Source organism: Bos indicus, chromosome 16 (genome assembly GCF_029378745.1).
Source record: "Bos indicus isolate NIAB-ARS_2022 breed Sahiwal x Tharparkar chromosome 16, NIAB-ARS_B.indTharparkar_mat_pri_1.0, whole genome shotgun sequence".
NCBI classification, from domain to species: domain Eukaryota; kingdom Metazoa; phylum Chordata; class Mammalia; order Artiodactyla; family Bovidae; genus Bos; species Bos indicus.
Genome location: NC_091775.1, coordinates 75,627,622 through 75,771,800, shown reverse-complemented (window position 1 = coordinate 75,771,800; position 144,179 = coordinate 75,627,622). Strand labels below are relative to the sequence as shown.

The window sequence follows — 144,179 nt, the reverse complement described above, 5'->3', positions numbered from 1 at the left end:
GACACGGCCCCTACTTTCAAAGGGCATACCCATTGAAGAGAGAATCCATATAGCACTGCGGCATCAACAAGGGTTTACTGAGGGGTAGGCTTGCACCCTTAGTGACGTTCTAGAGGAGATGCTATGAGCACTGTAGCTAGGAGAGTTCTACACCTCCGGGTCTTGGGATGCCCACCCATGATATACCCCATTAGTAGGGGGGCTAGAAGGAGAGAGCTGTAGCCTGCGATGTTAATTTTGTTCATCAAGTTGATTGGACCATGGGCTGTGCAGACATTTGGTATTTATTGTGCATGTCTGTGAGGGTGTTTATGGATGAAATTTCATTTGAGTTGGTATACTTAATAACGCAGTTTGCCTTCCCTAAGGTTGGGTGGGCTTCCTCCTCTCAGCTGAACTCCTGCATAGAATAAGAAGACTGAATAGGAGGGAATTTCTCCTGACGAGGAGCTGGGACATTGGTCTTTTTAGCTTTCAGACTCAAACTGAAACACTGGCTCTTCCTGGGTCTTGAGCCAGCTGGGTTTTGAATTGGAGTTTATACCGTGAGTTCTCCTGGTTCTCAGGACTTCAGACCTAGACTGGAATTACACTGTCATCCTACACCCGCTATTCTAGGTATTCAGCTCGCCAATGGGAGATACTGGGGTGTCTCAGTCTCCATAGTTATGGAAGCCAGTTCCTTAAAGTCGCTCTTATATATATGTATATATGTGTGTATATATATGCATGTGTGCATACATGCACACACACACATCCTATTGATCCTATTTTTTTTCCCCCAAAGGCTCTAATATGTAAGCTCTGCTGATGTTCAAGAAGGACCTTAGGCTCTCCTTTTCAAATTCCATGGTGTGGTGCATTCTTAGCTCTGCCAGTTCAGTGTGTATCTCTTTTCATCCTCTCTCTGGCCTGGCAGTTAGAAGAGGGGAAGAGGTGGGGTCCAGAGGACAGGAAGCTCTCCATCCCTGATTCCTCCACTCAGGCCCCCTCGTTGGAGGCTCCTTCCTCCAGGCTCCTTCCAGGGAAACTCTTTGGCCTCAATTCCCAGGGCACAGTGGACGGTCCGGAAAGTGAGGCTTTACTTCGTGGTGGTAGTGGAGGTGCATGTCCCTCCAAGAGCAGCACTAGTGAAGGGGAAGAATGACTACCCTTCATTATTTTTCTCTTCTTCTCTGTCTTATCAAAAGTGTTTTTTTAACCATTAATTTTAAGTTTTTCCTTAAAGATATTCACTTTGTGCCCACCACAGTGAATGAAGCCAAAGGGAAAGAAAACTCTGCAGGCACCAGAGTATCATCGGTTACTCACACAGCTCTGGCTCTTTCTGCTGAGTCAAACTGGATTTGTTTGTTCTCAGCACCATCAATGCGTGTACACAGCTGCACACAGGGAGGTGTGGAATCACACCGAAGGATATTTTTATCCGAGACCAAAAAGATGTGCTGTCTATCCAGGGCAACATGGAGATAAAAATCCTTTGTACTTATAATGCTTTCATCTTAGCCCAAAGTGCTGTCTTATATCCACTTTATCTCCTTGATCTACCTCCAAGCCCACGAAGTCAGAAGCAGTAAGGAAGATCCCCGCATCTCGTCTATGAAGACATTTAGGACTAGGTAGATTATATGGTTTGTTGCCGGTTACATCTCAGAGTGTGAATTAGAAAGCTGCTTCTTTCCTCTCTCCCGTCTTCTTCTACCAGCCCTCCCTCCCTCCTTCCTTTCTTTCCTCCCTTCATTCCATTCTCCCATCTTCCTCCCTTTCTTCTTTCATCAGATGTTGGTGAACCAAGAGGTTCTCTTCTGGGTGCTGATGACGTGGAACACACAGCTCTCGCCTCTGAGGCATTCTCAGCGTGACAGGAAACAGAGACGTGTCAACACATCAGTAGAATGCTATGCTGGGAGGCCGACGGACCCCAGTAAGGCACTGGGGCACATCAAGGTGGGGGAGGCTAGGCCCTCCTGGAAGATTTATAGCGAAGGTTCTCTGGAAGTAATATTTGAGTTAGGCATAAAAGGAAGTATAGGAATTTTATAGATGAAAGAAATGTGGGCAGAGGGAACAGCTTGGGCAAAAATAGAGCCTTGTGTAAGGTCATCCTGTGGTCAGAGAATTGCAAAACTGTCAGTATTGTTGAAGTGTGGGGAGCTCTCCTCTGAACAACCCTTGCTGACTTCCAGCAAGAAATACAACCCCTCTAATCATAACTCGGCCCATTCCTGAGACCACAAGAACGGAGTCTCGGCGATGTGTCGGAAACACTGCCTGACCAGGATTAATCCCGCCTGTCCACTGCCAGCCTCTGATGGCTGTTCCTCTTTCTTCAACAATGAAGAGAGCCGTGTCAGTCTAATGACTGTCATATTACCTCCCATTAACTTCATTATTGGACACTAACTGTTTCCAGTAATAATTCTTTCACTGGTAATGACTCGATGTCTGATTCCTGGGTAATTACTGTCACGAATGTGATCAGACGGGTGCGCGGGGTAGCTTTTCTCCACCTGGGATCGGGGCACGAATCAACTGAAAGCTCAGCGCTTGTAGTATTTTCCTGGAACTGACAGAGGAAAGTGATCTTACGAGTGACAGGGAAGGAGATTTCCCCTGGGAAGTCTGGAAACCCGAAACAGAATTCTCTCCTCCCTTGGGCTTTTGGATAGCCATGGTGGGTCTGGGCATATATATTTGTGTGCGTGTGCTCATATGCTCGTGTGCAAAGCTGTGGTTCAAGAAACATCAGGTCCTTTTCTCACTGTAGGGACAGTAATTGATATCTTGCTAGAAGCTTCTGGCAGATTAAATTTTATAAGCCATGACACACAGAGGCCTTGACTCTAAGTTACTCAAAACCCAGTCTAATTATCCACATTTATTTGTACGCAGAGATAGGCTGCCTATTTGTAAGTCCAAGAAAGGGGTTTCTCACATCGCACATGGTTGAGGGTAATGCTAGAAAAAGAAACGAAGTTGGTAGTAGAATTAATGAGGTAGGCTGATGTGAAATTCAAAGTGCAGAAAGAAGGAGCCAGAATGAAACTGGAGAACCAGAGAAGATGGGCAGAGGTCAGTGAGGAAAACTCTCCATGGGCCTGAGACCTCAGATCTGCCTCCTTGGCTTTCCCCCAACATGGTTGGGTAAGACCACTTCTGATAGAAGCAAACCCCTATATCCTAAAGATTGAGAAGGTCAGGCCTGTCCAGACAGTGTTGTGCAGCTTGCCTCTTCCATGCAGAATTACGGCTCGCCTAGAACAGAGACTATGCTTGAAATGTTCTGAACAAAGAGTTACCAAGTGTTTCTTCTGCAGAGGGATTTTTGACCTCAGGTTCACAGAATTGTGTCCAACAGCATCCTCAGTGCACAGCACAGTATTAAAATCAGTCCACAAAGAAGCCTCTATCATTTGATTTTTGATTGTTGCTGCTCTGTCCCCCCTCTTTATGTCTCTATCCTTCATTCTACAGGCTCCAGCTCTTGTGGGTTTCATATATATTCTCAGTGAATTAGTTTTCTATTGCTGCCTTAACAAGTTACGCAAGCATAGGGTTTTAAATAAGACAAGCTTATTTTATTTATTCTTAAATTAAAAACAATTTGTGTTGGCATATAGTTGGTTTGTAATGCTGTGTCAGTTTCAGGCGTAGAGCACAGTGTTTCAGTTATACATATACTTCTCCGCCTTCTTTTTCAGATTCTTTTTCCATATAGAGTTCCCTATGCTATACAGCAGGTGCTCGTTGATTTTCTATTTTATATATATAGGGCATATATGCTGATACCAAACTCTTAATTTATTCCCCTCCCCCTTCACCTTTCCCTTTTGGTCGCTTTAAGTAAACACAAACTTCTTATCTCAGTTTCTGTAGGTCAAAATCCAGCAGTCTCAGCTGGGTTCTCTGTTCAGGGTTTCATGTGGTTGAAATCAAGGTATTGCTTGGTCTTGGTTCTTATCTGGGGGCTCCAAGGTGAGGGGGGATCTGTTTCTTAGCTCATTCGGGTGTTGAGTGCATAGAGTTCTTTGCTGGCTGTTGATGGGGTCATTCTCTGCATCTAGAAACCATCTGTACTCCTTGGCTCATAGTCTCCTTGGTCTTCAGAGCTAGCAGTGGTGTGTTGAATCCTCCTTGTACTTAGAATTTTTCCATTGGAATCTCTCCAACTTCCTCTTCCGTTTTCCCTTCTGCTCTTTGGGGTCATTGACCCACCCTAACCATGTAGGATAATCTCCTTATTTTAAGGTTAAATGCTTACTAACTACTTCTACCTGTAAAGTCCCTTTTGCCATGTAAATTAACATATTCGAAGATCTGGAAATTAGGGGGTAAAATTTTCCTGGAGGTAATAATTTTGCCTGGCATTGTGACCCAATTTCATTTGCTTATTTACAAGCAACAGCCTTAAAAGTGTGTTGTTTGATTATACTAAAAAGATTACATAAACAGTTTTGTGCTATAAATCTTACTTTTGTTTGCTTAAAATCATATTTTGAAATCTATCCTGCTCATTACTTCTGACCAAGATGTACCATTCTGTTATGCACTTATATTAAGTATATTACATGTATCCATTTCCTTAGCTATGAATACCCACAAACAGAGCTGCAATGAATGTCTAATATGTCTGTATCTCATGGTGGACCTGTGTGAAGGTCTCTGTGGGGTACACATCTAGGAGTGGAATTGCTAGGTGATAGGGTGAAGCATCCTTAACTCTACTATGCATTTCTAGATTACGTTCTAGAATGTCTGCACCAACTTCATTTCCATTCAGATCAGATCAGATCAGATCAGTCCCTCAGTCGTGTCCGACTCTTTGCGACCCCATGAATCGCAGCACAACAGGCCTCCCTGGCCATCACCAACTCCCGGAGTTCACTCAGACTCATGTCCATCGAGTCAGTGATGCCATCCAGCCATCTCATCCTCTGTCGTCCCCTTCTCCTCTTGCCCCCAATCCCTCCCAGCATCAGAGTCTTTTCCAATGAGTCAACTCTTTGCATGAGGTGGCCAAAGTACTGGAGTTTCAGCTTTAGCATCATTCCTTCCAAAGAAATCCCAGGGCTGCTCTCCTTATTAGCAGTATGTAAATATCCCGTTTCCCCACATCCTTGCCAGTGTTTGGTATTCAGTCCTGGCTCCAACACTTCCTTGCTATGTCAGCTATGGTTGTTAGTGTTAATTGCTCAGTCATGTATGACTCTTTGCAACCCCATGGGCTGTAGCCCTCCAGGCTCCTCTCTCCATGGGATTTTCCAGGGAAGAATACTAGAGTGAGTTGCCATTCCTTTCTCCAGGGAATTTTCTTGACCCAGAGATGATACGTTGACCTCCTGTATTGCAGGCAGATTCTTTCCCATCTGAGCCACCAGGGAAGCCCTAGCTATGGTTAAGAAATGTAAAATCTGTTTTCCTCAGTTTTCTCAACTGTAAAATGTACTGAAACTAGCATCTGATTCATAAGGTATTGTGAGGATTACGAGTTTTGATCAGAATGGGGCCTAACACATAGTAGGTGCTTTAATAATTATTGTTATTTTCAAATATTTATAATATAATAGACATAAAGTAGCTTTTTTGTTTCATTTTGCATTGTTTCATCAATAAGGAGGTCAAGTATGACTTCCTATATTTACCAGCTGTTCAGATTTTTCTTTCCTTTTTTTGTGATTTGTCTTTTGTGTCGTTGATGAATAATATTTTATATGGTTTTATGTTCTATGTCCATTTCTACAGCATTAAATCCAGGTGCCCTAATATGTCTAACATTTAAGCATGGCTACATGCTGCAACTGCTCATGGAAAAGCCTTGCTGAGAAATAACAGTTCTTGTTACATATTGGTGGGTCCCACAAACACACTTGTTATGCACTGGTGGGTCCCGCAAACACACTTGCCATGAAGTCATACCCCATCTAGGTCTAGTTTTGTTCATCCCTGCCAGTGGTTAGCTCTGCTGCTTAGAGATATCACTCATCATTATGGTTGTGGACTTGGTTCTAGTCTGGTATGTTCTAGTCTGCCTCCTCAGGGAAGGCATAAGTCTATGGCTTCACTGTCTATTACTCTCTAAAAGGAAGTTCCCGAGAGGTGAGGGTCTGTCTCCCAATCATTCCATCTCAGCCACCAGAAAAACAATGGAAGGCATGACTGAGCCACAGGAGTCTTTTTTGTATAGAGCAAGGACCATTATAGACGGGCTAGTCCATCTGCAAATTGGCAAACAGAACTTTTTTTATATGTAGAAAAAGCAATGATTCATAACTTAAAAACAAAAGGGATTTGATTTAGTAAAGCATCTTAGGCATTTGGAAATCAGTGAATTCAAACACCACTAAAATAATGAAACAGCCTCACATTTTAACTCAGTTGGAATTTTACTCTTCATTTCTTAGTTTTTAACCTTGTTAATTATAAAGGTGGTTGAAATATCATTTTGAAAAGTTGCAAATGATCTGTTATCTCAGCATGATTTTCAAAATACCCAAAGGGCTGTATACTGTGTTGTTGTTCAACCTTCTTTTTCTGTAAAGATCTTAGAGTTACTGTTTATTGCTTTAGAAATCTTTAATTAAAAATGATCACATGGCCTAAGAGGGAACCTCCCTTGAGGCAGGCCCTGCAGGTGAGACTGGCTGGTGTTGGGGCAGGTAGTCAGAAGTGGTCTTCTGGGATGGCAAGTCAGGTTTCATGGCCTGAAAGGCCAGAATAAAAACAATCTCTTGTGCTTGAGAGTGAAGACAGCCCTGCCAGACAAATTGGTCTTTAAAGCCAGAGTTTTAGCTGGTTCTGGGTAACTGATAAACAGACTTCCTCCTTATTGAGTTTGGACAGCACAACACCCTGCTTAGACTTTGGATGGCCTTCATGAAATGACCTAGGACTTGAAGTTCAAAAAATAAACAAACAGAATTTTGGGGATTATTATTTTCTAAACCCATGATGTATGAAAAGGGTTTTCTTCCCAGACTACAGTAACCAGGGGGAAATGTTGGCATCTGTTGATATATGGACACAGCTATAAATACAGTAGTAGGTAGGAACCCAGCGCCATGGAGTGGTGGATTTTCGCCCATGTCTCCCCAGAATGCCACAGTGAATTGTGAGAAGTTTACAGGCAGCCCTTGAACAACTCAGGTTGGACTGTGCAAGTCCACTTATACATGGACTTTTCCCACAGTATATACTCTGGTTCTACACACTCTGAGGTTGGTTCAGTCCTTGGAATGGAGAACTGGGGTACGAAAGCTCACTGAACTTATCCTCGGATTAACCCTGGAATTGTTCAACTCTAGTCTGTTTTAGCCCAAACAAAGAGGAAAAGCATCTGTCCAGGGCCTGCCCCAGGATCCCCCTGAAGGCTTCCGCCTGTGAGTAGCTCACTGGGCCGACGAGTTGTCTCAGCTCTTTCACACATATCTGGAATCTATAGGCGTGGACCTTATAATCTATGTAATGGATTTTTTAGTTCATTGGGGCAACAGCTAGAAACCAGTAGCCCTGCTCAGGAGTTCTCGATCACTTCTGTTCTGATGAGGTATTTGTCTCACTACTTTGTCTTGGGGAATTTCATTATGTCATCATTTTACTAACATTTCCCAGAGATGTTCCTCTAACCGAATGTGCCAGAACATGCTAACAGAAAACGTCTGCCTTTATTTTCCATAATCCAATACTAGATACAAGAAATCCTAGAGTGAAATTACTGCTGTGCCATAGAAATGTCCAGTTAAAAGGGCTGTGGGTGGGAGGACACAGCTCAGCAAAGGGAGTGCCAATGCATTATAAATGATAATAACAGCAGTTAACACTAAGAGTTACGGAAGTTGGTGAACACTGGGCTAAATCCTTTAAATGCACTTCCTCACTTAATCCTCTCAATGACCCACTGTTGCTGTTGTTTAGTCACTAAGTTGTGTCTGACTCTTTGCAACTCCAAGGTCTGTAGCAGGCCAGGCTCCTCTGTCCATGGGATTTCTCAGGCAAGAATACTGGAGTGGGTTGCCATTTCTTTCTCTAAGTTATCTTCCTGACTCAGATCGAACACATGTCTCCTGCACTGGCAGTAGGATTCTTTGCCACTGAGCCTGACCCTATGGAGGTAGATATTATAATCATGATTTCTACCTTACAATGAAGAAATACAAATATGGAGGGGATCACTAAATGTGCCCAGGTTAGTGACTAAGCGTGTTGGGGTTGAACCCAGCTTTGTGATTCCGGGGCCCAAGCTCTTAACCATCCAGAGATTGACTACTGCTTTAGCTGAGAGAATTTTGGTTTTGATCACTTACTATGTATAAAATGCTGTGAAGAATACAAGGAGGATAGCACGTGTTTATAGCAAAGGCTAAGAGAGTTTGATTCAGACCAAACTCTATATTTTTGTATACTGGTTCAGACCAAACCAGTATTTCTGGTTCAGACCAGAAATACTCAGACTTTCTTTGGCAGAAGAAAAATCTTTGCAGGCAGAAGTTGTCAGGGGAGTCCTCATGGAGCAAGTGGATCTGGAAAAATGAGAAAAAGGATTCAGGCCTGCCTGTTTGAGAAGAGGATGCGTTCTAGATAGTGAGGAAAACTAAATAACTCCTCCCTTCCCAGATTTAATTGAAAACATAGGACAAAAGTGAGAGAGTCATGTCACAGAATATCTTCTGACCTGTGGCTACAATAATGTTCTGAAGTCCTATGACTACTCTTGCTTTTGCAAGACAAACAAAAATTTATTATTATTATCAGTTATTCAAGGAGACAAGGAAAGATCTATATCTGAAAGACTTGCCCCAAAGACCTCATTCCAAAGCCTGCTATAATGAAGCTTGTCAGATATGAAGGTTCTTGTTACTTTTCAACACTTGGGAGAATTCCAAAATGGCAGCCGCTTTGACAAACCCATGAAGTGTTCATGGGACTTTCTCTGGAAGGGATACCAACTTAGAAGCGAGGCTAGAGGAGAACTTGGGTCACTGATAGAAGCATAGCTTCCCCTCCTCAATGAACACGTGTTATCACGGAAAAAGAGCTTTCCCTTTGATGGTGCGTCCTCTGTTCCATGGCTGGTCTTCTCCATCTGGAAATATTGGGTGATACGATGTTCACTCCAGCAGAACACATTATTATTATTCAGGAGCAAGTGACTTGAAATTGAAATGCTCACACAGTTGTGAACTCCAACAGAGTTAAAAATAAATCCCTTTATCTGTTCTACATTCCTAGGTACTCTTTTCCATTGGAGCCCCCCTTTAAAAGATGTGTGGACTGCACGTTGAATAAGATCGAATGTGACTTTGCAAAAATAGAATGCCTGGTCTCTCCTCTTTCCCTTTCCACTCGACAATGCAAGATAAATTCACTCCACGGGAACCTTTTGTGGGCTGTACTGCTCAGGCAATTTGCAGTTTGCTGGGGGAAAGGCAGCTCACGCTACATTTATCACCCCCTGCCGCCGGCTACAATTCAACCCACTTCGAACCACTGAGCAGAGGTGCTGATGGGGGCTTTGGCATTAGAATTTCACATCATAATAGAAGTTCAGGGAAGCAAAAGACAAATGTATCAGGGCCATTCCAGGTCTTCACTAAGGAAGAGGTCAAGAGTATGACATGGAGTGATAGGGACCAAAGATGAGCATTTGCAGTAATGAAAAATATGGTTGCTTTTCTCGATTCTTTCATATATTTCCTTTTGGTAATCTTAGCTTGAATAGTGAGTTTCCTATTGTTATCCGAATCATCAACTCATGTTGTGAGGGGTACTCTACAGTAACTGCACAAAGCATCATGGCCAGAACTAATACATAATGAAAGGCATGACTAGCTTTCATTTCATTCTGTTTTACTCAGGGGCCTGTTCTCAAAAAACAAAAGAGCAAACAAGAACACCACCATAAAATTAACGTAGTGGGTAATTGGGTGGAGTTAATGTATTGGTCAAGACAGGCTAGATAATGCTATGAACAACCCCCAAATCTCCCAAAGCCAAAGTGTTACTTCTCATGAAAATCAGTGGAGGAGTCTGCTTCACAAGTTTATTCAGGGACCCAAGCTAGTGGAACATGATATTGTTGCTATACTATCTCTAATTCTGGAAGCAGAAGAGTATGCTGAAGAGTCTTATCTGGCATTGAAATTCTGACTTAGGAGTGAAACACATCTCTTCCACTCACAGTCCATTGGCCAGAACCAGTCACATGACCTGCCTAACTGTAATGGGCCAAGGAAATATAACCCTCTTGTGCAGCTAGAAGGATAGGGTGGTTATTTATGGGTGAGAGCTGGGAGTCTCTACTACCATTGTATTATGTCTCTTCTATTGGTCGACTTCTCCTCTGGAGAAGGAAATGGCAAGGAACTGGCTTAGCTAATCTCCAGCTGTCTGCCTGGGGAATCCCACGGACAGAGGAGCCTGGAGGGCTACAGTCCATGGGGTCGCACAGAGTCAGACATGACTGAGCTACTAAGCATGCATTGGTTGGCTTAGTGAAGTAGGTCTGAATAGAATGGTAGTGGTTTTTGGTATTTAAATAAGCCAGGTACACTTGCCATTTCTTTTTGTTTCGTGTACAGTGATGTTCACAAATGTCATAGCAGTGGTAAGAAGATTTTGGCAGTAGAAAGACTCCAACAACTCCCTAATTGAAGGGATAAGAAAACGAGAGAGGCTGGAAAAGTTATCCACAATTTCCTCATTGTTGGCAGAGACAGGGTGCTTTCCAGATTAGTCCTCTTTCCTCTATGCAACTTGCCTGTCCGATAGATACCTTCCCTGGAGTCAAGAGAGAGTATGAGCTCAGAAGGTAATGTGCAAGTCTGACCAACAATGAAAGTGAGTCTGTATGAGGATTAATATCACAGTGGACAGCATGTGATTTATTTTTAGTGTCAACACTCAAGGTATTCATTACTCTGTTTAGAATGGATGTGTTTTTATATTATTCATTCATTTCTCTACCAGTTAGTATTATTAATATTTTTGACTTGTTAATCATAGTACTAATGACAAATGTTTTCCTCTGAATTCACCCGAAGGTTCATATTTGATCCTAGGGCTATGTGTTGATACATGGTGGTACTTCCTAATGATTTTATGCCATGGCACACGTAGAAAATGTTAATAGTATAGTGGAGTAAAAACACTGAGGCTGCTCAACCCCTGAGATAATTGCATGTGAATTCCAGCTGCTCCAAGACCCAGCCTGGCCACCGGATGAGCTGAGGACTGACCTCGGAACACTAGTACCCCAGGGATAAAGCACAGGCTGGGAAGCCCTGGCATTCACAGAAGAGCAGTGAGCTAGGTGTTGCTTTCTCTTTCAGACTGGTTGGGTTTGGGGTCAGAACTATGTCCCGATTTATCGTGCTGACTTTGATACTTGTGTTGGTTAGAAGTGGTTGTTAAGAGGAAAAAAAGGCACCTCACCTTGACCCTTCCTGATCAGGGAAGGTTTCTTGGAAGAATTAGATTTTTCAGCAATGTTTAGGGAGTGAGTATGAATACCCATAGAAATCATAGATAAGCTGGTAACCCTGGAGTGCTCTATGGAGCCATTCTGGCAGGATAATGAAGTCATTTTAAATAAGGGGTATTTTCAGCATAAAATGTTTAACAGATCAAATGTGCCTGGGCTTCTGCAGGTTTCAGAGGAAACAGAATGGAAAGCCACACTGATGAAACACTGCTAAAAGGCAAATGTTCCCTTTTTCCATGAGGTAAGCAGCTCTCGGGGCTTCGTTTAGGTGAGAACCCTTTGGTGGTTGGCTTAGGTAATGAGCATCTGCTGGGAAGACCTTGTGAGCATTATTTGTGCCAGTGTCTGTGCAAAAAATATCTCTTCCCTTTATGGTGTGGATTTGAAAGAAAAATGGCATCCCGTTGGAGGAAAAGGATTTGATCACTGTAGGGCCCTATCTTTTTGGTCCTTTATAATTCTTTTCTATGTCACTGCTTGACATCTATCATTAGAATGCTGCCAGACAATTTCCTCCCTCTCTTTTTACTACATGGAGGTCCCTTTGTTAAAAACAAGGATGCTAATATTGCTTCAACTGTTGAGTGCGTGAGTGTGTGTGTGTGTGTGTGTGTGTGTTGAGTATAAACATACTTGTCTATGGGGCATGGATGGAAGGCTGGAATTTCATTCTAACACATTCACTGACTCTCTGCCCAGCAACCCAAATGCTGTGGAACAGACAGAAGTAGGTCAGGATGGGAATTGTCCTATCTCAGCATATTACAAGGTGGGTGTGACAAGTGAGTGAGCTGTCAGTTCAGAGACAGAAGTAGGGAAAACCAGAGATGGGTAGGGTAACCATATAATTCATCATCCACACCATGACACTTATGAGAATGAAAGGGGGTGCTATTAATAATTACGCTGGGACAACATGTGTAAATTGGGACTGCCTCAGGCAATCTGAGATGAATACTAAGCCTGGGGATGGGCTAAGTGTCAAAATGCCAGGAGAGGAACAGCCACAAAATAGAGCCTAGTCTTTCCATTGGAATGGAGTCAGAAGTGTGGACAATTCCCCACATACTGGAATAACGTAATGAAAAATGCAAAAACTGAACGGGCAGGTGAGAGCACCACGGCACTTCATGGTTAACAAGAATAAGAATTATTCCTGGTGAGTGTAAGTCATGTGGACCCGGCATAATCCAAGCAAGTGGGTGGTTTGCTCCTTTTGAAGGCCAGCAGCTGCCTGTCTTCCCTTATGGAAATTGTTTCTGTCCATCTAAAAGGTGGAGTGCTTGCACTCGACATCTGTCAGGAATGGGCATTTCACTTTGGTAGAAGCCTAAGTCAGATCATGTGTAAGGTTGAAGGGCAAGAGGGCAAGGGGTTTCTGGGAGAGGACTGTCAGCAGCTGATGGGGCATTCCACTGGGGAGAACCCCCTATATTTGCCTCTGCTTTGTATTCTACACATAAGACTCTCATTGGATGCAAAAAACTGAAGCTTAAATAAGACTGTCTCTACCTGGTAACTTTTTATTAAAAAAAATTATACATTTGGTGTGGAGAAGGAAATGGCAACCCACTCCGGTATTCTTGCCTGGGAAAGCCCATGGACAGAGGAACGTGGCAGGCTACAGCCCATGGGGTTGTAAAGAGTCGGACATAACTTAGCGACTAAACAACATACATTGGGTGAGAAAGGGTATGTTCAGAATCCTAGGAGCAGTGAGCCTGTAGAGGAAAATACCGGACACTCAGCCGACCGCAGACCCCTTCTTCCCTTGCTTCCTTCTATCACTTACTTTTTCATTAATTGCCTACTAACAGTTAGGCCCCATACTTGGAACACGAGCTACAGATAAATGAAACATAGTCCCTACCTTGGAGGAGCACTTGTTTTAGTAAGAATGAGTGTAATTCTAAGAAATTAAACCTAAATAGTAAAGTACTAAAACAGGAAGGGATAATGTGTTAAGAAGGGCTCATGCTTAAGAAGTGTGATGGAGTATGACAGTTATATAAGATGCAGAAAGAATTTCCAGGCAGAAGCCGTGGAATGAAGAAAGAAAGTCAGATATTACAAGGAATGCGGAGTGTTTGGGGAAGGGATAAACACTTACCTGCCCTAAACGGCTCAGAGTAGGGAGGGAAAGAGCGAGTGGCAAAAATTTAAACCTGAGTTGGGTTGAGCTCCTGGGCCCAGATGTTGAAGTACAGTGGCAGCAGTGGAAGAGGCATTCTAGCACCGAGAGGAGGACGAAGAGACACGGGACGTTGACAATCCAACAGAAAAAGAGAAGAAACATAGACGAAACACAGAGACATAGTCTCTGATAGAGAGGAGCAAAATTCTCAAAAGAACCCTTACACGATCTAATACACATGCAGCTTGACTTCCCTTAACTGCCTTTCTGGGTCTGGGAGCTGCGGCTGAGACTCATAGTTATGGGACCACCGGGACCCAGCACAGATGTTAGGGTCATGACACACAAAGCCTTCCCCTAAAGGGACAAGCCCAGTCTGCTTCTTGCCTCCAAGAGGCGTCTATGGGGAGACAAACAAGAGTGGGTTTTTGTTTGTTTGGTTTTGGTTGTGAAGCTCTTCTCTTCAAAGCAAAGAAGGGGATGCAATACAAGGGGAGGGGAAACTGGGTTCTGTGGTTGGAGGCTCTGCCAGGAGCCCAAGACCCACCCCTTGGCAGATTCTGTGGCCAGCTCTTGAGGAGGCAGTGAAGGAAAATGCTTTACTGCAGTGCCATGCTACCTGCTGGCACAGGTTAGCCTGAACTAAGGTTGCTTTTATGTCAGAAAAACATAAGTCTAGAGATCCTGGGCTCTATGTTTAATAAGGGACATTCATATATACTGTGGTTCTGCTTGCTAATTGTCCCACCAGCCTGGCTCCCAGGCAATCCAGATAAAGAGGGGAACTTGGCTCCAAAGCCTAGCTCACTTCCATCAGCATGGCAAAGAAATGCACAAAGCCAGATCATTGAACAAACACACAGATGCAGGCTGTATTTCTTATTTATTCATTTTGCAATTCTGCTTCTTCTGGGAAAGTGGAGGTTTCTTGCCCAATAGCACATGACTGTGCTGAAAGGCACAAGGAGTATCAACCAGCCGCTTCATGCACTATTCTGGCCAGGAGGGGCTGAGAGTACAAGCAAGAAGGTGGGGGGTGTGGAACCAGAACATTTACCATAGAAACCTATCGCTGAAGAATGGGGATCCTGTGGTCACAGTTGTATGACTCTTCCACCCAGAATTCTTGCACCCATCTTTAATTATGAGGTAGGGACAAATGTCCCAGTCATTTAGTCAATAAATATTTATCAATAATGATCATGTGCCATGAACTGCACCAAGTGCTTGGATACAGTAGCAAGGAAGATGGTCAAGGTCCATCTAAGGATTTACAGTCTAACGTGGGATATAAGCCATGAATGAATGAACAAACCATAATTACACATAGAGCCATAATGCCTAACACTTCTATATAGAGCTTACTATCCCACTTCTAAGTCTACACGTGTATACATACATGAACACATCTTCATTTCTACTTCTCTACAGCTGGTCTCCTGTCTCTCTTCCTCTCTTCATCTTAGCCCAAGTCTGCCCAGATTCTAAGACCCTGACCTAAAGCAAGGAATACTTATGCTATCTAACCCCATCTTAAAGAACTTAGCATTGAGCCAATTTCCCTGTTGTTTTGGCTGAAGATCTGGTGACCGGCACTAAATCTGGCACTTGATTTTCCTCTTCTATGTGCCCCCTAATCCATGGCACACTTGTTTTGAGAATAGACTCTTGCCTTTATCATGTGCCCAATTACAATTCTTTGAAGCATATTTGAAAACAATAATCTGATCTTTATTCAAGCTTTTCTCCAGCCTTGCTTTTAATCTTACTGTTTTGTTTTGTTTTTTTTTTTTTTTAATCATAGATGGGAAGCCTGTTTGAAAGGCTGTCCTGTGACCTAAAGACTGCTTTCTGCTGCAGATGGCCAGATGGGGCTACTAGCTGTCACTTACCTAGAGCTCCTTTTCCAATATCCATCTACTTGCTGGGATCTGAGGCTACTTATTCACATCATCTCCTCCCGCACGGTTCATTTGCTTGAATGGACCGCAATGAATAAGACTGCTTGACTGGCTAGAAATGGATCTCACTGAAGATGGTTTGGGGCTGGTCATGGGCAAGTCCACAGATACCATGGTATCACAATGTTAGAAAGACAAGTAGTATGATGACTGAGCATAGACCCTGGTGTCACACAGATCTAGGTGTGAATCATGCATACCTCACTTAGGAGCTATGCAAACTTGATTGAGTAACTTCTCTGCCCTTCAAATTATCTTTCCATACAATAAACGAAATTCCACAACAGATTTAGTACTTACCGAGTAGTTGTGAGATTTAAAAGATAACACAATTAAGGACTCCTGCTTCTGGACAGGGAGAAGGCAATGGCACCCCAGTCCAGTACTCTTGCCTGGAAAATCCCATGAGTGGAGGAGCCTGGTAGGCTGCGATCCATGGGGTCTCGAAGAGTTGGACACGACTGAGCGACTTCACTTTCACTTTTCACTTTCATGCATTGGAGAAGGAAATGGCAACCCACTCCAGTGTTCTTGACTGGAGAATCCCAGGGACGGGGGAGCCTGGTAGGCTGCCATCTATGGGGTTGCACAGAGTCGGACACGACTGAAGCAACTTAGCAGCAGCAGCAGCAGTTTCTGGACAAGATAGAGTGACACAGATTGATTTTAGATTCTGTCTGAAGCAACCAGAGGGAAAACAGACAAAATGAAGCAGTGGTTTTAAGACCTTGAACACTCATCTGGTCTTGCCTAACAAATCTTAAAAACAGAACACAAACAATCAAATTATTTTTTAAAATTAACTGTGTATGATAACAAAGCCCAAGGATATGTCTAGGAATAAGAAAATACAGCAACCAACAAAGAAAAGTTCACATTGCTTAGAATCCAATAAAAAGATTACTAGCATGCAAAGAAACAGGGAAGAATGACCTTTGGTGAGGAAAATAATCGAACGTGATCAAGTACTGATACAAATGGTTCACTTGGTGAGGCTGTTGGTTGCTTGCGTGTGTGCTCAGTCACTTGGCTGTGTCTGACTGTATGTGACCCCATGGACTGTAGCCCACCAGGCTCCTCTGTCCATGGGAGTTTCAAAGCAAGAATACTGGGCTGGTTTTCCATTTCCTTCTTCAGGGGAACTTTCTGACCCAGGGATCAAACTCATGTCTCTTGCTTTACCACTGAGCCACCTGGAAAGCCCCTAAAAAGTTAAGTAGAAACAAATACGTCACTGGGACGACCCAGAGGGATGGTATGGGGAGGGAGGAGGGAGGAGGGTTCAGGATGGGGAACACATGAGAAATAAAGGAATAAAAAAAAAAAAAAAGAAACAAATACGTTATACAAAGGACCCAAAATAAACTTCTAGATATAGAAAACACAATGTCTGATACGAAAAATACATCAGATGGGGTTAATGACAGATTAGTCATTGGGGAAGAAAAGATTTTTAAATATGAAGATATAGAAATAGAAACTAAAATAAAGCATACAAGAAAAAAAAAGAATTGAAAAAAATGGAAGGAGCTATGGGGCAGCCTCAGGAAGACGGATATATATATATATATGTGACTGAAGTACCTGAAGAAAGAGGGGGAGGTCCAAAAACATATTTGTAGACACAGTGAACATTTTCCCCCCTAAACTTGCTAAAAAATATAAAGTCACAGATCTGAGGCATAAAATCAGCAAGGACATAGACTTGAACTGGCCTGATTTACGTTTGCAGAACAAGTCCATCAGATAACAGCAGAATATTTACTTTCGAGTGTACATAGATCAGTATCAAGTCTTCCTTAGAGAGCGAAGCCTGACCCAAATGCTGGTCCGGTGGCTGGAGCCTGCTTTCCATGACGCAGATGGTTAAGACTGTGTTCTGGGCCATGAAACAAGTCTCAACCAATTTAAAAGGATTCAAGTCCTACAATAAATGGAATTAAAGCAGAAATCAGTAACAGAAAGATATCTAGAAAATCTCTAGAGATTTAGAAGCTATATAAAAAATCTCATGTTATATTGGAGTATGGTTGATTACCATTGTGTTAGTGTCAGGTGTACAGCAGAGTGATTCAGTTACACATGTATATGTTTCTATTCTTTTCCAAATTTTTTTCCCATTTAGTTTATTACAAAGTATTGAGCAGAGTTCCCTGTGTTATCCAGAAGGTCCTTGTTGATGGTTTATATTTAAACATAGCAGTGTATACATGTCAACACCCAACTTCCAATCTACACATAATCCTTGTTGATGATTTATATTTAAACATAGCAGTGTATACATGTCAACACCAAACTTCCAATCTACACATAATCCACTACATAATGTACTTCTAAATAATTAATTAGTCAAAGGAGAAATCAGAAGTATTTTGAACTGAATGAAGTGAAAACCCAGTATATTAGAATTTGTGGGATGCGCTATAGCTGTATTTAGAAGAAAATTATTGCACCAAGCATCTGTATTAGGAAAAAATAGTCTTAAGTCACATGATCTCACCTTCCATATTAAAAAAATTAGGGAAGGAAGTACAATTAAAACTAAAGTAAAAAGAAAGAAAATAAAGATCAAAGCAGAAATCCCCCAAATATAAAACAGTATGGCTAGAGGTTTCTCAGTTTTCTTCATTTCCTAGAACCAGTCACATGGTCAGGAATCAAAGAAAGGCCACAAATTACCAATGTCAGAAATGAAAGGTGACATCACTGCAGTCTACAGCATTAAAATGATAATAAAGGAATATTGTGAACAATTCTATTCCTATAAATTTTACATCTAAGATGAAATTGACAAATTCCTTGAAAAAAACAAACTACTGATGCTCATTCAAGAAGAAACAGATAACCCGAATAGCTATGTATCAAATAAAGATATTGAATTTGTAGTTAAACATCTTCCTGCAAAGAAAACTGCAGGCTTAGATGGCTTCACTAGTGAATTCTTCAAAACACTTAAGGAAAAATAATACCAATTCTACATAAACTGCCCCAGAAAATTGAAGAGGAGAAAATGCTTCTTAACACATTCTTTGAGACGGCCTTGACACCAAAGCTAGACAAAGAATGACAGGTTAAAAGAACCAAAAGCCAAAAAAGCTGCAGACAATACATTTCTGATTAGAATTGCAATAATTCAAAATAAACTTTTATCAAATCCAGTCCAGCAATGTATTTAAAAAAGAAGAATATATCTTGAGCTACTGGATTTATCCTAGGAAGTATATCATCATATTATTGAACTAATAAAGAAAAGCTATGTGATCATTTCAATAAATGCAGAAAATAAAGTGACAAAATATAACATTTATTCCTGAATAATCATTCAGCAAGGTAGGAATTGAAGGGAACTTTTTCAGCCTAATAAAGTCCGTCTACAAAAAACCTATAGCCAACATCATACATAATAGTGAAAGACTAAATGCCTTACTGCCAAGCCAAAAACAAGACAAATATGTCTGTTTTATTCACTTTTATCCAACATTGAAGATTTGACTAGAATATCCAGGTTAAAAAAAGTACAAATCATGCAGATAGTATAAGAGGAAATAACCTATCTTTATTGCAGTTGACATGCTTATCTATTTAGGATAGCTTTTTTTTTTTCAATCTCTGCCAGATATTCTGGGCTCAATAGTTCTTTATTGTGGGAGGGTTTTCCTATGTGTTGTACAATGTTTAGCAGCAATCCTGGCATCTAACCATTAGTTGCCAGGATCATTGTCTGTATCCCTTTATCCAAAGGTGTGACAACCAAAAATGTCTCTGGACATTAGCACATTACCCCCATGGGCTCAACTACTCCTAGCTGAGAATCACTGATAAAGAGAATCTGATGAAATCTATAAAATCTACTAGAACTAGTGTGTTTAGCAAGATTGTAGAATATGAGACCAATACATAAAAATTAGCAATAGCATTATATACTAACAATGCATACATGGAATTAACATTAAGTTGCAGTACTATTTATAATTGCATCAAAAATATGAAATTGATAGTGACACATCGGAAAAAAGGGACGAAAGCTTCTACAACGATCCTAAGAAATATTGTTGTGAGAAGTTAAAGGCCTAAATAGATAGAGGTACATAATTTATTACGGTTGAAAGACTTAGTATCGTTAAGATATCAATTTGCTTCAGTTGATTTATAGATTTAGTACTGTGCTATGTGTCTACTCATTCAGTCGTGTCCGACTCTTTGCAACCCCATGAACTGTAGCCTGCCAGGTTCTTCTGTCCATGGGGATTCTCCAGGCAAGAATACTGTAGTGGGTTGCCATATCCTCCTCCAGGGGATCTTCCAAACCCAGGGATCAAACCCAGGTCTCCTGCATTGTAGGTGGATTCTTTGCTGTCTGATGCACCAGGGAAGCCAATCCCAATCAAACTCTCAGCAGATTTTTATTTTTGTAGAGGTTGATAAGCTGATTCTAAAATTCACTGGAAATGCAGAGCCTCTGGAAGAGCCAAACAACTTTAAAAAAGAACAAAGTTGGAGGAGTAACATCACATGATTTCAAGGTTAAGAAAGCTGTAGAAAGAAAGATGGAATTGGTATAAACATAGATGTTACGAAAATACAAGTCTGTAAAGACCCACATATATCTATACAGCTGATTTGATAATGGTAAGGGGGTAATTCTGTGTAGAAGGGATAGTCTTTTCAACAGATGGTGCTGAACAGTTGAATATATTTAAAAAAGGAGAAGTTTAATCCATACTTTGCACAATATAAAAAAAGTTAAATGCATCATAGGTCTAAATATAAAACCTAAACTATATGATTTCTAAAAGAAAACATAGTATGAAATATCTGTGATCTTGGATTAGGCAAAGTTTTCAGAGATAATATCTCAAAAAGAAAATCTATAAAAGAACATGTTGACTTGTGAACATGTTCCATGAACATGACCAATCTGACTTCATGAAAATTAAAACTGCTTTTCAAAAGATATTGTTAAGAGAATGAAAAGACAAATCAAATTAGGAGAAAATATTTGCAAGATATATGACTGATAAAGGATTACATATATATATATATATATATGCATATGTCTACAATATGCATAGAACTCTTAAATCTCAACAATACATCTGTGTCTTATTGGAAGAAGGTGAGGGTGGGATGATTTGAGAGAATAGCATTGAAACTTGTATATTACCATATGTGAAATAGATGACCAGTGCAAGTTCGATGCATGAAGCAGGGCACCCAAAGCCGGTGCTGTGGGACAACCCAGAGGGATGGGGTAGGGAGGGAGGTGGGAGGGGGATTCAGGATAGAGGGGACACATGTACAGCTGTGGCTGATTTATGTTGATGTATGGCAAAAACCATCACAAAATTATAAAGTAATTATCCCCCAATTAAAATAAATAAATTGATAAAATATCTCAATAATAAGACATCAACAAAATTAAAACTCTTGTTCTCCAACACACACCATTATAAAAGTGAAGACAACCTATGAAATGGAAGGAAAATTTATTTATATATATATACATCCGATCAAGACTTGGACTTAAAACATATAAAAACACTAACAACTCAATAGTTGAAAAACAAATAACTCAATTAAAAATAAGTAAATGATTTTATAGACCTCATTCCAAAAAAGATACACAAATGGGCAAGAAGTGCACGGAAAGATGCTCAACATCGTTGCCATCAGAAACAGGCAAAGCGAAGCCACAATGGGTTGTCACTCAATATCTACTGAGACGGCTACAATAGAAGACAGATAATTATGTGTCTGCAGATGTGGGAACATCAGAATCTTTACACACTGCTGGTTGAAATGTAAACTGGCACACTTCTTTGGAAAATGCTCAGTTTCTAAAATTGAAGCATTAAACACAGGACTGCTATATAGCCCAGCAATGTCTTCCGAGGTGCATACACAAGAAAAGCAAAAAATAACTGCGTTGGTAAAATTCAGTCTTCCTTCCGTATCTCCTTTTACACAGAACACTTCACTGCTGACACTTTTGGTTACCAAATTATGTGTGTATTTTTACCCCAAGTTAAGAAATTCTTCGTGACACCAGCTGGGTGTTCTGTAATCCGGCTCAGTTCTGACTTCATTTATCTGGAAATTGATTGAACTCCCCAGGTTAGGAGCTCAGCACCAAACAATTGCCCTCCATTTCAGGTCCTAATTGCAAATCCCCAAATTACTTGGTTACAAATTGGAAGTTCCCATGACCTCCTCTCTCTCAAAATCTGAGTAGTTCACTAGAGTGGCTCACAGAACCCAGGGAATACTTGTTTCCCAGTTTATTAAAGGATATGTTAAAGAATATAGATGAATAGCCAGATGAAGAGATACATCGAGTGAGGTCTGGGAGGGTCCCAGATGTAGGAGCTTCAGTCCTCAGAGAGTTGGAGTGTGTCACCTGCGTGGTTTGTGGATGTGTCTGCCACCTGGAAGCTCATCAAACCCCCTGGTACTGGGGTTTTATACAGGCATGATCAATTACTGGTTTCATTTCTAGCCCCTCTACACTTTGGAGAAGCTGGGGGCAAGGAGGCTGAAAATCCCAAGCTAACCATGGCTTGGTTTTCTGGAGACCAGCCCCCATCCAGGAGCCCACCCAGAGTTGCCTCACGAGAACAAAAGATATTCCTAATACCCTTTCCACTTAGGAAATTACAAAGGTTTTGGGAGCTCTGTGTCAGGGACCAGGGCAGAGACCAATATATATGTACAGATATATTTAATTTGTAATTTTTCTATTATCTCAATAATTCACACAAAAACTTGTACACTGATATTCATAGCAGCATTATATACGTAATAGCTAAAAAAATGAAAAACCAAATGTCTATCAAATGATAAATGGAGAAATAAAATGTTATATACCCATATGGTAATATCCAACAGAATATTCTTTAGCAGTAAAAAGAAATAAAATACTGATACATGCTACAGAGTGAATTGAACCATTATGCTACATGAAAGAAGCCAGTCAGAAAAGGCACTTATTATGATTTAATTTATAGGACGTGTTCAGAATAGGAAAATCTATAGAGACAGAAAGTAGATTAGTGGTTTGGAAGTGGGAGAAAGGAAATGGGGGTTAGCAGGGTGACTGCTAGTAGGTACGAAGTTTCTTTTTGAGGTGATGAAAATTATTATAGTTTGATTTTAAAATCTGTGAATATATTAAAAAAACACTTGTACACTTTAAGTGGGTGATTTGTTTGGTATGTAAGTTGTATTTCAACAAATTTGTAGTTTAAAAAAGAGTAAAAGTTGAAAGAGTGGGATTGACCATCAAAAAAGGAGTCAAGACTTTGTAGATTTTACCTTGATTGTGATGGCAGTTACTGGAATGTATAAGTTTTTCAAACCTCACTGAGATGTGTGTCAATTAATCCTCAATCAAATTGATTTGCACAAGCTCAGTAATAAGGACTAGCAAGCCAGTTTTAAAAAACAGGCAAAATATTTGAACCAACACTCACAAAAGAAGATATATGAATGGCAAATAAGCATATGAAAAAATATTCAACATGATCAGTCATTAGGAAAATGCAAGTTAAAATAACAATATTATCCCACTACCTATTAGAATAGTTCAAATTAAAATGATTGACTAAGTGTGGGCAAGAATGTATCAGAACTCGAACTCTCAAACACTGCTGGTGCTAAAGTAACATGGTGCGAAGATTTTGTAAAATGCTTAACAGTTACCTAAACATTCCACATACCGCTGCCACACCATCTAGCTGTTTCCCCACTAAGAATTTACCCAACAGAAATGAAAACACGTGTCCGGACAAAGACTTGTACATAAATATTCATGGCAGTTTTATTTGTAACTGTGCAAAACTGGAAATAATCCAAATGCCCATCAACAGGTGAATGGATAAAGCAATTGTGGCATATCACACTTACCAGTATAATAGAATGAACTATTGAATACTTATTGAATGATTCCCTTAAAAAAAAATTAGAAAACGCTAACAATTTTATAGCAAAAGAAATCAGGTCAGTCGTTGCCTGGGAGGAGGGTGGGAAGGGGCAGGATGGAGGGTACAAAGAAATCTTGGGGCATGACGGGTATGGTAGGCTTGTGGTCTTGATTTTGCTGATTATTTTTATTGATATATACATATATATGTCAAACCTTATTAAATTGTGTATTTTTAAATATGTGCAGTCCATCACATGTCAGTTATAAACCTGTAAAAACAAAGATACTCCATTTAAAGTTCTTGGCTTAGAGTAAGGAGTCTGTTTCCTCTAATTGCACCTTGACTCTGTGCTCTGAAATTATAGGCAGGAGAAACTTCTACCTTGGCCTTGACAGGCCCCTGGAATCCAGCTCTATTCTCACTCAGGTTGCCCAGGCTCCTCCCCAGAGTCGTGTTTTAGAGGACGCAGGCCAGCCGTGTATCTCTATGCTCTCCACAGAGGGCTGGCTGCTCCAGTCCACACAGTGTTCCTTTGCTCACACTAGGACCTCTCGATGTGTTGGCTTTAATAATTATTTCTTGATTATTCATTTTGTTGTCAATTTTTTATGAGCACCAACACAAGCAGAATCATTTAACTCAAATTAATTCTCCGGATTTTTTTTTTTTCAAAAGTGAGTATATGTAAGATACATGGCAAAGGTGTGTGTAAAAGAGCCTATGTCTTAAAAGACCTCATTGATTAGAAAAGTTTGAGGGCGAATGCGGGAGCACTAATGACTTACTGAGACGTGGAGTGGGATTGGCATATGTGGGACCTGCAGATAAAGTGACATAGGGTTTACTGACATCCTATTCTTCCTCTTTGAAGTTTCGTGAGCTCATCCTGAGACCCCAGAGTCCCTCTTTCTTCCACTATCAGAAAGGCTGGCGATCCAGTCAGTGGAAGAAGGCCAAGTGTTTCCTTGCTTACTGCCTTGCTAGTCATCTGTGCCTAGAGCAATGGAAACTTGGGAGCTCTCAGATGACTCAGGAAGGTATTTTCTATCTTTACCTTTATTGCTACCTACCACTTCCAGAGATGTGCTGGCTGAGCTTGGGGGTCTGATTTATGGAGGGGTTCTAAAGACAACTTTCAGCTGCGTGTCCGTATGCAGCTCTGTATGGGCCACTCGACAGGCATTCAGATTGACGAGGGGAAGCATATGCATCTCAGAAGGAAGCAGATGCTCCACAATCAACAGTAATTTAGAAGGAAAAGCAAAGGTAAAAAAGGACAGACCCCATATCCGACCTCAGAAAGTTTTGTACCACTGCTGTCTCCTGCCTGAGGCTCCTGAGTGCTCTGTGTGTCTTGAGCCATTGCACCAAAGGCTACAGGCAACTCTGAAAGAAGTAGCCTCCAGAAGACTGAGTTATGGGGGTATAGACACTACCAGCCTCAGCTGTTGCTGTGGAAGGGATGTTATTGTTAGGGGATGATGCCGAAGAGACCTTCCGAGAAGTGACCAGACTCATACCTGAGAATCGAATGCAGCCTGGCGAAGGGTGAAGATGAAGGCCTTTGGAATTTGAAAACGATGAAGACCACTCAGAGTGAGAATCAGTTCTACCACTTCTTGATCTTGGAAATGTTACTTGCTTACTCACAGCATCATTCTATCAGTTGGAAAATAAGGATATTAATAATAATAATGCCTGTCTTCTCAGGATCCTTTTAAGGACTAAGTGGAATGATACATGAAGTGATGAACTGGGGAGTTCTCACTTATGCCAAAAGATACATTTTAGGTGGTTTTAAATACAGGAGGCATGGCATTTGGTTGAAAAAGGACTCTTTAGCTGCCAAAGATGTTTTTTGGACCCAAGACTGATGGTCAAGTCAGCTGTTAAATGATCAAAGCAATGGCCCTGCCTACAATGAATGGGGCCATCTTTTCAGATTTAAACCTCGGCCCAGTGGCAGCACATCAGTGAAGGCTATTTCTCCTTCCTACTTCATCTTAGTGAAAATAAAATGTTTGCTGGCTTGGGAAAAAGGACTTGACCTCAGACAAAATAAAAAAAATCCACAACTTCCAGGTACACGAAATGACTTGTGTTCACCAGCTTTGTATGAACACTGAGATCTCTGGGTACCATGATTTGTTTAATCGGGAGTTGGTGAGGGGCATTAAGTAAATGTCACGGGAACATCATGCTGTTCTTGTCGGGCGGTAGAACACTTTTATTTCAGGGCCAGAGAAAATGTCCCTTTAGAGGATTCTGATGCTCCTATTAGCATGTCATGCCCGTCTGCACACATGCAGACGAGGGTTATTTTTAAATTATTCTCTTCCCACTCAGAGAATCATGACAAGATTCAATCCCCTAAAATCTCTACCTGGGTGAAAAAGAGGAAATCTCTCTGGTATCTCATAATCTGGTTGTATCCGGTATCTGACCTCTGCTCCAACTTCCCCTGAAATTTCTGACAAGCCACCCTTGTCCCTTTGCCCATGGTTGCCGTTCACTGCCTGGTGACCTGCCAGCCTCACCGCCCATCTCTTGTCCTCTTCTTTGTCTATTGAATGCAGTGGGGTCATTTTCACCACCGCTGATAGTGCTCTTACTGGGCACTGCTTGGTAAGTTCCCCTTTTTGGACATACTTTTCTCATTGAAGGGCTTCCCTTGTGGCTCAGCTGGTAAAGAATCCACCTGCAGTGCAGGAGACCTGGGTTTGACCCTTGGGTTGGGAAGATCCCCTGGAAAAGGGAACAGCTACCCACTCCAGTATTCTGGCCTGGAGAATTCCATGGACTGCATAGTCCATGGGGTCGCAAAGAGTTGGACACGACAGTGATGTTCACTTTCACTCACTTCTCACTGAAAATCCAGAGGCATAGAACCCAGGGTAGCAGGGAAGGAGGGTCGCAGGCCTCTCTGTGTGATAATGCTCATATTCATATTCACGTTCAGTCTGTGTTAATTAATGCATAAACCGTGAAGTGTCTAGGTTAGTGCCTGGCCTGTACTAGGCATTGCACACTTGCTTACTATCCCCATTATTATTACACAAGAACAGAACCGTGGCACGTGGATCACAATTCATGAAAGTCATTTCACGGACCACGCAGTTCCATGTTCTAGTGTTTCCCAGGTACTTTAGGTTTCTTCTTAAGAGACAGAGAAACACTTCCATTGGACTATTGGGATGGTATAGATGGGGCTGTGAGAGAAATGTCAGCTCTTTCATGCTTTCTAGACGCAGTGCTTCTGAAAGCATCTTCAGAAACACTTCTAGCTTAATGCCCGGCACACAGGAAGTACCTAATATATATACCTAACATATATTAGATACTTTCTAATTTTTCCTCTGTATAAAAGAACTGTACTTAGAAATCTGGACCCAGGCCCCAAAAAGCAGCCCAGGGGAGCCCCATTGACAGCCACACCGGTGCTTCTTATCTTTAGGCTCCTGCTCCGAGAGGAAGTGAGCTTGCACACGTGCTCAGTCACTTGAGTGGTGTCTCTTTGCGACCCTATAGACTGTAGCCACCAGGCTCCTCTGTCCATGGGATTTCCCAGGCAAGAATGCTGGAGTGGGTTGCCATTTCCTTCTCCAGGGACCAAACCCACATCTCCTGCACTGCAGGCAGATTCTTTACTGCTGAGCTACCTAGGAAGACGAAGTGAGCTTCAGTTGACTTCAGTTCAGTTGCTCAGTCATGTCCGACTCTTTGCGACCCCATGAATCGCAGCACGCCAGGCCTCCTTGTCCATCAACAACTCCCGGAGTTTACTCAAACTCATGTCCATTGAGTCGGTGATGCCATCCAGCCATCTCATCCTCTGTCGTCCCCTTCTCCTCCTGCCCCCAATCCCTCCCAGCATCAGAGTCTTTTCCAACGAGTCAACTCTTCACATGAGGTGGCCAAAGTATTGGAGTTTCAGCTTTAGCATCATTCCTTCCAAATAACACCCAGGACTGATCTCCTTTAGAATGGACTGGTTGGATCTCCTTGCAGTCCAAGGGACTCTCCAAGAGTCTTCTCCAACACCACAGTTCAAAAGCATCAATTCTTCAGCACTCAGCTTTCTTCACAGTCTAACTCGCGCATCCATACATGACCACTGGAAAAACCCAAAATACGGACCTTTGTTGGCAAAGTAATGTCTCTGCTTTTGAATATGCTATCTAGGTTGGTCATAACTTTCCTTCCAAGGAGTAAGCGTCTTTTAATTTCATGGCTGCAATCACCATCTGCAGTGATTTTGGAGTCCAAAAAAATAAAGTCTGACACTGCTTCCACTGTTTCAACATCTACTTCCCATGAAGTGATCGGACCAGATGCCATGATCTTAGTTTTTTGAATGTTGAGTTTTAAGCCAACTTTTTCACTCTCCTCTTTCACCTTCATCAAGAGGCTTTTTAGTTCCTCTTCACTTTCTGCCATAAGGGTGGTTTCATCTGCATATCTGAGGTTATTGATATTTCTCCCGGCAATCTTGATTCCAGTTTGTGCTTCATCCAGCCCAGCATTTCTCACGATGTACTCTGCATATAAGTTAAATAAGGAGGGTGACAATATATAGCCTTGATGTACTCCTTTTCCTATTTGGAACCAGTCTGTTGTTCCATGTCCAGTTCTAACTGTTGCTTCCTGACCTGCATATAGGTTTCTCAAGAGGCAGGTGAGGTGGTCTGGTATTCCCATCTCTTTCAGAATTTTCCACAGTTTATTGTGATTCACACAGTCAAAGGCTTTGGCATAGTCAATAAGCAGAAATAGATGTTTTTCTGGAACTTTTTTGCTTTTTCGATGATCCAGCAGATGTTGGCAATTTGATCTCTGGTTCCTCTGCCTTTCCTAAAACCAGCTTGAACATCTGGAAGTTCACAGTTCACGTATTGTTGAAGCCTTGCTTGGAGAATTTTGAGCATTACTTTACTAGCATGTGAGATGAGTGCAATTGTGCGGTAGTTTGAGCATTCTTTGGCATTGCCTTTCTTTGGGATTGGAACGAATACTGACCTTTTCCAGTCCTGTGGCCACTGCTGAGTTTTCCAAATTTGCTGGCATATTGAGTGCAGCACTTTCAGAGCATCATCTTTCAGGATTTGAAATAGCTCAACTGGAATTCTATCACCTCCACTAGCTTTGTTCATAGTGATGCTTTCCAAGGCCCACTTGACTTCACATTCCAGGATGTCTGGCTCTAGGTGAGTAATCACACCATTGTGATTATCTTGGTCATGAAGATCTTTTTTGTACAGTTCTTCTGTGTATTCTTGCCACCTCTTCTTAATATCTTCTGCTTCTGTTAGGTCCATAGCATTTCTGTCCTTTACTGAGCCCATCTTTGCATGAAATGTTCCCTTGGTATCTCTGATTTTCTTGAAGAGATTTCTAGTCTTTCCCATTCTGTTGTTTTCCTCTATTTCTTTGCACTGATAGCTGAGGAAGGCTTTCTTATCTCTCCTTGCTATTTGGAGAGATAAGAACTCTTTGGAACTCTGCATTCAGATGCTTATATCTTTCCTGTTCTCCTTTGCTTTTCGCTTCTCTTCTTTTCACAGCTATTTGTAATGCCTCCCCAGACAGCCATTTTGCTTTTTTGCATTTCTTTTCCATGGGGATGGTCTAGATCCCTGTCTCCTGTACAGTGTCATGAACCTCAGTCCATAGTTCTTCAGGCACTCTGTCTATCAGATCTAGTCCCTTAAATCTATTTCTCACTTCCACTGTATAATCATAAGGGATTTGATTTAGGTCATACCTGAATGATCTAGTGGTTTTCCCTACTTTCTTCAATTTAAGTCTGAATTTGGCAATAAGGAGTTCATGATCTGAGTCACAGTCAGCTCCCGGTCTTGTTTTGCTGACTGTATAGAACTTCTCCATCTTTGGCTGCAAAGAATATAATCAATCTGATTTCAGTGTTGACCCTCTGCTGATGTCCATGTGTAGAGTCTTCTGTTGTGTTGTTGGAAGAGGGTGTTTGTTATGACCAGTGCGTTCTCTTGGCAAAACTCGATTAGTCTTTGCCCTGCTTCATTGCGTATTCCAACGCCAAATTTGCCTGTTACTCCAGGTGTTTCTTGACTTCCTACTTTTGCATTCCAGTCCCCTATAATGAAAAGGACATCTTTTTTGGATGTTAGTTCTAAAAAGTCTTGTAGGTCTTCATAGAACAGTTCAACTTCAGCTTCTTCAGCGTTACTGTTTGGGGCATAGGCTTGGACTACTGTGATATTGAATGGTTTGCCTTGGAAACAGAGATCATTCTTTCGTTTTTGAGATTGCATCCAAGTACTGCATTTCAGACTCTTTTGTTGACCATGATGGCTACTCCATTTCTTCTGAGGGATTCCTGCCCGCAGTAGTAGATACAATGGTCATCTGAGTTAAATTCACCCATTCCAGTCCATTTTAGTTTGCTGATTCCTAGAATGTCAATGTTCACTCTTGCCAGCTCGTGTTTGACCACTTCCAATTTGTCTTGATTCATGGACCTGACATTCCAGGTTCCTATGCAATATGCTCTTTACAGCATCGGACCTTGCTTCTATCACCAGTCACATCCACAGCTGGGTATTGTTTTTGCTTTGGCTCCATCCCTTCATTCTTTCTGGAGTTATTCCTCCACTGATCTCTAGTAGCATATTGGGCACCTACCGACCTGGGGAGTTTCTCTTTCAGTATCCTATCATTTTGCCTTTTCATACTGTTCATGAGGTTCTCAAGGCAAGAATACTGAAGTGGTTTGCCATTCCCTTCCCCAGTGGACCACATTCTGTCAGAAGTGAGCTTGCTGCTGCTAAGTCACTTCAGTTGTGTCTGACTCTTAGTGACCCCATGGACTGCAGCCTACCAGGCTCCTCCATCCGTGGGATTTTCCAGGCAACAGTACTGGAGTGGGAAGTGAGCTTAGTTGCCCCCAATTCAGCAAAGGACTATGCCTTTCTGCTCTAACTCCTTATCCTGTCCCAATCTAGGTGGTAATTCTTTCTCTCCCTCAGCTGGCTTTCTCTCTGCTTAACAAGCACTTCTTGTTAACACCATTTTGTTTTACAGATAATGATCATGAGAACAACAATGTTTCTCTCTTGTACAGTGCTGTCTCCTTTTCAGATCACGTCCTCTGCCTTGCTCTTCTTTTTCCCCTCAATCAACCGGATAAGTAAGCAGGAGAGTGCCACGTGTCCTTCCCATTTTTCAGACCAGGATGTGACATTCACACAGACTTTGCTGTTCTAAGGTCACACAGCTGGGAACTGGCAGAACCAGAACTAGAATTCAAGGCCTTACCTTCAGACCCTTGGTGTTCTTGCTGTTGCAGATGATTTCCTGTGGATGAGCGACAGGTCTGGAAGCACAGAGCTGGAAATGAGCAAGCCCCAAGATGATGAATGCTTCCCAGCTTGCAAAGAATCCACCTGCTAATGTAGGAGACAAAGGTTTGATCACTAGCTCAGGAAGATTCCCTGGAGTAGGAAAGGGCAACCCAGTATTCTTTTTTCTTTTTTAATCTATATGTCTAGGGCATGAACCAGGCATGGGCACAGGGCAAAAGTCAAGCTGGGATAAACAAGGAGTTGTTTCATCCCCCACTGACATGAGACAGGCGCCATCAACCAGCTGCCACTCTACCCAGGTCAGGGACAACAACCCAATATTCTTGCCTGGAAAATTCCATGGACAGGGGAGCCTGGCAGGCTATAGTCCATGAGGTCACAAAAGCACTGGACTGAGCCAAACACCATATACATAAGGTGGTGAACAGCAGCAGGGGCTACTGTGGCCAAGAGAAAGCCAGCACTGTCAGGCTTAAAACAGATCCAAACAATGACAGTTTCAGTAGCCAAGAAGTGTAGCAAACATTTCTGGTAGCAACTTAATTTGTTCAATGAATACAGGAATGAATAATATTAAAAAAGAAGTATTCTCTAAAGATGCGCATGCATCCTCATGATCAATTCAGTCACCTCAGCTAGGGGAAACGTAACCTCTTAGATTCTCAAAGAGCACTTTTGACCCTCCAAGGACATTGGACAGTGCCTGCATACGTTTTTAATCGTCATGACTGGGGACACAGTGCTACTGGCCTCCAGGTAGTAAAGACAGTCAATGCCTTAAACATCCTACCGGGCACAGGCTAACCCCGACCCCACTCCCGCCCCCCGCCCCCCGCAAGAAAAAAATCATCTAGCCAAAATGTCAATAGTGCCAAGGTTGAGAAGCTCTGCCCTAGAGGAATAAACATTTCCATATTTGCCCTACTTTCAGGATAGAGACAATCTTGGCATTAACCTTTTTTATGGGTCTGTAAGTATGACTACTGGGTAATGGGAGTCCTTTAGGGAAGGAGAAGGGCTTCAAGAATTGTATTTGATTTTAAAACCAAACTGGCTCAGCCCATTATTTTTTCCTCTCTACAAATTTAATACACTCTCCTTTGTGGATAATAAAGGAGTGGAAAAATAAGAGTCAAGTGATATCCTACAGGGATGTGCTTCCATGAGTTGGCAAAGCAAGATCTGAAATATTGATAATTAATCTATACAGACCTTGAGAATGGAAAGCTCTGTTGAGAGCTGGAAAGGTCAAGAAAGAATTGACTGAAACAAAACAAAACAATGTGAAAGGATAAGAGCTCCACGAAGGTCAGGGCTGGAGGAAGGCTTAGGGATGATATCGCTGCTCCTTTTCTACACAGGGAAACTGGAGTCTCGCGCAGCATGCCCTGATAATGGCACAGTGAGACCCAAACTCAAGCTTCAGAGCTGTTGAGGTGAAGCAATGCCCCTAAGGATTCTGCAGTGTCATCGCAATCAGCACAGGGACAGTTCTGATGGAGTATTTCTCTGTTTACTAGGGCATCGTCAGCTCTGACAGGGAGAGAGCTGAGAAGTGCTATCCTGTGAAACTGGGCTCTTTAATACAAGGTTGACAAAATGATACTAATACTCCTAATGAAAATTTGCACATCACTTTTACTTTTCTGGTTTATTTACATATGCTCTTTCTCACCTTCTCAATTTTCTCTACATGCAGTCTTCTTGTCTTTCTTTTTCCAATCATCCTTTGGATAGTGACCCATCCCCATTTCTGAAATTTTTCCTGACACACCCCCTCTTCATATGCATGTGTACACATGTGTGAATGCACACACACACAACATATAAAATAAATCCCTCCCTACTACATATTAATTCTATGCTTTACGCATCTTTCTGCAGTACAATAACCTGTGTCTTGTTGGATTTTGTGAAAACCAATAAACAACACCCCCTCTATTCCCCAGTTGAATTCAGAATCAATTGAGAAATAAGACACAGTTGTCAAACAGATGGATATAAAAATATAAACTTTATTGGTAAATTTTACTGGAGAACAGGGCTTAGATCTGCAGCCAAGTGTGCCTCCCTAATAATTTCCTCCAGAGTGAAACGCACGCATCCAGTCCCAGGAGGAGCAGAAGTAGTGTGCTGTGGTGGGTGAGCAAGATGATGGAAAGAAAGAGGCCCCACACTTTCTCTTCCTGTATTTCAATAATTTTTTCCTTTCTTGGGGACCAAATATTTCAGAGTTGACATCAAAATATAGAGTCTGTCTCCTCTCTTAGATTGTGGGCAACTTGGGGGCAGGAATACCATATGGTCTATCTTTGTTTATTCAACTCCAAGTTTAGCGTCTGGTACATAGCATGCCTGCTAAATGAATGATGTTAGACATACTTCATGTCTTTTTCTTCTGCCTCATTTCATTCCTTTCAAACAGAAATTGATGCTGCCGGTCCTCCCCCAGCCAGCCAGGCTCCATCCCACCCCACACGTTACAGCAGCCAATTTTATAAAGCCCCTGCGGAGTCGTGTCACTTCCTCTTTTACCGAGGAGGGAAATGAAGCTCAGAGCTCTTTAGTAATCTGAGTATGAATCAAGCCAGCCAGCAAGCAAGTGGTAAAGCCAGCTTCAGTATGTGGACCTCCTCAGCCCTCATGTGCCATGAGCTTCTCTTTGCTGGCTCAGACCTCACCTCTTTCTGCATCCTCTCCCAAATTCTTAGCCAATCCTGACTAAGGCGGAAATTTGAATCGACTTGGTTTTTAATCTGGGCTTCCCTGGTGGCTCAGTGGTAAAGAACGCATCTGCCAATGCAGGAGACACGGGTTTGATCCCTGGGTCGGGAAGATCCCCTGAGGAGGAAATAGCAGCTCACCCCAGTAATCTGGCCTAGGAACTCCCATGGACAGAGGAGCCTGATGGGCTACAGTCCATAGGGTTGCAAAGGAGTCGGACATGATTTAGCGACTAAAGAGCGACAATTTTTAATATAGTGAGATTGTAGACTTCAGCTTAGTTGGGTTCAGTGGCCCAGTTACCACTAGAATCACACCAGCTAAAATAAAAAGGGGTATCTCTTGGCAGAGAGATCGCTAAGCTCTGTGCAGTCCCCCAGCCAGAGCCCATCTTTCCATCAGCCAACACCCCTCTTTCAAAGTTTCCACCCACCCAAGGCTCACCTTCAGGACATAGAGTCTATCCCGAATTCATTCCTTCTCGACAAACATCTCAAGGACATACTCCTAAGTACTGACCACATGTCTGGCTTCACACATAATCTTGACTCCTGTGTTCTACCTACCCGGTCAGGATCTCATTGCCCACTCCTGGCAAACCCACACACTCACCAGGACCATAGACTCTATCTCCAGCTTTCCCGGGTGCCACCTCAGAGCTCGCCTCTGCTCTGCACTGTCCTCAAGCTGATACCTGCCCGTCCTTGTGGGCAGGGCTCAGGTGAGATCCCGGCCCACTCTATTCTCTTTCTTCCATCGTCTCCTCACACCAAAGGCAAAGCATCAGGTCTTGGAACTAGGACGTATCATTTGTGAAGCAGGTTGGGGATGAGTAGATTTTATTAATTGTCCTCATTTTTAAAATGAAGACAGTGAGATCTAAGGAGGCTTAGAAGCCCACCCCAGGTCACACCGGCATGATGATCTGAAGGGACTCAGGGCTTCAAAAATGTTGATCTTTGCATTCCTGAATGCATAATTCTGTCTCTTCACAATACAGCCAGACTCACTCTCTTGGCCTCTATGAGCCCCTTCCTGCCTCTTCAATCAGGAGGATGTAAAATGAGAGGAAAGAGAGAATCAAGGCAAGGCAAAAATCGTTTACAATTCAACATTGCTCTAATCTGACGTGACAAGGCCAAGTCCATCTCTTCCTGGTGCCAATTACTTAAAGGGCATTGATGCCATGGCACCATTAAAGTAACAGCCAAGACGAATTGTAGGACCTCGTGGATCAATGTGCTCAGTGTTGTTCAACTCGTTCAATGAAATAAAGCGGTAGATGATTAACCTTACCAATGTCAATGAGTTGTTGCCATCAAATTCAGCTAAATAATGTCCACGGCCCTCATTATAGAGTGCACTCTGAGGTAACTAATGTATTAATACCTTATTGGCAGATTATAAAGGGAGAGAATCTCCAGGGCAGGGCAACGAGTCTGAACAGAAGCTAAGATTATTTGATATTCTTAGAGGGGAACAGTGACAGATACAGATGCAGAGATGTGGACTGGGTCAGTAATTGAGAGGGAGATAGAAGGAAAAAAAAAAAAAAAGCAATGCCCAGAGCTAGTGAACGGTTGCCTCCTTGATCGGTGGGGTCTGGAGTACACAGACATTGACGGTGGACTTGAGAAGAAAACCGCAACTTGCCCATTTTATTTTCTTTTGGGATAGCTGTCTAGTTTGGGGGGGTTAACTCATCCTTTTAACCTTAACCCAGCTGAGGATTTTAAAGAAATGGGAGCGTGCCTCCAAATAAAGCAGTGAGTGGGTGCAGCGAGCAGTAGAAAGATAGCTTAGGAAACATTTGATTCCTCATCTTGCCACCCTTCCCCACTGTCCTGGGGTGGTGAGAACCCCTTGAGGAACCTTGGCTCCTCGGCTAAGGCTGGCTTCTAGGCGTGGAGGCAAAGGGCAGTGGGTTGCAATTCAAGAGACTGGAGTTCTGCTTCTAGTTCCGCTGCCCTGGGTAAGGATTCTGCATGCCCAATTCCGATCTCTGGGTCTCAGGTTCCTTATTTGTGGAACAAGGGGCTTGGAGGACTGCAAACAGACTTTTTCAGGGTCTTGGACACCTGTAGGATGATTTAGGGGATCCCGAGCAAAAACACAAGTGGGCGGGGTAGCAGGAATCTGCGTCTTTTACCCACTTCTATCTATCCACAGCAGCTTGGCTTGCATACATTGTATATCAGGCTTCTGCATAGTATTTCATGGGAAAAAGAGACCCCATTGCCAAACAAGACAAAACAAACACGGAAACAAGCAAATCTGAAACAAAAACCCTGGACCGTGTAATCCCCAATATTTAATAATTTTTAACACTAAACTGTACTCTCTTAAAAGTGATAAATGAAGTCCATTATCTAGTCTTTGTAGCTACCAAATGCCATTCATACTGATTTTTTTTCTCCCCCCTAACAAATGCTCTGATTATCCTGGCACCGTGTGGAAATAACTTCGTTGTGTTTTTACCATTAGTACATGCATTAATGCCTCATGGGCTGGTGATAAGCTTCCAGAGGAGGGTGAGAGCATTTGAAAGGACGCCAAGCCCAGCGGGTGGAAAGGGGAGGGGTCCTCTAAGGGAAGAGGGGAATGGTAGATAGGAGGCAGAGATGCTGATGCAGAGAGCAGACATTGGGTCGCCCTTGTAGTGGCAACACTTATTTTATAGCCAAATAGGACTGTGCTTGTCCAGTGATTTCTGAGAACTATCTGCTCAGCTACTCCAAGTTCCACATTACTGGCTGGAGCTGGGGAAAATTTTTGCCTCCCTAATGTGCACTAAGTGTCTCATCTATCATAAGCTTCTGCTGGGGTGACTGGTTTTTGCTCTTACTCATTCCCCACACTATCTGCAAATGTTTCCCAGAACCCAAAGAAACTCTTTTCTGTTTATAAAAGCTTACATTTTCATTTCCTGAGCCTTGATCTGCCACAGGTCCTCCAGTTGGGCCAAAACTTTCTGTAGCTACTCTGGAGTCCTTTCCTTGGTTACCTGTCCCCATTCGGGGATTTCCAAGTCAGTCCCTACAAGAGATGTTTGTATCAAAATCACACAAATGACTGTCATGGACTAGTCAGAACTCTATAGTTTTTTTCATGTGTGTTCTTAGAAAGTGACGACTGTCTCTCGAGTTAGGAATGCTTATTTAATGTTTTTCATAAACATTACCATATGTAAAATAGATAGCCAGTGGGAATTTGCTATATGACGCAGGGAGCTCAAATCTGGTGCTTTGTGACAACCTAGAGGGGTAGGATCGGGTGAGAGGTGAGAAGGAGGTTCAAGGTGGAGGGGACATATGTATACCTATGGCTGATTCATGTTGATGTTTGGCAGAAACTAACACAATATTGTAATCTTAATCCTCCAATTAAAAATAAATTATTTTAGAAAATTTTTAAAAAGAATGCTTTTTCTCATCTAACTGTGTACTCATTGGTGGCAGAAGTCATTGTCATTTATTTGTTTTATTTTAGTTATTATCACTTTTATTGGGCTGGCCAAAAAGTTCATTTGGTTTTTTCTGCAATGGTGGTAAAACCTGAATGAACTTTTTGGCCAGCCCATTATCATCTCAATCGGTGTCTCCTGATAATGATGGATGATATATATTCCTTGGGTTACTTGGAAAAAATTCCTATTCTGAAGCCCCTCTCCTAGACTTTAAGTCAGTAGATATAGAAGGGTTGTCCAGGAATCTGTAATTAAAAAAAAAAAAAAAGATCATGATCCTCATGATCACAGAAGACTAGGAAACACTGAGCTATAGAATCAAGTGCCCAGCCCAGTGCCTGGCACCAACAGTTCTCAGCAAATGCTTGCAAAGAATAAAGACACTCCAGGATGCAGGCTAATGACCCAAGCCTAGCCCAGTGAGGAAGAGAGGGGCGCATGAGAAAAACCCATGCAATGCTCTGTGTTTCCTGAGAGTCCAGCCGGAAGGGACTGTGTATATGTCATAGACTCTCAACACCCCAGCCTCCACCTACGTTGCCAGACATGGAGCCCGTATCTGCAATACTAGTCAGTGTATTCAACAAGCAGACATTTAGACTGCACACCTCTCCTCAAAATTGTCCCCTTCAGAGTAGCAGATCCCAAGGAGACATCCAGACTGCTGTCCATTTTGGGGTGCTTCCCAGAGCCCCTGCTGCCTCCCGCCCTCTATCTGCTTTGCTACACCAGCGGAGTCCCTTTCTGTCATCCCTTGACTCATCGTGGGCTTCTCCCTGATGAACATCTCTGCTCCACGAAGGAGCAAGACTGTCTTGCTTGTCCACCAGGAACACCTCTTGGCAGAGACTTCCCTTCACTTTCTTATGCGTCTACCTGTCCCAGATTGTCGACCAGTCATCTGGCCTGAGTTCTTCTGCAGATGTGTCCCCTTGACCTTGTCATGGCTTCCCAAATTTGGAAGATTTTGCATAGTTTGGTGATAACTCTTTGAGCACTCTGCACAAGGCTGGTGGCTGAGGGTGCAACAGGGAATAACATGCAACCTCTTTATCTTAGAATCACAGGAGCTGTAAAAGGCCAGAAGTCCAACCCTGGCTACCCTCTGAAAAAAGCTATCTTAAGATTAAGCACAGATGACTATGCAGGCTCACAGAAAGGGCCTTGACCCCGAATGCTTCAGCAGGGAAGGTCTCCTGGAGGAGGTACTCCTTGATCCGCGTCTGAAGGAGTCAGTTGTCCAAGGACGAAAGCCAAGCCTGATGGGCATGTTAGGAGGAAGAAGCAGCATGCACAGAAGCAAATGTTTTGGTACTTAGATTCCCTACATTACTTGAATATCCTGGCTTAGACTCAGTTCCATTTAGGGAAAAGAGTTCTAGGATCGGGAGTCAGAAAGTTGTATTTTAATTATTTTTCTTTTTTTGTTGTTAGTCATTAAAAGAGTCACTGCTTTTCTTACAGTCTCAAGATTGTCTTCTCTGTAAGGGGTTTGGAGAGATTTATGATCCCTTCTAGTTTATTCTACTCTGAATCTTCCTGTAGTACATGTGTTGTTATTTAGCATAATACACTGTTCTACTCGCCAGGTAATATTTGCATGTGTGTGCATTTGTGGGTGCACACAGGCATTCATGTATATTTGGGCTCATAAGACCCATCTAAGTATAGCTGCCTTTATTGTGGAATTAAATTGTATGTTAGGGAGAAGGCACACTTTTTTTTTCTAGACTATCATACATTATACTACACACACACACAAACACATACACACATACACAATCTCTGTGGAGTAGACCGCCCAAGAGGGGTGGGGGGTGGAGAATGGGCAAAGGGGAGCAGAATATGGGGCTGTCACAGCCTGCGGCTTAAAAAGGGCTTGAGCTGCAATTAAAAGAGGCAGAGGCCAAAGGTTATTCCCTGGCATTTTGCTTGGGGTGGATAATTTTAGAGGGTGATGTGTCTTAGCTTGTTGAGATATTCTGAGAGACTTGCAACAGCTTAAGTTTGGCCAGCCTAAAATAAAAATCAGAAAGGCCAACACATTCAAAGATACCAGAGAGAAGCAGCACATTGGTTGACGTTAAATGGAGAAAAAACTCAGCGTGATTGACGCTGCTCCTGGATCCTTATTTCTTGATTAATAGTAGAGATTGGATAATTTTAAAATTATTGATTATTTCCAGAGTGCATACACGATATCAGCTAGTCTTAGGCAGCCCTGTCACTGGGAAGGTTAAATACTCTCTGTACTTGATAATTACCTAATCACCATTACTCTTTTACATTCATTCTGCCCCAGAATTCATTATGACTGGGCTGGGTTATTAAAGCTTCCATGGAAAGAAATATAGCACCCTGTTGTTTGCACAGGATTTAGCAGCGAATAAAATACCCTACTCTACCAGGCTACTCCAGAAGAGTCCGGAATAGATTCTCCTGCCAGTGTGTTAAATTTGCTCGCAGGTTCACCTTTGTGTGTCCACCAGCATGAACTGCATAAGGGAATGCAAATGAGCCCCTACCTGGGGAAATCTGAGGCCAGAAGGAAGACAACCTGCAGGAGAGGAAGGTGACGGCAATTAAAGAAGGGATCGCCTCACTCCAGAATGTCCGAGGCCCTTTGGAGAAACTGCTGTTTCCCCCAAACCCTCTACATGGCCGCTTGCTAGCAGGTCTCCCCAGCGATCACCTCCATTGGTTTTGTCCTTTTGGCAAAACTGTTTGTTGAATCAATGTCAGCACTGCGAGTGAGGCCAGAAACCCCTCTCACAACCTTGGCCGAAGCAGGAATTCATGGGAGCTGCAAAGGGTTACGAATAAAATGCAGTCACAAAGGTAAGCTTGGCTTTTACAAAAGCTGCCCTTGGCTGAGATTACGATGAATGATAACCCCTAGTGCGGGTAAGGCAGTGGGGAGTGAGGGGAGCTCATACACAGCTAGCTGCTAAGTCACTTCAGTCGTGTCCGACTGTGCAACCCCATAGACGGCAGCCCACCAGGCTCGCCCATCCCTGGGATTCTCCAGGCAAGAACACTGGAGTGGGTTGCCATTTCCTTCTCCTACAGCTAAGGGCTGTGTAAATTGATATGAGCTTTCTGGAGGGCGGTTTGGCAAACTGTATTAACAACCTTAATAAGGTGCATATCTTTGACAGTTTCCTACCTTTGGGAATGCATAAAGATATATCTCTAAAATATTAAAATATTAATAAGAAGCCTACATGTTGAACCACAGGGAATTGATTAGGTTAAGCATACTTTTAAAAAATAATATACTTTAAAAAAGTCAAGCTATGAACTATTTATTGATAGTGGAAATACCCCTTATCTATCTTTAAATTTTTAAAAAAAGGAGGCTATGAAAAAGTAAGATACAATACTTTTTCATTTAAAAAGGCACGTATAAATATGCAGTACAAAAGTATGGAAAGATACAAGGATGACTGTTAACAGGAACTAGGTGGTGCATACTGGGTGTTTTTGTTTCTCTGAATTTTTTTTAAAACTAATCTTATGGAGGTATAGTTGCTTTACAATGTTGTGTTAGCTTCTGCTGTACAACAAAGTGAATCCGTTGCATATATACGTATATATACTCTTTTCTAGATTCCCTTCCAATTTAGGTCACACAGGGCATGGACTCGAGTTCTCTGTGCTATACAGAGGTTCTCATGAGTTATCTAGTTGAGATATACCAGCGTATATATGTCAGTCCCAGTCTCCCAAAACATCCCACCCGTCTTTCTCCCCGTGGTGACCGTAAGTCTGTTTTCTACATCTGTGACTCTATTTCTATCGCATCATCTTTCTAGGTTCCACATATAAGTGATATTATAGTATATCTGTCTTCCTCATTCTGACTTACTTCACTCTGTGAAATTGGCTCTAGGTTCATCCACCTTATTAGAACTAATTCAAATGTGTTTCTTTTCATGGCTGAGTAATATTCCATTGTGTATACATAAAGCAATCATTCTCCAATGAAAACTCAGTTCAAAAAAGAAGTATTATACTCATCTTGGACCATGGACAGACAAGCTTTAGAGAAAATGCCAATAATCTGGAAAAACAGAAAGATAAGCTAACCTGAAAACTTAAGTCTTTGAGCAACTTTATTAGCTAATTCTAGAAATATCTGCCTATGGACTTCTTAATATGTGGGATAATAAACACCTATTTTTAGTGGAGTTTTTGATTACTTAAAGCCCAAAGCAAAACATCTTGGGCTTCCCTGGTGACTCAGATGTTAAAGAGTCAGCTCTTTAACATCTCCCTGCAATGTATGAGACCTGGCTTCAATCCCTGGGTCAGGAAGCTCCCCTGGAGAAGGGAATGGCAATCCACTCCAGTATTCTTGCCTGGAGAATTCCGTGGACAGAGAACTCTGGCATGTCCATGGGGTCACAGAGTCAGACATGGCTGAGCAACTAACACTGTCACCTGAAAAGCAGATTAGTCATCCTTTGCCTCTCTAATTGCTTCTGGCTCACACAAAGAAGGTAGTTAGCTATGACCAACATATTTTAAAATGTTGTACGATAGACTTTTAAAAAGCTACCAGGGGTCAAAACACACTCTAGAGCTGCAGTATTTAAATGGTGTGGTACTGGTGCATAATAGGAAACAGAAAATACAGATACAGACTCATATATATATATATACACACATACACATATATATATTTAATATATATATTAAATTATATATATTATATAAATTAAATATATATATATATTTAATATACATATGGGAATTTGGTGCAAAGGGGATCTGATAGTGTAATGATTAAAAGTATACCCTGTGGAATTATTGTGCTTGGCTTTAAATCCTGGCCCCAGACAATTATTAGCTATGAAAATACAGGAAAGTTACTTAGTTTTAGTCATTTTCTAAGTTTTAGTCACCTCAGCTATAAAACATGAATAGCAATGTCTAGGACATAGTGTTGTTATGAGTGTTAAATGGCATAATATATGTAAGGATCTTAGTATATCATAGAAAAATTCTAAATTTTTATGGTGCTTGGTGCATGATAAAAGATATCTTGGCACCACTTAGGCACCATTTCAGAATCTTCTTCATCCACATTTTATTCTAGGCCAATGCCATCCTGTAAGTAGCCACTAGCCACATGTGGCTCTGTATAATTAAATTTAAATTGATTAAAGTTAACCAAAAACTAACAGTTCAGTTCCTCAGTTGCACGAGCCATATTTTAACAGCCCAGAGCCATATAAGGATTAGTGACTACCACACTGGACCGTGAAGATACAGACCGTTTCTCTGATTGTGGAAAGCACTATCAGACGGCCCTGTTCAAGGGCTTTCTGTAAAAACTGGCTCGTGGAATTTAAGTTGACCAACTTCATGCAGGTGAGATCAGACAGCACTTGTCTTTGGTCCTTACCACTTATCTCTTACTTTTTGCTGGGGAGCATCATGCAGAATGTAGGTGAGAATGTGTTTTGCACTCATACAGGCCCAACCTGGAATTACAGGAGATATTCATGGGGCCTGTCTTGACCAATGACAAATTGAGTCAAGGGATACATTCTTCTCCTTTACATTTGAAGTGTATTTAGTAAAAATCCCAGAATATTCAGTAAAGTTAGTTTTATTTTTTTCCAAATAAAATTTTGTTTATTTTTAATTCATTTTCTTCTTGCTTCATAAATATGTAATTGACCTACAGCACTGTATAAGTTTGGAGAAGGAAATGGCACCTCACTCCAGTACTCTTGCCTGGAGAATCCCATGGATGGAGGAGCCTGGCAGGCTACAGTCCACGGGGTTGCAAAGAGTCAGACGTGACTCAGTGACTTCACTTTCACTTTTTTCAGTGTATAAGTTTAAGGCGTATCACCCACCCAATCTTTAATGCTTTGTTACAACAACCCTAGAAAACAAATGTATCCATAATCTATCACTGAGCAGAAAATGGGGTCGCAGAGTCATAAGCATAACATACATTCACTTTATCCATAAAACTTTGTTGTATTTATTCTCAAGTGCTTACATGTACCTACAAAGCTTCTGAAAGAATATTCGCAAGGCTGTTCAGCAAGACTACCCCTGAGAAGGGAACGTGTTGGGTTAGGCCATTATGGGGATGTCTTGCTTTTTCCCCCCTACTTTCTATTTTCCTACAAATCGACTATTTCACTTTTTACCCCATTACTTTTGTAAAGATATATCCCCTCCCTAAATTCAACTCCCTTGTGCAACCGAGGGCCTTTTTCTTCTGGAGGTGGAGAAAAGAAATATGAGCTAGAGCAGAGAAGAGGGAACCTGGCACAGGGCAAGACAAACGGGGGCTTCGAGGCCTGCCCACCGGGGCCTTGGAACTAATTCCTCGCCAATGAAACATGCCGCACCTCTACAAATGACCCAATTTTGTTCCTTTTTAATATCCCACCGTATACAAGTTGCATATCTTCTTTATCCTTTCCTCTGCTGATGAACATTTAGGTTGCTTCCACGTCCTGGCTATCGTGAATAGTACTGGAGGGACCTAGAGAGTGTCATACGGAGTGAAAGTTAAGTCAGAAAGAGAAAAGCAAATATCATATATTAACACACATACTTGTCATCTAGAAAAATGGTGTAGGTGATCCTATTTGCAAAGCAGAAGTCGTTTCACAGATGGAGAGAACAACTGTATAGACACCAAGAGGGGAAGTGGGGGGATGACTTGGGAGATTGAGATGGACACATCTGATCCCACGTATAAAATACACAGATTTGGTTCTATGTATAAAGTACACTGGTGATTCTATGCATAAAGTAGACAACGGGCGAGAGCCGACTGCATAGCATAGGGAACTCTACTTAGTGCTCTGTGGCGACCTGAGTGGGAAGAAGTCCAAGAGGGAAGGGGGATAGGTATATATGGGGCCGATTCACTTTGCTGTACAGTAGATACAACATTGTAAAACAACTATACTCTAATAAAGTTGATTTTAAAAAAAGTGCCATTGACAGAATTCTTAATGTCTTGGAGCTGCCAACAGCGGGAATCGAATCTCCACGTGAGGGGAGGGGCATGGGCCCCCTTTCCACTGGGCAAGGGAGCCCCCTTCCTTAGACTCTTCGCCTGGCAGCTTCCATCCACCCTGCCACTCTGCACCAAGCTGGGAGGATGCAGCGTCGGTGTCAGTCTGAGACCTGCTTTGAAGTGTGTCCCAGGCTTATTTCTGAATTATCGGGTCATCACAGCAGGGCCAGTGGTGGAGATGGTTGGCACAGATGACCTGAAATCGTGCCTCAAACCACCTCCTTCTCTCCCCCAGCTCTGAAGAGGCCACTCAGGGGTCAGGATGGTCTGGAGCTGGTGGAGGGTGGAGAGGAGAAGGGCAGGGAGAGACATGGGGGTTTCTGACGACAGAGGGGAGGGGGCACAGTTAGCGACGCCAGAGAAGCGAATCTGCGCCATGGAGGAAAGCCTCTCTCAGGCCTCTGAGCAGCTCTGTCTTGGCCCCTCTCTCCTCTTCCTGTCCCTTGCTTCCTCACCTCTTGCTTCACAGCACTTAGCACCTTCTCATTTCCTTTTCTCCTCCTTTCAAACCAGGACAGGGTTTGATCTCCCCAAGAGAGTGAGATAATCGCCGATCATCATTAGACAAGTAGCCTTTTCCCTTTTGCAGCAGCAAAACCTGGAATTAAACTTCAGATGCTGAAAGGACAAAGCCCTCAAGTGGTGAAGGCGGATTTTCAGAGCTTTAAAAGCCTCCCCAGGAGTCTCTGACATAATATATCTAGCCCTCGTTTGATGAGAATGAGGAAAAAAATAGATGATACATATAGAAATATCCATATACTGCAGTCCTTTCCACAACCTGCTGGGGTAAGCTATTCCCCATTTTATGGAGGAGCGGCTGTGTCAAAAACATGAAGTAACTTGTCAACATGTGACAGAAGCAGGGTTTTAACCTGGGATGTCTGGCTGTGGGTTTCGGTGCTTATCAACCTACTATACTCTTTCTTATAAGTGTGTCTGGAGCGCTGATCTCCGGAAATCATCTGTGAACCTTGTGGACAAGGGACTTCAGGACAGCCAAGGGATAGAATGTGAATCAGAGAGACACTTGGGATAGACAGAATGTAAGCAGTTCCCTGGCAGGAGCACCCCATGGCAAAGGTCTCAGTAGACTGTAGAATGTGCCATCGTAGTGTGGCAGAGACTCAACGTGCTCGAGGGGAAGTGGAGTCCCAACAGCAGGTGGAATTGAATTAGGTCCCCAGGGACTAGGAGCAACCTTTCTCTCTTTTAACCTATTCCATGCTAAATGTGACATTTAGGAAGCCATCGCTTGACCCTGCAGAAATCTGCACACAAGCCTGCCTTCTGTGTTCCCTCTCCACTCTCCCAGCTCGTTCTCAAGTTCACACTTCATAGGCTGGACAGGACAATGCCTGTGACCTTCATCCCTGTTTCTAGGACCTTATTGCCCTTGAGGATTCAGCCCACAGTCTCTGGTTATCATAGCATTCCAGGATTTTAAATGCCTCTTTAAAAAGTTGGTGGATGGAAAAACCACATCCACTGTGGAGTTTTGCAAGTTAAATATTTTTACAGTTTCCAATCCAATGGCAAGGAGATCAAACAGCACAGTTGCGAAAGAAAGCTGAACAAGGCCATTTGATTCTAGAAGCTGCTGGCCGGTATTAAAATATTCCATTGTCCTCTGTCCTTTCCCCATCTTGCTCTCTTCTGGAATAAGAGCCTTTGACTCTCCAGGCAGCCTGAAAGAGGTTTACGGATGAGACTGATATTTAAGACTCTGGCAAAGTATGACCTTCAGGTTCCCAATAAGCGTCAAGGACAAACGGCAATGCTTGGGACTTGAGGCTTTAATTCCCACCAATTGTTTCCCTCTAGTCTGTTATGCATGAGAAACGCAGCCGGCTCAGCCCTGGTAATCCGGGGGCACCTTTGAATCACAGACCCATAGAGTGTCAGAGCTGGCTTTGGAGATCACTGAGTCCAACCTCCTCATTTTCTAGACGAAGAACCTTGCTTCAGGTGTGTGCCTCTCAGGTTGGACTCTGCTCTGGCTCGCCTTTCCCAGAGACACAGAGCTGTCAGGGGGGTTATGTGGTTCTCAAGCCGGTTAATGTTGCTAATGAGCAGGCAACGTGGGAGTAGGACAGAGCCAGCAGGCAAGGGCAGAAACCACGGGCCAGGGTTTCAGTGAGGCTGAACGTGGACCGATTCCTTGCTACTGTGAAACTGAAGGGAAGGATGACGTATGAGCCAGAGCCTGAGAAGGCTCTTTATAGAGGCGGGAAGGAGGGTCTTCTTGTTTGTCCCATTTGCCTCTTTCCCTCTTTCTTGTTTGGCAGAGGAATTCGGAAGTTCTCCACATTCCTTCCAACCCAATGAGGAGGCTACTGTCCCTCTAGCCCTCTGACGTCCCCCGAGCATGATCCTGACAGCAAATCATTTAGTGCTTTGCATGTGCAGAGCACTCTGAGGGCTTTGCATGTGTTCATTCACTGAAAGCTCATAAAACTCCCAGGAGGCGGGTGTGAAGATAAGCCTCATTTTACAGACGAGGAAACTGAAGCGAAGAGAGATGAAGTAACTCATCCTGGGCCACACAGTGATACCATTAAAGTCTTGAGGAAGGAGAAATGCTTTGGCAAGAGGGGCTTCCAATCTAGGGTAAACTTCTTGAGGCAGTGGTGAGTTAAGCTTGACCAGGGGTCTCACTGAAGCAGAATACTCCTGTGAACATCCATACTCCAGGTAAGAAATGTATTCTAGAAGAAATGCAGACTTTAGAGCCTGGATAAGTTGCTTGGGATTCTAACTCTTGCTAGCTATATGACCTTGGGCAAGATACGTGATGTCTTCAAGCTTCCATGTTCATATCTGTCAAACAGATGTAGCAATGGTTTTGATGCTTATAAGGGTGATAAGAATATGTACCTAGCAGAGTTGTTATTAAGATAAAAGTTATCACATAGTGTTTGCTGTTGGTGGGCATTAAAAAAAATGGTAACCCCTGTTAAGCAGCCACCTCCTTTCCTCTTGTTTCCAGGTAGATGTGTTTCCATTTCTATGATCCTCCTGAGTTCTCTCTTCTTCATTTACTCAGTAACTGAAGCACAAAAAACTTTCCTAAGGTCACCCAACTAGTACGTGGGGAGCTATGATTTAAACCCAGACAGTCTGGCTTCAGAGCCCACATGCTTTGATGCTTCACCATCCCAACTCCTCAGAAGACCAAGTACACATGATATCAAGTGTCTTCTCTCTCCCTGGCAGGAAGAAGGTTGAAACCACCAGCATTCTGGAAAAGGCAGCATGGGGAAGCAGACTCAGAGCTGATGACTCAAACCACTCATTCTCCAGTCTTATTTTATATCCCCACTTCTTGTTAACCCGAGGAGTGGGGATCTTGGGAGGTGGTGTCCACTCACCCCCAGTTCGCCCAAAAATCTTTGGTAACATCCGTTTTTCTTATGTGACTGTCAAGGTCCTTCTTTCACTCTCAGAAGCACCTGAGTTTGGAGATACATTCGATGGTTGTTCTATGCAAAAGGCATACAAAATGCTTAGGCAAGTGAGAGGAGCAGGTCATAGACAAGACTATTGGCATCTTCTCTAAGACAGAGGAAAAAAAAATTGGCCATACTCTTTTTTTGAGGGCTGAGTTAGTTGGCACTCCGAGAAACGAAGACCACAAGACTTCTTGGAATGTAGGCTTCTTGAGTTTTGCTTTGGCAGGACTATCTTTGTTCTGGCTCTTGAGTGAGTCCCACTCATGCCTTCCCAGGGCTATCAGAACCCTAAATGACAGCTTAACAACAGGCAATCAAATTGCCTCATGCCTCTTTCAACATGGTCAGGAGCAGCCCTCGGGCAACCTGTTGCCAGGGACAAGGACAGGAAACGTAAAGCGAAGAATGACCTGCACAGCCTAAACCCTGGAGTTAAATTCACCGGCATAATTGCCAGATGTAATTTCCCTGCACCTCTTTCTGCTAAGTGCTCTCAAAGAGCAAAGCACTTAGTAAATTATAAGGAGGAACCAGCACAAAAGTACTTACAAATAAGAATTATGGAAAATCAGAAGCCAAATGCTCACAACAGCATTTTTTTTTATTTAATCAGAAACAGAGTCAGAACCATGCAGGAGGGGTGAAGTCTCTCAGGCAAGCGATAACATAAGCTGTTCATATACTTTAAGATCTAATCTATCATTTAAAAAATTATTTTATTACAGGGCAGTTTCGTAGAAGAAAAAAGAAAAGAAAAGAAAAAATAGAGTCTGTGTTCCATTATTCTACTGGGTATCCCAAGAGAAGCCCAATAAAGGGTAATGATAGAATGACTGGGAATAAACTTTATGGCATTAACTCACCAGGTGAGAGAACAAGCAAGAAGCAAAGATGGGTGGACAAGGGAATTCAGCTACCAACTGGTCCACGCTGATTGGGTTTGGGAGCTGTTTCTACTGGTTTTCATTTCAGGAAAGGGAGTTTGTCACACAGAAGATGGCATCTGACCTCAGCTGCAACGATGGCAGAAAGAAACAAAGCCCAGGCTTTCTGGAATCTTAGGCAATCCCACAGGAAGACTTTGAGTTTCTTAAAAACAGAGCCTGGAGGAGCCAGCCATCTATCAAAGTGATTGTGCTTTTGCCGGCTCCACATCAGTCACCTCCTGGGGGCAGATCATGAAGCACAATTGGGCACACAGTTTTTTTCATGTCTCCCCATCACAGCTGGAAATTGTAGCTCTGGGTTCATGGGAGGCTATGTTTGGGAAAAACAGCCAATCGGGCATCTTTGAAAACCAGAGATCACATATATAAACATGTCTAGTACAGTGTGTAGAATACAATAGGCACACACAAAAAGGTGAGCCCCTGTTTTCCTCGCCCTTCCCAGCCATGTTTCTAGAACAGCAAGATAATGGAAGAGGCCTAGAGATAAGACTGAGGGGCTCTTGGGGACTCAGCCCATCTCTGCCTCTATCCAAGTTCACATTGAACTCACCCCACTTGGGAAGCTCACCTCTTCTCAGAATGAAATGTCTTCAAACTCCTTCTCTGCTTTCAGTGTCACCCACGAGTGCCTCTTAGGCCCCTGCTACTAAGGTCATGGCTACCAGCAAGCTGTAGGCTGATTTAAGATGGAACTGACCTGAGAGCCTTCTCTTTGACTCTTAGATGACAAGAGCTTCCTTCTTTAAAAAAAAAAAAACAAAAAAAAACCTTTCTGCCCTGGTTAACATTTTTTGCTGTAAATCCAACAGGCAGCCCTGAGGAAGAAATGAGTTACGGAGAATAAACGAATGCTCTCAGTACCTAACAGGAATTCCTCCATCGCCAATGGGAACTTCCTAAATGCAAGGCTTTAAAGCCAAGATCTCTCTTTTTCTTGCCAGAGATTCCTTTCCTGCATTTATTCCCAAAATCTCAAGCAGCACTGAAAGCTCCCAGCATCCTGAGTCACAGGAAGGCTCACAACAGGCAGTGCACAGGTTGTGCATCTGTAGAGTGTGGACCCAATAACCCTGGGATGGGCCGTCCTGCTATCTCCAGAGGGCGCCATGTGGCTGGCCCCAGCTACCAGTGAGCCGGCTCTTCCCTGCTCCCATCCTCAGGGAGAAGTGCGTTAAAAAGCACTGTGGCAGGGTCCATTCAGAGAGAACGCTATTGGCCTACCAGCTCTTTTCTCTACATCATCAAAATCGGTCAGTTTGATAACGCTTTATATCCTTTCCACATTGTCAGGTAAGATACATTGCAAATGTATATGGCTTAACAAATATATGGTAAATAAGCATTTTTTCCTGTCTTTTCTGTTGATAAAAGATTCTATGGAAAGTTGGAGGAAAGAAAGCCGCTTTGTAAAAATGATAGATATGGTATAAAACCCTATGGTTTAAACATCTAACTTGCTGAGTTTTAATGGGGTTGTCATCACCGGACTGTTAGCTTAACTTATGAAAATCAAGAAAATGCCTTTTTGTTGCTTCATAAATCCTGATGAACAATAGTCCGACAACAGAAAACAAGCTCTGATTTTGGAATGATTGCTCTCTGTGTATCGCCAGTAATGAAGTATGCAGGAAATTGAAGACTTATTGCTCACAGATATTAGCACAGACCCAGATGGCTCAATTTTTTTTTTACCATAATAGATAATTCTTGAATTATGTGCCTAACAAAGACAAATTCTAGAACCATCGGAAGGCATTTATTATATTAACAAGTGTGTTTTCGATTCCTTCAAAACAGAATGTAATTTAATCTCAGCTTCAGAGACAGATTGGAAATGTTAAATGTCTGCTTTTCAAAAGTGATTTCTGTAGGGAGAAAAGTATTCACCATCAGCTTGAGCTGTGGAACTGGGGGAAAGGATGTTTATCTTAACAGCACAGAAAGGGAGAAGTTGTGGATTTTTTTCCCATTTTCTTTTTCATTTTTTAAATGGAGAGCAGATTGTATATATCCTAGTCCTTCCCCAGGGCAACTTCTGCCTTGCTGCACATAACATATTCCACTGTGAGAAAGAATAATTATCTGATAGTGATATGGACCCTTCTTAGTGTTCTGTGTGTATAAATGAAAACCTGGGACCTATATATTACTCTAGGGACTCAGGTGGATCTGGCTGGGGTCAGGTTTGCAATTTTTCAGGGAGGTCCCTGTTAATAATCATCCTGGGAAGGATGGCTGGAGCTGTGGAGGCTCTGGAAATCATGCCATATGAAAAACAGCAGAAGGACCGAGGTTGTTGGAGAAGAGAGACACTCGCAGGTGGAGTGTTGGCGGGAAAGGAGATGATTGTGGGGGGTGGTCCATCCTTCATGGAGGGGCACATAGCTCCACACTAGGACCAATGTCTACATTTCCTAAGAGAAAACACTCTCACTTTAACTAATGTCCCAACTCACCTTTCAGAGAACTGAGCATCCAGCGTGCTCTACCAAAGCTTTAAGGACTTGAGTCTGGGTATGAAATGGGGAGGATGGCGTCAATGGAGGTGTGAAAGGCAGTGCCTGGGGGAGAATCAGGGAGTGAATGTCAGATAGTCCTAAGGAAGCCTCCACCAGAATGACAGAGATCTGATGCCAGATAGGAAATGGTGGGGCTCAACTGACAACTTCAGGAAGAAACCAAGAACTGCCAAGGGGGACAACCGCCATCAGCGCTGAACATGCCCGGAGTGCCCGTCATAGCTGAACACACCCGCAGTGCCCGTCGTAGCACATCTGCACCCTCCCCTGTGGGCAGGAAGCGCATGGCCAGTGTGCGGAGGAGCTGGTTTGGATGAGGAGGAACTTGCTAGCAGAACCGCCAAGGTGGAGCGTCAGTGGGCTTGTGAAGAAGTGGCGTCTGGACACCCGCTCCCGGTCTTGCAGGAGCCAGCTGTGTCTGTTTCAGGAATGCTGCAGAGGGATGCCAGGCTTCAGTGGAGGCCCTTTCCAGGTGGCATCCGAGGTCCTGCCAGTTCTGAGTCAGTGCCAAAATACATCTTCTTGGCCACCATGATTCATTCATTCAGCATCTCTTTAGGCAGTCCCTACTCTGAGTAAGGCAAAGTGCTTGGCCTTGGGGACATGGGGGGTCAACACACGGGGGATGAACCCTGCTCCCAGGGACCCGCTCCCAGGGGGGCAGACAGGGAGTGAGCAGGAGTTACAGGGGTGCCGGTGATGAGGATGAAGGGCAGGTGCGGGGCAGGTGCCCTAGGCAGATGGTCTGATAAGTGAGGGCAGACAGCATGGAGGGAGTGATTGTGAGACTGACCTATAGTGCCTGTGGGAGTTACGTAGGAACAGGGAGGAGGAAAAGAAAAAGAGAAGACCCCATGCAAAGAGAACCACACATTTTATAATACGGAGGGAAGAAAGGGAAGTCCCACCATGGGATCACTCTTTACCTGGGAAGTTAGAACAAAGCAAACCATCACCCTGCTGGCTCTGTCTGCTCCGCTTAATTAGTTACGTTAAATTAAAAGTTAAAGTGGGGGAGAACAGAGAAGGAACATACGCATTTTGAGGTGAATTGGTGTGACCTGGAAGGGATTAAAGAAATAGGGATTATTCCTTGAAGGCTGAGTTTGACTGACTAAAGCAGGAAAAGGAGTTTGGGCTGTAGCTGGAGGTGTCCCAGGGTGGTGACTTCTTCAGAAGTGGCAAAGCGCTAGAAGCAGAAGCGCAGGGATGAGTCCCCGTCGCTGCCCTCAGCCAGAAAGAAGACGCAAGACAAAGTCCCCCCCAGAGCACAACTCTCCCCAGAGTGTCTTTCAGGCATCACAAGCCCTGTTTGGCCATCCTGCCCTCCGGCTCGTATGTGGGGAGATCCTACAGTACAAGTTAATGGGGGATTTGAAGACAGAAAACTCCATGCAGTTTGCTTTCTTCCAATGCTTCATAGCTTGCAAAGTGTATCACCCACTTGAAGAGGATTGATTTTTGCTCTGTAGAGAGGACTTGAGATCCAGACATGGGAAATGACTTACCCAAGGTCATGGCTCGGTTCTGTGGTGGAACACTCTATTTCTGCGCTGCCAACTGGTTTTTACGCCAAGCATTCCCATTGCAGGGGCATGAGAAACAATGGTGTCTTTCCAACAAAAAAGAGCCCTTGACAGGGAAATCAGTCAGATAAATGAAGGGATGGTTCTGAGAGGGCTCCTCTCCTGTGCAGCAATCTGTCCTTGAAAAGGGTGACAAGGGCTTTTCTGAGTGAAGGGAAATCCCCACAACAATACCTCAAAACGGTTGATAAGCACTTGCTCTTCTATTCTGGGTCTTTCCCCCCCTTTTCTTCATTGCACTGTTGTGGCGTTGAAACTGGCTGAATCAGCACGGAATCGTTTAGCAGGAAATGATGAAAACTGTCATTTTTCTCTGTCTGCACGGTAACACACAGCGGGGAGAGCTGACGAGGACGGAAGGGCCGTCTGACAGTGCCTCCAGCCTCAGATTGGAGTGTGGGTGGGAAAAGCCCACGGTCTAATCAGCGGCCCTTCCCGGGGTGGGCCTGGGACTGTGAACGTGAGGCTGTCCCTGCAGCAGGGATGCCCGGATCCACAGGAGGGCCCTGCTGAGGGGAGGAGGCAGAAAGACAACCTGGGGGGTCTCCCTCCAGGAAACAGACCCCCTGAGGATGGGGTCACCAGGTGCTCATTGCAGCTATGGGAAAGGGTGCCAGGCAAGGGGCTTTGGGACAGGGAGGGGTTCCCTTGGTTTCCAGTAACAGGGAGCCTTGCTGAAATACTATGCCCTAACCTCATTCAGGGGTCGATGTGAGTGCTTTTACCATGCTCTCAGGATTTTTCATCACAGCTCTGTAATGTTACCATACGACTTTGCCCTGGGAGCCTCAGTTTCCTCTTTTGCAAAACAGAGATGTTAGGACCTAGGGCTGTAGCATTACTGGGCTGAATAATGACATAATGACTGTGATAGCACTTTGATCAGTGCACATTATTATATTATTCATAAGCCAGAGTCTCTGGGGCACGTTACAGCCCTTATTCTAACACGCCTAAGTAGGCAAACAAGCAACACTCTCTCCCCGCCTCATCCCTAGCTTAATGGGTTTAATGCAACTGTGGACATAAACACTGACCTGTATGTTCCAATTTGAGAGGGGTTGTGGGGGGGGGGTAGGGGAGTTACTGGAAATGAGACAGTCCCCCAAACCCAGAGTTGCTTCTGCATTCTTGGAGGCTAGGAGACTCTGTAGCAATGACCGTGCTTCACTCGATATCCAAAAGAAATGTGAGCAATGTTGTTAACCATTTGCATATTTCTAAAGTCCAGATTTTTGGCAACATGCATATGACAATTTAGAAATGATGTTCCAGAAGTGAGGGAGGAGAAAGTAACGGAAAGCATGCTTGCTATTTTTGTTTCAAGTTGAGCAGGCAGATGTGCAGCCCAAGCAGCCCCTAAGAAGGGGTGGTGCCATGTTAGCGCACAGGGCAGGGCTGGCAGAAACACTGAGTGCACGGCAGGCCGATGCGATGGGAAGATCTGGCTGGATCGAAGCGACACTGACTCAGGATTCTCATGCCGCTGAAGCCCTGCCCAACAATTTTTTTTTTTCTGTATCAATCAGCATTTAACAATGATTTATCCCATTTATACTATTTAAAAAATCTTTCTGGACGGTCACTTTGGCCACTGTGTAGGGAATGAACTTTAAGGACATGCTCTCAGAATAGAAGCAAGGGCTAAGTGGGCGGCTACATGGTGACTAAAGTCAGGGTAGTGGCCGTGGAAATAGAATGGATATACCGATTTGTCACTTAACAAATTAATTAGCATAACTAATAAACTAATTAGCATTAATTAGCAAAGATATCTATTTTATCAATAGATAAAATATGGTTGATGAGAGAGAAAGAGGAAAAAAAAAAGGAATCAAAGATGGAACCCAGGTTTTTGGCTTGGGCAAACGGGTAGATTTGAGGTAACTTGATTTAGATGGGGAAAACCAAGGAGGAACTGATCTGGGTAGAAAAAGCAGAATCAAGAGCTCTACTTTTTGGATATGCCTAGAAGCCATTCAATGGGAGATGCCAAGCATGCAGTTGAGTATACAAGTTTGGAGCTCAGCTGAGAGATGTCAAGGCTAGGAATACAGTAAGTAATCTTTTAGATACCTTAATCTTGGAAACTGGAATGGATCACTTAGGGAATGAGTGCTTATAGAAGAAAGGGACCCAACCCAACATTGAGAAGAGGGAAAGAGAAACAGAGACCAGAAGAGGAGTTGAGAAGACATGTCCAGTGAAGTGGGAAGGAAACCAAGATAGTCTGTTGTCCTGGAAAGGGAGGCTGCTCTATATAATTGCTAAGGTCCCTTTCATATATATGCAGAGTACATCATGTGAAATGCCAGGCTGAATGAAGCACAAGCTGGAATGGAATCAAGATTGCTGGGAGAAATATCAATAACCTCAGATATGCAGATGACACCACCCTTATGGCAGAAAGCGAAGAGGAACTAAAGAGCCTCTTGATGAAAATGAAAGAGGAGAGTGACAAAATTGACTTAAAACTCAACTTTCAAAAACTCCATGGCAAACAGATGGGGAAAACATGGAAACAGTGAGAGACTTTATTTTCTTGGGCTCCAAAATTACTGTAGATGGTGACTGCAGTCATGAAATTAAAAGATTTTCAGTGAAAAGACACTTGCTCCTTGGAAGAAAAGCTATGGCTAACCTTGACAGCATATTTAAAAGCAGACATTACTTTGCCAACAAAGGTCCGTCTAGTCAAGGCTATGGTTTTTCCAGTAGTCATATATGGATGTGAGAGTTGGGCTGTAAAGAAAGCTGAGCACTGAAGTATTGATGCTTTTGAACTGTGGTGTTGGAGAGTACTCTTGAGAGTCCCTTGGACTGCAAGGAGATCCAACCAGTCAATCCTAAAGGAAATCAGTCCTGAATATTCACTGGAAGGACTGATGCTGAAGCTGAAGCTCCAGTGCTTTGGCTACTTGATGGGAAGAACTGACTCATTTGAAAAGACCCTGATGCTGGGAAATATTGAAGGCAGGAGAAGGGGACAACAGAGAATGAGATGGCTGGATGGCATCACTGACTCAACAGACATGAGTTTGAGCAAGCTCCAGGAATTGGTGATGGACAGGGAAGCCTGGCGTGCTACAGTCCATGAGGTTGCAAAGAGTCAGACATGACTGAGTGATTGAACTGAACTGAAGGGTCCCTTTCAGTGCAAACACTCTATTATTCTTGCTGCTGTTTGCACTGTATCTTCTCTTGTTGACTGTACAGGTTGATAAGTCCAGGAACTTGGATTTCTGCTTGCTTCTGGAAAGGGACCTCAGGCTGTATAGCATAACAAATTATCTGCGTATCATGACTGACACTACTACCAATATACTCTGTTATTTCTTGCTATTATTTCCTCTGACTTTTGGAAAGTTGACTGCAGCTTTTAATCTAGATGCTCAGGCTCCATCACTAATCCACTACTTCCTCTGTCTACTTACCCCCACTCTTCTGCCAGGAAGGCTTCACCGTCATCTCTACCCAATGAGCCTTTATCCACTTCATCTGGTTTATCTGCTGATAGTCCTCAAGGTTCAGTTGTTTCTCCACTGTGTTATTTTCAATTTATCTGATTCCACACCTGACATTATATCTTGCTGTGATATACAGTTGTCTGGCTATTGTTTATCTAGTCAAAGCGTATTTTTCTGCATCAACTTTTCTCCCTCTCTTGGAAGTTGAGGATTGTGTCTATAACATCGCACAATCTGATGTCTGCAAATCATCCACAAAACTACAGAGATAAGACCTAATTCATTACCATTCATGTTACCCTCACTTGGGGGGAATTTGGGTCAAATTGCTTTGCCCTTGGATGGCACTTCCTTTTAATTTTAAGCACTCTTTCTCCTGCTCTCTCTGTCTTATTCCCACCACATCAATTTCTTCTCTGATTGGAAGACCATTTCTTCTATGGTGGGCATAGTGTAAATATTTTATTTTGGTGATTTGTTCAGTGAGATCTATGCAGAGTGAAGACAAAATGCCGACTAAAGTCCCTGTGTGTGAAGAACATCGTGTTCAGCTTTTTATTCCCAAGGCAAATTATTTGCTTAAGTAAGGGTTTCTTCCTTGATTACAGCTCTTATTATTGAGATCATGTCTGAATTTCCCAGGTGTGTTTTGAATTTCACAATCTTGCACTGTACTCTCCAGAACTAGTCTCAGAAAATATATTTGCATGTGCTTTCAGAGACGGAGTCCTTACCTAGAGGACTAGGTAAGGACTGGGAATTCCCAGTTACTCCATCTTCAGTTTTTATTCCCAGTTACTGGGAATAAAGAGCTATCAAGAAACACAGTATCTGGGCATGTTAATTATTTTTCCTGACTGAGGCTATTTGCTGGCTGTTAACTGTGATGGCAACATCTATTAGGTGTCATACTGTTAGTTTTAGGAGATTGCCACTCTTGATTTGCAAAATCTTAGAGGATAATGAAGTGAACAGGTGAACATGGAATAAGCTATATTTGACTCATTCATCTAAGAAATACACATTGCGTACCTATGGTATGCCAAGCAAAATGCTAGGCATGGGGATCCAGAAATGAACAAGGAAAGTAGTCAGTCTGTAAGGGACTCCTTATAGAGTCCGGAAGAGAGACATTTAGGCAAGCAATTATAACATGTTGATAAGGCCTCGGACAAAATGCTACGGGAGCCTTGAAGATGGAGTTACAAATTGCCAAGGAGTGCTGGGGACAACGTGACAAAGAATGCGTTTTGTGAGTGACAGAGAGCATGTCAGAGAAAGTGGGCCACTGCACTCTAGAGACAGGCAGCTCTCAAGTGTGGAGAGATGACAAGCATTGCAATGGAACCAGGCAGAATGTGGGTGAGGGTCAGAGGGAGTAAAGGGGCATCTTGGAAAAGTACAAGGGCCTGACAGCTGATGGTGTCAGACCTCCTCCTGCATGAGGGTGAGGTATCTGATCCAGGTGCCTCCTGGTGAAACAGGGGAAAGGGGAAATCATGGACCTTGTAAAGGGGCAGCAGCAAAATTTAATGCATCCAAATAATTCAGCCACTCCTTACATAGGATTCTGATTTTCACTTGGAAAATTCTACAGCTGGTTCTTGAGCTCAGATTTCTCTTCTGGCTTTGCCTTTCCCATTTGGCTGCCACAGATATGGGGACTTACCAATGCGTTTGGTTATTAACTTTGCTTCACAGCATCCCTTTTTCTGCTTAGGTGACCCTGGCTTGTATTTATCTCTATTATCTATTTATCTATCCATCCATTATCTATCTATCCATTCATCTATCTGTTGATCTGTTCATATCCTCTCATAAAACCCTTCTGATTCAAGGCTATGTTTTAATTTTCCCATCTTAGCAGTGACTATGTATGGTAGAACTCAGTACTACCCTGGGAACAGAGAATCAGAATGGGCAAAGAACTCTCTTAATAGGGCTTACTGATATTTACTCATGAAAGGAAATGGGTGGGGTTTATTTAACTTTGTCAAGAGTCATACTATTCTGGCATGAGGATAGATGGGAAGATATAGAGTAGAGTGATAATAGTAATGACATCTGAAAAGAAAGTTTTCCTTACAATACCAAAGAAGGGCAAAGCCAAAGAATGTTCAAACTACTGCACAATTGTACTCCACATACTAGCAAAGTAATGATCAAAATCCTTCAAGCTAGGCTTCAACAGTACGTGAACTGAGTACTTCAAGATGTATAATCTGGATTTAGAAAAGACAGAGGAACCAGAGATGAAACTATTAACACCTGATGGATCATAGAAAAAGCAAGAGAATTCCAGAAAAGTATCTACTTCTGCTTCATTGACTACAAAGCCTTAGGCTGTATGGATCACAACAAACTGTGGAAAATTCTTAATGAGATGGGAATAACCAGATCACCTGACCTGCCTCCTGAGAGATATGCATGCAGGTCAAGAAACAACAGTTAGAACCGAACACAGAACAACTGACTGGTTCCAAATTGGGAAAGGAGTACATCAAGGCTGTATATCGTCACCCTGCTTATTTATCTTATATGCAGAGTACATTATGTGAATGCTGCGCTGGATGAAGCACAAGCTGGAATCAAGATTACCAGGAGAAATATCAATAACATCAGATATGCAGATGATACCACCTTAATGGCAGAAAGCAAAAAGGACCTAAAGGGAAAAAAAGGAACTTGATGAAGATGAAACAGGAGAGTGAAAAAGTTGGCTTAAAACTCCACATTCAAAAATCCAAGATAATGGCATCCAGTCCCATCACTTCATGGCAAATATATGGAGAAACAATGGAAACAGTGACATACTTTATATTCTTGGACTACAAAAATCACTGTGGATGGTGAATGCAGCCATGAAATTAAAAGACATTTGTTCCTTGGAAGAAAAGCTAAGACAAACCTAGACAGTGTATTAAAAAGAAAAAACATCACTTTGCCAACAATGGTTCGTATCGTCAAAATTACAGTTTTTCAAGTAATCATGTACGGATGAGCAAGTTGGACCATAAAGAAGGCTAGGCACCAAAAAATTGATGCTTTTGAACTGTGGTGCTGGAGAAGACTATTGAGAGTCCCTTAGACGCAAGAAGCCCAAACCAGTCAATCCTAAAGGAAATCAGTCCTGAATATCCATTGGAAGGACTGATGCTGAAGCTCCAATACTTTGGCCACCTGACGCAAAGAGCTGACTCATTGGAAAAGACCCTGATGCTGGGAAAGATAGAAGGCAGGAAGAGAAGGGGGCAACAGAGGATGAGATGGTTGACTGGCACCAGTGACTCAATGGAAATCAGTTTCAGCAAACTCAGGGAGATAGTGAAGGACAGGGGAGCCTGGTGTGATGCAGTCCATGGAGCTGCAAAGAATTGGACACAACTGAGTGACTGAACAACAACAACACTTTCACTGGTAAATAGTAGAAAGATAGATTTGAGAGAGTAAGGGAGCTTTTCAAGTACTAGATATGAAAGATATTGGGAGATTAAGTGGAGTCATTATACGTAGCATGAAAGAAACAGAAGATAGGAAAATAATAGGTTTGGTAAGTTATGACGCTTAGATTGTTTTGTTAATCATCCGTTCCTTTCCTTCTACCTTCTCAGTCATATCAAGAGTACCATCAGAACTAGAGTTCAGAATACAAAAAGAGACCTGGGGGGACTGTCAATCTTACATTCATTATCTCTGGAACCCAAAGCATGTTAAAAATTTTAAGCCAGTGGTTAGCTCACAGAGACAGAAGCCAACTGTGGGGCGAAATTGCATCAGCAGGGGGATGGAGGCTAGACTTGAGGAAGTGGGGTTGCAAGGCACTAAAATAACACAGTGAGGGCATTAGATTTCTCTTCATGGAAACCTGTTAGAAGAGGGAAGAAAACCATCTGTCTGTAAAAGTGTAAATATAGTCATGCATATGCCCAGGGGATGGACTTGTTTTTTTCCTCTTAAACAATATTAACTAAAAGTTTTATGTAAAAACCCTATCAATACTTACTTCCACATTGCTGCAATCAGAAAGTACTTTGTATTCTGCTTTATCTTATTATTTCATTTACTTAACATTACAGCATTAGCATCTTTCATAATTCTACCTAGTCTTCAGAGTTTAATGGCTATGTAATACCCCAATATATTGTTGGATTGTTAATTTAATAATGTATCTCAGGTTAGCTTTGTAAATCCCCTTCTAGCTTCATATTGTGTATTTTATGGTCTCCTTAATTCCTCTATTCTATCCAAATTAGTCCACTTTTCCTTTCTCGAATATTCCTATAATTCCTTCTACAACCACCCCACAGCCACCAGCAGAATGTACACTAAACTTCATCTCTGCGGATCTGTAGGGAGGAAACATGATATGATGGTAAAGCTTTTGGTGTCACACCAGAAATCACAACTTCAGGTTTTGTCACTTACTAGTTGTGTGATCTTGGAAAGGTTACCTGATTTTGAGAAGCTTTTTTTTTTTTTTTTAATCTTGAAAATTATTCAGGTATAACATATAATTACAAATACATTGAAACTAAAAGTGAAAGTGTTAGTCGCTGGGTCCTGTCTCTCTTTGGGACACCGAGGACTGCAGCCCGCCAGACTCCCCTGTCCTTGGGATTCTCCAGGCAAAAATCCTGTTTTGGGTTGCCATTTCCTTCTCCAGGGGCTCTTCCTGACCCAGGGATGGAGCCCAGGTCTCCTGCATTGCAGGCAGATTGTTTATGGTCTGAGCCACCAGAGAAGCCTTATATATACCTTAAAGGATTATGATTATATATACTATATGTATCTTAAAGGGTTGTATAAGGATTGAACATAATTTGTAAAGCACTTGCTAGAGTAGATGGCTAGAGACTCTGCTTGCTCAGGTCCCCGTGGCAAAATCTTTCTTTGAACTTACTGTCTATTCCACAGAACACTTTCCACATCCTGCCCTGTATTCTAAGTTATCCTTTTATGTGAGTAAGTCGAGCCTCCTTACATTCAGTTAAAAACACACTGAGAGCAGGGAACCTTATTCACCTTCGCATCCTCCAGTGGTGTGTAGGGCTTTATACAACTCATGCTCGTTGGTTGATGACGTAGATCTCTGCTGAAGAGATGACGTTATGACCATCGCTGTAGCCTTATTCTGTGATGACTGCGGAGTGGAAGACGTTAGGGACAGGGGCAGTGGAGGAGGCCAGGCTCTCAGGTGGTGCCTTTCCAAAGTCTTGAACTCTTCCCCGCTCATGGCTACCAGGCTTCAAAATGGCGGCAGAGCACCGCGCAGCGTGGAGCTGCAGCCCCACCGCGCAGCATGGAGCTGCAGCCCCACCTACAGGAAAGGCGATTGGAGGAGGCAGCCGCCAGCAGCTCTAGCGCGCAACTACCTGTTCTCAGCAGCGCTGTGGGCACCCAGCATGAATGTTCAGTGTGAATTTCACACCGTGACAATTTTAGAGACCAGGTGCACCCAAGATGCAGGGGCAGATGAGAGCAAGAGAGGAGAGGGGAGGAGAGAACCCATCCACCAACAGACCCGAGTTCTCCGTTCCTCACAAAACATTTGCCTTTTATAAGCACTCAGGTAAATCCCAGCAGAACAGGGAGTGCCAAGAGAGGGAAGCTGGCATTTGAAAGGCTTGCAGTATCAGCTAATTGGTCTCAAACCTAAATCATAAAAAGACCTGTAATTATGCTGCTCAGAATGAACACAGGAGGCTGTTGGGTGCGCGGTGCTGGAGAGGAGGGGTGGTGATGGGGAAAAAGAGTCCGTTTTTTAAGTGAATTTATACTATTATAAGACCTGTCGCGGGTGAGTAATAAAAATGGCGATGCTAAGTTAAGCCTTGTGTTATCCTGTTTGCTCAGATGCTGCTTATGCCAGCTGTAGCCAGCAGAAAGCACTTTTCAATTTATTTTTATGACTCTTCTCTAAAAGCATTCCATTAAAGGAATATTACCCTGTATGAAGTTTGGAGGCACCAATGGCAGTTTATTTGCTTGTTGTGCTGGAAAGGAATAAACAGTTATCTGTGGTACCCATTATTTCAGTTTTTCTTTTTCTCTCTCTGGTAAAGGGTCAAACGTGGATTCTGCCTTCTCTTCTGAGACCCACCCCTCCTTCACAGAGTTTGCCTGAACCTCGGCCACATTTCAGTCCGGTATGATTATCAGAACCGCTGAGTCTCAAGTTTGCAGCTTGCTCCGTTCATTTCTGTCATCCCATCGGTGAGAAGAAGTGTCTGCAGTCATCCTTCATATTGGGAGGGATGAGCTGAAGGAGGCAGGGAGATGTCTCCTAAGGAGGAGTCTTTCCCAGCTATCATGGCTTCCAAACCTGCTTATCTGGTTCCTCTGGCAACACGTTCTACAGAAGCTGTAATGTATAAATATGGGGACTCCCCCTTGCTCTCTCACAAATAAAACAATTTCTGGAAGGAAAACAAAGCCTAGTGGTTGAGAGTAACAGCTTTTGGAGTCAGATTGCCTAGGTTTGAAATCTCACCCTGCCATGTAGGACCTGTTATCTTAGGTGACTTACTTAACCTCTCTGCTCTTAGTTTCTTAACCTATAAAATGGGGATGTAATAGTTCTCATCTGATAGGTTTTTGTGAAGGTTTAGTGACATCACAGATGTAAAGTGTTTACAGAAGTAACTGTCCCATAGTAAGAGCTATAAATAGTAGTCAGTTTTTTAAAACTAATATTGTTATTGAGATCTCAATAATTCTAAGGGAAGACTAGTTTTCTGGTTCTGATTTCACTACTAACTTGCCACATCACCTTAAACTTGTCACTTCACTTCTTTGGGATAGTCATTCAAGCCCCTTTCCCATTCATGGAGGGTTATGAAGACTAGCAAATGGCAAAAATCAGGATATGTGAAAGGCCTTATGACTATTATTGATGTTTTTATGACCCAGATGAAGATGATGCTAAGTCATGGTGTCAGCATGTTCTTTAAGCATATTCTGAAGATCTAGCATTGGGATGTCAGTTTCCTAGTGAAGTAGTTTTTTATTTAATAGAGTCTTTCAGTTGCAAGAGATCTGAGAAGCTATGAAGTTTTTATTTTTAGGTAGGAATTCCTTCAGCGACTGCAATTTATGGCTGTTTGCAGCCTATGCTCTAATCTGCGCTAGGATGGTGGATTCACTCTTTGGCGGGCTCATCTTTCCTACTTCTAAATGGTAGAATGCCCTCCTTTACAGCGTCTGAAATCTTCCTCTTGCTGTCATTTTCTTACAGTTGTGTTGGTTCTGCCCCGTGAACCTTCACAGATGAGTCCAATTCTTTTCCGCATCACAGATCCTCAGATATTTGCAGAAAGTAGTTCTTATGTCTTTTCTGTTCTTCGCAAAACTCCTCCAAACATTTCTTATATGCCATCATGTCCAGAGGTTTCATCATCCTACCTACCTCCACTGGATGGAGGGATCCTTTATTGTCAACATCCTTTATAAAATGTGCCTGAAACTGACCACGGAATTCTGATTGTTGTTGGGATTCCTTGATTGTAAATTCATTCTGTGTGATCAAATCTATGTGATCAAAGGTGAAAGAAAGTGAAAGTTTAGTTGCTCAGTTGTGTTCGACTCTTTGCAACCCCATGGACTGGGGCTCTTCTGTCCATGGGATTCTCCAGGCAAGAATACTGGAGTGGGTTGCCATTTCCTTCTCCAGGGGATCTTCCAAACCCAGGCATTGAACCTGTTTGCAGGCAGATTCTTTACTGTCTGAGTCACCAGGAAAGCTTGGTTCTCACTTTTTTAAGTTGCTATAGAACCTCGGTCACGTCGTTTATGCTCTGTGACCATCCCCCTGCTAAAATGGGAATAGTAAAACTTGCATGCTGCAGCCTTCATGGAGTTTGTGTGAACCTCAAAGGTGAGCAGGTACATGAAGGGGTTTGAAAGAGCCCTGGGAGGAGTATTTGGATGAACTTTTATGGCTGTTGAGTGTATGTGGTCTGCTACAACTCTTGTGGTCTCTCCCCCATAAGCACTGCTGTGAACCCATTTGTTACTCCACATTCATAACTGTGTAGATTCATCTTATTAACTTTCCCTGGCATGTGGGTTTGTAGAATCATTTGAGAATCTTGATTTTGCTGATCAGTTTACTGGCCATCACGCCCTGCTCTGTGTTATCCACAAATTCAAGGAGCTTGTCTTTAGTAGCTTTACCTGAATGATGGATACAGATACTGAAACTTTTCCTTCATGAGAACTTCTGTTAGGCTCTCCTTGCCCACAACATACACAACTAAAGTAACAACTGCCTCTTTCCTGTCATCTCTCCTAGCACATATACATTTCACTCACAGAAACAATTTCTCTTTTCTTTTGAAGATATTTGAGTAAGCACCTCCTCTTTGCCTGTAGATAGTAATACCCCTTGAGGACCGAGAATGTGCTGTGTTTACAGTTAAAGCGCCAAAGGCACTCATCTTACCTTGCATATAGAAGTGAACTTCAAGAATATTGGACCACGAGCAGAGATTTTCATATCCTCAAAAGAAGAATCAATCCTCAACGGTCAGTGATTTGACTTGTTACGCTTATGCAATGAAACCACCATTAAAAAGCCAAAGAGATGGGCTTTGGAAAGCTTCTTAGTTGGTGAACACATGGAAATTTGGCCAAAATGGTGCACTTTCAGAGAAAGTGATATCCATTCATAATAAACTAATAATCTAGTAAGTGAAAAGTGAAAGTCACTCAGTTGTGTCTGACTCTTTGCAACCCCATGGACACGTCCATGGAATTCTCCAGGCCAGAATACTGGAGTGGTAGCCTTTCCCTTCTCCAGGGGATCTTCCCAACCCAGATATAGAACCCAGGTCTCCCACATTGCAGGAAGATTCTTTACCAGCTGAGCTACGAGGGAAGCACAAGAATATTGGAGTGGGTAGCCTATCTCTTCTCCAGGGGATCTTCCTGACCCAGGAATCGAACCAGGGTCTCCTGCATTGCAGGTGGTTTCTTTACCAGCTGAGTTATGAGGGAAGCGCCATAATCTAGTAAGGAAAATGTTATTTTGATTTAGTAAGCCACTCTAGCAAATTAACCAAAGCTGAGGAGGAGGGGGTGTCGGAACCTTCAATCTGTAGCCGGTTGGTTACAAGCCTAGGTGACAAGTGGAACTTGTGACTGATGTCTAAGGTGGAGGAGAGGGGCAGACTTGTAGGACTGAGCCCTTAACCTGTGGAATCTGATGCTCTGTCCAGATAGATAGTATCAGAATTGAGTTGAATTGTAGGACCCTCAGGCGGTCTCGCAGAAAATTGGTTGGTGTGGGGACCTGCCCTCTGCTCCTTGATGGAATTGATTGCAGTTATCAATGGTCAAAATTTATTGTGTTCCAGTTTGAGGATAGCCTGCTCCTTTGTTTTATTTTCTTAGAGGTAAAGTATTTTCTTGGAGGGAATCGCTGGCAGTAATTTTTGAAGTCATCAAAAAAAAATTTTGATCCAGTGGGATAATAAAGCAGTATATCAAGTTTAGTAGTATGAAAACATAAATAAAAAATAAACTAATAATAATGTGTGGAAAATTATAATAGATCATAGCTAATATTTTCTGGGGTTTACAAAGTGTCTGTGAAAGTTACTAAGCAAGGAAAAAGAGAGAGAGGAGAGGGGGAAAGAGAGAGAGAAAGAGAAAGAAAGAAAAAGGAAAGAAAAAAAAAGAAAAAGGAAATCATCAAGCAACTCTTTGGTGAGTTCTTTGAAGTCTAGTACTTCTTTGGTTGTACAATTTATCGTGATAAAAATTTATTTAAAAAATCATAAATGATATGATCACTTTGTAACAGTACCTTGTAATATTTTCAAAGTCTCGCCCAATGTTGTGGGGAGTTTTTGTTTTTGTTTTGCTGTAGAAGAAGCTAAGAAGCAGTGATTTGGTCCTCAGGAATGTTGCAGTGTAATAGGGAAGATGAAAGAAATAGATATACAAAATAGAAAGATGCAACATACTACAGAATCTATGGGCTAAGAGAAGTTTGTTGTGAAGAAACTGTCAGGGCTGCTTGTATATTTAATAGGAGAAAGTGCGTAATTGAGGGCTGGAAAGTGTCCAGGTACTAGAGAATCTCATCGTAAGTTAGGCTTCTTTTCCATTTGCCAAGAAAATGGAGGAGGACTTCCCTTTACCATGGGCATTAATTTTTTCAAAGTTCTAAGCTAGGTTAGCATTCTTAATTTTCTTTGGATCTTCATTTCCACACCCCAGAGCAAGCTATTGCTGAGACAGGGAGACATGGGAAATTTGGTATGAGTTAAATGAGAGTTAAAATAAGCAGGAGTTGGGGTGATGAGAGGTTCACGGGAGTACAGAGTGAGCCACAAGAGAGGGCAAATGGAAAGGAAGATGTGTCAGACAATTGAGGGGGGACTTCCTAGTCAATATATGGTTTTTCTTTGTTCAAACCCAAATGAAAGACTGTTATAGTAATTTTTGTGCAATAAAAGTTGAAAGCATAAAGCAAATTGTTTCTTCTCAGACCTTTGAAATCCTTGAGGCCCAGATTAGGTTCTTGTTTTTTTTTGCTTGCATTTCAGTCACTGTATTTTCATCTTTATGATTTCATGTGATTTTTGTCTCCCCTAAGCCTGACTCCCTTCTTTGATTACCAACTTCAGAAACCAGCACACACAATTGGGAGAGGAGTCTGGAGATTCATCTCCTCTGGACTGTAAAGATGACAAATCTCTCTCAACTCTTTGGTTAGAAAATACAATTAAGTGGACTGGAGTGGGCTCTCTCCAAAGAAAATTGGCTGGATTGAGATGTGAGTATCCTAGAAGCCGAACCAATAAAAATCAATCATTCCCATCCCCTGTGGAAATGGCACTAGGGGAAAAGTTTGCTTTGATATCTCTGTGCTGTGGACCAAATGTGTGTGATTCTTACCCAATCGATAGAAATCTCTAAAATGAAAGATTGACGCCATCAGGAGCTATAACATCTCTGAGATGAGAAATGTTTGTGAGAATTGTCTCCACTAAATGCTACCCACTTTCTTTCACCCCATCTGAGTGTTTGCCCAGTTTGGGAGCTCTGCGTGTTGTCTTTTTGCTCAAGCTAGGAAGGCTTGAGGAATCTCCAAGTCTGTGTGAGCCACTTCCCAGAAAACAACACACAGCTAAACGACCTACCTACAGGATCGTGGGGTAGGGAAGGAGGCTGCTGAGGGATGGTGTCCATTCCCTGCCTGTACCTTAACCCAGAAGATCTGCTCCTATCCTGTGTCTACATGCTTCCAGAAAACGAGCTGGCATGATGCTGAGGCACATTGGCAAGATGACAAACTCTCACTCTGAAGACATTCTTATTTTTAGTCTTCTGTTAATTCCTTAATTCCAATTATAATTAATTGAGATTCCCTCCAATGCCACCCTGGGACCAGCGATGGCTATGGCTGTACTTAAGGTGACGTTTCTTGGGGGGACTAAACGAATGCATTTGCCAACTAGATTCTTGAAATCGGTTTGTTAATCTTAGTGTCTCTGTTTTAATAAGATGGATCATAGCATAAAAATCAGCAACCGCACGCTGAACTTGTTTCCCTAATGCCGGCCACTTTGGGATGATTTGTTGGACTGTCCTTTGGGTGAACATATTAAATAGTTGGGTCTCTCCTGCCTCCTCACACACAGAGGGAGGGGAATGTGTTCATCTTCCAACTTTATGCTTGGCCAACTTCTTTTTTATTAAATTGTGGTAAAATACGCGCACACACACACACACACACATATATATAAATTTGCCACTTTAGTTGTTTAATTTTTTCATTATATTTATTATGTTGAAACTCAGTAGTTGTTTCCTGTTACCACTTTTAAGTTTACAGTTCAGAGCCTGCATGCTGCATGCTAAGTCGCTTCAGTCATGTTCAACTCTTTGCTTCCCCATGGGCTGTAGCCCACCAGTCCATGGAATTCTCCAGGCAAGAATACTGGAGTGGGTTGCCATGCCATTACAGTTCAGTTCAGTTCAGTTCAGTCACTCAGTCGTGTCTGACTCTTTGCAACCCCATGAATTGCAGCACACCAGGCCTCCCTGTCCATCACCAACTCCCGGAGTTCACTCAGACTCACATCCATCGAGTCAGTGATGCCATCCAGCCATCTCATCCTCTGTCATCCCCTTCTCCTCCCACCCCCAATCCCTCCCACATCAGAGTCTTTTCCAATGAGTCACTCTTTGCATGAGGTGGCCAAAGTACAGGAGTTTCAGCTTTAGCATCATTCCTTCCAAAGAAATCCCAGGGCTGATCTCCTTTAGAATGGACTGGTTGGATCTCCTTGCAGTCCAAGGGACTCTCAAGAGTCTTCTCCAACACCACAGTTCAAAAGCATCAATTCTTCGGCGCTCAGCCTTCTTCACAGTCCAACTCTCACATCCATACATGACCACAGGAAAAACCACAGCCTTGACTAGACGAACCTTTGTTGGCAAAGTAATGTCTCTGCTTTTGAATATGCTGTCTAGGTTGGTCATAACCTTCCTTCCAAGGAGTAAGCGTCTTTTAATTTCATGGCTGCAGTCACCATCTACAGTGATTTTGGAGCCCAGAAAAATAAAGTCTGACACTGTTTCCACTGTTTCCCCATCTATTTCCCATGAAGTGATGGGACCGGATGCCATGATCTTCGTTTTCTGAATGTTGAGCTTTAAGCCAACTTTTTCACTCTCCACTTTCACTTTAATCAAGAGGCTTTTTAGTTCCTCTTCACTTTCTGCCATAAGGGTGGTGTCATCTGCATAGCTGAGGTTATTGATATTTCTCCCGGCAGTCTTGATTCCAGCTTGTGCTTCTTCCAGCCCAGCGTTTCTCATGATGTACTCTGCATAGAAGTTAAATAAGCAGGGTGACAATATACAGCCTTGACGTACTCCTTTTCCTATTTGGAACCAGTCTGTTGTTCCATGTCCAGTTCTAACTGTTGCTTCCTGACCTGCATACAAATTTCTCAAGAGGCAGATCAGGTGGTCTGGTATTCCCATCTCTTTCAGAACTTTCCAGAGTTTATTGTTCAGTAACACAGTTACAGTTCAGTAACATCAAATATATTCACATCATTATGCAGCTCTCACCACCACCCAACTCCAGAACTTTTTCATTTTCCTAAACTCAAACGCTATACCCGTTAAGCAATAACTGTCCATTCCTTCCTCCCAGTCTCTGGGAGCCACTCTTCTGTTTTCTCTATGAATTTGGTGGTTCTTCGGCACTTCATGTAAGTAGCCTCATACATTATTTTATCTTTTTTATTTGGCTTATTTCACAACACAGTGTCAGGCCTTCAAGGTGCATCCGTGCTGTAGAATGTGATGGAATTTCATTCTCAGGCTGGGATAATGTTCCATTGCATGTATGACCATAGTCAGATTATTCGTTCATTTCTTGATGGATGTATGTTGTTCTTTCACCTTTTGACTATTGTGAATGATGCTACTCTGAAACAAATATACAAATATCTTTGAGTCCTTGAGTTCAACTTTTATGGGGCAGGAGTTCAAATGTTTGTTGAAATTATTAATGTTTATTGGAGTATAGTTGCTTTATAGTATTTTATTAGTTTCTGCTGTATACCAAAGTGAATCAGCTACATGTATACATATATCTACACTCTATCTCCATATACACCTTTCAGATATCCTTCCCGTTTAGGTTACCACAGAGCATTGAGTTTCCTGTGGTATACAGTAGGTTCTCATTGGTTATCTATTTTATACATGGTAGTGTATATATGTCAATCCCAATCTCTCAATTCATCCCACCTTCCCCTTCCTCCCTTGGTATCCATACATTTGTCCTCTACATCTGTTTCTCTTTTTCTGCTTTGCAAATAACTTATCTGTACCATTTTCTAGATTCCACATATAAGCAATATTATGTGATATTTGTTTTTCTATTTGACTTATTTCACTCTCTATGACAGTCTCTAGGTCCATCCATATATCTGGAAATGGCACAGTTTCATTCCTTTTTTATGGCTGAATAATACTACATAGTATATAAGTACCACATTCTTTATCTATTTGTCTGTTGATGGACATTTAGATTGCTTCAATGCCCAGGCTGTTGTAAATAGTGCTACAGAGAATATTGGGGTGCACGTATCTTTTAGAGTTGAGTTCTCTCCAGGAATATGCCCAGGAGTGGGATTTCTGGGTCATATGGTCATTCTATTTTTAGCTTTTAAAGGAATATCCATACTATTCTCCGCAGTGGCTGTACCAATTTATATTCCGAGCAACAGTGTAGGAGGGTTTCCTTTTCTCCACACCCTCTCCATCATTTATTATTTGTAGACTTTTTGATAATGGAAACTCTGACTAGTGTGAGGTGATACATTATTGCAGTTTTAATTTACATTTCTCTAATAATCAGTGATGCTGAGCAACTTTTCATGTGTTTGTTGACCATCTGTATGTCTTCTTTAGAGAAATGTCTATGTAAGTCTTTAGCTCATTTTTTTGATTGGGTTGTTTTTTTATATTCAGCTACTTGAGCTGTACAAAAAACTGTACAAAAAAGATCTTCATGACCAAGATAATCACGATGGTGTGATCACTCACCTAGAGCCACACATCCTGGAATGTGAAGTCAAGTGGGCCTTAGAAAGCATCACTATGAGCAAAACTAGTGGAGGTGATGGAATTTCAGTGAAGCTATTTCAAATCCTGGAAGATGATGCTGTGAAAGTGCTGCATTCAATATGCCACCAAATTTGGAAAACTCATTAGTGGCCACAGGACTGGAAAAGGTCCATTTTCATTCCAATCCCAAAGAAAGGCAATGCCAAAGAATGCTCAAACTACCGCACAATTGCACTCATCTCACACGCTAGTAAAGTAATGCTCAAAATTCTCCAAGCCAGGCTTCAGCAATACGTGAACTGTGAACTCTTCCAGATGTTCAAGCTGGTTTTAGAAAAGGCAGAGGAACCAGAGATCAAATTGCCAACATCTGCTGGATCATGGAAAAAGCAAGAGAGTTCCAGAAAAACATTTATTTCTGCCTTATTGACTATGCCAAAGCCTTTGACTGTGTGGATCACAATAAACTGTGGAAAATTCTGAAAGAGATGGGAATACCAGACCACCTCACCTGCCTCTTGAGAAACCTATATGCAGGTCAGGAAGCAACAGTTAGAACTGGACATGGAACAGCAGACTGGTTCCAAATAGGAAAAGGAGTACGTCAAGGCTGTATACTGTCACCCTGCTTATTTAACTTCTATGCAGAGTACATCATGAGAAATGCTGGGCTGGAAAAAGCACAAGCTGGAATCAAGATTGCCAGGAGAAATATCAATAACCTCAGATATGCAGATGAAACCACCCTTATGGCAGAAAGTGAAGAGGAACTCAAAAGTCTGTTGAGGAAGTGAAAGAGGAGAGTGAAAAAGTTGGCTTAAAGCTCAACATTCAGAAAACGAAGATCATGGCATCTGGTCCCATCACGTCAAGGGAAATAAATGAGGAAACAGTGGAAACAGTGTCAGACTTTGTTTTTTTGGGCGGATCCAAAATCACTGCAGATGGTGGTTGCAGCCATGAAATTAAGAGACATTTACTCCTTGGAATGAAGGTTATGACCAACCTAGACAACATATTCAAAAGCAGAGACATTACTTTGCCAACAAAGGTCCATCTAGTCACGGCTATGGTTTTTCCAATGGTCATGTATGGATATGAGAGTTGTACTGTGAAGAAAGCTGAGCACCGAAGAATTGATGCTTTTGAACTGTGGTGTTGGAGAAGACTCTTGAGAGTCCCTTGGACTGCAAGGAGATCCAACCAGTCCGTTTTAAAGGAGATCAGTCCTCAGTGTTCTTTGGAAGGACTGATGCTAAAGTTGAAACTCCAATACTTTGGCCACCTCATATGAAGAGTTGACTCATTGGAAAAGACTCTGATGCTGGGAGGGATTGGGGGCAGGAGGAGAAGGAGACGACAGAGGATGAGATGGCTGGATGGCATCACTGACTCGATGGACGTGAGTCTTGGTGAACTCCGGGAGTTGGTGATGGACAGTGAGGGCTGGCGTGCTGCAACTCATGGGGTCGCAAAGAGTCAGACACGACTGAGCGACTGAACTGACTGACTGACTTGAGCTGTTTGTGTATTTTAGAGATTAATCCCTTGTCAGTTGCTTCATTTGTAAGTATTTTATCCCATTCTGAGAATCATCTTTTTTTTGCACAGTTCTTCTGTGTATTCTTGACACCTTTTCTTACTCTCTTCTGCTTCTGTTAGGTTTTTGCCACTTTTGTCCTTTATTATGCCCATCTTTGCATGAAATGTTCCCTTGGTATCCCCAATTTTCTTAAAGAGTTCTCTAGTCTTTCCCATTCTATTGTTTTCCTCTATTTCTTTGCATTTTTCACTTAAGAGGGCTTTCTTATCTCTCCTTGCTATTCTCTGGAACTCTGCATTCAGGTGGGTTTATCTTTCCCTTTCTTCTTTGCCTTTCAGGTCTCCTCTTTTCTCAGCTATTTGTAAGTCCTCTTCAGACAACCACTTTAACATCTTGCGTTCCTTTTTCTTGGGGATGGTTTGGGTCACCACTTCCTGTTCAATGTCACGAACCTCCTTCTGTAGTTCTTTAGGCAGTCTATCTACCGTTCTAGTCCCTTGAATCTATTTGTCATCTCCACTGTAAAATCATAAGGGATTTGATTTGCATCTTACCTGAATGACCTAGTGGTTTTCCTGACTTTCTTCAATTTGAGCCTGAATTTTGCATTGAGATGCTGATGAACTGAGCCACAGTCAGCTCTAGGTCTTGCTTTTGCTCAAGTGGGTACCTCTCCCAGTGATTGTCAAGGCAGGGGCCAGGGGGTGGGGCAGGGGGCTACGATGGCAGTCTCCCCAAACTTGTGTGTCACTGCAGTGGCACCTTGCTTCTATGGTGGCCCAGGCTTCTTCTGCCAGAAGTGATGGGAACTTCTTACTCCCGTCCCTTCAGGCTGACTCTTAATATCAAACAGCTGTCCCCTCCATTGGTCTGTTCTCCAAACTCCACTTTCTAGCACCCAGGCCTCTCTGCATAAAGAGACAAATGACTCAGGCTGGGGTGCACAGGGCTATGACGTGGCCTGTGAACCCAGCCCCCTCTGCACAGAGACACAAGGTAGTCCCTTCCCATTTCACCTCTTCTTTGTTTCATCCTACCAAGTGGCAGGATTTTTCTTGTCCTTTCAGATGTCTGAGGTCTTCCACGGGTGTTCAGAGGTTGCTCTGTGAGAACATTTTCATTTGCAGATGTATTCTTGATGTACTTGTGATGAGAAGAGAATTCCACATTTTCCTATTCTGCCATCTCGACTCCTTCCTCTGCTTTCAATTCTCTGCAGGGGGAGGAGGGGAGTATATGCCACAAATGGAATTCCTAGATCATAATTGCATGCTTTTCTTTCCAGCCTCACACCCTCACTTTGGTATGCTGTTAAGAAGCCAGAAGTACTTGGTGGTACCTTGAGACAATACAGTCATGACAATAGTAGGAGGAGAAGGGGACGACAGAGGATGAGATGGCTGGATGGCATCACCAACTCAATGGATGCAAGTTTGAGTGAACTCCGGGAGTTGGTGATGGACAGGGAGGCCTGGCGTGCTGCAATTCATGGGGTCGCAAAGAGTCAGACACGACTGAGCAACTGAACTGAACTGAACTGATATGCCCAGGAGTGGGATTGCATGGTCATATCGTAGCTCTATTTTTAGCTTTTTCAAGGAACCTCCATATTGTTCATAGTGGCTGTACCACTTTACATTTCCACCAACAGTGTAGGAGGGTTCACTTCTTTCCACACCCTCTCCAGCATTTATTGTTTGTAGATTTTTCATGATAGCCATTTTGACTGGTGTGAGGTGATGTCTTGTAGTTTTGATTTGCATTTCCCTAATAATAAGCAGTGTTGAACATCTTTTCATGTGTTTCTTGGCCATCTGTATGTTTTCTTTGGAGAAATATCCATTTAGGTCTTCTGCCCATTTATTGATTGGGTTGTTTGTTTTGTTGATATTATGCTTCATAAGCTGTTTGTAGATTTTGGAGACCAATCCCTTGTAGTCACATCATTTGCAAATATTTTCTCCCAGTCTGTGGGTTGTCTTTTCATTTTGTTTATTGTTTCCTTTGTTGTGCAAAAGCTTTGGAGTTTAAGTAGGTCCCATTTGTTTATTTTTGTTATTATTTCTCTTATTCTAGGAGACGCATCAAAAAAGATATTGCAGTCATTTATGTCAGAGAGTATTCTGCCTGTGTTTTTCTCTAGGAGTTTTATAGTATCCAGTCTCATATTTAGGTCTTTAATCCATTTTGAGCTTATTTTTGTTTATAGTATTAAAGAATGACCTAATTTCATGTTTCTTTACATGTAGCTGTCCAGTTTCCAAGCACCATTTGTTGAAAAGACTGTCTTGCCAACATTGTCTTGCCTTCTTTGTCATAGATAATTGACCATAGGTGCATGGATTTATTTTGGGGCCTTCTATCCTGTTCCATTGATCTATATTTTGAAATACTTTTGTGCCAATACCATATTCTTTTGATAACTATAGGTTTGTAGTATAGTCTGAAGTCAGGGAGCCTGATTCCTCTAGCTCCATTTTTCTTTCTCAAGATTCCTTTCACTATTTGAGGTCTTTTGCATCTCCAAACAAACTTTAGGATTTTTTTGTTCTGGTTCTGTGAAAAACGCTATTGGTAATTTGATAGAGATTGCACCAAATCTGCATGTTGCCTTGGGTAGTAGTCCACTTGTTTGCTGATGGGTGAGGCTGCACTCCTTCCCTGGTAGTTGATCTGAACTGACCCAGCCTTGGAGTCTACAGGCTGTATGGAAGGACTCATGGTGATGACCTCCAGGAGGGCTTATGCCAGTGGCTGCTTCCTAGGATACCTGCTACCAGGGTCCTCGTCCCTGTGGTGAGCCACTGCAGACCCATGCCTCTGCAAAGGACCCTCCAGCATTAGTAGGCAGGTCTGGCTCAGTCTCCTTGGGGTTACTGCTACTTTCCCCAGGTCTCCATGTACACCAGGCTGTATGTGTGCCCTCCAAGAGTGGAGTTTTGGTTTCCCCCAGTCCCGCGGAGTTCCGGCAGTCAAATCCTGCTAGCCTTCAAAGTCAGATTCCCTGAGGATTCCTAGTTCCTTTGCCACATCCCCAGGCTGGGAAGCCTCAGGTGGGGCTCAGAACCTGCACAACAGTGGGAGAACCTCTGTGGTATAATTGTTCTCCAGATTGTGGGTCACCCACCTGACAGGTATGGGGTTTGATTTTATCATGATTGTGCCCCTCCTGTGTCTCATTGCAGCTTCTCTTTTGCCTTTGGAGATGGGCTGTCTTTTTGGTAGGTTCTAGCATCCTCCTGTCAATGGTTGTTCAGCAATTAGTTGTGATTTTGGAGTTCTCGTGGTGGGGGGTGGGCGGGGGGGTGGTGAGCACACATCCTTCTACTCAGCATCTGTCACTGAATGTATTTTAACATCACAGATCATTTATACTTTAGATGGGTTGATTGACATTTGCTTATGTTCTCCTTTGGATAAAATGAAGAGATTAATTGACTAGGAATAAAGCTGCTTGATTGAATATGGAAGGACATCATAGTTGCTCGAGGCTGCATGCTAAGCACTGGAGAATTAAGTACATATTCTATTTCATCTGGAATGTCATCCTATGTAATACTAACCGATACTTACTTTTTCCTTTGTTAGATTAAAGCTAGTACTTCACAGTTTATAGTAGCTCTTTGGGGCTTAATTGTGTAATTTGCACCATTGTCTATGTTTCCTATTAAATTATTTTTGCATGTAGGGCTCCAAATAATTATAACTTCAGTGTAAGGGAGTCATACTCCATTGTTTCTGAAGGGTCCAGTGCAGGGTTAGACACTTAAGTTTCATTGATTTGAAATATTCTGAGGGCTTGCTATGCTAGAGTTTGAGGACACAATGGCAAATGGTATAGAGAAACTTATATTTTAGCGGACACAAACTAATTCCTAAATTTATCATTAAGAAGGGGACAGTCAACCGCCCTCACAGTAGGTTTGGGTGGCTAGAGAGTTTTCAAGCCCAGCTTTTGCAGCCTCAGCCTGAATTTGACTTTCTTTTCTTATAAATGGGCTTAGAGATTCTCTAGTCTTATCATATTTGAAAAGCTTTTCTCTCCCAGCTTCATCGTATTTCATAACTCGTAAAATATATGTGAAAATCAATGACATTAGATCACCATGTCTTACGTCTTAAGAGTCTTCTCTGTCTCCCTAATGATGTAGTGAATCAGAAAATAATTAAAAATCATTTAGGTTGCACCCTCCCTTTCTCCCCCTCTGTCTGACTCCCCCCTGCTTGTAAGGAACAGTGCAATTTATGTCTCTTCCTCCAACCTGATTGCTCTAGATAACTCAGGGACACTTTCTCAGATGGGAACACTGCCAGAAGCAGCAGTGCACACAGCTTTGCCTGGGTTCTTCATGAGGCAGTGCATGGATGCATGCTAGCTAGTGCTATGAATAAACTGTCCCCTTTGAAACCACTGCTTATTTTTCCTAACAGCAAGAAACAACCACAAAAAAGCTACAGATGACATTTTTATAGAAATTTACCATTTGCAGGATGCTTGCCCATCCATTATCTCATTTGATGCTCATGAAAGCTTTGTGACACAGATATTACTCTTATCCTGCTAAATATCAGCAAAGCATGGCTTAGATAAAGCTGGGGACTTTTCCAAGGTCACTCTTCTTATGAGAGGTTGGAAACAGAAATACAGTCCTTAGGCATTCACTTTACTTTTCTACCCTGCCACAGAGAGAGGAGGGTGATGGGAGAAATGGATGTGAGGAAATAGTAAGGGAGGTGGAATGATTTTAGTCAAATTTGGTAGACCTGTTCCATTTTTTGGACAATAGTCCAGTACTTTGGCCAACTCATGCGAAGAATTGACTCATTGGAAAAGACTCTGATGCTGGGAGGGATTGGGGGTGGGAGGAGAAGGGGACAACAGAGGATGAGATGGCTGGATGGCATCACTGACTCGATGGACGTGAGTCTGAGTGAACTCCAGGAGTTGGTGATGGACAGGGAAGCCTGGTGTGCTGTGATTCATGGGGTCACAAAGAGTCAGACATGACTGAGCGACTGAACTGAACTGAACTGAACTGAGTAGGGGTTTACTGCATAATTTACTGCATTATATAGGGAGAAATATCCACAACCTCAGATATGCAGATGACACCACCCTTATGGCAGAAAGTGAAGAACTAAAGAGCCTTTTGATGAAAGTGAAAGAGGAAAGTGCAAAAGTTGGCTTAAAGCTCAACATTCAGAAAACGAAGGTCATGGCATCTGGTCCCATCACTGCATGGCAAATAGATAAATTTTCCCACATGGGAAACAGTGGAAACAGTGTCAGACTTTATTTTTTTGGGCTCCAAAATCACTGCAGATGGTGACTGCAGCCATGAAATTAAAAGACGTTCACTCCTTGGAAGGACAGTTATGACCAACCTAGACAGCATATTAAAAAGCAGAGACATTACTTTGTCAACAAAGGTCCATCTAGTCAAGGCTATGGTTTTTCCAGTAGTCATGTATGGATGTGAGAGTTGGATTATAAAGAAAGCTGAGCGCTGAAGAATTGATGCTTTTGAACTGTGGTGTTGGAGAAGACTCTTAAGAGTCCCTTGGACAGCAAGGAGATCCAACCAGTCCATCCTAAAGGAGGTCAGTCCTGGGTGTTCATTGGAAGGACGGATGCTGAAGCTGAAGCTCCAGTACTTTGGCTACCTGATGCAAAGAGCTGACTCATTCGAAAGACCCTGATGCTGGGAAAGGTTGAGTGCGGGAGGAGAAGGAGATGGCAGAGGATGATATGGTTGGATGGCGTCACAGACTCAATGGACATGAGTTTGAGTAAAGTCCGGGAGTTGGTGATGGACAGGAAGGCCTGGCGTGCTGCAGTTCATGGGGTCGCAAAGAGTTGGACACGACTGAGCAACTGAACTGAACTGCATTATCCAGTCCTTTTTTCTACGTAAGGCAAATGACAATATGAGCTCAGAAGTCATCCAAGTAAAGTTAGTTTAAATAATAACAAATTTATTAGCTCACATATCTATAAGACCATATATAGGAACGTCTCTTTACATCCCATTGACTCATGTTGAGTGACATGTACATTCTTCCAGTACGCTGACATGGGTGTGGTGCTTAGGACCACTCAGACCCTTCCCTTGGTCTAGAAGAGCATGGTCAGCTTCTCTGGATCCCACTGATCCCATGCATTTCTGGTGAGGGTGGATTTCTATGCTAAATGTCCATCAAAACTATTCAACATAGAAGACTCAGTAGTGACCGAATTTGCCCAAGAGCAGAGCTGTTCATCAGGATAGATCAATGATTCTCAGCCTTGGTATACACATAAATCATCTGGGGAAATTTAAAAGATAATGATGCATGGGCCCACTCTTAGTAATTACAACTTGACTGGTCTGGGGTAAGCATGGCATTGGAATTTTTGAAAGCATCCCAGGTGATTTTAATGTGAGGTCCAGGTAAGAGCCATTTTTATCGGGCCCGCTGCCCACCGTGGGATTCATGGGCCAACTGTACGGACATCACTTGGGAGTTTACGAGTCGAGAAACTCAGGCTTCACTCCGGGCCTCCTGGATCAGAATCTCCATTAGCAAGCTTTTCATGTGACTCACAGATGCACTGAAGTTTGAGAAGCCCTGCTATAGCTGATGATGTCCAAAGTCTTGTTCAAAGTCATGCCTTTACTCTGGCTCTCAAGTCCAGCTGTGACTCTGTTCAGTGATTTTATTGGTGGGCAGCCCCCAGACATCTGCTCCACTGCCTAAATTTCCTCAGAGGGGACCTTGGATATCAGTGGTTATCATTGATGTGATTGAGAATCACTTGAGAATTTTATCCTAAATATAGATACCTGGTTTCCACTGTAGAGCAAATTAAATGGAATCTCTGGCAATGAGTTTGAAGTCTGTGTTCCCTGGGGGAAAAAACCATCTTTGGGTTCAGGTGGCTATTGTAGTCTGGAGTATGAGAAAGCACTGTGTTTTCCCAAAATGAAAACCAGAGGGAAATAAGCTGATTGGAGGTTTAATGATATAGCAAAGAATATTTCAATTGAGCTCATCTCTGGATGCTTGCTCTTTAGTCTGCCTGTAGACCTGACCACCCAAGGAGCCCAGGAGAGAGGAGAGATCAGAGGCCCCAGCCCCCTGAGGCTGACCAGAATTGGGGCTGTGGGATGATGGATGGGCTGCTGGTGCCATAGAAAGTTGCTGTCTCAGCCCATCCTGCAGTTTCCCAGAGTCATAAATCCTGGAGGGGACACCAATACATTCCTGATAGCAGAGAGAAGTCACTCTTTAATGTGGGCCTGATAATGTCACTGAGCTCAGTCTTCCTAAATTTAAATGATTAGCAATGACCATGCTTGCTCCTGTTTGATGCATCGCTTAACCTGGTAATCGGGAAATCTATTCCACTTGCCTACTTAGATTGATGATGTCACGTTACACCGAGGCTCGCTTTCCCCCCCTTAATGGGGGAAGAGCATGTTAGGATGCATTGGCCTTCAGCATTCTGGCCTCAGCCTCCCCTCATGAATTTGATTAATATCACAAGCTCTGTGGGCACATCTCAGAACTGCTGAATCTGGCATCTCGGGGAGGACTATGTTTAGAGAGCATTGAGATGTTCCTAATGGAGTCTGCCATCTGGATGAGTCCATCCATGTCCTGACTTCCAGACTTCGTGAGAGCAGTCTTTTCTAAGAAAGAAAAAATGTATATATTTTGATTGAGCTGTATTGAGTAGGGAAAAAAAAAACAAAAAACAGGACCCATTCTTAAAAGTAGAGCTGGCCATCTATATCTACCTACTATGCTGAGTGAGGAGATCCCTAACCAGTGGCTGTAGGTCTCTTTATGGATCTGGGGGTATTTTCTGGTGAAGTTCAAGGCTGGTCCGTCACCAACGGGTCCCTCACTCCCTATCCAGCTCCCTAGCCCATCAGTAATATAAATGTTATTCTTTTTCTCCTCTCTACTACTCTCCTGAGAGATTTTTGTTCCATATCCTCTCCTCTCTCTGGTTATTCTAAGGGATGCCAGACAACTAAAAGGTAGCCTCTCTTCAAAAAATTCTGGGAGTTCTTTTTCAGGAAACATCCATGGGAGTCATTGGTAGACTCAAAACCAGGGCTGGAGAAGAGGGAAGGGAGCCAAGTGACAAATGGTAAGAGTGGAAGAAGAAATAGAAAAGGTGCCCTGAATGGGGAATGGCGGAGGGCCAGAAACAGTAGTGTCAGAAATTTAAATACCCACACTACTAGGGTGGGCAGGGGGAGGAAACTGGAAATCAGAATGAAATACCACTTAACAAGCAGAATTAGTAAATATTTGTTGATTACATGGACTTCCCAGGTGGTGCTAGTGGTAAAGAACCCACCTGCCAAGACAGGAGACGCAAGAGACATGGGTTCAATCCCTGAGTTGGGAAAATCCCCTGGAGGAGGGCATGGCAACCCACCCCAATATTCTAGCCTGGAGAATCCCATGGACAGGAGCCTGGTGGGCTATAGTCCATAGGGTCGCAAAGAGTTGGACATGACTGAAGCGACTTAACTCACAGACACACACAACATTGACACCATGCTGTATGTCAGGCACATAGTGGCTCTAGGCACTGATGATGCACAGCTGAAGAAGCCTTCGTCTTGCCTGCAAGGACTTACATTCTGATAGCAGTCATATCCCTTCAGCCAAAAGTTGCAAAGCAGCGTGATGTGTGCAACTGAGGTAAGTCCAGAACACAGAGCAGAGGGGAAAGCCTTCTTCAAGAACGTGGTGTCTGAGTTGAGTTCTGGAGTATCACCACTTTTCTAAGCAGATTGGTGGGCAGGGAATGAGAGGCCACTGGACATTTACCTAAAGGAATGATTCTGTGGGTAAACATGACCCCTTTAGGTCTGTTTCTCCCTCGTAATCACCAGAAAAGCAAGTGAATGGCTCCATGTCTCAATCCCAACTGATATTTCCCTCCAGACTCTGGGCCTTGGGCTAAGAGGCATCACATTATGTCATTTATATAGTGCTGAAAGCTCATTCCCACCTTGCTTCCCATTTTTATATTGAGGCTTACATTGAATTATCTGACATACAAGTTAACCCATGTCTGGCGGAGTCATAGCTGGGAGTCTCTTATATATCTCCATTCCCCAAATCTGCATGTGTTTATGGATAATAATTCTAAAGTCTGAAGCCACACAAAGCCCTCTAAGGGTATGGGCTAAGGTCCTTGTCTCTATATAGAAACAGGCTACCTCTTGGGACACTCAGTCATCCACCCATCTCTCCGCATTCTTTCAAACGTTATTGTGTACAAATGTGGACATGACCAACTGCAGGTGACACTGCTTCCCAGGGCTCAATTCATAGCCTCTTCTCGGGGTAGGGAAGGCCTTCCTCTAAAGAAGACATTGGTTAGCTCTTCAGGTGAGACAAAGCCTCAGTGAGGAGCTTGGAGCAGCAAGAGTCTCTGAGGATGGACAACCCTGCAGAGATGTCAGCATATAGACTGAGTGTGTCATGTAATAATGGAAACCACTGAAAAACACACAGAGGAAAGAAAAGGAGAGAAAAATACATTCTTAGGCTGGAGCAAGATCTAAGGGTCCAAACCCAGGAAAAACATCATCTTAGAGGGGAAGAGTTTTCTTGGCTCCATGAATAAATCATTGACCACACGGGGTCCCCTCCATTTTTCTTTTTTTAAGCTCAGGAATTTGCCCCTGATTTAGAAAGGAAGCAAGAAGCACTCTCATAGTGATGCCTGACTCATCCTGAAGACAAATGAGGTAGACGTTTTAACATTTCATGAAGGTGTTTATTAAGCTCCCACAATGTTCTGGCCTAATGTTTGTGGCAGTTCATTTTTCAATTTGTTCCCATGAAAAGCATGAAACAAGTCAGAGTCATTCATACTTTGACCACTGGGTTTTTATTTGGAGACTGACCCAGTCTTAATAGAGGAGACTGGTGTCTTACTGATTTTATTTTTCTTGTGTTTTGGAAACTGTGTTTTAGGACAGCCCCTATGCAGATGAGTGAGTATTAAGGTCCTCATTAGTGACCCAGTGGACCAGAGATGGGTCATGCCCCATCACTTCCACCAAGGCCAGCGACGGCAGGGTCAACTGAGAGCTCCAATCTTCTTTCTCGTGCCCTCCTTTAAGCAATGTCACTGTTTATCATCAGGAATGAAACTCTGTCTTTGGAGATTATGTAAACTGAAATATCATTTTAGTCAACAAATGTTTATGATACATTTTTAATACTGTGTAACAAATGTGTTTGTATCCTCGTTTGTCTTTATATATCTGCTTATTATTAAATATTTATGGGAATTACTGGTTACATATTTTCTAAGCCACTGAAATACAGCTCATCACGTTCACTAACACATTCCCATATTTCTCTTCCTTGAAGATACTTACTGCAGCCATGTATTTATGTTCCTGTTGAGCTTCGAAGGAGAATAATTGTTTCTTGATTCAAGATGCGAGGGAAACTTCCTTCTGACAAGTTTTGGAACTCCCTTTCTATCCTTTCCCATGAGATCATAGGTGCAGGTGGCTTCCTGCTCCAAGGCTAGCCAACGTTGTCATTGTCTTTGAAGCCTCTGGGTTATTGGAGATACAACTCTATACCCTGTGAAGGCTCATTGTATTAATCCAGGACAAAACATATAGCCCAACAATCAATCTTAAATGGCAGCTCTTGCAAACCTACCACAAACAAAGCCACTAGAACTTACATATTTTTTTCTATGTAAAAAAAAAAATTCCATACTTGAGTGTACTTAGGCTTAAATCACTACTAAAGTACAGTTTATTGGGTCCATGCTGATGCAGCTTTGGAGATTATCTTGCTTTGCGGTCAACAAAGTGAGGGAAAAAATTCATTCTTTCTGGGTAGTGCTTACAGTGCCAAAGAGCTATTTTTATAATCGATTTTGACGGAAGTTCTTTGTAAGGTCAAGAACAAGTGTGCTGGTCCATCTGAGTCAATGGACTGGAATTAGAATGGGTTTGCTCTCCGTCCCTCAGGAGCTCACTGAAATGAAGGGTCATGGTGCGTTACACCCAAGGCTGCTGGGTATGCTTGAGCAGGTTGGGCACTCTGCAAGAAGTGCCATTTCTATAGTGTTTGTTATAAACGATGCCTCCTGGTGTTGTGGAATATACCACACGCATGGCCACTCATAACAGTCCTCGCTGGATGATATTTTCTTCCACAAATAAATGCAAACGGTATAACTCATTTGCTTCCCTGGTGGCTCAGTCAGTAAAGAATCTGCCTGCAATGTGGGAGACCTGGGTTTGATCCCTGGGTTGGGAAGACCCCCTGGAAGAGGGCATGGCAACCCACTCCAGTATTCTTGCTTGGAGAACCCCATGGACAGAGGAGCTTGGCAGGCTGCAGTCCATGGGGCTGCAAAGAGTCGGACACAACTGAGCAGCTAAGCTCATGACTTATTCAGCCTCCTAGCAAGTACTTCATCCTCTGACTTCACTATTAGGCTGGCTATCCACTGTCATCTGATACTTGTCAGAAGCCCCAGTTGACAGGCTTTTGGTTATATCCATTCCATAGGATTGTCTTTCTTGGCCCACAAAAAGTTTTTAAAAAATAAAATAGCCATCAAGACTTTAAAATCAGGAGATTTTACATAAGAACTCTAGCTTCTAGCTGATTAAATAATCAAATCTGGAAATATGTTGCCCTTCCAGGAGGGGCAGCTATCCATTAGAGCTGAGGATCTGCTATTCCCTTAAAAAGAGCCCCTACTCTCACCTCAGCACACCCTGTTATCTCACTGCAGGCCTGGTTCACCAACCTACGCCACATGCCTGTCTCCTGTAGCCATGTTCAGGACAGCATGGCTAAGATCATGGTATACAGTCCCATCACTTCATGGCAAACAGATGGGGAAACAATGGACACAGAGACTTCATTTTTGGGGCTCCAAAATCACTGCAGATGGTGACTGCAGCCATGAAATTAAAAGACGCTTGTTCCTTGGAAGAAAATCTATGACCAACATAGACAGCATATTAAAAAGCAGAGACAATACTTTGCCAACAAAGGTCCATCTAGTCAAGGCTATGGTTTTTCCAGTAGTCATGTATGGATGTGAGAGTTGGGCTATAAAGAAAGCTGAGCGCCAAAGAATTGATGCTTTTTAACTGTGGTGTTGAAGACTCTTGAGAGTGCCTTGGACTGCAAGGAGATCCAACCAGTCCATCCTAAAGGAAATCAGTCCTGAATATTCATTGGAAGGACTGATGCTGAAGCTGAAACTCCAATACTTTGGCCATCTGATGCAAAGAGCTGACTCATTTGAAAAGACCCTGATGTTGGGAAAGATTGAAGGCAGGGGGAGAAGGAGATGACAGAGATTGAGATGGTTGGATGGCATCACCAATTTGATGGACATGAGCTTGAGCAAGCTCCGGGAGTTGGTGATGTACAGGGAAGCTTGGTGTGCTGCAGTCCATGGGGTCACAAAGAGTCAGACACGACTGAGCGACTGAAATGAACTGAATTTTGTAGCCATGTTGTCTGGGACTCCCGTGTGATTTACCCCAAAAGATGTCCTCAGCATTCTAGCCTCAGAACAATTCATTTCCATGCTTGGAGAGGGTTTGTGCTCTGTTCTTTGAGCAGCTTTCTCTGTCCTCAGGGTTCCCAGAATTCTTATTTGCATTCGCACAGCCGTAATGGAAGCAATGGCCCAGATCCGCTGGTAACCAGATTTCAGAAGGCAGAGCCTCTGCCCCTGAGGAGCCCGCTGGCCCCTGCATGCAGGGGCTGTCACATCTCAGCTCTGCTGCTGGTCTATAGAACAGGCTTCCCTGTGGCTCTCCTCTACCCTCAAAGCCTTCCTTATCATCTGCTGCTATTTGGGTGGGGTGAGATTTTAGTCCCCAAATGAGAGTGAGCAACACCCCCACAGAGAGTGGTGCTCTGAGGATAAAAACCAACAATGCAGTACCTTCTGCTTTAATGAGTTTGTCTTTATTTCTCCCTTTCAGAAAATGAAATGCCCTTGCTCCCAATCCCTCCCAGTGTTGTCTTGGCAGGGCTCCTCTCCCCGTGTTCCAGGCTCATTAAATTAAGTTTTTGTTGATAACCTTTGGCCAGACCCATCTTCAGGAAGACTCTAATGCATGTTAATAAGCCAGACTTTAAAGGCAGCAAAGATCTCCAGGCCCATGGTCCCTTTCATGCCTTAGCAGCTTCCATGGCAAAAGGATGACACGACTTTTATCAGGGCTTGGGCTACATTCATATCTCATGACATAGATTTTTTTTTTTAAAGCAGAATTTCAAAGAGCCGTCTTTATCACAATATCTTTAGTCTTCCTTAACAGTTCATAGGGATATTTTCTCAGAAGTTGTATAATCAAAGTCATAAAGTCATTTGTACATTTATATAATTTTTTTTTTATCTTCAGAGGCTCACAGAGTTGGGAGGATGACGTCTTTAAAAGCAATTGCTGATATAAAGACTGACTTCAAATCAGCCCTGACCTTTTGTTCAACAGCTCCTCCTGTTATAGAACACATTCAAATAGCTATTTGGGTATAGGTAGGAAGAAGAATCCATTGATTCCCCTAGTTAGTGGGGTTGGGGGTTCCTGGCGAAAGGATTGGTACTGAGTGGGGGCGGCACCTGGCTTTTCTCCAACCGCTGTCTAAATGAGGTGCCAGACATCATGCCCGTGGGATGGCATGCTGCTGCAGAGCCCTTATGGATTTTTCAGCTCCAGCTGAGGGGCTTGTCTGGAACACAGTGCCCATGGGCGTATAAATGTGTCTGGGAGCCAGAAGAGGATGCTTTCAAGGGCCTGCTAGGTCTGGTGTTGGCTAGGAAACAGGAAAGTGCATGCCGGTCCCCAGGGCCTCGTGGGTCCAGGAGCCGGGCTCCCAGGCTGCCTTCCATGCTCCTCCCGCCCCTGGGGGAGCCCTCTGCTGTGCAGAAGGTATAACTCAGCAGCCTGGTGGCAGAGTTCTCGCTGTGGGCCTGGCGCCACGATCTGTACTGCCACCTGTATTATCTCATTTTGTGCCTCCCACTCGATGAACTCGTTCTCGGTTCCTTATGATAATGAACAAACTGAGAGGCCAAGTGGTGAAGAAACGTGCCCACAATTGGTCAGCCTGGGAGCAGCAGACTAACAGTTGTAACCAGGTCTCTTTCCACCAGCTCACACTGCATCCTCGTGGGAAATGAGCAGGTATTCTCTCCACCTCCGGGGCCTACTGCCGTGGATACCATGCACCCTGGACCAGTGGGATTCCTTAGGAACAGCTTCTCTCTGGCTTGCTCCTTGTCTGAAAATCCTGACTGACACATTTACCAACCAACAATCTAAGAAATCTTTATGAAGTGCCTACAATAGCACCTGGTTCCCAGTTGACACACCACAAAATACACTTATTACCACAGTGTCCCCGGTTTATTGCAGGTACTTCTACAGTTTCTTTAGCAATTTCAGACAAACACTAGATACTATTGGCCCATGATCCTCCTTTTCTTTCCCCTGCTAGTTAAGAAGAAGAAAGGCAATGCCAAAGAATGCTCAAACTACCGCACAGTTGCAGTCATCTCACATGCTGGTAAAGTAATGCTCAAAATTCTCCAAGCCAGGCTTCAGCAATACATGAACCATGAACTTCCAGATATTAAAGCTGGTTTTAGGAAAGGCAGAGGAACCAGAGATCAAATTGCCAACACCCACTGGATCATCGAAAAAGCAAGAGAGTTCCAAAAAAAGATCTATTTCTGCTTTATTGACTATGCCAAAGCCTTTGGCTGTGTGGATCACAATAAACTGTGGAAAATTCTGAAAGAGATGGGAATACCAGACCACCTGACCTGCCTCTTGAGAAATCTGTATGCAGATCAGGAAGCAACAGTTAGAACTGGACATGGAACAGCAGACTGGTTCCAAATAGGAAAAAGAGTACATCAAGGCTGTGTATTGTCACCCTGCATATTTAACTTCTATGCAGAGTACATCATGAGAAACGCTGGACTGGAAGAAACACAAGCTGGAATCAAGATTGCTGGGAGAAATATCAATAACCTCAGATATGCAGATGACACCACCCTTATGGCAGAAAGTGAAGAGGAACTAAAGAGCCTCTTAATGAAAGTGAAAGAGGAGAGTGAAAAAGTTGGCTTAAAGCTCAACATTCAGAAAATGAAGGTCATGGCATCTGGTCCCATCACTTCATGGGAAATAGATGGGGAAACAGTGGAAACAGTGTCAGACTTTGTTTTTTTGGGCGGCTCCAAAATCACTGCAGATGGTGATTGCAGCCATGAAATTAACTTGGAAGGAAAGTTATGACCAACTTACTCCTTGGAAGGAAAGTTATGACCAACCTAGATAGCATATTGAAAAGCAGAGACATTACTTTGCCAACAAAGGTCCATCTAGTCAAGGCTATGGTTTTTTCAGTAGTCATGTATGGATGTGAGAGTTGTACTGTGAAGAAAGCTGAGCACCGAAGAATTGATGCTTTTGAACTGTGGTGTTGGAGAAGACTCTTGAGAGTCCCTTGGACTGCAAGGAGATCCAACCAGTTCATTCTGAAGGAGATCAGCCCTGGGATTTCTTTGGAAGGAATGATGCTGAAGCTGAAACTCCAGTACTTTGGGCACCTCATGTGAAGAGTTAGCTCATTGGAAAATACTCTGATGTTGGGAGGGATTGAGGGCAGGAGGAAAAGGGGACGACAGAGGATGAGATGGCTGGATGGCATCACTGACTTGATGGATGTGAGTTTGAGTGAACTCTGGGAGTTGGTGATGGACAGGGAGGCCTGGAGTGCTGTGATTCATGGGGTCGCAAAGAGTCAGACACGACTGAGTGACTGAAATGAACTGAACTGAACTGAAGTCTCAATGAGTTGCATCTCATTGGTTAAACAAATCATTACTCCACTTACATTTTTCAGGCTATGTATTCTTTATATGTTATTTTGTTTAATACTAACAACTTCTCATGAAAGCATTGCTCCCTCCATTTTACAGAGCAGAAAACTCAGAGAGGATAACTATCCAAAGTAAGAAGTGGCACTGGGGTTCTAACCCAAGCTTTATTCATTCTAAAGACCTTGCTTTTTCTAAAGACCACATCCCTCGATGGTCAGCAGCCTTGCTGGGGACATTCTTCTCTCAGTTTCCAGGATTTAGTACAAATTAGAGCCTTTCATCTGCCTTAGACTTTGGGCTTGGGTCCTAGATCAATGATTCCAGGTTTTGCTACATGTTGGAACACTAGGGCAGGTGGAGATTTAAAAAGTCCCCAGGCTCAGATGATACACCCTATGTTAGTACATTCAGACTGCTACAACAAAAATACCATTAGACTGGCTGGTTTTAGCAATAGGAATTTTCTCTTCTCCAGAATCACAGTCCTAGAGGCTGGGAAGTCCAAGATTAAGGGCTTGGCAGCCTTGGGGTCTGATTTGCAGGTATCTTCTCCTTTACATGGCAGAACATGGAGCAAAAAGGCAAGCGCTCTCATGATTCTTCTTAAAAGAGCACTAACCCCACCATTAGGACACCATTCTCATGGCCCAAAGACCAAAAAGGTAGACCCGTCTCCCCATCTATCTTCCCAAAGTCTCACCTCCAAATACCATCCCTTTGATAAGTAAGATTCCACTCTATGAGTTTTGGTGAGGATGCAAACATTTAGTCCATAGCACACCCCACTTGGATTAAACGTCTGGGGGTGGGAGCCAGACACTGCATGTTTAAAAGACCTCCAATTGATCCCCGTGTGCAGCAATCTTTGGAACCCCTTTCCCAGACTGTCAGGGGGTGCTGCTCCCCAGAATCCCAAGTTGGCTTGAACAGTTAATGGATCAGTGCACACAGCTTCAAAGGAGCTGGCCACCTGGTACAGAAAGGACTGTGCTGAGCCTGGGAGGTGTCCTTCCAACTGGAGTGCCGGCCAATGAACTCATCATAAGTTCGGAAGCACTTACTGTCCGTCAAAGCTCTGGCACAGGTGGGAGGTGACTCTGACTGTCAGGCAGAGCCCACAGGTGTAGGCAACAGCTGTCTGCCAAACAAAACCACTCTACAGTTTGCGTGGCAGAGTGGGTCTTTCCTGCCACAGGGGGCACATATATGACGAGGCATGTGCCTTCACACATTCTTCCCAGCCATCTGCCCTGCTCCCATCCATAAATTCCAAATTCTCCTTTCTTTTCCTGACTGCCACCATATGGCCCCTGCTAATGATTTATACATCATATTCTTCATTAACTGATGGGAAAGATACTCATGGTAATTTCTTTTCATCAACTCTCATTCCTTGTAGGCTCCCAAATAATTTCGCAAAGTGTGGCCTTTTGGTTAAGTTGTTAATGAAGCAAGCTCTAATTAACATTAGGGGTGTCCTCCGTACACACTCCTAGAGAATGGCAAGATCTTAAAAAGCTCCATCGTCATTAAATTAGTAAATTATTGTGGCAGCAGCCTATGTGTGCTCTAACTTTTGATTTAAAAATTATCGTAGTGGGTTGATATGTTGTGTTTATCTTCTGCTAATTGAACGCTACCTTGCATTTAATCACAGTAAATTGGCCTTCCCTCTAAATAGATCTAAGGGCTTTTAACACTCGTTAACTCTCAGTAGCTCTGAGAGTAATGGCGAAGAGCATGGAGGGGAGAAAGAGGCTCTGAAGAGGGAGGTGGGACCCAATCTGACACCATCAGTGCCCCCGCTCTGGGCTCATTTCAGAGCATTGAGTTACAATTCTTTTCAGATTTCAGAAATGTAGTCAAATGGTCAAGCTTTTGATTCTGGGTTGGATGCACCCAGGGAATCCAGAAAAATGTAGTTAGTGAATGAATGAAACAACTATGAATCCTTTGAAATTAAGAAATAAACAAGAGGGTCCAAGGAGCTGCTAGGCATCAGAGTTGTTCTTGTCAGTGTCTCCTCTGGGGCTCCCAGCCTGGAGGCCCACAGTGGCTTAGGCAGTGACAGGGAGCTGCGAGGTAAGAGCTGGCTAGTGGCCAGCTACATTGTGTCCAGGGGGAGATGGTTGATTACCTCTGGAAGTGGAAATGGGATCACGGCATTTTCCCAGGGGAGAGGAGTTGAGATGAATGTTCGTCTCTACCATGCCAAAAGAGATCTGACTTTTTTTCAACCATAATGCAGTCTCTGGTTGCCTTGGCTGACTCCCATCTTTCCCCATTGGCCGCCTTTGCTGTCACTGTGGCCATCCCTAACAGACCCAGTCCGTTCCCTGGCCATTGCTCCTTGGTGTCTCCCCGGATACAAGCTTTGTTCCAATCAGCTGCTATGGACTCTGATCTTGTGTAACTTCATACGATTTCATCTTCTTACAGAAATGATCACTAGCCAATGATGGTGATGTAACAGTCCTATTTATTCAGTGCTTCTATAAGGCCAGGCCTGTGCTGTAAGCCTGGCATCTATCTTCTAGTTTAGTTCTTGCTACACACGTATGAGTTGGGTGTTGTTATCACTGTAATTTGGCCAAGGTCATTCAGAGAATGAGTTGAACAGCTGAACTGAGGCTGGCTGACGTGTGATAACCTGCATTGAGGACTATTTTATACTGACACTTTCTACTGAAGGATGTAATTCCTTCTGCTCTGAACCTATCCTCTCCCCTAATAGACAATTCTTTCTTCCTTAACATCATTATCACCATCATCAAACACTTGCTGAGGGCTTTCTAAAGGAAGGGCAGGAGGCTGTGCAACAGGGAGGGGTGAAAACCACTCAGCACCATCACAGAAGTCAGGAGGCTGGTGGTCCTCAGGTAGAGCGGGTGGAATATGATTATTTATTAAAAAGTGTAAAAGCCACACTCTTTGACCTCACAATTCTACTCCTAGGAATGTACCTTAAAGAAATATTGAGAACTGCAGCCTGGATTTCATGTACAAAGATCACTGCATGCTCAATCACTTCAGTCATGTCCGACTCTGGGCAACCCCACTGACTGTAGTGCTCCAGGCTCCTCTGTCCAGGGGTTTCTCCAGGCAAGAATACTGGAGTGGGTTGCCATGCCTCCTTCTCCTCCAGGGGATCTTCCTGACCCAGGGATCAAACCCAAGTCTCTTATATCTCCTGCATCGGCAGGGGGGATCTTTACCGCTAGCGCCACCTGGGAATCCCACAAAGCATTACTTATCATATTGGAAAACTGGAAACCATCGAAATGTCTTACAAAGGGATAAAGATTAAACCAGTATTTTCTAAACTTGCATGGAACATGAATCCCATGAAATGCTTGTTTTTAAAAAAGATTTCATTATTAATACATTTGGGAATTACTATTTGCTAAAACTCCTTCTTGAAGAATCAAAATCTACATTGAAATTCTTCAAAGACGTATAGAATCCTGAAGGAAAAAAAATTACGTTAACTTGATCTAATCTGTTACTAAGTCATTTATTGGCATTCCGTATAATTATGGGTTCTCAGGTGGTGCAGTGGTACAAGAATCTGCCTGCCAGTGCAGGAGACGCGGGAGATACAGGTTCGATCCCTGGGTCAGGAAGATCCCTGAAGAAGGACATGAAAACCAGTTCCAGTATTCTTGCTTGAAAAGTTCCATGGACAGCAGAGCCTGGTGGGCTAGAGTCCATGGAGTCACACAGAGTTGGACACAACTGAGCACACGCATGCACACAAAGAATTACACTGAGGAAATACTGGGTATAATAAAATGGACTTGAATATCCTTATGTTAGAATATCAGGCAGCTGTTCCCAACAATGTTTTCAAGAAGTATTTAATGACGCGGGTTTGTACTCAAACCTGCGAAGTTAAAAATTAAGGTAGAAAGTTGTATGCAGTCTTATTTCAGTTTTTAGGAGGAAAAAAAAATATATAGATGTATAGAGGAAAAATGTTTTGAGGATCAGCCAAAATGCTCATTGTGGTATTTCCATATGGTAGATTTAGGAGTAACTTAATTTTTACCAGTTTTCTAGATTGTCCAAATTCTCTCCAATGAAAATGTTTAATAATGAGAAAAATCTTTGCCTTCAGAAACATACTGTTAGCAATTCAAAGAAATGAATAGGCCTCTGTGCTAAGTGTTCTACTTGAGTTGACTCAGATCATAAAAATATAAGGAGTTCAAAGGAGGGGGAGAGCCGAGGACACGCTAATCAAGGTTACAGCCGAGTCTCTCACATTTCTTCACAAACAGGCGAACTGTGCTACCTCTCATCCTGTTGTCTTCACTATCCCACCTCTGTGTTCACACTCTTTTTTCCCTGCCCTCACTCTCCCACATCTCTCATCTCGTCTCTATTTCCATCCACACCGAAAGACTTTGGAGAAAACACCAGTTCCTGGATAACCGATACCACTTCCCTTCTGTTGCACTCTCGCTGCTTTTTTGTTTTACCTCTTACTATGGTTGCTGATGTCTGCCACCTTATCTTCCTGCACAACCTTAGAGCAGGAAGTTCCTGGAGGAACTTAGAGCTCCCAGAGGGCCGGAACCACATGTTACATGTTGTCGTAAACTTGAGGACACAGAGCCATCTTCAGAGGGTACTCAATGCAATTAATCTCACAAATTAATACACACTCAAATTTTCACAGAAGTGAGGTTTCAAGAAAGAGGAGAAGGACCTTGAAATAGGAATCGGCAAGTTGGATGTGGGGAATTGTGAGCACACACCTTGGGGGTGGCCAGTGGTGTTCCTCACAGAGTAGAGGGAGATAATGTTGGAAACGAGGAATAGAGGACAGGTTTTTTTCATGAAGGGTCTTGAGTGGACCAGGAATGTGGACCCTTCTGTAACAAGACATTTCACACTTTGAATCACCTGCAGTGTTTTCTGGAAATGGAGAGGTTCAGGCCCCTGCCTTGCAAATCATGACTCAGTGGTTGGGGAGAAGGGCTGAGCAGTTGCATCAGTGGTCGTGATCACAGGAGACCCTTCCGTCGGGGTCTGGGGCCACACGCAGACAAGTGTGGCTCTATTTATTGGCAATGGGAGGAACAGGGGATTCTACAGAGGACAGTGTCCTCAGAGGAAGGGTGGAGGGGATTCCAACAGGGAGAGATGGGCCGGGCAGTCAGCACAGGGCTAGCGCTATAACAGGACAGCAGCAGTGAGCCCTACAGTGCAAAGACTCCCTGGGTTTTTCTGGCTCTTGTTGCTGTTCAGTTGCTCAGTCATGTCCGACTCTTTGCAACCCCAGGGACTGCAGCACGCCAGGCCTCCCTGTCCATCACCAACTCCTGGAGCATGCTCAAACTCATGTCCATCGAGTCAGTGATGCCATTCAACCATCTCATCGTCTGTCACCCCCTTCTCCTCCTGCCTTCATCTTTCCCAGCATCAGGGTCTTTTCTAATGAGTCGGTTCTGCTCATTCTGGCTCTGTTTTGCCCTACTCCTCTCTGGTGCTGGAGGACTAATCTCTAAATCAGGCTCTGTGTTTAGACACAAGGTGGGGGACTCCCAGATGTTTTGGCTTTATTCCTTGAACTGGCAGGTCTATCCTCTTAGGAGAGAAATTTGGTCATGCTGAGTTTTTTTTTTTTTTCTCCCTTAATCTTTGTATTGAGATATTTTGTCAACTCAGTGACGCTGGGGGAGATTTTGTCTTTTTAACCGAAAGTAAAATATCAGATGACCCTCTGAGGTAAATGTCCCCATTTTAGTTCCTGCAGAATTCTTACCATTGGTTTTCCCAAGACAGCTGTATATGACTCCCTGGACTCATCTGTGCACTTGGGACCTGCACAGACAGGACAAGACCTAGGTGGACAGGGCTTCTCAAGCTTTTTCCAGAAAGTGAGTCAGGTGCAAAAAGGAAAGGGAAGCTGGTGGAGAAACATATCGAGCAGCAGGATAATTTGCTCTCAGTGAAGGTATTTGGGAACGTGATTAGAAGAAAATCGTTGGTCCTGAAAACAGCAACTCAGGGAATCTATTTGTAGGGGATGGAAAGAGAGGCATTCACATCATTGAAATTCAAAAAGTATCTAAGGCATCCCTGCCCTACAGAAGGGGTTTCTGGTTATTATTATTATTAAATATGTATATTTATCTGTGTTAAGGATTGGGTTCACCTTTGCAATCCCAAAGAAAGGCAATGCCAAAGAATGCTCAAACTACCACACAATTGCACTCATCTCACATGCTAGTAAAGTAATGCTCAAAATTCTCCAAGCCAGGCTTCAGCAATACGTGAACCATGAACTTCCTGATGTTCAAGCTGGTTTTAGAAAAGGCACAGGAACCAGAGATCAAATTGCCAACATCCTGCAAGAGAGTTCCAGAAAAACATCTATTTCTGCTTTATTGACTATGCCAAAGCCTTTGACTGTGTGGATCACAATAAACTGTGGAAAATTCTGAAAGAGATGGGAATACCAGAACACCTGATCTGCCTCTTGAGAAATTTGTATGCAGGTCAGGAAGCAACAGTTAGAACTGGACATGGAACAACAGACTGGCTCCAAATAGGAAAAGGAGTTCGTCAAGTCTGTATATTGTCACCCTGTTTATTTAACTTATATGCAGAGTACATCATGAGAAACACTGGACTGGAAGAAACACAAGCTGGAATCAAGATTGCCGGGAGAAATATCAATAACCTCAGATATGCAGATGACACCACCCTTATGGCAGAAAGTGAAGAGGAACTCAAAAGCCTCTTGATGAAGGTGAAAGTGGAGATGAAAAGGTTGGCTTAAAGCTCAACATTCAGAAAACGAAGATCATGGCATCCAGTCCCACCACTTCATGGGAAATAGATGGGGAAATAGTGGAAACAGTGTCAGACTTTATTTTTCTGGGCTCCAAAATCACTGCACATGGTGACTGCAGCCATGAAATTAAAAGACGCTTTCTCCTTGGAAGGAAAGTTATGACCAACCTAGATAGCATATTCAAAAGCAGAGACATTACTTTGCCAACAAAGGTCCGTCTAGTCAAGGCTATGGTTTTTCCTGTGGTCATGTATGGATGTGAGAGTTGGACTGTGAAGAAGGCTGAGCGCCGAAGAATTGATGCTTTTGAACTAGGTGTTGGAGAAAACCCTTGAGAGTCCCTTGGACTGCAAGGAGATCCAACCAGCCCATTCTGAAAGAGATCAGCCCTGGGATTTCTTTGGAAGGAATGATGCTGAAGCTGAAACTCCAGTACTTTGGCCACCTCATGCGAAGAGTTGACTCATTGGAAAAGACTCTGATGCTGGGAGGGATTGGGGGCAGGAGGAGAAGGGGATGACAGAGGATGAGATGGCTGGATGGCATCACTGACTCGATGGACATGAGTCTTGGTGAACTCCGGGAGTTGGTGATGGATAGGGAGGCCTGGCGTGCTGCGATTCATGGGGTTGCAAACAGTCGGACATGACTGAGCGACTGATCTGATCTGATCTGATCTGATCTTACAATCCTCACAATAACTCTTTGGTTTAGGGAATATTTTTATTCTCCCCACTATGTAGGCCAGGAAGTGGTGGTCAAGTCAATTAGACCTACCTCAGTGCCTACAGCTAGGATTCCTTTCATGGAGATCAGAGGCGGTGGATGGGGGGGTCGAAAAAGGGAAGAAATTAAGGAACCCTTTAACCAGGATTCAGTGATCTGCGGACACTGATTTCCATTTGGATCTATAATGAGGGCCTTATCCGAAAGGACTGGTCAGAGGTCAGATTTGAAGTGTCCTGACTTCATCACGTTGGGTCCTGCCAGATTGAGTCTACCAAGAACCGGGAGAATAGGACAAGCTCAAAACTGCAACACTGTGGCCCCAGATGGCAGAGTCCTCAGCCCTTTAGGACTGAGGTTTATTTTCAGCACTGTCTCTCATTTTTGAAGGCCCTTGCCTTCTGCTTCCCCCAGATACACCTCATGGAGGAATGGGTGTAGGGGAATGCATTGGGCGTTCAGGGGAGGAGAAGAAAAGCTCTCTCCTTCTGGGATCCTGGCCAAGTGCCCTCACTTGCCCTCTCAGGCTGATGTTTGGTTACTTGAACTCCTGATTTCCTATCAACAGTCCCCCTCTTTCCCTTATTTATCAAAAACCTGGTTAAGTAAACTCTAGGCGCAGTGGAAGACACACCATAGGGATGGATGAAAGATACAGTTCTTGCCTCCCAAGGAGCTCCAAGTCAAGGGGAAATCAGGCGAGTATGTAGCAGCAGGCAGCACCAAAACACCACGATGTGCATTCTACAGGGACTCAGGAGGGAGCAGCTGGCCATGTGCAGGGGAGCTCGGACTCACAGGACGACGCCTTGGCTGGGTATGGAATGACAGAGGGTAAAATGGACACAAAGCGTGCTTTCTGCAGAAGGAATGGCGCCTGCAGAGGTGAGGAGCTTCAGGGGAGCAGACATGTTTGAGAATAGTAAGAAGTGAGATGCATCTGACTTTTAAAAATATTTTTCGTATGCAGAACCCTGGTTTGTTATCTTGGACATACCAGTTGTCTAACACATAGCAGCTACTCCTCATGCTGTTGCTATGGGGCAGACATACAGCCAGCTGACCACAGGCCCTCAAGGTCATTTGGAGATAGGCCCTTTTGATCCTATTCCGGTTTTTTTTTTTTTTGTAGACAAAAGTAAGGGTCATTGAATGTTTCTCTATGAGTTTCATAATTGCATTGGGAAGTTTCATGATTACATTTGCCTACTGGAAAGCTCGGGCTTCAAAGCCAAGAATGACTTTTCAATAGCAAGCCTGGCACAGGAAGGCGGGTTGAGAGGCTCTACCGACCCTTCAGAAAGGGGCCATGAGATCTGAGAGGCAGAGGGCAGGGAGAGGGGCGGAGGATCTGAGGACACTCTAGGACGCTGAGTTCACCTGACTGTGTGGCTGGCTGGATAGCGAGTGAAGGAGCCAAGTCAAGGACGACTCTCGGGCCTTTCGGAAGTTGGGACTCCCCTGACCTGAGCTGTGGAGGGCTAAGTGTCCTGTTCTTAGGAGAGCCTTGCTTTGAGTAAGCAGCAGAGGCAGGCGCCCTGTGTGCACAGCCTCTCCCGGCCGCAACGCTGTGTTTACACGTAAGAGCTCTTTGACACTCTCCACACCCCGGGTTTCAGCGAGACCACCCACGGGAGCCCTGGGCAAGCAGGCAGGGAGGCCGGGTTCGCAGGATGCAGAGGCCCCCGGCGGCGGCGTGTTTACGGTCTGGCCCGCCCGGGGCTGCATCTGAGGGGCCGCCTCCGTCTGCCCTGTGCCCCCACGGCACCCGGACGGACGTCCTCTCCCGGCCACCCCCGGCCTCTCCTTCCGAGCGGGCAGGATCACCCCCGGCCTCCCCCTCACAGCCTGCGGGGTCACCCTCGGCCTCCCCCTCAGAGCAGGAGGGGGTACGGGGAGGACGGAGCGGGAGAGTGAGGGTGATTCTGCGCCTCCGATGATGGCTGACCTGAGTCCTCTGGCCGGTGCCTTCCCGAGTGGACGCTGAGAGCCCACTTGAGGATGGAGACCGGTTAACTCTGACAGCTCACAGTGCTCCCTCCGAGAGAGCATGACTGACGATTCGGAGAGCACGGCTCCACGGGGCCCTGATGAAGCAGCCTGAGGCCTCGTCTTCTGCAGGGGAAGCCCAGGGCCCTGGGCTCCGCCTGGCACGCAGGAGCACCACATAGACGCCTGTGGGCAGGAGCCGAAAAAAGATGGGCGTGGGAAGGAGGGCGGGTTTTATTCTTGGAGCCCTTTGGGGAGAGGGGAGTCCAAGACGGAGGCGAGTGGGAAGCCCCGGGAGATGGGTCTGCCTGTGTCTGGATTATAACAGCACTCGGAGTTGTAGAGAGCTCGGAGAAAAGCTAAGTCCAATTCCTTCATTCCACAGGGGTCACAAGTGACTAATCAAGGAAGCTAGGACACAAACCCAGGCTTTCTGACTCGTGTGCCCTTAGACTCCAAGGACTCTGTCTCCTACCCAGACGCAGGAAGTAGAGAGATGAGCAAAAATCTGGGCGATTTTTTTCAGAGTCAGTGTCCAACCCAAATAACAGCCTTGTGATGCCTCGAAGAAAATGATTTTCCTTTAATATCTGACTCGTAGTCCTCTGCCTTCTGAACCTAGTTTCTCTGCTGGGGATCATTTAGAGGATATTCGTAATCAGAGGACAAAGCAAAAAAGTGTAAAAGGTGAGGCGTTTCTCTCAGCCATTCATATTAATATATATGAATATATATTATATAATATATGTGTATCAGTTCAGTTCAGTTCAGTTCAGGTGCTCAGTCGTGTCCCACTCTTTGCAACCCCATGAACCGCAGCACGCCAGGCCTCCCTGTCCATCACCAACTCCCGGAGTTTACTCAAACCCATGTCCATTGAGTCGGTGATGCCATCCAACCATCTCATCCTCTGTTGTCCCCTTCTCCTCCTGTCCTCAGTCTTTCCCAGCATCAGGGTGTTTTCCAATGAGTCAGCTCTTCCCATCAGGTGGCCAAAGTATTGCAGTTTCAGCTTCAGCATCAGTCCTTCCAATGAACACCCAAATATATGTGTATATAAGTGAAGTGAAGTTGCTCAGTCGTGTCCAACTCTTTGCAACCCCCTGGACTGTAGCCTACCAGGATCCTCCATCCAGGGGATTTTCCAGGAAAGAGTATTGGAGTGGGTTGCCATTTCATTCTCCAGGGGATCTTCCTGACCCAAGGATTGAACCCGGGTCTCCCGTATTGTAGGCAGACACTTTACCAACTGAGCCACCAGGGAAGTCCTAATATATGTGTATAGTATATATTGTATAATATATGTGTATAGTATGTATTATATAATATATATGTATAGTATAATATAATATATGTGCATTTTATATGTTATGTACATTTAATTATTTATGTTATATAACATATATAACAGTATATATAATATATTTATAACATAATATATTAATGTATAATAATTATATAGTTTATATTATATATAATATATTGAGTATATATTATATAACTAATATATAATACATGAATATATTTAGTTTCTCCTCACCAGGAGGAATTTCCCTGTCAAATGTCAGGGTCCCAAGCAGGTCAGGAACTCTCCACATCATTCCACCTCCATGAACCACATTCATATCAGCATTTATCTTTCAGGGGTTCCTTTCCTCAGAGGTAACTGTCACTGTGGAAAGAAAGTGATTACTGATATCTTCCAAGATGTTCATAATGAAAAATGATACCTTAATGCAATAACTTTCAAAAATTTTTAAACTAAGTTTTTTTCAAAGATCAAAATATGAAAAGCAACAGAGGAGTAATAGTAAAATATTAAATGCATACCCAAACTCCAAGTCCAGATTTTTAAGCTGAAAGGTATGTGCTTTTCCTGAACTACATTGTGCTTATTTAAGTGTATAAATATACAGTTTGAACACATTTAGAAGTAGTCCTAAACTTGCTACTGAAAGAACAAAGAAGTACACTCTTTTGCTACTTGACTTTCTGTCTTAATGAATTATCCAAATGTTTCAAGTTCAGATCATATAAGCCTATATCATCTTTTTAGTGGCCTCCTACATTTCATTGTATGGAAGCAGGATAATTTAGGAGGATGGACGTTTAGGCTGTTTCCAGTTTTTTCCACTCTTACAAATTATTTTTGACATTCAAAGGTAAAGCATCTTTTCTATAAATGCTCTTGCATGAAGCTCCTAAACTTCTCAGAGGAAGAAGAAAACAAACAGTTCCTCTGGTTAAAGCTGATGAGACTGGTGGCCTAGAGGGGTTGGTGAGCCTTGTCCCCTCTGATGGGTCCTGGGAAATGTTCAAGGGAACCTCGAGGGGTCCTGGGAATTCAGTTTGAAAAGTTTGCTCTAATTATTTACTTTGGCAATGGTACTTATTTACATTTAAAAATAAGTTTTCTAAAGAATGAATTGCTAATGGTAGAATAGGAGGCAATACATCAAGCTATTGCTGCAGATGACTTTGAGTGATGGAGCTTTTCCTTATGTTTTTCTTCAATCAAATTATCCACTAGACAGATTGGCCCAGATGATTCTCCAATTCCCAATTCCAAACTACATTAGGGACACTCAGTTCACCAGTGGGGGACCAAATGGAAAGAACCTCAAGCTGGAAATCGGGACTGCAGGGTTCATACATTTGCCTCTTCATGCTTTGATTTCAAGCCTCTATTTGAAGGTGTGTGAAATGGCCAGAAGATCCTTGCCCCTCTACTGCTTATTGTAGCAAATATAGATGAACTTCTTGGTATTCTAGCCCCTGGTATATAGATATAAAAGAGAGGATTCCAATTTTCTTTTTTTATCCTTTGAATAACATGGATTTAAGGAAGAAAGTTAATTTGGAGACAAAAAGATGCTGAGTTATACTTTATATATATAAAGTGTATACATATATATACATACATATATATATATATATATCAAGTTCTTAGGAGGATGTTTAGGCATAGTTCTTAGATTCATGAGCAAGGTTGTAGTTGGAGCAACAGAATTTGGAATCATAATGCAGTCAATAAATAAATGAATAAATGAATAAATTAATGAAGAGAGCAAGAGACAAACAGCATCCAATCAAAACAGTCACTATTTTCCTTCGGCACAGAAAAACTTTTGCTGTTTGATTCATTTTTTCCCCTGAAACCTACTCTACCCTCTCCTGGGTGGCTTGATTCCCCTACTAGTCAGAAGGATGGAGGGGAGGGGGACTTGCCTTGTTTCCTGAGGCTCAGACTCCTAGCCCCACTGTTGTGTTGACTGAATCCTTGGACCTGAATCTTCCTTTATTAACTTTCTGGGTGACTTGGTTCCTCTAGTCCTAGGGGCTGCTTTGCTGTTGTCTGTCTCCCTACATTCAAATTTCTTCAAGAGTGGTCTTCAAGCCATCACACGTGAATCATCTAAAGAACTCGTGCAAGTGAACCAGTTTGCTGTTCACCTTAAACTAACATAACATAATAAATCAACCATAGTCCAATGTAAAATAAAAATTAAAAAAAAAGAACATGTTATAAAGATCCTGTTCCAGACTGCATGATTCAAAAACTGTAGACGATGACAGGGAATCTCCATTTATAGTTAGCACATCATGTAATTCTTACGCACATTAGAATTTAAGAACGGCTATCCTCTACAATCAGGGATGGAACCCTTGTCTATTTCTCACACCCGACTTTTCAGCATCCCCTGGCTGACTTTCCGTCTACCTGGCTGCTTATTTAGCTCTCCATGTACAGCCCGCCGCTTGCTGGCTGTTGCCACAGTTTCTGTGTACACATTGCTGTCCACTGCACTCGACTTCCTGCTGAGACTCGTAGCTGAATGTACCCTCTCACCTGAGGCCAGTTGCACCTCAGGTACCTGGTTCTTTGAGCTGCTAACTTGTTCAGTTCACCTATCTCCAACCCTGCTACTTTCGGACTTAAAAAAAAAAAAACAACATAATACTGTAGTCAATATGTGTTAAGTGACTATTGGGTGTCATTATCTCATGTAATCATCCCACCACACTAAATAGATATTATTATTTTGCTGCATTTGAACGTATCCTCAGAAGAATTAGCATGACTGCAGATTTGCTCCAAGATGTGATATGCTCCTTTCTTTCTTGCCATAGTCCCCTAACTGGTCACATCTGAATCCCATCCATTTCTTCATATCCAGAAATTCAGCTTAAAATTGATTTGTGACTAGCTCAATAAAACTGTTTTTAAAGGTTTTTTGTTTCATTATTTTGTAAATAGATAACCAGTGCTGGTCTGGGGAAGAGGCTGGTGTCTGTGAAATCTGAAATGAGTTATGGACAATGATGTATCCATGTCAGGATGTGGAGCAAACCCAAGCAAACAGGTCAGGAGGCAGGCAGTAGGCAATGGGAAAGTGTCCTGGGTTGTAGGGCTTTGAGCCCTGCCCCAGAATTCAGGAAGCCAGTCCTATGGATGGAAATAGAGGTCCCAGACAGTGCAAGTTCTCCCTTTTAGAGGAATTGAGTTAGCCAAATGTTACTCTGGATAAGAGCTTGCACCCTGGAGTATAGTTATCAGAACGGTAGTTCTTGGTAATGGAGCTTCAGAAATAAGCTAAAGTGGTCAGACTTTAGGTTCAAGGGTAAAGCCAAACTGGCACCAAGGATTACTGAATGGGGAACCGTGGCCTGAGGTCTGGAGTTCCTGAAATCTCTACAAAAATCAGCATCTGAAGGGTTGTGGGGTGGGGGTGGGGGTGGATGATAGCAACCTCAGCTATGGGGGCGAGCACGAATATGGCTTCAAAGACCGGGACCCAGGAAGCCTAACTCAGATACTGCAGTTGCAGCCAAGCAGGATCCTTTGTGTTTTGGAAAAACCCACAGCAATTTCTTGACTTGCTCAGATTTAAAACCAAAATCAATTTGTATTAGATTAGCTGTATGTCAATGTAGGCCAGGCTTTCAGGCTCCACCAGTTTTAGGTAAATTGAATTGGCAATTCAGTATCCTTTTCAGGTCTGAGGGTCACGCAGCTGACTCCAGGAAAAACAAAAAACACAAACAGAAAAACACACAGATTAGACAGGCAGGCAGTGGAGCCAGGGGGCCGTGGCTTCAGAGATACAGACTGGTGGCTCCCTCAGGGGGAGTCCCCAGAGGCCATTCTGTCCAGCCATGTGCTTGCAGAAAAGACAGGCTCAGAGAGGTCCAGGCAGCTGTGAGTTTAAGCTGTGTTTGCAGTTTTCACAGGAAGAGCGCTGCGTCTGGATGCTGATTGGGAAACTTCTTGATATGATAACTCTCGTCAACCCTTCCCGGGCACTTTCACTGCTGCAGTAGAGTCTGTGCTGTTACAGATGCTGCTTCACAGGAACACTGCTCAGGAAGTGACCAGTGTCACAGGAGGGGAAAGCAAGGTCTGAGAGGATGACCTTAGAATGCAAGGTTACCCCGCTGGTAAGAGGTGAAGCAGAATTTGAGAGCAGTGTTTTTAAGGCCAACCGTTTATCCACCCTACAGAGAAATTTGGAGATGGAAGCCTGATCTCCTATTGTATCCTTTGTAGAGATTCCTTTTTTTCTTGCCCTAAATCTATCTTTTCTTTTCTCATCCCATTATTGCTGAAATCTGGGTGGTTTTCTATTTGGTTGGTTTTCTTTCTTTATTTTTTTGGTCCAGGAAATAGTATATTTTACTCAGTGTAAGATAATTTTAACTATGACAAGGAAGTATTTCCTAAACAGAATCTCTTAAACCATTGCTGCATCACAACCCTGAACACAGAGAAAACCACCTGAGCTAACTGGAGGCCTTGGAGCAGAAATGTCCGTATAGTAACAAGAACATGGGTACATGATCCAGTGTCTCTCTGGTTTCTTTTAGCCCATCTCAAATGCATGGGGAGGCAGGAATGCAGCCTCCAGTGAGTGCAGAGCCCTCTCCTCCCCACACAATTGACTGTGGGCCCATCACCCATCTACAGGGTCTCTGCCTTTCTCATCAATTATTATTTCTCAGGCACCCACTGGGTGCTCAGCACATCAGAGAAAAAGACGAATTGACTCTGCTGTCAACCATCACCCTGCAAAGAGCCAAACAATTTTGATGTTCTTCAAACATATTATAATTAAAAAATTACATGCTGGGAGAAAAATTATAAGCATTTAATCAGAAGAGAGGGTCAAGCTGATGCAATTAGGGAGGGGAGATGTGCTGGCTTTTATCAACTGAGCCAATTTCATCACTTTCCTGGTGAAAGCAATTGGATTTGAGGCTAAGATGTTTCCATCAAGTTGTTTTTGAATTGAGGAAATATAATTTCTTTGTGTTTGTTCAGGAGTGTCTTTGACCTCAGTGCTACTCTATGAGGCCAGTCTCCTTTAACTACCCACTGTCATGGCCATAGCTTGCTTCTCACAGTGGATCTCAGGGCTATTATGGCCTGATACATAAATGCATTTTGAAAAACAGCTAGCCCCAGCAAAAACATCAACTGAAGGATAGGAGAAAGCTCCCAGATGGCAACTATTGAAGTATTTGCCAGAAAGGGAACCTGTTGGTAAGCTAAAGTGCTTTTAAGAGAGTTGAATCATTCACCGAATCAGAAAATTGCCCAGGTCTTAAAGAGACCATGGAAAACCAAAAACAAACGAGCAAACAAAACCACACACACACACAAACACACACACACAAAATTGAAAAAAAGAAGCAAATGTGAATTTCCTTACGGCCCTCTTTAACATATCTCAGGCTGGCTGTATAGCTACTGCTTTCTTTTCTCTGGCTCAAGCCAAATTCCCTTTCCATAAGTCACTGTGATGGAGAGAAACTTAGTTTGCTGTTCTCCTTGGTGGAGGAAGTCCAGCTCCTCTCCCTGAACAAGGAAGGCTGAGTAGGAGTGGGAGGTGACCTTCTGACTACCCTGGCAGGAAGAGGCGCCTTCAGGCCCCCTATCAGGACTAGGTAGCTTCTGGGGAGGAAGATACCTTGAATGGGAGCTTGAGAGATTGAGTTCTGCTCATCAACAATTGTCCTCATTCCGAAAATTTGGAAATATATGTAAGAGTAATTCTTCATTAACGACAATACTGATCCCTCTTGGTTTTGTAATGCTTCATGATGTCAAGAACTCTTTCATCTATACTATCTTATTTGAACCTTATCAAAATTGTGTGAAGTGGTTAGACACACACTATTGTGTGTATATGTATGTGTGTGTGTGTGTGTGTGTGTGTGTATATATTCTAACTTTAAAAAAATAGGAAAGTGATAGGTATTACTTATTACTATGTAAGAGGTGGGAAAAAAGGAGGCTTGGGGTAGTAAGTGATTTGCTGATAGTCACACCAGCAGATGAGAAGAGCTAAAGCACAAATCAGACCCAACTGCTCTTTTCAAAACCCTGAAGTGTTTTTAGAGGATAATATCTGCCCTAAATTACCCTTGTGACACTCAAATAAAATAATGCTTTTGAAAATGCTTTTGAGAATGAAAACTCGCCATACAGTTTTAAGTTCCTACAGTTTCTGATGGGTATGTGAACGTTCTATTTCCCAAGTACGTGGGTTCAGCAGGAACCAGTGGCATAAATTCACAGCTCCAGGAGGCATCCTGTGCTCTTTTCTGAAAGCAAATACTGAGGACAAGGCCTCATCCAAGACAAATGCAGAGAGAGAAAAATGCAATAAAAATGACAAATAGATATTGGGCAAACACAGAAAGTAAACATGGCAAGAAAGCAAATTGCTACTGCCCTCCTCTTAAAGGAGATGAAATGCTGAACGGCCACCAAAAAGGGGAGGCTGGAAGGATGAAGGTAGTCACCAGAGATGAGGACAGAGTCTCTGGCAGCAGTCCAGATCTGTACAGCAGGTCACACGACACTTAGAGATGGTGAGACGAAGGTGTTGACAGCTGATGGCAACCTCTCCAAGGAATATGTTTGACAGCGCAGAGAGGCCTGGCCCAAGAATAAACATCAGAGGAACACAGGTAGCCCGGGCATCTGGCTGTTGGTGTAGAGGTGATTTTAATGTGTGTATGTATGACTTACTGCTCGACCCGTTAATTTATCCATCCAGCTATTCCTATCTCTTTATTCGCTCCTCATTGCCTTCTATCCTGGGCATTGGTCCTGCGGATACAAAGGAGAAAGACAGAGGTCCCTGTCCTCAGAAGCTCACAGGGTAGTGACGGTGGAAAAGAGGTAAACGAGTGATCAGTCCACGTTCAGGTGCTATCGGACAGAGAAGGGCCAGGTGCAATGGGGCTCAGATGAAGGTCACCAAAGCCAGGCTTGAGGAGAGTAGGGCAGAGGAGAGGAAAGGGATGGAGGAAGAAAAAGCCCCCATGAGGAGCACTGATTATATATCGGTTACTTGTAGCATCTAGGAGTTGCTTTCTGAATCACGCCAACCAGGACCCAAGAATACAAATGGGGAAGTTTTTCCAACTCAGATTATACTGATGGCCTTTCAGTTCAGTTCAGCTCAGTTCAGTCACTCAGTCATGTCCAACTCTTTACGACCCCATGGACCGCAGCATGCCAGGCCTCCCTATCCATCACCAACTCCTGGAGTTTACTAAAACTCATGTCCATTGCATTGGTGATGCCATCCAACCATCTCATCTTCTGCTGTCCCCTTCTCCTCCTGCCCTCAATCTTTCGCAGCATCAGGGTCTTTTCCAATGAGTCAGTTCTTTGCATCAGGTGGCCAAAGTATTGAAGTTTCAGCTTCAGCATCAGTCCTTCCAATGAATATTCACGACTGATTTCCTTTAGGATGGACTGGTTGGATCTCCTTGCACTCCAAGGGACCCTCAAGAGTCTTCTCCAACACCACAGTTTAAAAGCAGCAATTCTTTGGCGCTCAGCTTTGTTTGTAGTCCAACTCTCATATCAATACATGACTACTGGAAAACCATAGCTTGGATGAGATGGGCCTTTGTTGGAAAAGTAATGTCTCTGCTTTTTAATATGCTATCTAGGTTGGTCATAACTTTTCTTCCAAGGAGCAAGCATCTTTTAATTTCATGGCTGCAATCACCATCTGCAATGATTTTGAAGCCCCCCAAAATAAAGTCTGACACTGTTTCCACTGTTTCCCCATCTATTTGCCATGCAGTGATGGGACCAGATGCCACAATCTTAGTTTTCTGAATGTTGAGTTTTAAGCCAACTCTTTCACTCTCCTCTTTCACTTTCATCAAGAGGTTCTTTAGTTCTTTTTCGCTTTCTGCCATAAGGGTGGTGTTATCTGCATATCTGAGGTTACTGATGTTTCTCCTGGAAATCTTGATTCCAGCTTGTGCTTCATCCAGCCTGGCATTTCACATGATGTACTCTGCATATAAGTTAAATAAGAAGGGTGGCGATACACAGCCTTGACGTACTCCTTTCCCGGTTTGGAACCAGCCTGTTGTTCCATGTTCAGTTCAACTGTTGCTTCTTCCTGACCTGCATACAGATTTCTCAGGAGGCAGGTCAGGTGGTCTGGTATTCCCATCTCTTTCAGAATTTTCCAGCTTTTTGTGATTCACACAAAGGTTTTGGGCATAGTCAATAAAGCAGAAGTAGATGATTTTCTGGAACCCTCTTGCTTTTTAATGATCCAATGGATGTTGGCAATTTGATCTCTGGTTCTTCTGCCTTTTCTAAATCCAGCTTGAACATCTGGAAGTTCACAGTTCATGTATTGTTGAAGCCTGGCTTGGAGAATTTTGAGCATCATTTTGCTAGTGTGTGAGATGAGTACAATTGTGTGGTAGTTTGAGCATTCTTTGGCATTGCTTTTCTTTGGGATTGGAATGATAGCTGACCTTTTTCTGTCCTATGGCCACTGCTGAGTTTTCCAAATTTGCTGGCATATTGAGTGCAACACTTTCACAGCATCATCTTTCAGGATTTGGAATAGCTCAACTGGAATTCCATCACCTCCACTAGCTTTATTCATAGTGATGCTTCCTAAGGTCCACTTGACTTCACATTCCACGATGTCTGGTTCTAAATAAGTGATCACACCATCGTGATTATCTGGGTTGTGAAGACCTTTTTTGTGTAGTCGTTCTGTGTATTCTTGCCACCTGTTTTTAATATCTTCTGCTTCTGTTAGATCCATGCCATTTCTGTCCTTTATTGTGGTCATCTTTGCATGAAAAGATCCCTTGTTATCTCTAATTTTCTTGAAGAGATCTTTAATCTTTCCCATTCTATTGTTTTTCTCTATTTCTTTACATTGATCACTGAGGAAGGCATTCTTATCTTTCCTTGCTGTGCTTTGGAACTCTGCTTTAAATGGGTATAACTTTCCTTTTTTCCTTTGCCTTTTGCTTCTCTTCTTTTCTCAGCTATTTATAAGGCCCTCTCAGACAACCATTTTGCTTTTCACATTTCTTTTTCTTGGGGATGGTCTTGATCACTGCCTCCTATACAATGTCACGAACCTCCATCCATATTTCTTCAGGCACTCTGTCTATCAGATCTAATCCCTTGAATCTATTTCTCACTTCCACTTTATAATCATAAGGGATTTGATTTAGGTCATACCTGAATGGTCTAGTGGTTTTCCCCACTTTCTTCAATTTAAGTCTGAATTTGGCAATGAGTTCATGATCTGAGCCACAGTCAGCTCCTGGTCTTGTTTTTGCTGACTGTATAGAGCTTCTCCATCTTTGGCTGCAAAGAATATAATCCATCTGATTTCGGTGTTGACCATCTGGTGATGTCCATGTGTAGAGTCTTCTCTTGTGTTGTTGGAAGAGGGTGTTTGCTATGACCAGTGTGTTCTCTTGGCAAAACTCTATTAGCCTTTGCCCTGCTTCATTCTGTACTCCAAGGCTAAATTTTGCCTGTTACCCCAGGTGTTTCTTGACTTCCTACTTTTGCATTCCAGTTCCCTATAAGGAAAAGGGTATCTTTTTTGGGTGTTAGTTCTAGAAGGTCTTGTAGGTCTTCATAGAATCGTTCAACTTCAGCTTCTTCAGCATTACTGGTCTGGGCATAGACTTGGATTATTGTGATATTGAATGGTTTGCCTTGGAAACAAACAGAGATCCTTCTGTCATTTTTGAGATTGTATCTGAGTACTTCATTTTGGACTCTTTTGTCAACTATGAGGGCTACTCCATTTCTTCTAAGGGATTCTTGCCCACAGTAGTAGATATAATAGTCATCTGAGTAAATTCACCCATTCCAGTCCATTTTGGTTCACTGATTCCTAAAATGTCGACATTCACCCTTGCCATCTCCTGTTTGACCACCTCCAGTTTGCCTTGATTCATGGACCTGACATTCCAGGTTCCTATGCAATATCGCTCTTCACAGCATCCGACTTTACTTCTATCACCAGTCACATCCACAACTGGGTGTTATTTTTGCTTTGGCTCTGTCTCTTCATTCTTTCTGGAGTTATTTCTCCACTGATCTCCAGTAGCATATTGGGCACCTCCTGACCAGGGGAGTTCTTTTTCAGTGTCTTATCTTTTTGTCTTATCACACTGTTCATGGGGTTCTCAAGGCAAGAATACTGAAGTGGTTTGCCTTTACAGAGTAGAAATTTCTCCCTCCTTGCTCGACAACACATAAGTCTGCTTTACCAAAATGTCAAAACAATAGGAATTATTTTATTATTAAAGATGATCTCAATAATCAAATGATTATCACAGTTTTCCCCAGGTGCTCTCGTTTACCACCTCCATTAGCTCAGAAGTCTTCTTTGAAGGCGTTTGCGGCATCAGGTCCACCATCTCAGAGGCAGACTCATTCATCACATTGTCAACATCAAATCTGCACTTGTAGATGTCTCTTCTGGTCCGAGTGAAAGGAAAGAACCTTTTCTGTTTGGGCTATTGGCCCCATTTTCATCTTTTAGTAAAGCCATTCTGGGCTTCCCTGGTGGCTCAGAGTAAAGAGTCTGCCTGCAATGTAGGAGACCTGGGTTCAGTCCCTGTGATGGGAAGATCCCCTGGAGAAGGGAATGGCCACCCCCTCCAGGATTCTTGCCTGGAGAATTCCATGGGCAGAGGAGCCTGGCAGGCTACAGTCCATGGGGTCGCAAAGAGTCTGACAGGGCTGAGTGACTAACATAGCAACACAAAGCCATTCTAAATTTGCAAGCGCATTTCCTACCAAAATAGCTTAAAGGTTTTAGCTCTAGGACCTCTGGGCTTCCTCGTCCCCTGCTCTCCAGTGTCTGTTCTTTGCATCTCTTGTCAACAACGTTCCCCTTCCTGCCTCTGTCTCCTATCTCTGGCCAGGGCATTCTGATAGGCTCTACCTCTACACTTGGGATTTTCTGACTTAGATCCTTGTAGCTTTCCTGTTATCCAATTATATATTCATCCTGAATTCTTCCATACTTTAACTTGACCATGACATTTTTCCTCTTTATCCTCACTTCGATCAATGAAAAGTTTTAAATCTTTCCAAGTCTACTTTTTCCAGCTCATTTGAAGGACCCCTCTTCTCTCTGGCTTACTGGTTTAATACCCTAGCTATCTACATACTACTCATATACATCATATGTTGACCACCATTGCACATAAAAAAAAAAAAAAAAAAAACCTGTAACTTAAGAAATACTGATACCATCTTGTTGAAATGGAATGATGATCAATTTGCCAGAAAGCAATTTGGCTGAAATCAGTGCTTTTGTTAATCAGCTTGTCTAGTTTGCCTAAAATTCAACTCATTAAGAAAAAAAAAAAAAAAAACACCTCTTTATAGCTCTTTAAGAATTTCATTTTATAAAATTATATCTGCCACATATAGTATAGAGGTAATTTTAACCAATTTCTCCCCCAAAAGTATTTCCAATTTAATTTCATATTTTTGATGAATATGCACCATATTTGCATAACTTTATGAATGGTAGAATTATTTTGAATCCTTGAGTAGCTTTTTATACTGATTTTATTTTTAGATATCAGGAAGATTTTTAGCCAGATTTTCTAAAGATCTTATTTTTCAAAGTTTCTTCTCACAATAAATATTTACCAAATCTATATAAAACTTAATTTACATAATTGTTTGTTACCAATAAGCAGCTGGGAAAGAAACCGCTCCTCTCCATTTTACTATCATTTCCAGGAAGAGTATAATTTTCTCCAGGTGTTCATTCTCAGCCAAGTTCATGTTCCCAGGTGTCCAGGCTGCCACGTGTTGCTTGGAAAATAGAAAAATAGAAAGAAAAATAGAAGTTCATTCCTGCTGGCCCATTTGTGGGATTTTGGTCAGGTGGACCTAGACTAAAGGCGTAAGTCATTGAGGGCTTTGCAAAGCCTTCAGACCTGTTTAATCAAGTTGAGATAAAAAAGGAAAAAACAGATTTTTCTAAGAAGAATATTTTTGGATGGATTTCTAAAGCAGGTGTACAAATTCTCAAGGTTAATTGTCCTCCAAGTACATTTTAATGGGGTTATTTGTGTCCAACTTGATATTTGCTTTACTTACAGCTCTCTTTCATTGTGTTGCTCCTTCCATTGAGCCTCAGTTTCCCCTACAGCATTTCCCAGATTTAGCAGGTCCCCTGGGGCTGTACACAAATGAGTCAGCTTTCCATAGTCTCTTGTTTCTGTGTGCAGGAAATCAAATATGGGGACTCATGAGGAACTTTCAGTACAAGTACATATGCTGGCCATGGAAATTAATCTTCTGTCATCAGAACAGTGTTGAATTAATATACTTGAAGATATAGCTAAAGAAATGGGCACCATGATTAACAGGGGGATAAAGGGATAAAAAAATATGACCAAGAGATAGGAGGAATAACTCAGTTCAAAATCTGTCCAACAAAATGCCCAGAAGAAATGAATTGTGGAGATGCAATAATCAGGAAGAAATTTCCAGACTTGAATATGTCTGGAGTATGACTGCAGATTGCAGAAGAATTCAAAAACAAAAGTGACTATGTTAAACATCTTAACTTCCAAAATATTGTAGGGAATTTCAGAATGTTAAGAAAAACACCTCTTAAGACATACATATGCGTGACTGCGTTGCTTTGCTGTTCACCTGAAGCTGTCATGAGATTCTTAATCAGCTGTTGTTCGTCCTGTGCTCAGCGTGTGTGTGATTCTTTGTGACCCCATGGACAGTAGCCAGCCAGGCTCCTCCATCCATGGGATTTCCCAGGCAAGAATATCGGAGTGGATTGTCATTTCCTTCTCCAGAGGATCTTACTGACCCAGGAATCAAACTCTTGTCTCCTGCTTTAGCACTGAACCACCTGGGAAGCCTGGGTATTGATCTCATTAACCTACTGACAACAAAGGGGGCTTCCCAGGGGCACAGTGGTAAAGTATCCGCCTGCCAATGCAGGAGACACGAGCACAAGTGACGTGGGTTCCATCCCTGGGTGGGGAAGATCCCACGGAGTAGGCAACGGCAACCCACTCCAGTACTCTTGCCTGGAGAATCCCATGGACAGGGGAGCCTGGCGGGCTACAGTCCATGGTGTCACAAAGAGTCAGACACAACTGAGTGGCTGAGTATACACTGACAACAAAAAGTACCTGAAGACAATGTAAGAATGCCTTCAAACTGCTGATTACCTATGGGTTGGGGAGGGCTGGATTGAAGTTTGGGATTAACAGATGTAAACTATTATATGAATATATAGAATGGGTAAACAAGAAGGCCCTGCTGTGTTGAGCAGAGAACTATATTCAATATCCTGTAATGAACCATAGTGAAAAAGGATATAAAAAGAATATAAAAGGGAATGGTTACCCACTCCAGTATTCCTGCCTGGAGAATTCTATGGACTAGGGAGCCTGGCAGGCTGCAGTCCAAGGGATTGCAAAGAGTCAGACATGACTGAGCAATTAACATATAACTAATATATATTAATATATATATATATATATATATAACTGATTCACTCTGCTGAACACTTGAAACTAAGACAACATTGTAAATCAACATAAATATAAATTAAAAAAACTTTAAAAATGCTGATTATCTCATCTAATATAGAAAATTATCCACACATATAATAAAAACTCTAGCAAACTAGGGATGAAAGGGAACTTGTTAACTTGACCAAACTATGGTGAGAAAATATCATTTAGTGGAGAACTTTTAGAGAGCACATTCCTTTGAGATGTGGTATTCTTAGACGATTGCTATTACTAATGGTCCTAGTGATTCCACATGAAAAGAAAAATAGGACTTACAGAATTAGAAAGGAAGGGGTAAATTGTCATTACTCACAGACAGGCTGATTGTCTATGCAGAAAATGCACAAAAGTAACTGACAACATTTTGTATTTAGGCTGTTTATAATGCAAGATCATTGGATAAAATATCACAGAAAATATTAAAAATAAAATTCCATTCACAAGAGAGACAAAACAGTGAAATATCAAAGAAGGAGTTCATAAACTTTTGATGTAGAAAATAAAACTATATTAAAGGACATAGAGAAAAGATCCAAAAAATGCAGAAATCTTCCATACTCTTGAATGTAGTATGATGAAATATTATAAGTATTCTGATTCTAACTTAATTTACAAATCCAATTAAATGCCAATGAAAACTCCAGCTGCATTTTAAAAGAATTCTATATGATATATTTGGAAATTTATGTGAATGAAGTTTCCAAAATAGCTAAGCCCACTTTCAAAAACAGCAAAGAAAATAAATTTACCTTACAAGATATCGTGCAAGTATACGTTTTTCTAACCTGCCTGATGGGAAAAGGAACTATTCTCTGTCCAATGTGAATTTTGGTCACTGTTCTTCCAAATTCTTCCTGGATGTATCTTTTCCCAGTCTCAGATAGTTTTCTCCCGTGCCTGTGTTTATCAGTATTCAGCTGAATAGTCAAAGAGGAACCCGGCAAGATTGGTGGAATTCTCTTTCTCTGTGTCCCTTCTCTTCTGTACTCTGGCTTGTGAATTCTAGCTACCTCATCTCTCTTATTTGTGACTCTGTTTCTTTTACTCAAAGAGTCTACCAAACTCTACGTGAGTTTTTTTTTTTTTTCTCTCTTGCACTGCACCCTGAAAACTCTGAAGCCAGTAAGCTAGACCGATTTCTCACTTCATTTTCTTCCCCATTTATCAGGGAGCACTATTCTACATTACTTGCTGTCTACTGACTCGAAAATTATTGCTTCTGTTGTTTGTTTGTTTTTCAGAAAGGAAGATAAATCTAGTAAATGTACTTCATCTGGGTTGGAAATGGAAGTCCTAGTGTAATATTATTAATGAAAGAAAGAATAGACTCTAAGAAAAATAAGTTCATCAAATAAAAATTTAAAAAGCAATTCATGAAGAAATTTTAAAAATTGATATTAAGTAATTGCTGATATTACTGTCACAGATTTTAATTCCACAATGCAATAAATTTAAAAATTATCAACAAAGTGATAGCCTCACATAAGCATCTAAAATGGTGGCATATGACCCAGACAATTGGGATTAGAGTTAGATGCTTACGGATGAAAACATTAATATTAAGAAAATGTAAAGAATTTGTATAAATGGTATTTAAACTATAGAAAAATAGGCACAGGATTTAACAGGCATTTCATAAAAGATGAAATATGAATAACTAATAGATGTGAAAATATGCTCAGTTTCACATTAATTAGGAAAATGAAAATTTGAGCAACTGTGATTCTATGGTATATCTGGTGCATTTGACACTGGGAGCATATAACATTTTACAGCCCCTGCTGTATACAACAAAGTTATTTCCAGTGACAGCCATGAGCTGAAGCTTTGTGTGATGGTCGCAAAAAGTCGGTCACAGTTAAGTGACTAACACACTTGGTCTTCTTTCCGTCAATGCTTCTTTACATTGATTCTCCACTTCAGATTTTTTCCAAATTCAGAGAAATTATTAATATAGATGAATACTATCATTACTTTTTCCTGCCATGTTCCTTCTGGATAAAGTGTGTAGGTACAACTATTTATTCTACACTCACCTAATAGTTTGACCTCTGATCCTTTGAAAATTGTCTGATATAATAATATTTATTATACATGACTGTCCAATAAGTTAATTTTAATAAAATCTACTTTTCTTAATTCATTTTTTTGTTCTAAAACAATTAAGAATTAAGATGAATAAATTTCAATCTTAGAGATATTGCTTAAATTCAGTAAGATATTTCATGTGTGAACTAAGATTTGCACTTTCCAGCAAAAATATTAGACCTCACAGTTTATGCTGCTTTATTGTTTTAACTATTAAACACAAACAAATAATCCAAATGATCACACAGAATAACAACACTGAAATTACTCACGTTCTCTTTCTTTGCTTTCTCAGTCATTGTGCTACCCTTGTTTACTTCAAATCTGATGTTTAAACATGAGACTGTGTAGTGCCACAGGGGTTGGAGATATGGTTTGTGCAGAAGCCAGAGCAAACATTGAGGCCAGTATAAACTTACTCTTGAAATGAAGGTGGGTAGTTGAATGCATGTGTATTCAGAACTGACTGTATAACTCAGGGTTCTTCAATTTAACTTCCATGTAAAATGTATTTATTAAAAGACAAGGAATAAAAATGTACAAATTTGAAGCTTACAGAATGTATTATTAAGTTTCAACAATAACCATCACAGGATAGGTTTCCTCACCTGGAGAAGTAGGGTAGATTTTGGAAATTCACTGGAAATGATCGAAACCCAATACCTTGAAAGTCTGTGGATACCAACAATTGTGTAAAAAGGGAAATTCCATAGCCAAAAGAGACACGCATAGCTTGGTCGTAGGGCCGAGGTATCAGCAAGCAGCCACAGCCGTGGCTGAGAGAATGAATGAGACAGCTGGGGCAGAGATGGCTGTAAAGTAATTAGTGCATCTGAGAAGCCATTTAGACGTCTAGTTTACGTGACATCTCCAGATGGGGAGAGCATCATGTTGACTTTAAAGGACGCATATTTAAAGTGGATTTAGAAAGGAAATTCTTTTAAATGTAAGAAGGTATAATTAACCCAAGCACCCTGGCTAAGACAAGATATTGTTGAAGAAAAGGACTTAGAGCCCCATTTCCATGGGAGTAGTGCTCTGTGAATAGATTTCAGCTCATGGGGCAACAAAGCCTCATGGAGGCAACACCCAAGGCAGGCGTGTGCTCTTTCAGATGATGACTTAATTAAAGGACCTCATACATGGGTATACATAGGAAATGGCTATTTCTTTGCTTTAAGATATTTGCAAATAGTCCTTTCCTTTCCATTTAGATTCTGGAGATAGATTTTAGAGCAAGCTTTGTGCAGGCATTATCACAGACTTCTGCTGGAGTTATATCACCAGGGTGTGGACAAGAACAGAGGAAAATGCAACCTTTCTCTGGGGACCTTGAGGACCATCAGGTTCAAAAAGCAGACTTAGGGTAGGAAATAGAAGACAAAACCAGGACAGATGGGAACCAGAAAGACTCATATGTAGGACCAGGTAAGAGAGCTCAAGGGTTAAAACAGAGTGAGAGATAGTGGAAGCAAGAAGAATGAAATGGACCCCAGGAGGAAGGAGGGAAGCTGGGAGCAGTTGGACCTACGGAGCCAGGAGTATGGACACAACCGAGCTCAGCAACCTCCCCTTAGAGATGGGAGGTTAGGGTTAGGGTTCATCTCTCTGTGCTGAGATGAAGCTGACCAAGGCCAGGAGCGTTCTGGAGAAGATGGCAACCAGTGAGGAGGAGCACAAGCGGGTGACAGATGCTGGACTGGGTCCCGGTCTATGAGGAGCTTTTGCATCTACTGACTGCTCCGTGGGTTTGCTTTACCACTTTCGTGTCATCATGGTGCTTCTCATCACCTAACCTGCTACTTTTCTCTCCTTATTTATGTAACCAAGAGGGCAGGGTTTATGGCGGTATTTTCTCAGTTTTGTTTACTTATACATCCCAACACCTAGTTGAAGATTGCTTGGCATTTGTTGAATGAATACACAAACATATAGCATATACTGTATTGACCAGAGATTTCCCACAGCTTAGCTGAGGTGGAGGCTGACCTTCTAGTTATGAAATCCTTGCCAATCTAATTCTATCAATATATTTGTGGTGTGGATTCAGTCCATTTCCTTACAAAACCAGGTGAGAATTGCATAGAGAGGGTTTGGGGGACTAAGCCAGCTTCTCCGTGCTGCTCATTTTTCTTCTTGGAGATCTTTCTCCAGAATTAAAACTTGGTTTAATGTCAAGAAATGTTTCTTTTTATTTTAGGACTTTTGATGTGTAGGTGCCCTTGGAAGATAGATTCTGTGAAAAGGCAAACAATTAGTTGGTTATAGGGACAACAACCAGAAAGATCCAAACTAAAATCGTATTTCATTTATTGGTCTATAAATTCATTGCATTAACAGAGAGTTTGTTCTAATATATATATATATATATATATATGCATGTATTGTTAAAGAGATGGAAATACCTCCATCAAATATAGTTCACTCCTACTTTCTCTGCTGCTGCTACTGCTACTAAGTCGCTTCAGTCGTGTCCGACTCTGTGTGACCCCATAGACGGCAGCCCACCAGGCCCCGCCGTCCCTGGGATTCTCCAGGCAAGAACACTGGAGTGGGTTGCCATTTCCTCCTCCAATGCATGAAAGTGAAAAGTGAAAGTGAAGTCGCTCAGTTGTGTCTGACTTTTAGTGACCCCATGGACTGCAGCCTACCAGGTTCCTCCATCCTTACCCTCAAATAACAGCAATGATATCTAGGGCCTGAAATACTATTTTTGTTCCTGCAGTTATTCCAATCATGCTTTGTGATGAGACTAGTTCACTCTAGATAAAATGTGAAACACTTTTCCAAAAATTGCAGTTAAGTTCAGTTCAGTTCAGTCGCTCAGTTGTGTCTGACTCTTTGTGACCCCGTGAATTACAGCACACCAGGCCTCCCTGTCCATCACCAACTCCTGGAGTTCACTCAGACTCACGTCCATTGAGTCAGTGATGCCATCCAGCCATCTCATCCTCTGTCATCCCCTTCTCCTCCTGCCTTCAATATTTCCCAGCATCAGGGTCTTTTCCAATGAGTCAACACTTCGCATGAGGTGGCCAGAGTACTGGAGTTTCAGCTTCAGCATCATTCCTTCCAAAGAAATCCCAGGGCTGATCTCCTTCAGAATGGACTGGTTGGATCTCCTTGCAGTCCAAGGGACTCTCAAGAGTCTTCTCCAACACCATAGTTCAAAAGCATCAATTCTTCGGCACTCAGCCTTCTTCACGGTCCAACTCTCACATCCACACATGACTACTGAAAAAACCATAGCCTTGACTAGACGGACATTTGTTGGCAAAGTAATGTCTCTGCTTTTGAATATGCTATCTAGGTTGGTCATAACTTTCCTTCCAAGGAGTAAGCGTCTTTTAATTTCATGGCTGCAGTCACCATCTGTAGTGACTTTGGAGCCCAGAAAAATAAAGTCTGACACTGTTTCCACTGTTTCCCCATCTATTTCCCATGAAGTGATGGGACCAGATGCCATGATCTTTGTTTTCTGAATGTTGACATTTAAGCCAACTTTTTCACTCTCCTCTTTCACTTTCATTAAGAGGCTCTTTAATTCCTCTTCACTTTTTGCCATAAGGGTGGTATCATCTGCATATCTGAGGTTATTGATATTTCTCCCGGCAATCTTGATTCCAGCTTGTGTTTCTTCCAGTCCAGCGTTTCTAGTGATGTATTCTGCATATAAGTTAAATAAGCAGGGTGATAATATACAGCTTGACGTACTCGCTTTCCTATTTGGAACCAGTCTGTTGTTGCATGTCCAGTTCTAACTGTTGCTTCCTGACCTGCATATAGGTTTCTCAAGAGGCAGGTCACGTGGTCTGGTATTCCCCTTCTTTCAGAATTTTCCACAGTTTATTGTGATCCACACAGTCAAAGGCTTTGGCATAGTCAATAAAGCAGAAATAGATGTTTTTCTGGAACTCTCTTGCTTTTTCAATGATCCAGCAGATGTTGGCAATTTAATCTCTCATTCCTCTGCCTTTTATAAAACCAGCTTGAACATCTGGAAGTTCACAGTTCACGTATTGTTGAAGCCTGGCTTGGAGAATTTTGAGCATTACTTTACTAGCGTGTGAGATGAGTACAACTGTGCAGTACTTTGAGCATTCTTTGGCATTGCCTTTCTTTGGGATTGGAATGAAAACTGACCTTTTCCAGTCCTGTGGCCACTGCTGAGTTTTCCAAATTTGCTGGCATATTGAGTGCAGCACTTTCACAGCATCATCTTTTAGGATTTGAAATAGCTCCACTGGAATCCCATCACCTCCACTAGCTTTGTTCATAGTGATGCTTTCCAAGGCCCACTTGACTTCACATTCCAGGATGTCTGGCTCTAGGTGAGTGATCACACCATCGTGATTATCTTGGTCGTGAAGATCTTTTTTGTACAGTTCTTCTGCATATTCTTGCCACCTCTTCTTAATATCTTCTGCTTCTGTTAGGTCCATAGCATTTCTGTCCTTTACTGAGCCCATCTTTGCATGAAATGTCCCCTTGGTATCTCTAATTTTCTTGAAGAGATCTCTAGTCTTTCCCATTCTGTTGTTTTCCTCTATTTCTTTGCATTGATCACTGAGGAAGGCTTTCTTATGTCTCCTTGCTATTCTTTGGAACTCTGCATTCAGATGCTTATATTTTTCCTTTTCTCCTTTGCTTTTTGCTTCTCTTCTTTTCACAGCTATTTGTAAGGCCTCCCCAGACAGCCATTTTTCTTTTTTGCATTTTGCATTTTGCACGTCCCCACGCCCGAGGCCAGGGGCAGCGGCCAGGAGGACCAACCTCACGCCCGAGGAGCAGTGGCTACCCAGGTGCAGGAGGGCCTAGAGGAGCTATCCCACGTTGAAGGTCAGGAAGGGCGGCGGTGAGGAGATACCCCTTGTGCAAGGTAAGGAGCAATGGCTGCGCTTTGCTGGAGCGGCTGTGAAGAGATACCCCACGCCCAAGGTAAGAGAAACCCAAGTAAGATGGTAGGTGTTATACAAGAGGGCTTCAGAGGGCAGACACACTGAAACCATACTCACAGAAAACTAGTCAATCTAATCACACTAGGACCACAGCCTTGTCTAACTCAATGAAACTAAGCCATGCCCGTGGGGCAACCCAAGACAGGTGGGTCATGGTGGAGAGATCTGACAGAATGTGGTCCACTGGAGAAGGGAATGGCAAACCACTTCAGTATTCTTGCCTTGAGAACCCCATGAACAGTATGAAAAGGCAAAATGATAGGATACTGAAAGAGGAACTCCCCAGGTCAGTAGGGGCCCAATATGCTACTGGAGATCAGTGGAGAAATAACTCCAGAAAGAATGAAGAGACAGAGCCAAAGCAAAAAGAATACCCAGCTGTGGATGTAACTGGTGATAGAAGCAAGGTCCAATGCTGTAAAGAGCAATATTGCATAGGAACCTGGAATGTCAGGTCCATGAATCAAGGCAAATTGGAAGTGGTCAAACAAGAGATGGCAAGAGTGAATGTTGACATTCTAGGAATCAGTGAACTAAAATGGACTGGAATGGGTGAATTTAACTCAGATGACCATTATGTCTACTACTGCGGGTAGGAATCCCTTAGAAGAAATGGAGTAGCCATCATGGTCAACCAAAGAGTCTGAAATGCAGTACTTGGATGCAATCTCAAAAACGACAGAATGATCTTTGTTTGTTTCCAAGGCAAACCATTCAATATCACAGTAATCCAAGCCTATGCCCCAACCAGTAACACTGAAGAAGCTGAAGTTGAACGGTTCTATGAAGACCTACAAGACCTTTTAGAACTAACACCCAAAAAAGATATCCTTTTCATTATAGGGGACTGGAATGCAAAAGTAGGAAGTCAAGAAAACCTGGAGTAACGGGCAAATTTGGCCTTGGGATACGGAATTAAGCAGGGCAAAGACTAATAGAGTTCTGCCAAGAAAATGCACTGGTCATAGTAAACACCCTCTTCCAACAACACAAGAGAAGACTCTATACATGGACATCACCAGATGGTCAACACCGAAATCAGATTGATTATATTCTTTGCAGCCAAAGATGGAGAAGCTCTATACAGTCAACAAAAACAAGACCAGGAGCTGACTGTGGCTCAGATCATGAACTCCTTATTGCCAAATTCAGACTTAAATTGAAGAAAGTAGGGAAAACCACTAGACCATTCAGGTATGACCTAAATCAAATCCCTTATGATTATACAGTGGAAGTGAGAAATAGATTTAAGGGCCTAGATCTGATAGATAGAATGCCTGATGAACTATGGACTGAGGTTCGTGACATTGTACAGGAGACAGGGATCAAGACCATCCCCATGGAAAAGAAAAATTGCAGCAGGCATGTTTAACAGAAATCTAAAACCTGAGAGTTATTTATATTTTGCATGTCAGTTGTGGGTACTTTGTTTGTTGTTGTTGTTTTCCCCTTCTCTGTATCCCTGATAAAATTGTCTCAAATCAGGATGCAAAGAGGCAAAATAAACCATTACGAGTTTAAGAAGTGGTCGAGAGATGAGTCTTATTCCCTGGACTGGGCAGGGCATGCAGCATGGGGCATGAAACGCAATATTTAGAATCAGCAAGGCATAAGCCCAAGTCTCAGCTCAGCCCACTCAACAGTGGTGACCTCAGGGAAGTCACAAAGGCCCTCAGCACTTCAGGTTTTTCATTTGTTAATTTAACATTTTGCTCCAAGTGGCCTGTAAGGTCATCTCTGTCCCCAGGGAAGGGAATGTTGTCTTGGATATAAGCCCTATTTTCCTGGAAGGAAATCGGATGCTAATTTAAAGGTAGTAAGAATCAGAGGAGAATTAGATACGAAGAGCCAACTCATTGGAAAAGACCCTGATGCTGGGAAAGATTGAAGGCAGGAGAAGGGGACGACAGAGGATGAGATGTTTGGATGGCATCACCAACTCAATGGACATGAGTTTGAGCAAACTGCAGGAAATGGTGAAGGACAGGGAAGCATGGCATGCTTCAGTCCATGGTATCACAAAGAGTCAGACACAACTGAGTGACTGAACAGCAAAGAATCAGAGGAAAGAAGTAAGTTTTGGAGTCCGAAGACCTGCATTAAAATTCTGATTATACTTCTTTCTGACTGGGTCATCTTTATCCCTAAATTGGGGGTAGCAATATTACCAATGGAGAAGGCAATGGCACCCCACTCCAGTCTTCTTGCCTGGAAAATCCCATGGATGGAGGAGCCTGGTAGGCTGTAGTCCATGGGGGTCGCTAGAGTTGGACACGACTGAGTGACTTCACTTTCACTTTTCACTTTCATGCACTGGAGAAGGAAATGGCAACCCACTCCAATGTTCATGACATGAATCCCAGGGACAGGGGAGCCTGGTGGGCTACCGTCTCTGGGGTCGCACAGAGTTGGACATGACTGAAGGGACTTAGCAGTAGCAGCAGCAATATTACCAAAGTCATATAGAGTTGCCAGGACCAACTGAAATCAAATGCGCTACCCAGGATTAAAAGTCCTTAGCACAGGGCTTGACATAATGAAAAGACTTAACAGATAGATGAGACCTATTAAGAAGATGGGAAGCTATGTCTGCCCTGGCCCGCAGAAAAGAAAGAACGTACTATGACTGTCATTTCCAGGTCAGTGACTGGCTTTGTTGGCCGGGTTCAGGGCATCCACCTGACATGTCAAGGCGGAGAAGGTATCCTTCAGAGAGTCTCCTTTGAGGACCCTGGCCAGGGATTGTCCAGAGCTCATAAGAAGGAATTTTAAAGTGTTGAGCTTTCAGTTCAATCTTTAAATAATTTCTCAGCATATAAGAAAGTGTTCTGGGAAGAAAAAGTGGTCGGGGAAGAGGTCAATGTGAAGAGGAGGAAACAGAAAATGCATCTTGGAAATCACATTGAATAAACAAGAAGGAGATTCAGAGGAGTAAATTTCTATCAAAAACCATTCGAGAAACATGATGTGAATTGGCCGTGTCTTGTTTTGTTTCTTGTTCAATCGAAAAGTTGATCAGATCACTGCTTCTGTCTAATCAAAAACAAGATGTACACCTGAGAAAAATGAACAGCCTGCTGGTGAGTGAAATGTTTCAAAATAGGGGTTTGATTTCGATTAGTTCACCTCGCAGTGCTTCCGAGCGAGCGTATGCCTTCTCCCTACAATGGCCAAGGCTCCCCTTGGCTACCCGGGCATGATTAATATTTGAGGTCACAGTGTGGCCTGCAGAATTCTAACCCAGCTTCACATTAGCATTTTTAAGACTTGCAGGCAGTTGAATACTCATGTGCATGCAGGGGTTAGATATGCACGTGAGTGCTCCAGAAATGAAGGGAATGCCACGTGGAAGGATTGATGTTTGTAACCTCAAAGTCAAGGGAATTCAAAGCTAAGCCCCAAAGAGTCACGGTGAGTCACCAGGCCCACACAGGATTAAGATACAGGAGATAGCCCCTCACCCAGGAATACAAAGTAGCATTTTCAGCCTAGAGGGAAAGAAAAAAAATTATGCTGAGACAAGATGTTCCCAGCTGATTCTCTTCAAACATCCCAACAAAATAGGAGATGTGATGTTTTCACCCAAGTAGAGACTTGCTCTGGCAGGAGCATGTAGCCAGAGATGAGAAGTTGCCAACAGAGACTATTTTGCAGCCTCCTAATTCAGGATATCGGCAAAAGTGGACAGTGGTGTTTTCCTTCTCTTTCCTAGGCATGCTCTCTTTTTTAAACAAAGCCTCTATTAATCAGAACTTCAGATCACATATGGCGATCAATTGAGGCTGTTAAGGGCATTTACAGTAATTGATCTGCTACAAGTTCTTCACAAGTGGATTGCGCTTTATACACACATGTACTTTGCAAAGAATTCAAAAGCCATTAGGATGTTCTCAACTCCTATTTGATAGTCTGAGGGCCATTGACTGGATGTGATCCTCAGAAACTAGCTGGGCCAGCAGCAGGGGGCATTTTGATTAGAAAGGAGAGAGGGCTGTGAATTCAGGAAACGGTGGATGAAGAAGGCAGAGCTAACTTTACCATCACAGTCATGAAAACTGCCACAGGGCGGCAGGTATTTCACATACAGTGTTTGTACCATTTAATGCTCATGAAACCAAGGAAAGATTTTGATATTCCTCACTCTGGGTTTGAGAAACTGAGTCTAAAAAGTTAGGTGCTTTACTCAGAGCGGCATAGTAAGGGCCAGAATTGTGATCTGAATCCAAATCTTAGTCCCAAACCTATGTGGTCCCACCCTCACCCCCTAAGCCATTCTGCCTCACGTTTAAATAGTGGGATATCCATTTTCCAGGAGGTTTTAGGATAGGTCTGCCTGGAGGCTGGGGACACAGCGACAAACACAGATATGTTTGGTCATGCCGAGCTCTGAGTCCGTACGTCTCCCTTTCTGGATGATGATGTGGCTTCGCATGTCGGAAGAAAAATGTCCAGACAAAAGCCGGCAGGTGCTCTTTGAAGATAAAGGGCAGAGAGATGGAGAGACCCGGAAGATGGGGAGCTGATATGGCAGGGACACCTCTAAGTGAGGAAGTGTGTTTGAGCAGCAAGAAGAGCTCAGGGTACCCAACGGCCCGGAGGAACTCAGATCCAAGGAAAGCAGGGAGAGCCCATGCAGGAACATGGCCACATGCAATGCGGGGCACACCGGGGCCTTGATCTCACACCGTCATTGGTTTTTCTAGTATTGAATGACAAACCACTCTGACACCTCTCCTGGGTAGTTTAGAATGGGTTCCCCAGCTAAAAGTTCTTATCTTCCTCACTTGGAATTAATCTTTATGATAGAGCTCAAAAGTTAGAGGTCTAGTTCTAATCTTAGCTTTGTTAATTAATAATTCTTTTAAATGAAGATCAGAAAGTAAAAGTAATCACCCTATGCTATAAGTTAGGATATGAAAAACTGATTCAGACTCAAAGCATCTGATGTTAGAGCCTAAGATTTAACTGCTACATTATGACAGGAGCTACCTAGCATCAATTTTTTACAGGGGTTAGGTCAAATTCCTCCTTTTGCCTTTGGCTTCTCTAGCTTAAAAAGAAAATTAATTTAAAAAGGAAAAAAGTGAAACTTAAAATGGACCTTAGGCTTAACTATAAAACTTCTAGAGAAAACACATGAGAAAATCTACATGACCTTGGGTTAAACAAAGATTCCTTAGATATGGTATCAAAAGCATAATCTTACAAGAAAACATTGATAAGTTGGACCTTATAAAAATGAAAGCTTCTGTTCTTCAACAAACAGTGTTAAAAGAATGAAAAGATAAGCCACAGGATAGGAAAAAATATTTTCAAATCACAAAGCCTTCAAATCCAGAATATATAAGAACCTTCCAACTCAATAATGAGAAAACAAACTACCCAGTAAAAAATGGGTAAAGGATTAAAAAATAAAAAAAGACACATTACCAAAAAGCTACACAGATGGCAAACAAGCAAATAAAATCCTTAACATTATTAGTCCCTAGGGAAAAGGCAAATTAAAACCACCACTGAGATAGTTGCTACAGAGCTACAGAATAATTGAAACACAGAAAGGGGTGAAGACTGACAATCCCAAGTGCTAGCCAGGATGCAGAACAACTAGGACTCGAGCAAATTGCTGTCAGGAATGCAAACTGATACAGCTGTTGCGGAACAGTTTTGCAACTTGTGTGAAAGTAAATGCGCACATATCATATGATCCACAATCCCATCCTTAGGTGTGACCTAAGATAAATGGAAACTTAACACAAAATCTGGAAGTGGAAGTTTAGCTTTATTCATAATCACTTCAAACTTGAAACAAGCCAAACTTGAAACTGGGAAACGTATAAACTCTGATGTGTCTGGACTACAGACTGTCATTCATCATGCAAAGGAGCAAACCTCTGAGACACGCGACAACAGGGGTGAACCTCAGATGCATTGAGTTATGAGGAAGAGTCACAGTGGAAAAGCCACGTGCCGTGTCATTCTAGTCACTTGACATTCTGCCGAAGATAAGCCTAGAAGGACAGAAAATAGGTCAGTGGTTGGTGTGTCTAGGGTGGGGAAGGGGTTAACTCCAAAGAGGCACGGGGAAAAATGTTGGTTTTGTGGAAATATTCACTATCTTGACTGTGGTAGTGGTTACATGTCGTCAAACTAGCACACTATAGCAAAATGTGAATTATACCTCAATCAGAGAAGGGAAAAATGAGAAAGGTCAGTAGCAGCAGCATAAAACCAAATAGGGCTCTGAAGCAAAATGAGACCATCACTGCAAGGGAGATTTAGAGATGATCTGGGTGGTGGCTAAGCCAGCATTCCCACCACGCATGAGGCAGGCTCCTCATTCTCAGCAGGATTTTCTTTTGTCTCACCCCCAGAGTCTTAATATATTTAGGTTGTCGATAAAGGGAATTTGGGAGAAAATGCAGACAGAAGCCAACAACTATTTCAAGGCATTAGCACATCACTACTTGCATTAATGTCTGGTCATGGAGGGGAGAGCTACAGCTTCCCTGACATTTGCTTTATAGATAGAACTGGGGCTTCTAGAACCTGCATTGGCAACAGGGAGAAATAAATGTCCAAGGGCCTAGCCTAATAGATTCCCAATAACTTAAAGCCACGACCTCTAAATGATCCATCTTCCATGCTAAGTGAATGCCATTTCTTATTCTTCCATAGATTTGGACTTCTCTGTTTAAAGGACGTTTGATATTCCTTCCTTCCCAGTTACACGTGAGGAGGGGGCCAAGGAAGAGGATAAATTTCCGTTTTGCTGTTGGGTGAGGTGACCAAGATGAAGAAACAGTTTGCAGTCACTGAAAAGGGTGCAAACTCACAGGGAACAGATGGTTAAGATGGCTGGTAAAGGAGAAACGTGTGTGTGGGCTTTGGAGCTAGAGAAGAAAGTGGTCCCACATCCGTGATAACATGGACTGAGGACCGTGGGTTTGTTCTAGTGCTCTGGGGTAAAATTCCTGAGTGTTCCTGCTCAGTAGGTCATTGGGGAAAAATCGGACTCTCACAGAGGCACCTAAAGTTCGCTGAAAGTTAGGTCCCTGCGCTCAGAAAGCTGAGTTCAAGTCCTGGCCTGCCTACTCCCACATGTCTGGTGGGGACCCTGTAGGATTACATCCTGGTACTACTGGGGGGTAGAATTCATGAATATTAAAATCCTAGTGCCGTACCAGGCACACAGCCAGGCTCAACAGCCTTTTAAAATATTGTCAAGGCCTAATTTTATCTTGACAGTGTCTATCCCACACGTGAAGTTCGAGGCTGCAGAATCACCCACCTAAGTATCCAGATCATGTACACAGCAACCTATTTGTACTTTTGTGCTAAGTCGCTTCAGTCGCGTCTGACTCTTTGCAACGCCATGGACTGTGGTCTGCCAGGCTCCTCTGTCCGTGACATTCTCCAGGCAAGAATACTGGAGTCGGTTGCCACGCCCTTCTCTAGGGGATCTTCTCGACCCAGGGATTGAACCGGCGTCTCATGGGTCTCCTGCCTTGGCAGGCAGATTCTTTACCACTAGTGCCTCCTCAGAATCCCCAGCAACCATTTTAACTTACCCCCAAACCTCCTTGTTCTGCCTTTTCCATGTTACTAGCATGTTTGGGGTCTAACCTGTGTGCAAATTTGGGAAGCACGGTGTCTGCACTCCTAAAGTACAGGCTCTCCTCTGGTTTGATGTTTTAGGATCTGGGCAGTGAAAGGAGATGTGGAAAGCTCTAGTCCCTCAAACCTGATTGTCCTAAGAAACTTTTTGAAATGCAGAGTTGACTAGTCCCTCGAAGTCCTCTGACAGGTCAGGGTGACTAGGATACAGAGAGCTGCCCACGGAGATTCTCTCAGAGGCTTCAAGGAGCAGGAAGTTCAGATGAACGTTTAAGAAGTAAGACTGAAGTGTCCATTTCCCAAGCTCTGTGCCCAGGCACCCTAGGGTACCTGAGTAAACTCACAGAGATGCTGCAGAGTCTCTCTATATTTCTAGGCAAATACAGTGATGCTCAACACCTATCAGAGACTGTAACATGATAGCTTGGGGTACTCTGCAGTACCAACATTTTTCATTCATTTAGTTCACAGTTAGTAGCTAAGTACTTAATAAATAGGCTTCTTTTGATCTATGGGTACTGTGAAAAAAGACTTACTAATACTTTAAGGGTGCCATGAATGGTAAACGTTTGTGAACCTCTGCCACAGAATGTCTTAAAGATGCTGCTGTACACATTGATTGAGGGTCATGCCTGGCCCCATGTAGGAAGCTAACATGAGCCATCTAGAGCACATGACATCTTAGAGGTGGAAGAAATCTTTCAAACCATCTCGGTCAACACCCTCCTTTTACAAGTAGTCGCTCTGAGACCTCGGGGCGATTTGCTCAATCCTGTTTTTCTTGTGTGTAGGTCACAGGGGATGGAGTCAGGAAGAGGAGATATGTGTGTGAAGGGGGCGATGGTGGGGAGCTGTATCCCTAGGGAAGGAACAAGAAAAGGCCATGGTGACCCAAGAAAATCAAACGCCAGCTTCCCTCCTCCACCTCTAAGTGGGCGGGCCACAGATAAAGAGGAGCCAGAGTGGACTCTCAGGGTGCGTAACACAGACACTCACAGGCGTGGAGAAACGTGGCAGCAGGCTTCTGGTGTGATGTGGGGATGATGTGCTGTGTTCCAGCGTCTGGCTCCAAGAGCCTCTTGCCTTGTTCGTTCCTCAAGGGTAGACTGGGACATCCATATCGCAAGACATCATCTCTATCTAAATTAAATCTCCCCTAGCCTCAAAAAGGCAGGGCCAGGATCTGCCAGGGGAGTGGTTTGGGCTCTGTATTCTGTGTGCTTAGCATTAAGTCAGCTGGCCTGAGTTGCATCCCTGAGCAGAAGTGTGGGGATCTCTATTTGAAAAAGGGAGTTTGGCGTGGGGAGGGATGCAGTGTCTAGTGAGAAAGGCCAAGGCTTCAGAGCCCTGGGGCAGGTTGTGGAGGTCAGGTGTGCAGGCGCTGCAATTTACCTAAATGTTGGGAGATGGGCTACCTGTCAGATAATGCAAACTCAATTATATCTGAAGGGATTCTAGAGGTCAGCCGAGCTCGGCTGGTTATCTGTTTGCAAGATACAAAGCAACATCCTGATAAATTGCTAATGAAAGGGAGCGATGCAGCGCTCTGCCGGCCACCCAGAGCACATGGAAGAGAAGCAGTTAGGGAAGATGAAGGCTTAAAGGAGGCAGCCTGGTGTGGTGGAAATCACGCTGGATTAGGACTTGGGCCTTCTTGGCGTTAGTCCTGTCCAGTGGCTAATTAGCTGTGTGACCTCTGGTAACTCATTTTGCTTTTCTAGACATCAGCTCCCCATCCACCCATGCACAGGGCTGCTCAGAGGCCAGGGTGACATAATAAACGCAACCATTTATCAAATGCTTCCTAAGTGCCAAGAGCTGTTTTAAGCATCACACATGCTCTATCTTATTTAACCCTCACGGCCCTGAGCTGAGGTAGAGATTAATAGGATCTGTAATCAAAGGTGGGGTTTCCCAGGTGGGGCTAGTGGTAAAGAACACGCCTGCCAGTGCAGGAGATGGAAGAGATGCAGGTTTGATCCCTACTTCAGGAAGATCCTCTAGAGAAGGTCATGGCAACCTACTCCAGTATTCTTGCCTGGAGAATCCCATGGACAGAGGAGCCTGGTGGGTTACAGTCCATGGATCACAAAGAGTCGGACATGACTGAAGCAACTTAGTTGCACAGCACATGATCAAAGGTATAGACAAGAAGACAGAGGTCCAGTTGCTGAAGCCTGTGTGTTCATCTCTGTGGGTGGATTCTATCCACCATGCAAAGCTGGGAGCCTTAAGTGTTCATACGATTCTGATTTAGCAGAGCCGGGACAGGTTTAATAAGTGCTGGGTTGATGTGGCTGGTTCATGAACTTGAGTTTGCAGAATACTTCTCTGAACCCCCGTGGCCCTTTCCACGCCAGAGATGATTAGGTGGCACACATGTATGAGGCGAGATGCCGATGGGAGGGCACCTCAGAGATCAGAGAGAGGCAGATGCAAGCTGTGAGAGCAACATCCAGGAATATGTGGGCTCCCAGGCCCGGGCCACAGCCCCGAACTGTCACTTCTGGCACATGCAAAGTGACGGTGACAACCAACGGCAACATGTTGGTTGGGTAATTCTGCTCAGGAAGGGAAGGAGGAGGCTGTGTTGGGTGAAGACTGGGTCCTTACCCCCATGATATGCCAGATACCCATGAGATCTGGTACCACTTCATCATTATGCCATTGCACATGCGCACAGTAGTCTAGAATTTTCTCTTGCTCTATCTTATTTGATTCTTTCAAAGAGATTTTATAAAATGAAGATGGTGTGCAGATGGTATGGACTGGAAGCCTGGTCTCCTTTCATTAAATCAAGAGCTCTTTCTGGTGCCCAAGGCTGTGTACCAGTAACCCAGAAGGCACTCGGTACCTTCCTAGGCACAGTGGGACAACAGAAGGAATGAAGACAGCATCCTTGACCTTGAATACATTGCGATTTTATTGGATGACAAAGGTGTACAACTAGAGGAGCGAACCCTAGAGAGAACAAAGACAAAGCTCAGCCAACACCTTGTACAGCAGGCCTGTGTCTGTGATTCAGAAACTACACACAAATGCGGGCGTAGAGTCAAACACAAGGTAGGGACTAAAGAGCAACAACCACATCGAAAGGCAACACTTCCTTAGGCCACCTATGGTTAGCCCCTTCTCCGCCTGGGATCCTAAACATGTTCTGCCCACCTTAGGCCAGCTATGGTTAGCCCCTTCTCCGCCTGGGATCCTACCATGGTCCGTCCACCTTAGGCCAGCTATGGTTAGCCCCTTCTCCGCCTGGGATCCTACCATGGTCTGCCCACCTGCTGCTAGGATAAAGTCCAGAACTCGCCTCTCTTTGCAGCCTCATCTCTGGCCATACTTCCCTTCCCTCTGCTCTTGAGTCCCTGGAACATTTATCCCCTGCCAAACACCCACCATTGGCATCTTCCTCTCAGTGGAAAGCTCTTACCCGTTTTCTTAGGTCTCAATTTAACCGTCTTTCCTTGGAGAGTCCTTTTTTGCCTCCTTACCCTATTGGACACCCACATAGCATCTTGAGCTTTCCTTTGAAGCTCGTTGGAAATCTATTTGATATTTGTCTTCCCTACTATAAGCTCCACCACTAAATCTCCAGTACCAGTGATGGCACGTAGTAGGGATTTAAATAACTGTTGTGCAAATTAATGAACCGAGAAGTATATGGACAGGCAGATAGCTTAAAGATCGAGTGAGTGATAGGAACTATGAGATCTGTATTTCATGGCTGCAGGCCAGTATATTTGGCTCATTTCAGTTCGGTGGCTATCTGGGCAAAGGCGAGGAAAATTCTTGAGAGTCCTGTGGACTGCAAGGAGATCCAGTCACTCCTACAGGAAATCAGTCCTGAATATTCATTGGAAGGATTGATGCTAAAGCTGAAATGCTAATACTTTGGCCGTGTGAGCCAACTCTTTAGAAAAGACCCTGATCTGGGGAAGATTGAATGCAGAAGGAGAAGGGGACAACAGAGTATGAGGTGGTTGGATGGCATCACTGACATGAGGGACATGAGTTTGAGTAGGCTCTGGGAGTTGGTGATGGACAGGGAAGCCTGACGTGTTGCAGTCCAAAGAGTTGGACACAACTGAGCGACTGAACTGAAGGAACAAAAAGATGAATAAGATTTAATTCCTTACAGTCATGCCAAGAAAAGCGAGGGGTTAAACGAAAGACAGAAAGATACATGACTTCCTTTTGGAAAATTGGCATATTTCATTTTCCCATAGGTTGCAGCCCAGAACCATGTCCCCACAGTTAAAGGTTCTTCCCAACAGCCTTCCTGTGTCCCTTCAGGATATAAGGGAAAAGGAAGATAAGGTCCTAAGAGAAGGTATTTAGAGGGTAGCAAAGCCTCCAGAGCCCTAGGTAATTCCCATGATATCTGGCACCTAAAACTCTTGGACTAGCAGCCTCTATACCTCCTGAAAACTTGTTGGAGGTACAAATTCTCAGACCTGCCAAGTCAAGCAGATGGGGCCCAACTAGTGGTGCTGAAGCTGGCCAATATAAGCTCTGGAGAGCATATTGTGCATCTCTTCCCGATTTCAAGGTAGCTTGAAATTGACTATCATGGGGATATTTACACCACAGCAATGGGCATTTGTAAATCACATCTTTTCCTCCAAAAGGAGCAGGTTGTTAACCATTTACAAAGGATGCCATGGACCCAGAAATCCATGTTTTAATAAACCCTCTGAAGGATTCTGAGTCCCTCTCGGTTCCCCTCCCCAGTGCTTAAAGGCATCCAAAATTCAGGTTTGTGCACATTTCATGAACCTGAGCGTGGCTGGCCCCAGGGACTGCTTGTCCCTGGTTGTGATAAGAGTATCAGCAGGAGAGCAACTGTTCTTCCTCCAGGGATCTCACGCCTCCCACCTTCTGTAGAGAGTGGAGACAGAGGGTGACAAGTGACTCTAGAATTGCTATTTTGGCCCCCACACCCAGCATTTTCGAAGAGAGGCCTGATTTGCAAACAAAGATTTCAGAGCTGTGAATCTCGGCAAGCTAAAAACAGCCCTGTTCTGACTACAGAGCAAACTGAGGTTTTTCTTTTTTTTTTTCTTGACAGAATTCAGAATCACTCTGGATGGCAGGGAGTCTCTGATAAAGTCAAATCCAGACTTCCACCTGTATCAGCACAGTGTGTAGTATAATACCAACCTGCATACAGTCCCTCGGGTTACAGTCACACAAACTAAGGGCGGAAGGAGAACGGAAGTGAACAGAGTTGCTCTGAGCAGTAATATCTCTGCTACTATAGGTGGAGGTGGGAGTGGAAAGAGGTATATTTTTTAAAAGAAAGAATGCTTTACTTGTTGAATCAGATGTGTTATCCACTGAGCCAGGTATCATCAGCTAATGGACTAGGTAGTCCTCCTCATGAGTCCAGCAGATCACCTGCTGAAAACATTTCTAAGACATTCATTTCTCAGCTCCATGCCATCTTCAGAAGGTAGAGGATTTAACCTGGGCCCCGGCTCCAGCCCCAAGCAAGGCTTACAGGTTTTGTGGCCAGTTTAGAGCAGAAATGAAAAACTTACACCATGCAGGACAAAGGACAAGGAATTTGGCTGACTGCTTGTAAATAACTTCTTATTCACTTGCTGCCAGAAAGAATAGTTTGTTACAGAAAGTAGAAAAGGAGGTCAGTTTCATTAATTTTGTGATCTCGTAATACCTGGTACTTAGTTGATTCTTGATGAAGACTTGTTCATTAAATGAATAGGAAAGATGGATGAATGAATGAGTGAATTGACAAAGGTTTTAAAAGTATGAACTTACAGATTTTACTGTGACAAAATCTTTGGTTTCTACCATCCTCCCTGATATGCCTAAATTGTCCTCATATCTCATAGGAAGTTGGGAAAACAGGAACTACACTGAGCACGTATCCTGTGCCAGATACTATGGGATTTGCATAAAATTGGTTCATTTAATTACCTCAATAACCTTGTGAAATAAGGATTATTGACCCATCCTACAAAAGAAGAAATGGATTAAGTAATGTGTGGGAGACCATGTGGTTCAGTAACGGAGACCTGGGGTCTGGAGTAGTCTAGCTTCACGTACTCTCTGCTTTTCCAAATTGCTCTTGGGCTTTTGACAATTTTAACTGTAGCAAAAAAATAAAAACTAAAAGATATAGGTGTGGTGACAAAACAAAACTTGAATACTTTGTTAGGAATAAAAAAAAAAAAGTCACTGATACTAAGTGACAGGAGAGGAGCTGTTGCTATGGCTTCGCTCACAAATGGCACCAACTTACAAATTCGTGAATTCCTGCTGACAGGCGGGAGGTCCAGCCCCCAGCTCAGCTTGCCTCTGTCTAATACTGACTACGAGCGATTTTTCTAGTTACCTGGAATGACTGCACATCTTACCATAAGTGCAGTTACTAGTGGCTCACATTCAGTGAGTACTTACTTGTGTCAACTTTGCTTCAACTTTCTTTTGACTGTATTTTCATTGTGTATCTTTTACCATCCTTTCACTTCAGCCTATCTTTGTTTTTGTATGCAATGTATGTTTCTTGTGTTGAAGCATGCTTCATTTTCAATGTTATGTTAATTTTTGCTACACACACACACACACACACATGTTGTCATGTTTCCTAGTCTTCTCTAATCTGTGAAAGTTCCTGAGTATTTTCTTGTTTTTAATAGCCTTGACATTGTGTCTTAGAGTTTTTGATTGAATATCAGGCATTATGGATAAAATACAGTAGTGTTAGTCGCTAAGTTATGTCTGACTCTTTGTGACCTGATGGACTTTATCCCACCAGGCTGTCCATGGAATTCTCCAAGCAAGAATACTGGAGTGGATAGCTGTTTCCTTCTCCAGGGTGACTTCCCCATCCAGGGACTGAACTCAGATCTTCTGCACTGTAGGCAGATTCTTTACATCTGAACCACAAAAATACAGTAGAAGCTGGAGTCAATAACATTTACTTCAGGAACAGAACATCCTCTTTTTCTATCTGGCTTCTGGCTTGTGGGGTTGAGTCAATCTAGTTTGCATTTAGGCTAAATCAGAGCTTGGTTGTTAATTTCATTAGATTCAGTTTATTAGAGTCTTCAAATGATTGAAGGGCAGGATTAGAAACATCCTTACAGTACGGCTTGATGTCTGAATTCCTGAAGGGTTTGTCTCAGTTATCCTGCTCACTAGGCTTCAGAAGATTCCACTGTTGTGCTTTTCAAGAAGACTTTTGCAGCTCTCTTGCCCGTACCCCTGATATTCTGCATGAGCACTTAATGAAAGCCAATTGAAATGAGTTAGTGAGTGGGTTCAGAATCTTTATTCCTAGGGATCCTATGGATTCTAACCCATCATTTCTATCCAATTTTCATCTTTACAAGTTCTTTGAAATTTTAGCTGCTTTCTTCTTACACATGTCTGGGGTGGCTTCTTTCTTCCCTACTATTCTATGGTGATGAAAACCATCATGGGTCTCTTCTCTCCTAGGAGGGCTGAGTTATTTTGTGAATCTTAGTTTCCTGGATTTTTGTGTTCATCTTTCACTCTTTAGTTGGCTTGAAATTTATGATCTGTAGGTCATCCAGCTTGTTCTTCTTATCAGAGTGATGACAGCATTTTCTCATGATTTTTTACATTTCATATAGAAGTGGAAGTCAACTTTTGTTTTTCAAAGCTTCAATTTTTGTAAGCCATAAAATTACCTAGAATATTTTAACTGGTTCATTGGATGTTTACACTTTTGGGTTGTGTATGCCTCGACTCCTCCATCCATAAATCTAATTCCTACTTAACATCACATTAACAAAAATCTATGATTTTTCTGGCTTTTGTAAGAAGTCAGCCCACACTGAAATTTCAGTTGTTGTTCAGTCGTTAAGTCCTGTTTGACTCTTTGCAATCCCATGGACTGCAGCATTCCAGGCCTCCCTGTCCTTCACTATCTCCCTGAGTTTGATCAAACTCATGTCCATTGAGTTAGTGATGCCATCCAACCACCTCATCCTCTGTCATCCCCTTCTCTTCCTGCCCTCAATCTTTCCCAGCATCAGGGTCTTTTCCAATGAGTTGGCTGTTTGCATCAGTGGCACCTCATTAGTATTTTATGTGGTTGTTGGGAAGAGTCACCTTCTAGAACGTTGCCCCTCTACTGTCTCTCCTTCTCTATTCTCCTTTTTGCGTCTCTGTTCTTAACCTCATCCCTCCTCACCTCACTGTTGTGGTGCTCTTATTTTCTTTCTCTGTGATGTTGTGCAATCAATCTTAGCTTAAATTCCTAGCTCAAACACCAGCATCCTAAGACAGTCAATAAAACAATATATATTCCACATGCCATGATATATCCTCTTAAAGGAAGTAGTCCAGTTTATAATTTCATAATCTTCTTTCATTATAAAAGAAACAGATTTCTATATGGCATAAAAGGTTGGATTATATGACGCCTAAGACTTTTTAAACTCTGAGGGCCGTAGAGAGACATAAAGACGTAGTGAGAAAATGAGAGAGTTGAGAAGAAAACCAATATTTTCTGCATGTCTGTTATATATTCCATGAAAAGTATAGTAACATTCCTGAATATTTATGAAATGTTCCTTGTTTTCTAGGCACTCTTCTTAGTATTTGCATGAATTACATGTTAATCCTACCCATGAGATAGATTCTGTTAAAATCCCATTTTATAGATGAGGAAACTGAGGATTGGGAAGGTTAGATCCATTGCTCAAAGTCATCAGGCTAGTAGCTAGTAGGTTGTGGAGAAAACACTGAACTCTGGATAGTCTGACTCAAGAACTTAAGTGCTTAATCACTGAGCAAAATACCAAGTGCGTTTCATATAGTCTTCCACAATTATTACTATGCTATCAGGTAGGTATTTTTGCTGCCTCATTTTACAACTGAAAATGCTCAGCGATTGGAAAACTTGTCTGCCCTTGGTCATACATCTAGTTAGTGGCAGGGAGCCTGGATGAGACAAATTTTGTGTTAGTCTTGAGGTTCTGCTCTTCCCATGGTACCCTGGGCACTCTAGCTGTGCTTACCTAACAAGTGGTGACAATGCCTGGCCAGGAAGAAAAACAGTTCACCCAGAAACTGTGCCACAGAGTGCAAGGAGCAGAGATTCTTGGCTAGAGCCCCCATCAGGGGCCTCCCTATCCCTGCAATTATAATTCCCCTCAAAGCAGCAGCTCCATCCTTCATCTCAGAGCTGTCTGGCAGTTCTCACTCCCCGTGACTCTCTGGGGACAGATCACTGACCCACGGCGGCTTTAGACAGCAAGGAGCAGGAAACACAGGAGCATTTGACTCAGTCGATAGCAGACATGTTCAGGCTAATGTCACCCTGAACGAGACCAGCAACCGTGGAGTCAGTGGCTGAGTCTGCAGAGATGGTAGGTGGAGAAACAGGTGTACCTTGACTGGAGTCAGCGTAACATCTGGTAAACCTGGCCCATTGCTTGATAATTAATCTTGGTGTTGAATCTAATGACACGATGGGATGGAGAAATTGGGCGATTTGATTGGACACATTTTGATAGTTTAATTTTCAATAACACATGGTCCGAGCTTGTTCACATAATTACTAAATAGATTAATATGCCAATATCTCTGACCAGCTGGAAGGGAAAGATTTAGGCCTTCAAAGATCTTTGACGGGCCTTTAAATTAAAGTTGATGGTCTGGAGAGAATGGGAGTGCAGGCCTCCTGGGGATATGCAGTCAAATCAGAGCCAGTGATGAAGGCCTTGGAAACAGTGATTTTATCATTACTCTTAAAAATAAACCCCTGGCTGCCTGCAGAATGTCAATTTGTCTGCAGGCACACTGTACTATGAGTTACAGGACAATTGGGAAACCTGTCTTCCTTTCCCGAGGTGTTTGAATTCACTGCAACTATGCTCATGATAGAGGTCAAGAAATACCACGTAAGTGAGTCAACAAGGGTCACAGAGCCTGACGTGGTGCCGATTGTCCCTGAGCCTTGTGGCCTCTTCTTTCAGGATGACTGTTCAGGACACAATCCAGTTGCAGTGCCTACAAGAACAGAAAGGAGAAAGCTAAGTGTCTCCACATCTATAATCTTCTGTGTGTGATCAGTTGCACATGGGAGTCAGGAAGGTGATTATTATTTTCCTCGTGGAAAAAAGAGGTTGCATGTTCATCTCTTAAGAGGTGAGGACCAGACCAATGTGGGTTCAGTGAGACAGAAAAGCACAAAAGAAGACTGTGCAGCGAGGTGGCCTCTGTGTACAATCAAGGAGGATTACTTAATCACAAGAAGCATCAGTTTTCTTGTCTATAAAATAGGATATTTATAGTGACTGCATCATAGATAACAGACATAGCGTACTTAGTAACAACAAGGGACACACCGTTCCCTTCTTCAGGGCATCGTCCCGACCCAGGGATCGAACCCAGGTCTCCTGCATGGCAGGTGGATTCTTAGCCAGCTGAACCACTAGGGAAGCTCAAGGGACACACAGTAAACTATAATAAGTTTTAAGCAGGGTAAAGAGACATGATCCAGGAGAACTGTGGACTATCTCGGGTTGGGGCAAGGGGAAGGTAGTCGGGGTGATGCAATTTTGTGGGGAGGTAAAGTGGTGATGGTAGGTGAGTGTTTGTGCACAGGGATTCATCTCAGAGAGGTTTGGGAGAATTTTGCTTGTTTTCCCTTGTTTGGGGTTGTATAATTGACCCTCAAGTCCCTTCAACTTGAGTTGAAGCATCTGCTCATCGAGTTCTGGTCCATGAATCTGACAGAGGTAAGGGGGGATGAGGACGCTTTGAGAATGGGGCTGGGTCTTATTCCCATAAACAGTGACAAGGACATAGCCTGATAACAGTGGCTTTGGTTGCACGAATGAAGCTTTCTAGTTGTCTCTCACTCCCTGGTGACTCAGACGGTAAAGAATCTGCCTACAATGAGGGAGACCTGGGTTTGATTCCTGGGTTGGGAAGATCCCCTGGGGGAGGGCATGGAAACCCACTCCAGTGTTCTTGCCTGGAGAATCCCATGGACAGAGGAGCCTGGTGGGCTACAGTCCATAAAGAGTTGGGCTTGACTGAACGACTAAGCACAGGACAGCGCTCACCCCCGGCTTTGTTCCCCTTTCCTTTTCATTGAAAGGAGGAACCAGCCCCAGCCACTGCCTGATGAATGACCATCTGTTTTGTTTAGACAAATAGTCTGACATCACTATCAGGCCTGAGCTACAGGCTTAGATTCTCCCTACCTCCCTGCAGCCTGAGCATGAATACCCCAGCACCAAGGAATAAGGGTCTCGCTTTGGGGATGGCACCAAAGCTGGATGGCACCTCCTAGAATCAGAGTTCAGAGCCAGGGTGCCCCAGAGCACTGTGGCCTGACTGGGGGCCCATGAGAAGGGGAAGAAACAGTCCTCTCCATCGATGTCAGCTGTCAGTAGAAGGTAGGTCTGGTTTCCTTCCTGCCCTTTTCCTCTTGGCCCTCTGGCTAGAACCACTCAGCACTCAGAGAGTTGTGGACACTTGAAAGAGCTTTCAAAGGAAAATGACAAAAAAGTGGAAACAAAATTAGACACAGCATGATGCTACCGCAGAGAAAGATACTCACTACACCATCCACTCCTGCCTGTCGCCTCCCTGCACCCCTCCCACCGGCCTCCCCTCTCCTCCACTTTCTCACATGTGCTCTGGAAATCAGGGACTGTCATCAAGGCCATTAGCAACGTCTATTCTGGGGATGTATAGTACAAAGCTTAGACCTGGTATTTACCTCTGACTGACAGGGGAAATGCTTTAGCTGTTGCTGGGTGCAGACGTGACAGAGAGGCTGGGGAAAGTCGGCTCTTGATCTTCCATTTGTTAATTAAAAAAAAAATGTTTTAAGTGAATTTGGTGCTTGGGGAAAGGGGTGTGATTGGCAGCCCCTGGTGGGGGGGGGTCCCCTGTAGAGATGGTGCTAAAGCGGGGCTGCCTCTTAAGAACCACTTATTGTCTGCCAAGGCTTTCATTTCTGCATCACCTGTTCAAGCCCTTGGCAGCCGTATAATAATAATAACAGTAATGATTGGGAGGGTGATAGCCCTTGTGTCCGCCTCTGAGGAGGTCGGGCTGCACCGGTTAGCTACCCCTGGGGGAAGGATTTATTTTGTGAATTTCCATTTGTCTATGAGAACAGGGTAAAGTCATTTTCTTCTCCTGGCAGGAAATTCACTTCAACAGATATTTATTGATTTATTGAGCACCTACTATGTGAGAGCCTGTCCCCCATACTAGGTCAATGGAGGAGTCAGGCGAAGCCGCAGAGATGTGATTCAAAGCCTAGGAAATATGTGGGGAGCGGGGGAGAGAGAGAGACGTGGTGAGCTGCAGTGTAGGCTGGTGCTAAGACTTTGGAGTCAAGAGAGCCCTGGATCTGAATCCCAGCTTTGCCACTTCCCAGCTGTGTGATGTGGAGCACGTTATTGTCTCTAAGCCGCAGGCTCCTTAACTAGGAAGTGGGCACAGTGATAGCTCCTTGGTAGAGCTAATATATGTAAAGCATCTGCAAAGAGTCATGATTCAGTAAATGTAGTGCTGGTACCACGTGTGTCATATGCCCTAGGAAAGTTAGCCGGAAATCCAGCCTTCGGCACAAAGACATGTCCCTGTCCGGCAGCTTTTCAGGGCTCTGAGTGCTGCCACTGCGCACGCGGGTGCCTGACCCCATCTCGGAGTCCACCTCCACGCCCCATGAAATATTCGGAGTCCACCTTATCCGCTGCCAGAGTCATTAGCTCTGCCGCACGTTCCTCTTGCCACAGAGAGGCAGCGATTCATTAATATTTATTCATCTTGATTTGCTTTGTTTTTCTTTTTTTTTTAAAAACCCATTTCAGAATTTATGGGGTCATTTTGTACAATGCATAACTCACGCTCCCTCCAGCCTACATTGCCCCGAGCTCAATCTTGCCGGGGGTGCAGCGGGTCAGCCTTATTACGCGTCTCTGTTTAATCAAATTCCTGCACAAAGGCTTTGGCCCCTTGGCACCGTGAGCCTCCGTGTTCTTTTTCTGTTTCTATCCCCGTATTCCCCCAAAGCCTTTTCCCGGGCACCAGAGGCCCTGACCCAGAGCCTCAGTGGGTCCTTTACTCAAAGAAGACACGTGTAGCCTCCTTCGGCCCTTCTCGGATCTGAAGGCAGTTGTGCCGGAAACAGAGTCTGGACCTGCAAGGGACCAGTTCCTGTCTCACGCTGTGTGCAAACAGCATCCATGACTGGGCAAACAGACTGGGCAAGTGCGTGAGGCACTGGGATCTAAAGCCCCGAGACTATAGCGCTTTCCTCCCTTCTTTCCGCGGGGCGAAAGCTCCAGACCTCGGCATCGGAGCTGAACCTTCCCGGGAGGCCAGGCCAACCCCCAGGGGTATAAGAGGTTTGCCTTTCCAGGGGCTGGTCGGAGGACTAGCTCAGACCTAGCTGAGCCGCTTTCTTCCCTCAGAGCTGCCTCCCGGCGCTTGATGCTGCCACGCGGGCGGCGTCGCGCCTGGCTCCGACGTCCTGTGCCGCATCTTAAGTCAGATGAAGAGTCGGATGTGTGGACGCGGGAGCACAGCCAGCATCTGCTGGACGCCTGATTTTCACCCTGACGCTTGCGCGTCCCCGGGCCCTGGCGTGTGCTGTAGCCAGCACGGAGTCGGGAACATTACAATGAAGTCTGTCGGCGCCTACAGAAGGATCGAAGGGGATTTGGTGTTTCTATAGCAATTACTGGGGGTTGGGGAGGGATATTGCCGACGAAAATAAACCCCGAAAATGTGCCCCCTGACATGTGACTGCTTTATCCTCTGCTTTCAGATAGGACAGGGAGAAAGTCTGCTGTTTTATGCAGGTTTTTTTTTTTTTTTTTTTAAAGAGAGGCAAACTGACAGACATGCAGAGACAGACACAAGGAGACCCAGAAGGAGACATGAAGTTCAGGAAGAGGAAAGGATGACGAACCGGCAAGGATCCAGAGGCTGAAGGAACTCTTCTTTTTCCTTTTTAAATTTTGCTTGTTGCAGGGAGTTTGCAGCCTCGCACTCCACTGCCAGTTCCACTTTACTGGAGGATGGGCTGGGAGATGTGTCTGGCTGTAGATGGATCAGTGCCTCCTGGCACGGCTAGCCTTCTTTTTTAACCAATAAAGTCAAAGAAGTGGTCAAAAAACAATCCAGAAGGCTGGTGCAGCTGAGGGCAGTGCTCAGAACTGTCGCCCAACTTGAAGCCTGAAAAGGGAGTCAGATGGGAACCAGGTGAAGACGGAAGCCCGGCTCCTTCTCTTCCTGGCTGGTACTCTTAGAGTTGACTGGCCCATAGGAGGGGGATCCCAGTTTCCCTTTTAAATAATTCGTATTCCATCAACAAATTCTGATGAAGAATTCCCATTCTGTGCTAAGGACCCTGGGAGTATCATGGAAGTGGGATGTATATTTCTTACCTTTAGAGGATTTTCAAGCTCCTAGCGGTATCAGTATACTAAAGAGTGTCTAAATGGGCTTCCCTGGTAGCTCAGCTGGTACAGAACCCGCCTGTAATGAAGGAGACCCCCGTTCGATTCTGGATTGGGAAGATCCCATAGAGAAGGGATAAGCTACCCACTCCAGTATTCTTGGGCTTCTCTGGTGGCTCATATGGTGAAGAATCCGCCCGCAATGTGGGAGACCTGGGTTCGATCCCTGAGTGGGCAGATGTCCTGGAGAAGGGCACGGCAACCTACCCCAGTATTCTTGCCTGGAGAATCCCCATGGACAGAGGAGCCTGGTGGGCTACAGTCCATGGGGTAACAAAGAGTCAGAAACAACTGAGCGGCTAAGCACACACACACAAATAAGATTACAGGTGGGTAAGAGTTGAGAGGAACAGAAGATGGAGAAGATTGGAATGTTCAAGCAAGTCTTTGAGGAGAGAGGGGGCTTGATTTGGGCCTCGATGGGTAGACAGACCTAAGGGAAGAAAACACCACCGAAGAAAAGCACATGTGCTGAAGCACCAAGGCAGAAACGCAGGAGAGTCCGTGGGACCCGAAGACCGCGCTGCCTGGAGGAGGGGGGTTGCAGAGTACATGACTGTGGGGGGAGATGATGACAGGCAATAGGTGGCACAGAGAGACATTTCCTGAGCGCTGTCTGAGATCTCTAGCCAGGCAAGGTGCACAGTGAGGGGGAAGATGGATTCCGTGTTGGAGTAATCTCGAATGCTCTTTCTGAGAGTCGCATCGGCGCTACGAAAAGCCCTGCAATAAAGAAACCCTTTCTGGAGTTAATCTAGAAATAATGCATACATCTTCACAGATATATATATATTTTTTTAATATCCATTAGTAAACTTTGGAACTAGTTTTCCTAGAAAACTGGTTTTCCTCTCACACACTGGGAGACACCAACACGAAAGCCAACATGTTGGGCTTTGGGGTCAGATCAGTTCTGTTCCCAACTTGGTACTTGTTAGCTTGGTGACAAGGGTCAAACATCATCAATCTATCCCCTTCCGTGGAGGGTTGTGAACACAAAGCACAGAGGGTGAGAGGGGCAGACACAGTCTTACTTGAGTCAGCGCTGAATGAAGGTTGGCTGCGCCCGGGTTACCGTGGACTTCAGGAGCAGGCAGAGTGGCTTCTGCTTGAAGCAGTGGGACGTGGGGGCGACCCCAAACGTAGCCACCCAATGACAGCAAAGCTGATGGCTGCATCTGGGCGGAGGGGCAGGATGGATTAGCGGGGAAACTCGGGAGAGCTTAGAAGGCGAGCGCCCAGCCTGCTGCTGCTGCTGCTGCTAAGTCGCTTCAGTCATGTCCGACTCTGTGCGCGACCCCATAGACGGCAGCCCACCAGGCTCCCCTGTCCCTGGGATTCTCCAGGCAAGAACACTGGAGTGGGTTGCCATTTCTTCCTCCAATGCATGAAAGTGAAAAGTGAAAGTGAAGTCGCTCAGTCGTGTCCGACTCTTAGCGACCCCATGGACTGCAGCCTACCAGGCTCCTCGGTTCATGGGATTTTCCAGGCAAGAGTACTGGAGTGGGGTGCCATTGCCTTCTCCAAGCGCCCAGCCTAGGGAATATCAAAGCATCCCCTTTCCTTGCAGTCCATCCATGCTTTCTCAGGGTCCCAGCTGCACAGACTGGGGACTCACTGCTACAGGCAGAGGCTGTAGGAACCAGTCACACTTATGCTCTGAGCTCTCCAAAGTGAAGGTAGCAGGGGCCGGGGACCTGGGTTCACCTCCCCATCCCCCTCCCCAGAAGGCCAGGCAATCGTGTAGCAGCGGTGCCTCCTCTCCCATGACTCTGATGTGGTGAGAGCCTGGCTCCCCAGAGGCTGGTGCCTTAGGATCCAGCACAGATGATGGACACTGTCTTGCTCTCACATGCTTCGGTACGTCATCAATACGGGGAACGACTGACAGGGACTAAAGGGCAGGCAGGAATGACTATCTTGCCATGCCCTGCCATACCTTGCGGCCCCTGTCCCCTTCCTCTCTCGCCCCCAGCAACCCCATTCATGAGGCCGCAGCCCAGCTCACCCAACCATGTGCTCACAGGTACTTGGGCCACCGACATAGAGATGGCGTGCGTCCCTTTTATCTGGGACTCCTGCATGCTTTTTCTCTCTCTCTCCTTTTATCTTACTGAATTTTAAATTCAAAAGCAACAAATGTTTACTGAGCACTTTCTTGAGACCCGTCACCCTGCTCTGTGTTTCATTGTATTTATTTAGCAAACACTCATGTAACATTTACAATATGCCACAAACTATTCTAAATAATTTCCAAATATTAACTCAATGGAACATACAACGAAAGGAAGGAAAGTGATGAATGTCGCTCAGTCGTGTCCGACTCTTTGTGACCCCATGGACTATGCGGTCCATGGAATTCTCCAGGCCAGAATACCAGAGTGGGTACTGTTCCCTTCTCCAGGGGATCTTCCCAACCCAGGGATGGAAGCCAGGTCTCCCGCATTGCAGGTGGATTCCTTACCAGCTGAGCTACCAGGGGAGTCCGAGGAAGCTTAGCAGAGAACGCAACGTTGGCTCAA

General features: G+C 43.3%; 1 non-coding gene across 1 annotated transcript; it reads right to left on the bottom strand.

Moving 5' to 3' along the window:
• Positions 1 to 31,007: 31,007 nt before the first annotated feature.
• Positions 31,008 to 31,142, bottom strand: LOC139176565 (small nucleolar RNA SNORA48). The gene has a single exon (XR_011561027.1). It is a non-coding gene; the product is annotated as a small nucleolar RNA SNORA48 (small nucleolar RNA).
• Between the last annotated feature and the right edge of the window lie 113,037 nt (positions 31,143 to 144,179).